This window comes from Salvia miltiorrhiza, chromosome 8 (assembly GCF_028751815.1).
Source record: "Salvia miltiorrhiza cultivar Shanhuang (shh) chromosome 8, IMPLAD_Smil_shh, whole genome shotgun sequence".
NCBI classification, from domain to species: Eukaryota; Viridiplantae; Streptophyta; class Magnoliopsida; order Lamiales; family Lamiaceae; genus Salvia; species Salvia miltiorrhiza.
In genome coordinates this window covers 55,976,484-56,117,929 of record NC_080394.1, presented here as the reverse complement: position 1 = coordinate 56,117,929, position 141,446 = coordinate 55,976,484, and the positions used below count along the sequence as shown (strand labels likewise).

General features: G+C 36.3%; 14 protein-coding genes, 2 long non-coding RNA genes, 1 other non-coding gene and 1 pseudogene across 21 annotated transcripts; 13 read left to right on the top strand and 5 right to left on the bottom strand.

Moving 5' to 3' along the window:
- Positions 1 to 11,338: 11,338 nt before the first annotated feature.
- On the top strand, positions 11,339 to 12,002 carry LOC130998766 (uncharacterized). Its single transcript, XM_057924172.1, has 2 exons — positions 11,339 to 11,446; positions 11,574 to 12,002. The coding sequence occupies exons 1-2, from the start codon at positions 11,339 to 11,341 to the stop codon at positions 12,000 to 12,002; spliced, it is 537 nt and encodes a 178-aa protein (XP_057780155.1).
- Positions 12,003 to 13,675: 1,673 nt separating this feature from the next.
- Positions 13,676 to 16,351, top strand: LOC130999348 (6,7,8-trihydroxycoumarin synthase-like). The gene is made up of 2 exons (XM_057924872.1): positions 13,676 to 14,562; positions 15,672 to 16,351. Exons 1-2 carry the CDS (start codon positions 13,678 to 13,680, stop codon positions 16,284 to 16,286), a joined length of 1,500 nt encoding a protein of 499 aa, XP_057780855.1. The 5' UTR covers positions 13,676 to 13,677; the 3' UTR covers positions 16,287 to 16,351.
- Positions 16,352 to 23,275: 6,924 nt separating this feature from the next.
- LOC130998765 (6,7,8-trihydroxycoumarin synthase-like) lies at positions 23,276 to 30,635 on the top strand (annotated as a pseudogene).
- Positions 30,636 to 33,729: 3,094 nt separating this feature from the next.
- Positions 33,730 to 35,094, top strand: LOC130998764 (5-epiaristolochene 1,3-dihydroxylase-like). Its single transcript, XM_057924170.1, has 3 exons — positions 33,730 to 33,937; positions 34,104 to 34,191; positions 34,601 to 35,094. The coding sequence occupies exons 1-3, from the start codon at positions 33,929 to 33,931 to the stop codon at positions 35,092 to 35,094; spliced, it is 591 nt and encodes a 196-aa protein (XP_057780153.1). The 5' UTR covers positions 33,730 to 33,928.
- Positions 35,095 to 45,141: 10,047 nt separating this feature from the next.
- On the top strand, positions 45,142 to 45,248 carry LOC131002050 (small nucleolar RNA R71). Its single transcript, XR_009094132.1, has one exon. It is a non-coding gene; the product is annotated as a small nucleolar RNA R71 (small nucleolar RNA).
- A 7,913-nt stretch (positions 45,249 to 53,161) lies between these two features.
- LOC130999363 (5-OH-xanthotoxin synthase-like) lies at positions 53,162 to 54,966 on the top strand. Its single transcript, XM_057924892.1, has 2 exons — positions 53,162 to 53,463; positions 54,314 to 54,966. The coding sequence occupies exons 1-2, from the start codon at positions 53,275 to 53,277 to the stop codon at positions 54,920 to 54,922; spliced, it is 798 nt and encodes a 265-aa protein (XP_057780875.1). The 5' UTR covers positions 53,162 to 53,274; the 3' UTR covers positions 54,923 to 54,966.
- A 1,668-nt stretch (positions 54,967 to 56,634) lies between these two features.
- Positions 56,635 to 57,591, top strand: LOC130998763 (cytochrome P450 71A1-like). The gene is made up of 2 exons (XM_057924169.1): positions 56,635 to 56,649; positions 57,097 to 57,591. Exons 1-2 carry the CDS (start codon positions 56,635 to 56,637, stop codon positions 57,589 to 57,591), a joined length of 510 nt encoding a protein of 169 aa, XP_057780152.1.
- A 981-nt stretch (positions 57,592 to 58,572) lies between these two features.
- Positions 58,573 to 61,025, bottom strand: LOC130999344 (pentatricopeptide repeat-containing protein At1g62680, mitochondrial-like). 2 transcript variants are annotated; one of them, XM_057924867.1, is made up of 2 exons: positions 59,288 to 61,025; positions 58,573 to 59,104 (listed from the first exon to the last, which is right to left on the bottom strand). In XM_057924867.1, the coding sequence occupies exon 1, from the start codon at positions 60,887 to 60,889 to the stop codon at positions 59,309 to 59,311; it is 1,581 nt and encodes a 526-aa protein (XP_057780850.1). In that variant the 5' UTR covers positions 60,890 to 61,025; the 3' UTR covers positions 58,573 to 59,104; positions 59,288 to 59,308. The 2 variants fall into 2 exon arrangements, with proteins under 2 accessions (XP_057780850.1, XP_057780851.1); XM_057924868.1 differs by having other exon boundaries at positions 58,573 to 59,093; positions 59,288 to 61,019.
- Positions 61,026 to 63,367: 2,342 nt separating this feature from the next.
- On the bottom strand, positions 63,368 to 64,820 carry LOC130998761 (uncharacterized). The gene is made up of 3 exons (XM_057924168.1): positions 64,604 to 64,820; positions 64,012 to 64,505; positions 63,368 to 63,922 (listed from the first exon to the last, which is right to left on the bottom strand). Exons 1-3 carry the CDS (start codon positions 64,818 to 64,820, stop codon positions 63,368 to 63,370), a joined length of 1,266 nt encoding a protein of 421 aa, XP_057780151.1.
- A 3,933-nt stretch (positions 64,821 to 68,753) lies between these two features.
- LOC130999346 (cytochrome P450 71A1-like) lies at positions 68,754 to 71,517 on the top strand. The gene is made up of 2 exons (XM_057924871.1): positions 68,754 to 69,896; positions 70,765 to 71,517. The coding sequence occupies exons 1-2, from the start codon at positions 68,994 to 68,996 to the stop codon at positions 71,371 to 71,373; spliced, it is 1,512 nt and encodes a 503-aa protein (XP_057780854.1). The 5' UTR covers positions 68,754 to 68,993; the 3' UTR covers positions 71,374 to 71,517.
- Positions 71,518 to 72,550: 1,033 nt separating this feature from the next.
- LOC130999349 (cytochrome P450 71A1-like) lies at positions 72,551 to 74,815 on the top strand. Its single transcript, XM_057924873.1, has 2 exons — positions 72,551 to 73,493; positions 74,197 to 74,815. Exons 1-2 carry the CDS (start codon positions 72,603 to 72,605, stop codon positions 74,803 to 74,805), a joined length of 1,500 nt encoding a protein of 499 aa, XP_057780856.1. The 5' UTR covers positions 72,551 to 72,602; the 3' UTR covers positions 74,806 to 74,815.
- Positions 74,816 to 76,949: 2,134 nt separating this feature from the next.
- LOC130999350 (cytochrome P450 71A1-like) lies at positions 76,950 to 78,748 on the top strand. Its single transcript, XM_057924874.1, has 2 exons — positions 76,950 to 77,936; positions 78,001 to 78,748. Exons 1-2 carry the CDS (start codon positions 77,055 to 77,057, stop codon positions 78,610 to 78,612), a joined length of 1,494 nt encoding a protein of 497 aa, XP_057780857.1. The 5' UTR covers positions 76,950 to 77,054; the 3' UTR covers positions 78,613 to 78,748.
- Positions 78,749 to 80,602: 1,854 nt separating this feature from the next.
- LOC130999360 (uncharacterized) lies at positions 80,603 to 82,724 on the bottom strand. Its single transcript, XM_057924889.1, has 3 exons — positions 82,468 to 82,724; positions 82,013 to 82,079; positions 80,603 to 81,807 (listed from the first exon to the last, which is right to left on the bottom strand). Exons 1-3 carry the CDS (start codon positions 82,537 to 82,539, stop codon positions 80,864 to 80,866), a joined length of 1,083 nt encoding a protein of 360 aa, XP_057780872.1. The 5' UTR covers positions 82,540 to 82,724; the 3' UTR covers positions 80,603 to 80,863.
- Positions 82,725 to 85,507: 2,783 nt separating this feature from the next.
- LOC130999399 (uncharacterized) lies at positions 85,508 to 92,512 on the bottom strand. 3 transcript variants are annotated; one of them, XR_009093497.1, is made up of 5 exons: positions 92,052 to 92,512; positions 90,760 to 90,843; positions 87,544 to 90,248; positions 86,252 to 86,335; positions 85,826 to 86,137 (listed from the first exon to the last, which is right to left on the bottom strand). It is a non-coding gene; the product is annotated as an uncharacterized LOC130999399 (long non-coding RNA). The 3 variants fall into 3 exon arrangements; XR_009093495.1 differs by lacking the exons at positions 85,826 to 86,137; positions 86,252 to 86,335 and adding an exon at positions 85,508 to 85,740 and having other exon boundaries at positions 92,052 to 92,511; XR_009093496.1 differs by lacking the exons at positions 85,826 to 86,137; positions 90,760 to 90,843 and adding an exon at positions 85,508 to 85,740 and having other exon boundaries at positions 92,052 to 92,509.
- Positions 92,513 to 114,684: 22,172 nt separating this feature from the next.
- On the top strand, positions 114,685 to 115,776 carry LOC130998760 (uncharacterized). Its single transcript, XM_057924167.1, has one exon. It carries the CDS (start codon positions 114,685 to 114,687, stop codon positions 115,774 to 115,776), a length of 1,092 nt encoding a protein of 363 aa, XP_057780150.1.
- A 12,466-nt stretch (positions 115,777 to 128,242) lies between these two features.
- On the top strand, positions 128,243 to 132,032 carry LOC130999328 (TORTIFOLIA1-like protein 4). Of its 2 annotated transcripts, none has more exons than XM_057924843.1 (5): positions 128,243 to 129,432; positions 129,639 to 129,747; positions 130,242 to 130,810; positions 130,976 to 131,409; positions 131,581 to 132,032. In XM_057924843.1, exons 1-4 carry the CDS (start codon positions 128,620 to 128,622, stop codon positions 131,378 to 131,380), a joined length of 1,896 nt encoding a protein of 631 aa, XP_057780826.1. In that variant the 5' UTR covers positions 128,243 to 128,619; the 3' UTR covers positions 131,381 to 131,409; positions 131,581 to 132,032. The 2 variants fall into 2 exon arrangements, 1 of the variants encoding a protein (XP_057780826.1); XR_009093472.1 differs by having other exon boundaries at positions 128,441 to 129,432; positions 130,976 to 131,431.
- Positions 132,033 to 134,056: 2,024 nt separating this feature from the next.
- LOC130999396 (uncharacterized) lies at positions 134,057 to 136,156 on the bottom strand. The gene is made up of 2 exons (XR_009093492.1): positions 135,709 to 136,156; positions 134,057 to 134,489 (listed from the first exon to the last, which is right to left on the bottom strand). It is a non-coding gene; the product is annotated as an uncharacterized LOC130999396 (long non-coding RNA).
- Positions 136,157 to 136,239: 83 nt separating this feature from the next.
- On the top strand, positions 136,240 to 137,915 carry LOC130999361 (uncharacterized). The gene is made up of 2 exons (XM_057924890.1): positions 136,240 to 137,280; positions 137,456 to 137,915. The coding sequence occupies exons 1-2, from the start codon at positions 136,386 to 136,388 to the stop codon at positions 137,638 to 137,640; spliced, it is 1,080 nt and encodes a 359-aa protein (XP_057780873.1). The 5' UTR covers positions 136,240 to 136,385; the 3' UTR covers positions 137,641 to 137,915.
- The last annotated feature ends 3,531 nt before the right edge of the window (positions 137,916 to 141,446 follow it).

Genomic DNA, 141,446 nt, shown 5'->3' with positions numbered 1-141,446 from the left:
ATCTTTCACAATCATGTTCTTGCAACAGTTTAAAACCATAACACTATTAAAAGATTGAAACCACAGTTACCTTTTTCCTGATTGAGCGTGATGCAATGGAGCGTTGAGCGGTGTCATATAAATTCATTTAAGTCAAATGACTCGACTAGACTTTGCTTTTGAAGGAAAATTCTTGGGCCAGAGCAAACGAACTGCTCTGATACCACTCTGTCACAGCCCGCAATCCCTAAGGATGGCTTAACCGGGGTTATGACTCGGGAAGGGGATTAAGAAGCGGGGAAGAAATGGGCATCTACTTATCAATCAATTATGAAAAGAGACATTTATTTATATAACACTAGGATCATAACTGATCACTTGGGCAAATACAAGACGTTCGTTCGGGAAGGCCCATCGAAGTGGATTACCCAACAAAAGAGTATCATACTTGAAATAAAACATTAGCATAATCAGAGTATCTTGCAGCGGAAATACGTGTGAGTTATACATATGAAGATGTATACTCAAGGTTATATTACTAGTTCACGTCAAAAAGGTACACCCGCTCAACTCCACCCCATTCCATCACCCGCTCAACCTGCACATTAGGGAAAACAACATGCAGGGCTGAGTAAAAATACTCAGTGAACATATGCCGGAAACATAACATTTTATATCATTTATTGAACTGCCAACAGTAACACACAGGGTTTTGCTTGAAGGACCCGTGCTTACTAAACATTTTCTTCCATTTCATAAAGTTGGATGCGCATCCCATTTTCAGTCTATATGATCCATATCTGTTCCTTTCATGCGCCGGGAAGGAGGCCTCCTTCCACGGACGCCAAGACCGGTCGCAAGCGACACACAGTCTCCATGAGTGTACACGTTAACCCTTACTAGCAAACCTTCGTCTAGCGTAGGGTCCGAATTCGATTTCCTTTATAGTTGGCGAACCAACACAGATAGGATACATACATAAAACATAAACATTTTTGGCAGACAATCATTCATAAACATTTCCTTTCTTTCATAAGAACCATTCATCATTTAATCATTTCCATAAACATTTCATTTCATAAGAACCATTCACCATTTGAAATATCATAGTTATATCATGTCATTCATTTTATTTCGTATAAGAGGCCTGTACGCAGGGGATCTTTATATACGTGTTTAAGAAAGCCCACCTTATTCGTTCCCACAACGGGCGTAGAGTTACTTCCCTCTTTAGCTATTACTTCCCGCCTGAACCTTTATTGACGAAGAATCGATGAGGAGAAGGGTCATTATAAAAGAACCTCATTTACTAACCTAAACTCAAACAAGTAATTAAAACTTAACACTTTTAACCCTATTGTCTTTCCAGCGCTGACTTGGCAGCCAGAGCTGACCACTTGACAAAGTTGACAAACACATGCTAGAGCTGACCACTCAACAGAGCTGAACTCTGCAGCCAGAGCTGGCAACTCGACAGAGCTGAACTCTACAGTCAGAGCTGACAACTCGACAGAGCTGCACTCAACAGTCAGAGCTGACTAATCCGACAGAGCTGAACTCATCAGTCAGAGCTGACCAATCCGACAGAGCTGAACTCATCAGTCAGAGCTGAACTCCGCCGCCAGAGCTGACAAACTCGGCAGAGTTGGAATCCACACGCCAGAGCTGACCAACTCGACAGAGCTGAATTCCACCGCCAGAGCTGACAAGCTCGGCAGAGCTGGAATCCACACGCCAGAGCTGACCAACCTGATAGAGCTGAATTCCGCCGCCAGAGCTGGAATCCACACGCCAACTCACAAAGCTCAACACTCACTCTTGCTCATCAAACATACGGTCTTCATGCTTCTCTTTTCTAACATTCCACAAAACTTCTAACTTAATCTAACATGCTCAAGTGACATCATAGAACACAAATACATAAAAACATTCATCATGCAACGTCCATACTTCACGACATTTGACAGCCATGCTCTACAAAACTCATACAATTTTCATGCTTGGAAAAATACGAATTTAAAATATAACAATCCTAGCATGCTCCTAAGCACAAATATCACGTCACAACGATCAAATAAAAATCGAAAGACGAACTAAACGACGAACAAAGACGGGGCTTCCCTCATGGGTTTCATAGCTAGAGTTCGTTACGTTCTTACTTTCTTCACTAAACATGCTCAACTATATGCCAATAACAACATATTAAAAAATCACAACGATCCGACGTCGTTTCACAATAAAGTCGAGAAATTGACGTTTTTCGACGTCGACTAAACTCGAAAATCTAACAATCAAAACGTAGGTAGAGATGACACCTACTTAGATATGTGCTCGGAAAGATGATCGGGGCTCGTCTCCTTGCTCAAAACGGAGCTCAAAAGCTTCACCAAGCTTCAATTGAGGTTGGCGTGAGAGAAGTGTGCGTTTTAGGTGTTAGTGTGTGTGCTGCGTTGGAGTGTTTGGCTGGCCCACAGCCACCAATTATATAAGGGAAGGGGCTTTGGGCGGTGGGGGGGGGGGGGTTGGTCAAGGTAGGGTAGGTCTAGATATTTAGGATATTAATCCTACTTAGTCGTTAAATATCTCGTTTTCGTCTCGTTTCGTCTTGTTTTAACGACTAACTACCCATACTCTTCGTTACTCGCCCTCTCAACTCCCACTCACTTACATTACACTCGTAATTCTATATAAATATAGAAAACGCAAGCTCGTTCTCAAAATTCTGATAAACGAGCTCGGTTCATTTATCAAGAAATTCTTATTTACTATTCACTCGTCGTCCAAAAATAAAAACTTTCATTATTGGACTCGTATCGAAAAACTAAGAATATTTCTCGACGACGCGCACATAAGATTTTGAAAGTCGACAAAAAGACGAAATAGCAAATATTACTATTTATCGTCAAGAAGTTAAAATTTCAAAAACGTCTTAACGGACTCAGATCTCACTTCCGAGTTCATCGTTCTCATTCAAATAATTATCTCAAATTATTCAAATATTCATACTCAAATACGGATATAATATCCCACCTCATCCGGATATAAAATACAGACTTCTCAAAAACTGTAAATCAAAATAGTTCTAAATAAATTCTCATATCTCTATAAAATTAAAGAAGGGAGCTAAAACCTTAATTACTCAAACTTAAGCAATTAAACAAGTCATTAAAAGCCCGGGTATTACACGCTTACATAAAAACGACATCATGGACACATAATCTCAACGTCGTTGTTTCTTTAAAAAAAACTAAGTAATCAAGCTGAGATATTGACATTGAGATCAATTTCGTTTTATTTGGTACTAAGGTCATTAAAAATATAAAAATTTTAGAGTTATGTTTGAGTTTAATTCATATAGTTAATTTCAGAGTTAATTTATCAAAGTCAACTTTAATTTGACCAGAAATATATAGAATTCATGTTAAAAATTACGCTAATCAATACTTTTCAAAGTTCATATTTAAAACTAGAATTAGTGCAAAGATCACGTATTTATACACAAATATTTATTTTTATACGTAACTATGGAAGGCGTACTTTGTGTTGCTAAAAGAAAGTAAATTATTACAAAAACTGACCCTGCAATCTGCAAATGATATGTGTGGAGATTCAGCTTCCCATATTTTCGTTACATTATTCAAAGCAAAGATTGGATATTAAAAATATTATATTTAAATTTTGGAATATTTTTGTATCTCTTTCCAATTTATTCTCATTCAAAATGTAAAAATAAAATTCGAAATCTTATAAGCGCAAGGAAATTTATATTCATCATCAATTTTTGAACCGGTCTTCATCAACAAACATGATGAATATACATAAAATTAAATAACCACAAAGTTCAAATAAAGTTTCCCTATTAAGTTGGAGGTTTGTATGGGAGCCGAGAAACTGCCTCATATGCCGACAACCCAAACACTCGCACAAGTTGGTTACCTCGTACAATAAATTTGTCTTTAATTACTTTCACAACATTTTCGCAATTTCGGATGCAATCCGTGCCGGCGAGAAGAAGATCGTACGTCGCCGTTTCGTATTCTTTTATGTTCACCTCGCCTAGGCCGCTGTCGAGCGATCCTATGACCCAATCGTACGAGGATTTGCACTCTTGTAGGGCCCCCTTCGAATCGGGATCCGTGCCGTTCCTTTTGAGTAGACCTTTGATGTGACGGCGCGTGTTCTTCGACTTTGAAATTCCCGATTTTATGATCCTGACCGACAGGTCGTATAGGTTTGTCGCCGAGACCACTTTTGGTTCGGATAGGAGTACTCGCTCGCACAGTGTGACGCCGAAGTCCTTTTTAGTGGCGGCGCAGATTTTCTTGATCAGGGCGGATGAAGAGGCGGCGTGGCCGGGCGTGGAAAGTAGGAGTAAAATGGAGGGTATGAATATGACCATGAGAGTTGAAGAGATTGGAGAAGACATTGTTAGTTTTGTGAGTGATAGGTTTCAAATTTTGTTGGAGGTTTTGAGATGAGTTTGTTGTTTTATATATAGTGTTGGTTGTGTGTGATAAATATAGGGAAGCCTTTAATAGGGAAGAAGGTATTCATTGACTATTTCTCTTGTAAAGTTGTGATTTAGTGAAATTTTTTGGGCATATGTAATGTTGGAGTAATTATAATGTCAAATGGCCTAAATATGCAACATAGGATTAGGTAAGAAATGGCATATGCAATGTAGGAGTGATTATGGCGCATATGCAATGTAGGAGAAATTATGAAATTACATATGCAATGTAAGAAAATGGCATATGCAATGTATGAGTAATTATGATATGTTGAAGTTGAAATATCATTTCACCGCTAATTTATTTATTTTGAGCTCATTTATCAAATCACATTTCGAATTTACAAAACCTTCACTAATTTATTTCTTAATAAATTGAAATTTTTTGTTTGAATGATGGCATGATTTTTCCGATACCTGTCAAACTAAAAATTCCGAGGCGAGTTAATTTAAGTTGATTTACAAAATTTTCAATTTCAAACAATTTTTTATTATTGGAGCCATTGATGAAAAGGAATCATATGTTGGACTTTGACAGACTTAGAAACATTTTATCTTATACATGGATAATAATAAATTTCACCAAAACAGTAATTATTTATTGTTTGTTGCAGTCAAATATGACCATAAAACTTTTAAAAATAGATTAAAATCATAAATGTATCCCATTAATTCGCAATATGACCTTGAAGTAAATAGAAAAAAAAAGGTAAAATTTTGAAAATTGGCAAATCCTAACAACACTCCAAGTTTCCAACCCAAACTAAGCTTGCATTTTGGGCCTCAAACGTTGGGCTGGAAGCACACAAGCCCAGTTTAGCGAAGACCCAATACAGTTAAAAGGCTCCAATCAAATATAGGGATTTTTTTAGAGCCAATTCATTTAGCATTCGTATTTTAATAAGTATTCATTATTTTATCTTATAATATTTTTTGAGTTTATTAAGAAAACTAATTCAGAAAATACAGTAAACTAGGAAGACAATATCAATCAATGGATATTATTAAAGGGTACATGATTAAAAATTTTAATCTAAATCCCCATATATCACAAAGCTTGGAGTTCGGCACTTTATAAAGAGGGCTGGGCCTTGACTATTATGAATTGAACAAAAAATGAATTATTTGTCCAATAAAACTGAAAATAATTATTGTGAGTGGCGTTTGAGACGATGTCCGGCTCTCACAACTTTGGTGTTTCCCATTATGTTTCACTATTAAGGAGGTGATTGGTACGATGGAATGGATGTGAGAATGAAATGGCGATTCCTACCTTCATTTCATTCATTTGCTTGGTATATTTTTTTGGTAGGAATTATCATTCCATTTGGAATCACCATTCCTTCCACCTCTCATGGTATTAGTCATTTCATTTCATTCTTAATCCTTCTAAATTTAAGTTTTGACATGTATATTTATATGAAACATGCATTATTATTATTATTATTATTATTATTATTATTATTATTATTATTATTATTATTATTATTATTATTATTACTACTCAAAATATAAAAAATATTTTTAAAAAAAATAAAATATTATCAACTTTATATAAGCAATAATCTAATATATGGATTGAAATTGATGCAACACATTACACAATCATATACATGGATTGAAATTAATAAAATAAAATAATTTCATTTCATTCCTAAACTTGGTTTTCAGCTAGGGGTGAGCAAAAAATCCAAAAACCGAATAACCGAACCGATTCAAACCGAAATTTTAAAATATGGTTCGGTTTTTTCGGCTTTTCGGTTCGGTTCGGTTCGGATTTTTTAAAACCGAACAAAACCGAAAAACCGAATTATATTTATAATATATATATATGTATATATATATAATATTTTAATTATAATTTTATAAATTCTAGCTTCTAATATTTTTTTAATTTTATAATTTTTTTTTGGAATTTTCGGTTTTTTTTTCGAAAATTTCGGTTTTTTCGGTTTTTTTTCGAAAATTTCGGTTTTCTTCGGATTAATTCGGTTTTTCGGTTCGGTTCGGTTTTAATTATAAAAATTTCGGTTAATTCGGTTCGGTTTGTTCGGTTAATTCGGTTCGGTTCGGTTTTTTTTTTAAAACCGAACTAAAATATGGTTTGGTTTGGTTTTAGCAAAAACCGAACCATATAACCGAATGCTCACCCCTATTTCCAGCTACCCATTATAGAAATTGAATTAAGCAAAGAATCACAATTCTATTTCTTTAGTAAATCCTTGTGCATATCAAGCATAGAAATCACTAAGGGGGTGTATTCGTTGTGGAATTTGATGGATTTCTATGGATTTTAAAAGTCTGGGTGTATTCGTTCAAGACTTTTAAAAGTCTGCAGAAATCTGGGTGTATTCGTTCAAGACTTTTAAAAGTCCATATAAATCTGGGTGTATTCGTTCAAGACTTTTTAAAATCCATACAAATCTAGGTGTATTCGTTATTCCATTGACTTAAAATCCGGAATGACTTTCATGGATTTCATCCAAAAAATACACACGACGAAATCCGGCCAAGAACCACGAGAATTGAAATCCATGAAGTTTTAAGCGAGCGCTGAGTTCCAGCGCCCGCGGCCAAGAAGCCAGCGAGCGCCAGAACTCAGCACTCGTTGAGAAAGTCCAGCGCTCGCTGGAACCCACTTATTCCACTTATTCCCAGTGGTCGCTGGGTTTCCAGCGGTGCTGGGACTCCGCGGGCGTTGGTTTCATGGAATTCAATTCCAAAATTATCCCGTAAAGTCTTCGAAAATCAGTGAAAATCGGAGTGAAATCTAACCACGAATTCTTTGAAAGTCGTCTGGAATCTATGTGAATTCCATGGAATTTAAATTCCATGGACTTTTTAAAGTCTGTGGAAATCCACAACGAATACACCCCCCTAATGTTTGTCATTCCTTTACCACCCTCGTTCCATTCCTACTTCCATTTCATTTCATCTCATCCTTATTCCATTCCATCATACCAATTACCTTAATGTTTTAGATTGTTTTTTCCTTTGATTTTGATATATTTTGATTTAGTTTAGTTCTACGATTATTAACTAGGACTCACTGATACAAGGTCTACAGTTATTTTGTATATTTAATTTGCATTTCGCTAGTCAAAAAATAACTAGGAGTATAATTTTTCAAATTGTAGTAATTTTTAATAAATATTAATTAGAATTTATTACTACTATATAATAATATTAATTTTATTTATTATAAATATAATTAAAATAATAAAATTAATAGTGAGACACGGATGACGAAACATTGAGTTGGAACAGAAGACTTAATTTGGGGATGCTACAACTAATTGTTAGGCCATCTCACTATTATAAACTCAGAACTATTATAGACTCAATTTAGGGTTCGTTTTAAGAGCTAGTTTGATTCAAGTGATTAGATTAGGGTGTGTTCGTAGTTTATATGTTAAGAAGCATTTATACCGTAGTCCTCCCCTATATATATATATATATATATATGAAAAAGTTCTATTGAAAAAGACAAATATTTAAAGAAATGTTAGATAAAAGTGTATTGTGAGTATAAAAGAGGTCACACTTTATAAAAAGTAGAGGTAAAAAGTAAAAGGATTGTGGTAGGGCAATGTACAAAAATAAAAATATTCATGCTTTTGTGAGACGGTCCAAAATGGTTAAATGTTCATTTTTTATGAGACAAATGGAGTAAATAATAGTGAGATGACCTAACAAGTTGTGAGTATATATATAGGGGCGCGCTCCAGTGAAACCCCCTATTTTTCGTGTAACATGAGGACAATGAATAAAACATACTCCCTCCGTCCACGAAATGAGTACCCATATTTCCTTTTTCGTCCGTCCACGAAATGAGTACCCATTTCCCTTTTTGGCAAGTGTACCCCACACATCTCTTTAATTAATACACTCAAAAAGTGGGACCCTTAAACTATTCACACTACACTTCATACATTTCTTAAAACCCGTGCCGTCCACAAATGGGTACTCATTTCGTGGACGGAGGGAGTATAATACTAATGAAGAAGACGTATATCTAGCGAACAAGATATACATACTGATGAAAAATAAAATTTGAAAAATTGGTAATGAATAAGACATATATACTGATGAATAATGCAGTATATACTGATGAACAATGCAGTATATACTGATGAATAATAAAATTTAAAATATTCTGCTCCCTCCAGGATTCGATTCCTGCGAAAAAAAAAAAATCACCTTCCAGATACAATATCGGCCATTGAATTGTTAAAATAAACGCACTGGATCGTGCCCTAAATCTCATTAAAATTAGGGGGTCTCATTGGAGCGGCCCCCTATATATATATATATATATATTATGATAATTAAATATTCTACTGGTACTCCCTCCGTCCTATGAATCTTGACACGTTTGATTTCGACACGAGAATTAAGGAGTTGTAGATTAGAGCACCCACAATGGGGGCTCAATAGCCGGTGCGAGCCCCCATTTATTGCACCCCTCCCCAATGCCGCACCGGCGGTGCAATAAGGCGAAGCACTGGGGCGCTCCGGGTGCAGGGCCGCGCGCGTGTCTTCACGCTTGTAAAAAAAAATGCAAAATGAAAAATTTGAGAGCCGTTGGGGGAAAGCCGTTGTTCAACGGCTGTTTTCCCTTTAATTTTTTTTTAATTCAATATTCATCTATATATACCCCAACCCCAATTCATACATTCATTCATATATCCTACTCAATTCACTCTTTTCCCTCCCATTTTTCTTCAAAAAAATGTCATCATCCACTAATTCTTCAAATCATTCTTCCTCAAATTCTTCATCAGACGAAGAAATTTATGTCGATCCTGTACAACTTCCTCCTATTCCCGACTCTACTCTACATCCCGATTTATTTTTTATGAGATGTGCTGTGAATTTCATGCAAGTGGCGAGTTCTTATCGTTTCGAGCCTCCTCCGCTACCGAAGAAGAAGCGGAGAGTTGTTGTCCGTGATCGTGAAGGTGGAGCCGAGCGCCTCCATTGTGATTATTTTGCTCGTTGTTGGGAACTTAATGAAATATCCTAATCCTTGTTTTGATGATACCAAAATCAATAGGTAATTTCTTTTGTAATAGACTAGAACTGCTCGAACTCAAGTGTTAGAGTTCTTTTTCTAGTTTAGCTTGCTGTTCTGAAGACTGAAGACTGAAGAACGAAGGACTGAAGACTGAAGACTGAAGATCCCAACTGAAGCATCAATCGAAGAAACAGTTTTGGACTGATTACTTAATGCGTGCCACGTGGAATCAGCGGACTGATACTAAAGACAAGTATCAGTTAAACATTCTTCCTCGGACTGAACCTCCAACGTTCAAAGGAAGCCACATACTCCAGAAGTACAGTCGCATTAAATGCAGAGATCTCAGGATCGTCCTTTCTCTGCAGAGGACACTCCTTTTTGGTGATTACCTTTTCAGAGATGTCGCATCTCCTGCTCTTCAAGATGGCCATTCTCACCAAACATGGAACCTCGAAGATTGAAGCTTCAGCGCAAGTTCTAATTACTCTATAACGGAAGAAATCTTGAAGACCTTCTCCGCCAACGGATCTATTCAGACTTCTCCTATAAATAGCGCTCGAGGATCACTTCAATCTTCATCGATTCAACAACATAAGCTGAAACTCTGCCAAAGCCCAGCCTCTCCAAAGTTTGAATCGAAGAAGAGAATCCTAAAGCCAAAAATCAGTCACTGCTGATTACATAAATTCTCTTAGACCTTAGGCAAACCTTGTATATCCAAAGCCTAGGTCAAACTAACTCCAAAGAACTTGTTCTTTGAAGTTTAGTTGGCAAGTTTTCAAACCTCCCTTCAACCGAGTGAATCGAGTGTTTGAGTTGTAAAGGAGTTCAGGAAGGTACTCTGACTCCGTGAGATCCTAGTGCACAGTGCGTGCTAGGGTGAGAAATCCAACAAGGTGTGTTGGTACTGAAGATTGGATCTTCAGTTGTTTGGGTTGTGTGCATCCGCAAGCACACGTTTCGGTTTGCTGTGCATCCGTAAGCACTTCCAGAGTGAAGTTGTTGGTTTGATCAACCGACCGTGGATGTAGGAAATGTTTTCCAAACCACGTAAAAATCTCTGTGTCTTTTACAGTTTTCAGTACTTACTTTCTTATTTGTGATCTTCCCTTTGTAAACTGGAAACTGATTAAGTGCAAAGAGAAACTTAAGACTAACAACGTGCTCAACTCACAGGTTATTGCGAAACAAAAGTTTTCCGCTGCGTGTGTTATCAGTCTGACTGATCTATCTTCTGATAGTCAGTAAGATTTATAACATCTCTGTTTATCAAACTCGACTGAAGCTTTACGTGCATCAGTTAAGTTCTTTTGACTTAACTGATAACTCCTTACTGAAGAGTATTCAGTATCAGTCGTCAACCCTGTTTTGGTCAAAACTCTTTTCAGTAAACAGGTGTCTGAGTTTATGTTCAAAGTTTCGTTTTGATCTCTGTGTTGAGATTTCAAAAAATAGCCTATAGGTGTATTTTCCCCCCATACACCTATTCGAGACCCTCCGGACCTAACATCGTGATCCCGTTTATGGGCCACAATTCTTCTGACGTCGTTTTCGCATGAGCCGGTCGTTATTTCTACGCATTGTGAATGCGCTAGAAGTCGATACTTTCAACAACGTTCCGATGCTTGTGGCCGCTTCGATTTCTCTCCGATCCAGAAGTGCACGGCCGCAATTCGACAATTGGCGTACGGCACTGCTGCTGATTGTTGTGATGAATACCTCCGTATAGGAGAGACGACGGCGTTGACGTGCCTGAAGAAATTTTGTAAAGCCGCTATTCATATTTTTAGCGGCACTTATTTGAGGAGGCCAACAACTGCCGATGTTCAATGACTCACTGCAATGCACGAAGCCAAACATGGATTCCCGAGAATGTTGGGGAGCCTAGACTGCATGCATTGAGGATGGAAGAATTGCCCAGTGGCTTGGCATGGCACGTACACTTGAAGGGATCAAGGCGAGCCAACAATTATACTAGAGGCCGTTGCTTCACAAGATTTGTGGATCTGGCACGCCTTATTCGGAGTCGCTGGCTCAAACAACGACATCAACGTACTCCACCAGTCCACGCTGTTCAATGACGTTTTATCGGGCACTGAAGCGGCGGTGCACTTCGTCGCCAACAATGCTCACTACACTAGAGGCTACTACTTAACTGACGGCATCTATCCTGATTGGCCGGTGTTCGTCAAAAGCTTCCAGTTTCCAAACGATGAGAAGAAGCGGAGGTTTAAGTTGATGCAAGAAGCTGCAAGGAAGGATGTGGAACGAGCTTTCGGTGTTCTTCAGGCTCGTTGGGGTATTATCAAAGGTTCGTCTCGTCTATGGAAGCAGGAGCACATGAGCGCTATCATGTTTACGTGCATCATATTGCACAACATGATAATCGGGGATGAAGGAGAAACCGGTGCAACTTTTGATGGAGACGGCAGTGAGGGATCAAGTTCCCTTCCTCAGACACAGTCGACTATATGGCCCGGAGTGCAAGCTTGAAGGATAGTCGACTGCATGCTCGTCTCCGCGATGATTTAGTCGAGCATATATTGGCACGCTTTGGTCCCGTCGACCAATAGCTCGTAGATTTAATTATTTCGAAAATAATGTAATATTTTAATATTTTTCTTTTTTTAAATTTGTAATGTTTAGGTTTTTAATATTAATGAAATTTAAGTTATTAAATTTAAAATTTGTCGATTTTTAATTAAAAACAATAATAAAAGTAAATAGAAAATAAAAATTAAATTTAGAGAGCCAAGGGTGGGCTCTCCCATTGTGGAGAGTGGGTGCAATAGAAGTGGGGACCACAATTGTGCACCCACCTTGGCTCACCATTGTGGATGCTCTTAGTATTTTAAGTGTGTATGTAATAAAGTATAAAAGTGATAAAGTATGAGAGAGAGGGTAATAAAAGTGATAAAGTAGGAAGGATAAGGTAATAAAAGTGATAAAGTAGAAGAGATAAGATAATATATATTATTACCTTATTTGGAAATGTGTCAAGATTCGTGGGATGGAAGGAGTACAATATAATGACTTTTATAAATTAAAAGTTGAAAAATATTATACAAATCTGTGTTCTAGCATCTCATAATGGAAACCATAATCGTAAATTCGTAATTATAATAAATCATTAATTATATATGATTTTAATATATCAATCACTGAATTACATATAACATACATATTTTAATACATTATTATTAGAATATCTAGATCATATATGAATATATATGCTCTATATATTCTAATAATAAAATAGATTTTAATCCAACACACGCAATCTTATAACGTGTATAAAACGAACACTAACTATAGAAGCCTAATTATAGTAGAGCTGCGTGCCATTATTACAAACCTAGCTAACCCTCCCTGACGTCGTACTTTTATATGCACCACCCATATATGTATATCACCTTGAATCCTAATTCGCACAACAAAACTTTGAATCCATCATTTTATTTTATAGGTAAATCGTCAATAAATAAACAAATTATATTCAAATTTTAGTTTTTAATCGAGTAGATTTATTTTTTCAATAAACAAATATATAAAATTTGATTGTATGGAGTCTAATGAACAATTCGAAGGTACCATAAAAAATATCTTGATAATAACTCTCTAATGACAGTATGACACCCATATTGCATGTTGGATGATGTGGTCTCCTGTAAAATCGGTTTTATGGTGAAACCGTCTTCATAATGATACTACTTCAACATACAAATGATATTGTAACATTTTAAAATATCATTTGTATGTTGAAGTAGTATCATTGTGAAGGCGGTTTCACCATAAAACTGGTTTCACATGAGTTTTTGTGTTGTTGAATTTGGGTCATAATTAGTGGTTAAAAAAAAAAGAAAATATATAGAGTTTCGTGACATCAATTTTCATGTCATTTTTTTATCAATTCGATAACAAAAATCCAAAACAATATAATTAATTATAATTAAAAAGTTAATGTCAAGCACTTTTCATCGGTATCTTCAGATTTCTAATCAAACTTCAGTTAATTAAATCATATATAATTAATTATATCTCCAAAAACTAAAAATATATGAATTTTTTTTTACAGGAAAATGGATTTAATTTAAAATAAAAATTTGAGTATAGTTCGTGTATTTATAGCCAATTAACCCTATTTTTTTAAAACCCAACCAAACCAAACATGACACCATTTCTTTTACTCTTAGCTCTTCCCATAATCCTCGTCATCTTCTACTTCCAAACACAAAACCCTAAACATGCCAAAGAAGAACTCCCTCCACCGGGCCCACCGCGGCTGCCGTTCATCGGCAACCTGCACCACTTTGACAGCCGATCCCCACACACGTACCTCCACCGCCTCTCCAAGAAGTATGGCGCCGTCATGTCCCTCAAGCTCGGATTCCGGCGCCTCGTCGTGATCTCCTCCGCAGAAGTAGTGAAAGAGATCATGAAATCGCACGACGCCGTTTTCTCGAGCCGGCCGGCTCTCATCACCTTCAAGAAGCTGCCGTATAAGGGATTCAACACCGCGTTTTTGCCCTACAACGACGCGTGGAGGGAGCTGAGGAAGATCTCCACCATCCATCTCTTTAGCACGAAGCAAGTTCAATCCTTCCGCCCCATTTTCAAAGACGAAGTGTCGAAGATGATGGAGAAGATTGCTCGAGACGCCGCCTCGTCCGCCGCCACCGATTTGAGCGAGGCGATGATGTCGTTCGCTACTAACGCCATCTCCAGAGCTACATTTGGGAGGAGATTAGGAGACGAAGGCTATGGGAAAACGCGATTCTTCGACCTTTTTCATGGCGAGAAGCCTCTTCTTGGAGGATTCTTCGTGGAGGATTACTTGCCTTGGCTTCGATGGATCGACAGCCTCTCTGGAATGGCTGCGAAGCTAGACAAGAACATTTCTTCCTTGCATTCTTTCTGTGATGAATTGATTGAAGAGCACATGAATCCGAATAGGCCGGAATCCATGGAAGGAGACGTTATTGATATCTTGCTAAGGATCAAAAGAGAGGGATCGTTTCATCTCACACTCGACCACATCAAAGGACTACTTGTGGTAATGCTTTCATTTAAATTTCACAGATTAAATTATCGATCGGGTAATGTTCTATGTCTCGAACTTTCTGCGGACGTTTCTCATAAAATGTCTCACTATATAAAATTCGATGACTGGGATATGACTCATCTCGCTGAAGAAGTCTTGAATTATCAACTTAGCGTGTAGAATTCACAACTTGACTTCAATCAGTTTCAGAAGAGTACTTTTTGACTGGAATTTGTGCAGCGGTAGAGATGTGCATTCGATTTTTTGGTTCGGTTTTTTGGTTTGGCTTTTTTGTTAACCAAATTTTTATTTTATTTAAACAAACAAAAAACAAATCGAACCTAATTAACTGAATGTAACAAAAAATAATAATTAAAATCCAAATAACTTGAAAATTCCGAAAAAATAAAGTAGCAGAAAAAAAAATACTCCCTCCGTCCACGATTAAGTGTAGTTGACTGAAGTAATAAAGATAGTTGACTAAAATGATAAAGGTGTTGTGAGTGAGAACACTAGTGATAAAGTGTAATAAATATAAAATATAAAAATGATAAAGATGTTTTAAGGTGGGTCCATTAATGGCAAATGATAGTAAATATAGGAAAAGAGAAAGAGTAAGGGGTAAAAAAAGCAGAATAGGGCATTAAATTGTGGACATATTTTTAAAGGCAAGTAGAGCATTAAATTGTGGACGGAGGGAGTATTTAAGAAAAAGCGAACTTATATATTTGATTTTGTTCGATTTATAAAAAATCAAGTTAAATCGAACAGTTTTTTTAAATAAATAAAATCGAACCAAATCAAAAATCGAGAAACTCGAACCATATTTTAATATTTTGATTTAGATATTGATTTGTTGAATTTTTTTGCTCACCCTTATATAGCGAGACATTTTATTGAAAGTGCTGAAAGTTCGGAGTCATTTAAGAGAGAACAAAAATTCAAGACATATTTTATGGAAAACACTGAATATTTGAAACATAACACATTATTAACCCTTAAAGATCATCAGTTGTGTACATACTTGCAATTTCAATTTTGGATGCTTTAATTTAATTTTACAAGGGCTTTGGGATATCTCAAAGTTCCAATCCAATTGAATCTCATCCGACTATTTACAGGATATAATAATCGGAGGCAGCGACACGACTGCAGCTTCTTTGGTGTGGGCGCTAACGGCGTTGATGAAGAAGCCTTCGTCGATGAAGAAAGTGCAAGCGGAGGTAAGGCAGTTGGCCGGAAAGAAAGAGATGATCGACGAAGAAGACATAGAGAAACTCCCATATTTGAGGGCAGTTGTGAAGGAAACTATGAGATTGTTTCCACCTGGTCCACTTTTACTCCCAAGAGAGACTACCAAGAAATGCAGTATAAATGGCTATGAGATTGAAGGTGGAAGTATGGTCTTTATCAATGCTTGGGCTATTGCAAGAGACCCCGCCACGTGGGAAAATGCAAATGAGTTCGTGCCGGAGAGATTCTTGGCGGCTGATCACCTCGACGTGAGAGGTCAGAATCCGGAGGTGATTCCGTTTGGATTCGGCCGGAGAGGCTGCCCCGGGATTGGGATCGCCATGTCTGAAATCGAACTTGCATTGGCAAATGTTTTGTGCAAATTTGAATGGGAATTGCCTCTTGGAATGAAGGAAGAAGACATTGATTTCGATTACATTTCCGGACTTGTAATGCATAAGAAGAATGCTCTTCGCCTTGTGCCTAAACTCTTTTTCGCTTAGATTTTAGCTAGCGTACGTAGTCCTACTATTGGCCTTGAATAAATAATTTAATGAATGAAACAATGGAGATTTAATTAAAAGGTCCCTTATGTCCTATGATTAGGGCTGTAAATGAATAAGTTATTCGCAAACTATTCGAGATTCGGTGTGAAAAAAGCTCATTCAAAACTCGATTCGATAGTAAACGAGCCGAGCTCGAGCTTGATTTCGCCCGATAGTTTTGTTGAGCCAAGTTCGAGCCTGACAGCACTCGGCTCGCTAAGCTCGCAAGCATGTTCGAATTGGATTATTCGTAAACATGTTTGTGAGCCTGTTCACGAACCTTCAATCAAGCATTCAATAGAGCTAGCTAGTACACGAACCTTAAACAAGACGAACTTGAGCTCGAGCTCGAGTAACATATTAATTAATAAGTATATTTTTCTAAATTTTTAACGAATTCGAGCTTGAAAATCATGTATACGAACATCTAACGGGCCGAGTCGAGCTCAAGCTCGAATTTAATATTATCGAGTACACGAGCCGAGCTCGAGCTTGATAAGTAGATCACGAGCCGAGTTCGAACAGCTAGATAAAAGTTCGAATCGAGCTTGAGTCGAGCTCAAACACTCGAATATTTAAACAAGCTGGACTCGAGTCCGCTGGTATTCGGCTCGGCCGGACTCATTTAAAGCCCTACCTATGAATTATGATCATGCCAGACAAATTTATTGATGGCCTTAATTTGGAACTTTTCGATAACATAAATAGCTAGTTGGATTACCAACTCAAATTTACACTAGGCAAGCAAGTCTCGCCTCTCAAGTAAACTTAAATATTATAAACTTTTTCATGCCATACAAACTTAAATTATGGTTGATATTATTGGAAATCCTAATGATCGATGATAAATTAAAGTATTCAAGTTGAAGATGGTTCCATAATAGATTCGTATTTTAACAAATTAATTATCATAGTATTCATAATTGTCATATTCTAATAATTGTTAATTTGTAACAATATTTAATTACAAGACCTATATATTTATTAAAGAATTTTTTAAAAAATATTATTTTATTAAGGATTAAGTACCAAATTTTCCCCTATCGATGACGTCCATATCGCGTACAGGACCCTATAGTCAGGGTTAGAGCTGTTTACTACTCCCTCCGTCACACTGTTAATGAGACATTTTTCTTGGACACGAAAATTAAGAAAATTGTATTTTGTTTGTAGATGAAAAAGTGAAAATGTGTTTAAAGGGTAAAATCTTTAATAAAAAATGAAAGAGTCTCAGATACAGTGGGACGGAGGGAGTACCTCAACGTGGTAAAATCGCACCAAATACCCCCCCTCCCCCGCTACTTAACGAACGTTAACACCGTTAGAAATATATATATATATATATATATATATATATATATATATATATAGGAATGGGATCATATAGATCCCAATGCTTATAATAGATCCCTAGATCCAAATCTTGACCACACATTTATGACATGTGGCGCATCAAGATGGTGACACGTGGCAAGGAGCTTCCAAGCATTCCAAGGCAAAATTTGGAGGGGTAAAATTGGAATGTAATTTTCGGATTTAATAATTAAAAAAATATATATATTTTTTTAGATTTTTTCAAAATAGATATATTTTAGATGCATATAGTTTCACACAAAGATGCATAAAGTTTTCACATGAAATGCATAACTTTGAACAGAAAAATGCATTTAATTTTTCCAGTTTTTGTATTTTCACCACCCCACCCCATACCACCCCCCAATCCAGCCCACACCACCCCCCAACCCTCCCCATTACCACCCCCCAAAAATAGGCATGTTTCACATGCATATAAAATCAAACAAAAATGCATAAAGTTTTCACATAAAAATGCATTAAATTATACAAAAAATGCATTTCATTTTAATAAATCTGGTAGTTTCGCCACCCCACCCCTGCCCCACCCCCACCCCCAATTTTTTTTTTTCAAAAACTGATTTTCTAATTGCTGGCCCACCCCCACCCCCAATTTTTTTTTTCTAAAAACTGATTTTCAAAAAAAAAAAATTTTGGGGGGGTGGGGTGGGGGGGTCAGTGGTCAGAAAATCAGTTTTTGAGAAAAAAAAAATTTGTTGGGGGGGGGTGTGGGTGGGTGGGGGGTGGGGGGTAGGGGTGGGTCAGTGGTCAGAAAATCAGTTTTTAAAAAAATAAAAAAAAAATTGGGGGGGTGGGGGTGGGGTTCTGGGGTGTGGGGGGTGGGGTTGGGGTGGGGTGAAATCTTATGCATTTTTATATGAAACTTTATGCATTTTTATATGAAAATTCATGCATTCTCGTATGAAACTTTATGCATCTAAAATATATACCTATTTTGAGAAAATCTAATTTTTTTTTAATTTCGAAAATTACATTCCAATTTTACCCATCTCCAGATTTTGCCTTGAAATGCCTTGCCACGTGTCACCATCTTGATGCGCCACATGTCATAAATGTGTGGTCTAGATTTGGATCTACGGATCTATTATAAGCATAGGGATCCACCGGAACCCAACCCTATATATATATATATATATATTCTATGGAAACACAAAGTTAGATGGAGAAAAGAGACGCAATCTGGTTCGTTAGATCAATTAATCTTGATCAAGGACTGAGATTAGAAGTTAATATAACTAATATAATAATTTCTGACAATAAAATTGGTTAGATTATAGTATCCCTAAAATTACTCACTTCCCTTTTTCCTCTCTCCCTCTATCTCTCTCTCTATCTTTTCTTCTCCCTCTTTGCCGTCTCTCTCTTTGTCTCTTCTTCTCCCTCTATAAATTCTGCCTCCATAAAATTAAAATACGTACATACATAAGTTCAATTACAGAAAACTAAAAGTTCATTGGACCATATCTACAAGTTCAATAAAATTAAGTATACGTTCAAGATTTTATAAAACAGCCTCCGATGGATCGGCAAACTCAACCATCATTGGAATCTGAAAGTTCAATAAAATTAATTCCATCATTGGAATCTGAAAGTGCATAAAACTATATCTTCAAGATTACTATAACTACAAGTTCATAAAACTATATCTACATGTTCAAGAAGAGAGAGAGAGAGAGAGAGAGAGAGAGAGAGAGAGAGAGAGAGAGAGAGAGAATGGGAAGTGAGTAATAGGGATATTATGAATCTTACCAATTTTAATTATATTAACTTCTAATCTCAGTCCTTGATGAAGATTGATCTAACGAACCATATTGTGTCTCCTTTCTCTATATAGGGGACTGTTACTATTAAATCTAACCATATATATATATATATATATAGGGGATGGGTTAAAATAAAAACCATTCTTAAAATAAGAATGTAGAACCAATCTACACCCTACATCACTAGTAAATGTAGGGCTACGATTTATTTTATCTTTTACAACTAAATAAAACTAATCAATTATCTTAATTGGAAATGGCAAATTTGGTAAATGAACAATTATTGGTGGCCGAATTAATTGGTGTCATTTGACTGATATTCATTAAAATTAATTTATAAAAATACATGTTTGAATTATAGTTCAGAGCAATTTATAATTCATAAAAGTGCATGTATGAAAAGATAAAATGGAATTCAATTGTAATACTAAGCTAGTTTGGTGCAAATAAATATAATAGAAGTGCGTATACAAAAATATAAAATGCAGCTCAGTTATGTTTCAAATATATAAATGCATGTACGAAAAAAAATTAGTCCAGTGCCAATTAAAATTTATAGAAATGCATGTATAAAAAATAAAATTATAGAAGTGCATGTACTTAAAAGTACTAATAATTAATTTGGTGCAAATTAAAATCTAAGGCAATACGTGTACAAAAATATAACTAAATTGTCTTCTGAATATTGAAGTGCATGTATACGAAAAATATTAACTTGGTGCGAATTAAATTTTATAGAAGTGCTTATTAAATTTTATAGAAGTGCATATGTACGAATGATTTAAAATTCATAAGATTAGGTTAAATCATCTAATATTAGGAAATAAAATAAAACTATAATAAATATATTGAACAAATCCCATATTAATAGCCACGACGATTCGGTTACATTGCTCCACATTTACTACAATAATATCCTTATTTAATTAATTTCAAATTTTAAAATATTAAAACTAACTATTCAATCTTACCCTTTAATCTAAAGAAATAAAGGGTTTAGATTGGTTCTAAGTTCTTACAATAAAACAAGTTTAATTTATTTGAACTCATCTCTCTCTCTCTCTCTCTCTCTCTCTCTCTCTCTCTCTCTATATATATATATATATATATATATATATATATATATATAGGAATTGGTTCAATTGAGATTTATATATATTTTGAGATTTTGAGATAAATGAACATATAAGTACATTTTGATGAACTTGTCAATTAATTTTTATGAACGCGCGTTGGTCTGGGGTTCAATCCCTACAAGTGGCGTGTTTTTTAAATAAATTAAATAGATTCATATGTTCATGAGTTATATTGGTTATGTTCAAAGAATTTATTGATATGTTCATTTATCTCAAAATCTCAAAATATTTAAAATCTCAATATAAGCTAACCCTATATATATATATATATATATATATGATAATTAAATATTCTATTTGGTACAAAGTAATGACTTTTATGAATTAAAAGTTGAAAAATATTATACAAATTTGTGTTCTAGAGCATCTCATAATGCAAATCATAATCATAATTATAATAAATCATTATTAATAATATATAATTTTAATATAAACATCACTGAATTATATATAACAGACATATTTTAATACATTCTATCATATATGATCTAGATATTCTAATAGTAAGATATATTTTAATCCAACACAAGCAATCTCATAACGTGTATAAACGAACCCTAACTATAGAAGCCTAATTATAGTAGAACTGCGTGCCATTATTACAAACCTAGCTAACCCTCCCTGACGTCGTACTTTTATATGCACCCATATATGTACTTCAATTCTAATTCACACAACTAAATCAATTCTTTTTTTTAGGTTAATCGTCTATAAATAAATAAATTATATTCAAATTTTAGTTTCTAATCGAGTAGATTTATTTTTTCAATAAACAAATATATAAAATTTGATTGTTTGGAGTCTAATGAACAATTCGAAGGTACCATCGAAAATATCTTGATAATAACTCTCTAATGACAGTATGACACTTCATTTGTATGCTGAATTAAGTAGTATCATTATGAGGCGGTTTCACCATAAAACTGATTTTACAGGAGTTTTTGTGTTGTTGGATTTGGGTCATCATAAGTGGTCGAAAAAAAGAAAAAATATATAAAGAGTTTCGTGACATCAATTTTCATGTCATTTCTTTATCAATTTGATAACCAAAATCCAAAACAATATCTTTATATATAAAAAAAACAAAGTAAATGTAAATAAATTCAATTAGAAGGGTGTAATTGGAATTGGAAAAAATAGTACTCCCTCCGTCCCAAACGAAATGGCCTATTTCTTTTCGGCACGTAGATTAAGAAATGTGTATAAAGTAGATAAAGTGGGTTGGTGGAAATTATTTAAATATTAAGTGTAGAGAGAGAGTGTATTGCCAAAAAAAGAAACAGGACATTTCGTTTGGGACAGCCCAAAAAGGAAAACATGACATTTCGTTTGGGACGGAGGGAGTAGTTAAAAGTCAAATTCAATATATTCATTATATTTTAAAAAAAATAACTGCCCACAACTACTTGGAAGTTGGAATGCAAAACCGCCAATTAATTTGGTGTGTAATTTACTTTTATTTATTTCTTTTCTTATTATATAGACATAATTCATTCATTTTAATTTTCAAGTAATTATGTGTTAGATAAAATATGTAATGTACATATTAAATCAAAGCTTATGAAATGACCTTTAATTTGATATATAATATATGAAAAATAAATTTAAGATAATAAGTTATGAAAATTTAAAGTTGTAATACATAAAATAATTTATATTTATAAACAATGATATTTTCCTTCAAAAAGTAATGATATTTTACTTGAATAGAATTGTATTTCAGTTTTTATTATTAAATCTTAATTTATAAAAAAAAATAGAAAAGCTAATTATTTATTTTTCACACCAAATTCATAATGTTACATTGAAAATTCATACACAACTTATTTTATACGATAAATTTGATTTAATTTGTATAATTATAGAACTCCTTATATAAGTGATACAATATCCATATATAGACATATGTTATATTTTTATTTAAATTATATTGGTTATACTTATATTAGCCTGTAAATACATGAACTTTTTATATTTTCTGAAATTTAACTTGACTTTTATTTTTAGCCCACAAATACACGAACTTAGCATTTTTTCTGATTTTTGACATCGACATGAAAAAACTCTATTTATTGCTAAGGTGGAGGCTGAAATACATAACGTGGACTATGAAATATGTACTTGAATAGAGTAATTTGATTCATTATTTTGATTAGAGAGTGAATGACATGGTATACCGACCTTCACATTAATAGTAAATTAAAATTTTTTCTTGTCGATGTCAAAAATCAGAAAAAATGCTAAGTTCGCGTATTTGTGGGCTAAAAATAAAAGTCATGTTAAATTTCAGAAAATATAAAAAGTTCGTGTATTTACAGGCTAATAACCCCAAAAATATTAGATCACTTTGCACAAAATAAATTTGATATCAAATTTTAATTTTATTAATTTATATTAACATTATAAAACATACATGCACATTTTGTGCGAGTCCAAAATCATATTCATCGCGCATAGCGCGGGAGGTACACTAGTAATTAATTATAATCGGAAAGATAATGTCAAGCACTTTTCATCGGTATCTTCAGATTTCTAATCAGACTTCAGTCAATTAAATTATAATTAATTATATCTCCAAAAACTAAAATTATATTAATTAAAAATAAAAATTTGAGTTTAATTCGTGTATTTATAGCCAATTAACTCTAGTTTTTTAAAACCCAACCAAAGCAAACATGACTCCATTTCTTTTACTCTTAGCTCTTCCCATAATCCTCGTCATCTTCTACTTCCAAACACAAAACCCTAAACATGCCAAAGAAGAACTCCCTCCACCGGGCCCACCGCGGCTGCCGTTCATCGGCAACCTGCACCACTTCCACAGCCGATCCCCACACACGTACCTCCACCGCCTCTCCAAGAAGTATGGCGCCGTCATGTCCCTCAAGCTCGGATTCCGGCGCCTCGTCGTGATCTCCTCCGCAGAAGCAGTGAAAGAGATCATGAAATCGCACGACGCCGTTTTCTCGAGCCGGCCGGCTCTCGTCACCTTCAAGAAGCTGCCGTATAAGGGCCGTGACATCGGGTTTTCTCCCTACAACGACGCGTGGAGGGAGCTGAGGAAGATCTCCGCCATCCATCTCTTTAGCGCGAAGCAAGTTCAATCCTTCCGCCCCATTTTCAGAGACGAATTGTCGAAGATGATGGAGAAGATTGCTCGAGACGCCGCCTCGTCCGCCGCCACCGATTTGAGCGAGACGATGATGTCGTTCGCTACTAACGCCATCTCCAGAGCTGCATTCGGGAGGAGATTTGGAGACGAAGGCTATGAGAAAACGCGATTCTTCGACCTTTTTCATGGCGAGAAGCCTCTTCTTGGAGGATTCTTCGTGGAGGATTACTTGCCTTGCTTCGATGGATCGACAGCCTCTCTGGAATGGCTGCGAAGCTAGACAAGAACATTTCTTCCTTGCATTCTTTCTGTGATGAATTGATTGAAGAGCACATGAATCCGAATAGGCCGGAATCCATGGAAGGAGACGTTATTGATGTCTTGCTAAGGATCAAAAGAGAGGGATCATCATTTCATCTCACACTCGACCATATCAAAGGAATACTTTGTTGGAATATAAGAAAATATGTATAGGATTTTATTTTGGAGAATGAATAATTTATAGTGGAGAAACTAATTTGTATAAATGTGTATGTGTGTGGACGTGTAAATTGATAAGAGAATAGGAGTTTGATTTCTTAAACTTCTTTTTTTTCTTCACCATCCCAACAATACAAATGCACACATATATATAGTGGCATAGGTCGGTGATATAGCTCACCATTTTAGACTAGTTAATTAATTTTAGCTACTAGAATAGTCTAGGACTACTCATTTGCTAGAATAGTCTAGATAATTAATTAAATATCTTAGGTTCTAGATTTTTCTACTTATTTCCTATATTCTAGATATTTCTTTACAAAATATTTTACTTACAAATCAAGTTTATATTTCAACACTCCCCCTTAAACTTGATTTGTCATCCCGAGCAAAATTCTGAACTTCACAAAATCCTCGAACTTGAGCGGCTTGGTAAAAATATCGGCAACTTGATCTTGTGATTTCACATACTCCACTTGGACCTCCTTTTTTGCGATGCATTCTCTGATGTAGTGGAAGCGGGTGTCAATATGCTTGCTTCGATTATGAAACACCGGATTCTTTGAGAGCGCGATTGCCGACTTGTTATCCACACAAATAGTTGTTGACTCCTTTTGTGGCCATCCAAGCTCTTCCAGTAAACTCCGTAGCCAAACTGCATGGCAAACACTGGATGTGGCAGCCACATATTCTGCTTCACATGTTGATAGTGTGACTATGGGTTGTTTCTTCGACATCCAGGAGAAAGCGGTGTCTCCCATGAAAAATACGAATCCGCTTGTACTCTTGCGGCCATCATTATCTCCAGCCCAATCGCTATCACTATAGCCAACAAGCTTATAATCATCAGTACTTGAATAGAATAGGCCATAGTCGAGCGTACCTTTGAGATATCGAAGAATTCTCTTTGCTGCCTTGAAATGCGTAGTGGTTGGATTCTCCATATAGCGACTCACAAGTCCTGTCGCATAAAGAATGTCTGGTCTTGTGCAAGTTAAGTACCGTAAACTTCCAACCAAGCTCTTGAACAATGTCGGGTCCACCTTTTCTCCTCCATCGTTCTTGGATAATTTTATCCCGCATTCCACTGGCGTGTTGATTGCTTTGCAGCCCTCCATCTTGAACTTCTTGAGAATTTCCTTGGCGTATCCTTCTTGTGTGATGAAGATCCCATCTTCGAGTTGCTTGACTTCCACGCCGAGGTAGTACGCCATCAGCCCAATGTCTGTCATCTCAAACTCCTTTGACATGGCCTTCTTGAACTCCTCAATCATCTTTGGATTATTTCCTGTGAAAATCAAATCATCTACATACAAGCACACAATTAAGACATCTCCTCCATTGGCTTTTACGTAGAGAGCATGCTCGTGAGGGCATTTGGTGAAACCATTCTCCTCCAAGTACTTATCGATCCTGCTATTCCATGCCCTTGGTGCTTGCTTTAGTCCGTATAGGGCCTTCTTTAACTTCAAGACTTTATCTTCTTGCCCTTTCACCTCGTAGCCCATTGGCTGCTTGATATAGACTTCTTTGTCTATATACCCATTCAAGAAGGCTGACTTGACATCCATTTGATAAATCTTCCATCTATTTTGGGCTGCAAGAGAGAGTATTAGTCTAATAGTTTCTAACCGAGCAACGGGAGCAAATACCTCATCATAATCGATTCCAGCTCTTTGGCTATATCCTTTTGCGACGAGCCTCGCTTTATATCTTTCCACTTCACCCTTGGAATTCTTCTTAACTTTATACACCCACTTGACTCCAATGGCCTTGTGCCCTTTTGGTAGTGTCACGAGCTCCCATGTATCATTCTTCTTTATGGCTTTGATCTCTTCATCCATCGCGACTCGCCAATTTTCACTATCTGCTGCTTCTTCAAAGCTAACAGGCTCACAATCAGCAAATAGGCAAAATAAGGTAAGATCTTCTAACCTTTCAGTATCCTCATATATCTCGCCCAAACTCCTTGCTCGTGGTGTGGCTCTTTCATTTAAGAAAGATGGTGGCGAGTCTTCAGTGACTGGTACTGGTGAAGCTGGTGGAGTCACCGGCTCTTGTTGGACTTCTCCAACTTGCTCTTCTGCTCTTTGTTCTTCTAACTGTGGGATGTAGGTGAAGTCACCGTTGGAGCTGAAATCCCAAACTCCTTCTTCGTCGAACTCCACGTCTCGACTTATCACTGTTTTCTTGGTATTTGGATTATATAACTTATAGCCTTTGGAGTTAGAGTCGTACCCGATAAAGATGAATGCTTCACTTTTGTCATCGAGCTTCTTCCTTCTCTCATCTGGTACATGCACGTAGGCTTTGCTCCCAAATACCTTTAGGTGAGAAATTCCTGGCTTTCTCCCGCTCCAGGATTCTTGTGGAGTCATTCCCCACACGCTCCTTGTCGGCGATCGGTTGGATAGATACACCGCGCACGCCACTGCTTCTGCCCAGAACTCTTTAGGCAAATTCTTCGTCTTTAGCATGCTCCTCGCCATCTCCATGATTGTTCTGTTCTTTCTTTCTGCCACTCCATTTTGTTGGGGGGATCTCGGAACTGTCAGGGGCCGCCGAATTCCATTTGCTTCGCAAAATTCTAGAAACTCCCTTGACGTGAATTCTCCGCCTCGATCGGACCTCATGGCCTTGATTTGTCGTCCGCTCTCCTTCTCGACGGCAGCTTTGAATTTCTTGAATGCATCAAATACTTCTGACTTCTGCTTCAAGAAATATACCCACGTTTTTCTAGAAAAATCATCAATGAATAGCAGAAAATAATTATTTTTATCGAGGGAGCTTGGATTTATTGGCCCACACACGTCAGCGTGAATCAACTCCAGTGGCTTTTGAGCTCTTGAGCTTGACTCCTTTGGGAATGACTTTCTGAACTGCTTCCCGAGTAGACAACCTTCGCAGAGTTGATCGGGATGCTTGATGGATGGTAAACCTCTCACCATCTCCTTCTTTGACAGCAACTCCAAACCGCCAAAATTTAAGTGCCCAAACCGAAGATGCCACAACCAAGACTTATCTTGGTAACACGCTTTCAGGCATTTTGCCATGTCATTTCGAATATTCAATAAGAACATTCTATTTTTAGACATTGGCACCTTGGCAATAAGATTATTTTTGCCATTTCTTATTGAAAGGTTATAATCTCTCATGTGAATATCATAACCTTTCTCCAAGAGTTGTCCCAAACTCAAGATATTATTTTTCATATTGGGCACGTAATAAACATTGGAAATAAATTCATGATTTCCATTCTTCAAGCGAATTAAAATTTTCCCTTTTTCTTTAACTGGAATTTTAGATTCATCACCAAAGGAGACGTTGCCACTTACTGACTCATCGAGCTCCACGAACATGCTTCTCTTCCCGCACATGTGGTTGCTTGCACCGGTGTCGAGGTACCACGTGTCATCTCTTCCAGCTTCTCCTTTATATGCCAGAAGCACACTACCATTTGCTTCGCTCGTGTTCTCGGCATAATTGGCCTTTTCCTCAATCCTTACTTTTTCACTTCTGCACTCGGAAGCATAGTGCCCAAATTTATGGCAATTATAACACTTTATTGAGGATTTATCGTACCTCGACTGCGGGTTGCTCCTCCCCCGACCACTTGTAAACTCATTTCTTTCACCACTGTTGACGAAGCCTCCTCGTCCTCGTCCACGTCCACGTCCACGGCCTCTGCCTCGATCTTGTCCTTGACCACGTCCTCTCCCGGACTGTCCATAGCCATTGCTCGAGCCTTCTTCTTTTTCTTTCGGGCTTACTTGCAACTTTAAAAGTTGCTCTGAAATTTCTTGCTTCTTCTTTTGCTTCTCTTCATATGCTTGCAACGACCCCAACAAGAGATCCATTGTCATCTCCTCCAAATTTTTAGTTTCTTCGATCGTCACCACAATGTGCTCAAACTTTGGGGTTAGTGAGCGCAATATTTTCTCCATAATTCTAACATCCTCCAATTTTTCACCATTTCTTTTCATTTGATTAGACACCGCCAAGACTCTTGAAAAATAATCCGAAATCGATTCGGACTCTTTCATATGTAAAGACTCAAACTCTCCTCTTAAAGTTTGAAGTCGTACCTTTTTTACTTGCTCCGCTCCTTTGCACGCGTTCTGGAGCTTCTCCCACGCTTCTTTGGCGGTACTTGCATTCGAGATTTTCTCGAAATCATCGTCCCCTAGCGCTTGATAAATGAGACAGAGAGCCTTCTTGTCTCTCTTTCTCGCGTCTCGCAATCTATCCTTTTGTTGTTGGGATAGTGCGGCCTCGTCCTGCGGCTCCTCGTAGCCGTTCTCCACGATCTCCCAAACGTCGTGGGCTCCCAATAGCGCCTTCATCTTGATGCTCCAATTGTCGAAGTTGCTCTTGTTGAGCATGGGGATTTGAAACGATTGTAAATTCGCCATACCACAAGTAGAATCTTGTGGCTCTGATACCACTTTGTTGGAATATAAGAAAATATGTATAGGATTTTATTTTGGAGAATGAATAATTTATAGTGGAGAAACTAATTTGTATAAATGTGTATGTGTGTGGACGTGTAAATTGATAAGAGAATAGGAGTTTGATTTCTTAAACTTCTTTTTTTTCTTCACCATCCCAACAATACAAATGCACACATATATATAGTGGCATAGGTCGGTGATATAGCTCACCATTTTAGACTAGTTAATTAATTTTAGCTACTAGAATAGTCTAGGACTACTCATTTGCTAGAATAGTCTAGATAATTAATTAAATATCTTAGGTTCTAGATTTTTCTACTTATTTCCTATATTCTAGATATTTCTTTACAAAATATTTTACTTACAAATCAAGTTTATATTTCAACATACTTGTGGTAATGCTTTCATTTAAATTTCACATATCAGGTTAATGGTGTTTTATGTCCCGAATTCAGTGTTCTCATAAAATATCTCAAACTTTCAGCGATTTCTTATAAAATATCCCACTATACAAAATTTAGTGACCGGGATATGACTCATCTCGCCGGAGAAATCTTGAATTATCAACTATTCAACTTAGTGATGTAGGATTCACAACTCGACTGCCATCATCAGTTTCAAAAGAGTGTCATCTTTCTGTCGCCGAAATTTGTGTTGTGGTAGGGTTGTGCATTCAATTTTCTTTTTGCAAGGATTTCATAATTGGACGCTGAATCCATTTCATATGAGACTTTTGTTAAAACCAAACCAAATTTGTATTTGATTTAAAAAAAAACAAAAAACAAACCGAACCGAATTAATTGAATTACCATAAACTTTTAGAATTAAAACCAAATAACTTGAAAATTTTGAGAAAAAAAATGTATATATATATATATATTATAAATATAACTCAGTTTCGATTTTGTCCGATTTATAGAAAATAAATCATTTTTTTTAAGAAAGTAAAACTGAACCAAACCAATAAATCAAAAAATCTGAACCATATTTTAATGTTTTATGATTTGGACCGATTTGTTCGAATATTTTGCTCCCCTTGTGTAGCATGATGTTCTATCGAAAGGGCTGAAAGTTTGGGGTCTTTCAAGAGAAAATGAAAATTCAAGACATTTAAACGCTGAATATTCCAAACCTAACACACTATTAACCTTATATCATCGGTTGTGTACTTGTGTTCAGATTTGCAATTTCAATTTTCGATGCTTCAATTTAATTTTATACTCCATTAGTTATATAAGTATTTATTTTTTATCATTTAAACTCAAAGTTAGGGTGAATAATATTTTTAATTTCATAAAAAATATTATTAAAATGATAAATATAACAGGATATAATAATCGGAGGCAGCGACACGACTGCAGCTACTTTAGTGTGGGCGCTAACGGCGTTGATGAAGAAGCCTTCGTTGATGAAGAAAGTGCAAGCGGAGATAAGGCAGTTGGCCGGAAAGAAAGAGATGATCGACGAAGAAGACATAGAGAAACTGCCATATTTGAGGGTAGTTGTGAAGGAAACTATGAGATTGTTTCCACCTGCTCCACTTTTACTCCCAAGAGAGACTACCAAGAAATGCAGTATAAATGGCTATGAGATTGAAGGTGGAAGTATGGTGTATATCAATGCTTGGGCTATTGCAAGAGACCCCGCCACGTGGGAAAATGCAGATGAGTTCTTGCCGGAGAGATTCTTGGCGGCTGATCACCTCGACGTGAGAGGTCAGAATCCGGAGGTGATTCCGTTTGGATTCGGCCGGAGAGGCTGCCCCGGGATTGGGATCGCCATGTCTGAAATCGAACTTGCATTGGCAAATGTTTTGGGCAAATTTGAATGGGAATTGCCTCTTGGAATGAAGGAAGAAGACATTGATTTCGATTACATTTCTGGACTTGTAATGCATAAGAAGAATGCCCTTCGCCTTGTGCCTAAACTCTTGTTTGCTTAGATTTTAGCTAGCGTGTTTAAACAACTTGTCCTAATATTGGCCCTGAATAAATAATTTAATGAATGAAACAATGGAGATTTAATTAATTAAAAGGTCCCTTATGTCCTATTATTAGAGCTGTAAATGAACAAATAGAGCTACTCGCAATTATTCGAGATTCGATTAGGAAAAAGCTCGTTCGAAACTCGATTCGTTAGTAAACGAGCCGAGCTCAAGCCTGATTTCGAGCCCGATAGTTTTGTCGAGCCAAGTTCGAGCCTGACAGCACTCGGCTCACTAAGCTCGCGAGCATGTTCGAATTCGATTGTTCGTGAACATGTTTGCGAGCCTGTTCACGAACCTTCAATCGAGCATTCAATAGAGCTAGTACACGAACCTTAAACGAGACGAACTCGAGCTCGAGTAACATATTAATTAATAAGTATTTTCTAAATTTTTAACGAATTCGAATTCTTCATTATCGAGTACACGAGCCATGCTCGAGCTTGGTAAGTGGATCACGAGCCGAGCTCGAACAGCTAGATAAAAGCTCGAATCGAGCTCGAACCGAGCTCAAACACCCGAATATTTACACAAGCTGAGCTCGAATCCGCTAGTATTCGACTAGGCCAGACTCATTTACAACCCTACCTACTATCATGCCAGACAAATTTATTGATGGCCTTAATTTGGAACTTTTCGATAACATATAAATAGTTGGATTACCAACTCGAATTTACACTAGGCAAGCAAGTCTCGCCTCTCAAGTAAACTTAAATATTATAAACTTTTTCATGCCATACAAACTTAAATTATGGCTGATATTATTGAAAATCCTAATGATCGATGATCGAGTATTCAAGTTGAAGATGGATTCGTATTTTAATAAATTAATTATCATAGTATTCATAATTCTCATATTCTAATAATTGTTAATTTATAACATTTACAAGATATTTATAAAAGAATTTTCTAAAAAATATTATTTTATTAATTTATTAAAATTAATTATTTTTGGAATTGACCCAAGTTGGGCCATAAGAAATCCACTCAACGGTAAATAGCGCAATACTTCTTCGTGAATCTCGACTATGTGAATATTGAACATCATAGCCAACGAATAGGAATGAAACTTTATAAAGTTTACCCATATATATTTTTACGTATTATTCGGTTTTGAAAACGAAAACCGTTCAAACAGGTAGAACCAAATGACCTAATGGCTTAACCAACCATTAATTTTTTTTTTAAATAACTCACAAATTATTTATAAAATACCTAATAAATTAAGGGTTAGGTGCAGATGCACCTCTAGGGTAGAAGCCCCTAGAGCGTATACCCCTCCATAGTAGATATTGGATCAAATAGGCCTCCGAAGTCCAAAAAATTAAACAATTAAACACAAGGTCTAAACGGCTGTTTTCGCCCATTAGTTTTAATTTTTTTTTTGAAAATGGACTGTCTGTTTCCGTTGGGGGGCTCGGGCCACCCGTTGGGATTCCGACCACCAAAAAAGCGCCGGAGGCACCCGGGGAACAAAAATCTTCAGAATTTCTTGGTGATTTTTCTCTGGGAAACACAGTTAACAACTCTCCTACAGCGGCGGTTACTTGCAGATGAGGGTTAGAATATAAGAACAGAATTTAACCAGAAAATTCGAACAACAATCAACTACAAATTTACAACAATGATTCAGAGATATGGATTTTTCACAAATAATCTGATAATCGATTAATGTCGAACCTTTTAATTAAAAAAAAGGGTTAAAGTACATATTCACCCCTAAAGTCGACACCCCTAGAGCATTGGGCTCCCCATACTCGGTCGTGGCGCATTGACCTCCCTGAACTCTCGGAAAAAGGGTGCAAATAAACCCCTCCGTTAAATAACGGAGGGGTTTATTTGCACCCTTTTTCCGAGAGTTCAGGGGTGTATTTGCACCATTTTTCCGAGAGTTCAGGGAGGTCAACGCGCCACGACCGAGTCTGGGGAGCCCAATGCTCTAGGGGTGTCAACTTCAGGGGTGAATATGTACTTTAACCCAAAAAAAAATCAGTGAAAAAATTTGTAGAGGAGAACTCTATTAGGTCGTGGGAATCTAGATTAATGGTGCTGTCAATTTCTTCCCCTACTCAGACTTCAGGGGAGATTTGAACTGAATCTGGAATTTTCGAACCAATGTTTTGGAGCAGGGTTTCTTCTTCAAAAATCCGTACTCAGCGGTAGATCAGGGTTTCTTCTTAAATTTCTTCCCTTACTCAGACTTCAGGAGATTATTTTCTGTTTTTCCAGGCAAACTTTTTCGGCTATGGACGATTCTAAATCTCTTCTTCTGTTTTTGTGTGGACCGCCGGTGGATGAACTTCGGATCGAGGGGCCGGGGGGACCACGATGGGAAACCCACTGTCACACAAAAAGAAACTGGGTGAGGCAAAACCCAACGATCAGCTGGGATAGCTTTGGCGGGGGGTGGGGGGCAGAAACGCCGGTAGAATGCTCCAATTTTTGGGAAAATAAAAATAAAATTAAAACTAACGGACGAAAACGCCCGTTTAGACCTTGGGTTTAATTGTTTAATTTTTTGAAATTCGGGGGCCTATTTGATTTAATGTCTATTGAAGGGTATACGCTTTAGGGCCTCTCTACCCTAATGGATCTGCACTTTAATTAACCCATAAATTAATTTTGATGAATCTTTTTCTTCTCTTCATAGATATCTTCAATCCTTTATTAAACCTCGTACCTGTTGGGAAAAATTATTATTTAGCTCACGTGTCCATTACCGTAGAGCTTTAAATTGTTACGGCTCCAAACAAAAAATTCCACTTGTTAGGCCACCTCGCATTAATTATTTATCTCACGTGCCATTATATATTACTACAATTATAAATAAACAAATTCTTACCAATTTCCCTTGTGAAATCTACAAGACAAGACACCTCAACAATTAGATATAATAATGCAATTTATTTTAATTTTATTCTTAGCTCTTCCCATAATCCTCATCGTCTACTCCAAAACACAAAACCCTAAGCATGCCAAAAAAGAACTCCCTCCACCGGGCCCACCGCGGCTGGCAGGGCCGGCCCTGGGGGCGGGCGGGCTTGGGCGACGGCCCAGGGCCCCAAAAATCTGAGGGCCCAAATTTTTTTATTATATTTCAATAGTTATTATAGGCCCATAATTAAATAAAAATATTAAGCTTGTTAATTGGGCCCAAAATCTGTTATCGGTAAATACCAAATCGTTAGATATCTAAAATCAAACATTAAATCTCATCTGTTTCAAATTTCAGGCGTAATTCTCGGGGGAAAAAACGCTTCGTCTTTTGCTTCAAGTCGTTGCAGACGCCAATTTTATTTCATGGGGAAGGTATTAATCTCTTCAATTTCTCAATTTTTACCGTTGAATCAGAATCAGTCACATATATAGTTGTATAAATAGAATGAGGTAAATTAATTATTCTCACCAATTTACTCTTTGATTATTGTCCTTCTTGTTCTTGAGCAAAAAAATGAATTCACACTGCAATTTACAGATTGTCTTCGTTTGGGTTCGTAGCGGGGAAGATTGTTGTTGTACCCTCATTGTCTATTTGTCTTCTGGAATCTGGACTCTGGTAATTGGTAAGTTTGTTCGATTGTTCCGTTCCTTTTAAATTTTTAATGTTGATTTTCATTTTTTAATATCTTCGGCTTTGCCGCTTAAGCAAATATTAGGATATAGTCATCACGGAAAAATTCTGGTAAATTACATCATGAAAAATATTAGAATATAGTCATATAGCCGCAATAAGTTAGTTAATTGGCATTATCTAATTCAAGCCAAATTATTCTATTATTTTAATGTGAGTTTGGCAATTGGCATTAGGAATTTTTGTATTGAAAAAGAGATTTTAGATAACATAGATTTGGATGATGTTGTAGATGATTTTGTAGGTAAAAACGCTAGACGAAGTCATTTTTATAAGTAATAAAATATTTATATTTTTTAATATATTGCGCACAATAATATATTAAGGGCCCATTTTTTTAGTTTCGCCCAGGGCCCCATTTTTGCCAGGACCGGCCCTGGCGGCTGCCGTTCATCGGCAATCTGCACCAATTCGACGGCCGATCCCCGCACACGTACCTCGGCCGAAGCAGTACGGCGCCGTCATGTCCCTCCAGCTCGGATTCCGGCGGCTCGTCGTGATCTCCTCGGCAGAGGCAGTGAAAGAGATCGTGAAATCGCACGACGCCGCTTTCTCGAGCCGGCCGGCTCTCGCCGCCCTGAGGAGGCTGTCGTACGACGGCCTCGACTTTGCGTTCTCGCCCTACACGGAGACGTCGAGGGAGATGAAGAAGATCTCCACCGTGCATCTCTTTAACACGAAGCAAGTTCAGACTTTTCTTCCAATTATCAGAGATGAAGTGTTGAAGATGATGGAGAAGATAGCTAGAGATGCCTCTTTATTGAATTATGAGCTGGAGTGTAATTTCATGAGGGAAAAATCAAATTCTTCATTCCAGTATAGCTCTTATTTATAGAGCAAAGATTACATGTTGTGATTAAGTTACAAAGCGGTTACTATAGCTAACCTAAAGGCCACATCAGCAGCTAATCCTAACTAACCTGAGCTTAGTTAGTTAAAACAGAAAATATGATAGAAAATATGATAAAATCCTATTTCTAATACAACCCCCGCTGGAACTAGACTATCCTTGCTCAAAGGGTAAGTGTTCGCTATTATTTTCACCACGCCGCAAGTATACGGGTAGTTGTAATATATGGAAGCAAGGTCGTATCCCACAAGGATTAGTAGTTCAATCTAGTGATTATCCTAATTCATTTTACTCGACTATTTAGACTAAACGATTGAGTGATTGGTTTGATTATCTAACTAAATACTTAACAAGTGCAAAGACAAATAAAAATCAAATAAGCAAAGTGGATAAATAAGATGATTAAGGCGATTTAGGGACTAGGCATCGATGATTAAGAAAAAGACTTCAATTATAACTCAATACTAATCTTGACGAACCTAATTATCTAGAGTGATCTCCCAACTGGTTTTAGCCCCTCCCGGACGACTAAAACGGTAGATTACGGGTCATAGTTGCCGTCCCCGGTCAACTTCTAACCTATAACTCCCAAAAGCACACAAAGATCGACATACTCTCACCCAACTCTCAACCTCCCGGTTATCGAATTGATATGTTTCAAACACCTTATCTATTGCAATTATCCTCTCCCGATTCAAAGTGCAAATTAGAAATGCATAGAATATGGCCAACAATCCATACAAGAAATAAATCAAGGGTTTGAAAAGATAATGTGCAAATGAACAAACAAGATTTATATTGAGCATAAATAATCAATCCATTACAATAATCATCTAGCCTAATCCCCAAATCAAAGAGAAATTTAGCCTAACATGTTCAAACACAATAAATCAAAGTTAAAGGTGTACATAATGAAAGAGAGAGTAAGAAATGACAAATCCTATTTATGAGCTTCTTCTTCCTTCTCTTCTCTTCAATGGTCTTCAATGGTAGATGGGTGTGTTAAAGGAGGCTAGGGTTTTTGTGTGTGGAGTGTTGGGGAAGATGAGTGATGGAGAAGAAGAATAATGAGAGAAAAAGGGGGAAAATGGGGTTTAAGGGCTGAAAAACGCGACTCCGCTCTTTTCCCGCGGTCATGGCCCGCGCCCGTGGTGCTCAAACGTGGGCAAAACTCAGGGAACCCGCGGTCCCGCCCCGCGGCCGCGGGTGGTGACCGTGGGGGGACCCGCGGTCCCAGACCGCGGCCGCGGGTGGTGACCGCGGGACATCCCTGGACTTGAGCACTTAGCCCGCGGTCCCACCCCGCGGCCGCGGGTGGTGACCGCGGGCGATACATTCCCCACGACGCGTGACCGCGGCCGCGGCCTCTGTGCGCGGCTGACTTTGTCGGCCCCGTTCTCCCTCGTCCGAGCTCCGATTCGGGCGCCGTTCACGCTCATGGATTCCTCTCGAGACGTACTTCAATCCTATGCTCTCACAATTCTCCAATAAACTCTTGATTTGCCCTGAAAATACTCAAAAACTATACCAAGCAATCAAAACTTCATAAATACTAAATATTCGGGCACAAACAAGCATTCACAAGCAAAACATGAAGGGAAATGACAACAAAACATGTGGAATTGAGGTACGAAAACCATGTTTGTCAACCCCCCAAACTTAAAGTGTTGTTTGTCCCCAAACGACGAAGAGAAGAGAAATAAAAGTAAACAAACATGTAAGCATGAATTGGTGTCATTTCAAAGGCTTCAACAATTTTTTTTCAAATGAGTATCACAAGTAGATGTGCATTTCAAGAAATCACAAGTGTCAAAGAGTTCAACATTAGAGCCTCCAAGCTTGAATCCTCACAAAGGTGGATGTTTCAATGGTGCACTCAACTCTCAAGTGTTTAGAATGGACGTGTTTGCACTCAACTTGAAACAATGCATGCAATCTACCATAAGCTTGCCATTTATCCTAACTCTTTATACTTCAATGTGTTATAAATAAAGATCAAAAAGGGCTTTCCTTGGGTTGTAATGAGGGTTCTTTGGTAAGGTGAGTAATTTTTAGGCAAAGTGACTCATCCCACGATCAAATAATCATAATGAACAAGTCGACTTCACTATTTCTCTTATCAAACATAAACCACAATCCCTGCATTTCATCCTTAGTGATATCTATCATGGCCATGATTCAAAAGGCAAATCACTCCCCTTTATGCTCTTTTATTCACATTCATTTTCATTTCTTTTTCTTTTTGAGCTCATAGGGGACTAGTGATTTTCACTTAATCAAAGCTTGATAAGCACTTTCAATCATTTCCCAAACTTTTCTTCATCAAAGCAACCACCAACACTCTAGGTTCTACCCCTTTATTATTGGTTATTCAAAGAAAGGCTACAAGGCACAAAAGGGGTAAACTAGGATCATATGAGAATTTGGACACAATTTGAGTTAAGTGGCTAACAAAGATGGCCTTAAATCACTTCAATATTAACAACACATCTACTTTTATTTTCAAGAGAGGACTCATGGCAAGTTCTAGAGATCAACACACATGCTCAAATGATTTACACTCAAGAACAAAATGAGATTGTAAATGTATGACAATCGAAAGCTCAATTCTCACAAGCTCATTTCTTTTTCAAGTTCTTGGAGGTACAACATTTAGCTCATCATCACAAGTTCAAACTCTTCATGCAAAATCAACAAGTGATACATAACAATTTCTTTTCAAAAACACAATCATATCATAAGCCCAATAACAAACAAATCATCCTCACAAAATTTGTTACAATTATCCCAACAAAAATCAAAACATCAAAAAGTCTTTCAATTATTCAAAACATAACAAAAATAAAACATGCACAAAACACAAGATAAACGAGACAACTAATCCATCTTCCCCCTCCCCCCCAAACTTATTTCACATAAAGTGGAAATAAGGTTGGAGGAAAAGAGAAGGATAAGTTGGCTCGGACTCACAATGGTACGGGCACGACTACGGTGGCGGGAAGGGGCCATGGAAGGCATGGAAGTGGCGCATGTGCTCTTCGTAGCGGCGCCGCTCATCCTCTTGGTATTGCAAAAAGGCTTCATATTGCCTTCTTTGCTCTTCTTGGATTGCATCAAAGCGGGCCATGTTTGCGGCTTGGAAGGAGTCAAAGCGGCCCATCATCCTATCCTCAAATCCGACACCCCCTCCTGGATACGCCGGGGGTGGTTGAGGCATCTCACCACCTGGTTCATATGCTTGCTCTTCCTCCTCGCCCTCGGGGGCGTGTTGTTGTGCATGTGCGTCTTGGAGGTGAGCAATGGTGGCGGCAAAGTGGGCGGGCTGACGCATGCCTAGGTTAGCGGCCTCCCCGGGGCCCATGATGGTGGTAAGGGCCGGATTGGGCAATGGGAAGTACACATTGCCGTTGTCGCCCTTGAGGATCCACAAAAGCTGTCTCCCGGAGGCGAGAAAGTGTTGTTGCACTAGGCAACGTCGGTCGAGGAGGATGTCACGGGAGATGGGGTCTTCTTGAATAGCCACCCCAAGATGTGTCGCTATAGGGGTGATCATGCCTCCAATGCATATTTTGCCCCCTCTTATGTGAGCTTGAGATTCGAATTGGTCGGCCAAAAGACACCCAAGAGATAAGGAGATGTTGGTGAGGGCGCCTTGAATGAGTAAGAGCTCATTCGACCGACAAAAGCCCACATTCTCCCGACCAAGGAAAGTGAACCCGAAGGCCCGTTGGGTAAGGCGGATAACCGGATTGCGCAATGACGCCGCCTTTGATCGCCGGGAGTCATAGCCTGCAATCTCCTCCACGCCTCGAAAGTGACATCGTTCCCACATACGGGTGGGATTGAACTCTAACCCACCGGCGTATGCTCCTCCTTGGGGGCAACCCAAAATCTCGTCCAACTCATCAATAGTTAGCTCTCGGGGCTCATTCCCGAGTTGGAAAGAGATTCGTGATGGAGCTCCGTTGGACTTGATGAGCTGGAATGTGGAGAGGAACTCAAGAGTGAGCCCTCGGTATGCTAACCATCCTCCAGTGATTACTCGCCGCCATCCGCCTCTATCCGCCAAAGACCAAATGTCTTCGGCTATTCCCATGGCCTCGATAGTTTCCGAGCAAATATACCGGCATTGCCGGTGAGGAATGGCACAAAGTTGCTCCCAACGTTCGCGGGAGTCCGGAGTAGGAAGTCGAATCCCATAGAATTGAGGAGTGTGCCGAGTGATAGTCACCTCATCGGCACGGGAGGTACTGGCCTTCCCCTTTCCTTTGCCCTTTGTTACACGTGGTGCCATAGCAAAATGTGCCTACAAAACCAAGTGTGAGTCTTTATTTGACACAACAAACGACAACAACAAGATACTAGACAACAACTTAACTAAGCAAATTAGCCCGGGAAACGGGCGAATTCTTATTCTAAAAGCACATAAATTAATCACACTATCACAATGCATCTCACAACAACACATAGCATCAATATTAAGCCCACAATCACCAAAATCTCCCCCCCAAACTTAGACATTTATCTACACCCAACACAAGCAAATTCTTAAGCAATAATGTCAATTAAGCATAAATTCACCGATTAAATTGCAATTAAATGAAAGACCCATCATCCTAGACATGTATAGAAGCAATTAAATGCATCAATTCAACAATGTAGCACAATGTAGGAAAAATCCTAATTTTGAGCCCTAATTGCATATAAACATGTAGAATGCAAAATATCACAAAATAATCGGTAAAAATCTTCTAAATCATGCTTAGGATGTAAAAATGAAGGAATGAAAGCAAGTAAAACATACCTTGTAGTTGGATTTGGAGGTGAAAGTAGAGAGGAGAATGCAATTTTCGTGGGTGTGTGAGTAGAGAGTGAAAAGTGAGGGAAAAAAAAGGGTGAAAAAATGGTTAAAGACCCGAGTCAAAGCAGGTCAACGCGTGGCCAGGAGGCCCGCGGTCCCGCCCGCGGCCGCGGGTGGTGACCGCGGGACATCCCTGGAATGCGCGTTTCGCCCGCGGTCCCACCCCGCGGCCGCGGGTGGTGACCGCGGGCTCCCTGGGAGTCTTCACCTCTGAAAAATTCAATTTTTATGCGTTTTTCTCTCAATTTTTTTTTTTTTTTTTTTTTTAAGATAAAGGGAATTAAACTCACAAACAAAAGAAATCACACACATATAAAAATATATACATAGATGAATATATAATACCTATGTATATGTGTGTTTATTGAATTTGCAAAAATTAAAGATACCTTGTTGGGGTGCCTCCCAACTAGCGCTTAGTTTAACGTCGCGAGCTCGACGTCTTCATGATGGTGTCATGTCTTTGGTTCGGCGAGAATGATGACGGACACTTTCTCTCGTGGCTCGGCTCGAAAGTATGCCTTAATGCGTTGGCCATTCACCACAAAAGTCCGTCCATCGTTGCCCTTCAATTCAATAGCTCCATTGGGGGAGACCTTGTTGATGAGGAATGGGCCCGACCATTTGGACTTGAGCTTTCCCGGAAAGAGTGAAAGGCGGGAATTGAAGAGAAGGACCTCATCCCCGGGTGCAAATTCCCGTTTGTGGATCATCCTATCATGAAACCTCTTGGTCCTCTCTTTGTAGAGGCTTGAGCTTGCAAATGCCTCACTTCGAAATTCATCCAACTCATTGAGTTGAAAGACTCTAGCTTGGCCAGCCTTCTTGAAATCAAAATTGAGCTTCTTGACCGCCCAATATGCCCTGTGCTCTAACTCTACGGGGAGATGACATGACTTCCCGTATACAAGTTGGTATGGTGACATGCCAAGCGGTGTCTTGTACGCCGTTCGATATGCCCAAAGTGCGTCATCAAGCAAGAGAGACCAATCCTTCCGGCTCCCATTCACCGTCTTCTCAAGCACTTGTTTAATATCCCGGTTTGCCAACTCGGTTTGACCATTGGCTTGGGGATGATAAGCCGTTGTCACTCTATGCTTCACCCCGTACTTTTTGAGAAGTCCTTCCATCCACTTGTTGCAAAAGTGGGATCCTCCATCGCTTATCAAGGCCCTTGGAATTCCATGCCTTGTCAAAATATTCTTTTGAAGGAACTTGATCACCACTTTGGAGTCATTGGTTTGAGTAGGAATTGCTTCCACCCATCTTGAAACATACTCCACGGCCAACAAAATGTATTGGAAGCCGAAAGACATTGGGAATGGGCCCATAAAGTCTATGCCCCATACGTCAAAGAGCTCAACTTCAATCACATTGTTAAGGGGCATCTCGTGCTTCTTTGATATTCCTCCCATTCTTTGGCATTGATCACAACTCAAAATAAATGAGTGGCAATCCTTGAAAATAGTTGGCCAATAGAAGCCACTTTGAAGCACCTTAAAAGCGGTTCGGTTGGTGCCAAAGTGCCCTCCACTAGGAGAAGAATGACACTCCCTCATAATAGCTCCCCATTCCTCTTCGGGTACACACCGCCGGATGATGGTGTCGGCACATCGTCGATACAAGAACGGCTCATCCCATAAGAAGAATTTCACATCATGAAAGAATTTTTTTCTTTGGTAACGATTCAACTCGGGTGGTGGATGAATGCTGGATGCAAGATAGTTGACGTAGTCCGCATACCATGGGGTGTGGGTCTTGACTTGCAAGATTTGCTCATCGGGAAAATTCTCATTGATGGGCATATCGGCATTTTCCCCTTCCACGGGATTCTCAAGTCTTGAAAGGTGATCCGCCACAACATTTTCACATCCTCTCCTATCTCGGATTTCAATATTAAACTCTTGAAGGAGGAGGATCCACCTTATCAACCTCGGCTTGGCATCTTTCTTCTCAAATAAATAACGGATGGCCGCATGGTCGGTGTGAACAATAGATTTTGTGCCAATGAGGTAGGAGCGGAATTTGTCGAAGGCATACACAACCGCCAAAAGTTCCTTTTCAGTGACGGTGTAGTTTGATTGAGCCTTATCTAGAGTCCTACTAGCGTAGTAGATGACTCTAAATAGCTTGTCTTTCTTTTGCCCCAACACGGCCCCGACGGCGATGTCGCTTGCGTCACACATGAGCTCAAACGGTTGTGACCAATCCGGTGTGATCAAGATGGGAGCACTCACTAAAGCCTTTTTGAGTTTCTCAAAGGCCACCAAACAATCTTCATCAAAGTTGAACTTTGCATCTTTTTCAAGAAGGTGACATAAGGGTTTGGTGATCTTTGAGAAATTTTGGATGAATCTTCGATAAAACCCGGCATGTCCAAGGAAACTTCTCACGGCTTTCTCATTGGATGGTGGTGGAAGCTTCTCAATGGCCACTATCTTTGCTCGATCCACCTCCAATCCGGCTTTGGAGACCTTGTGTCCAAACACAATTCCATCCCTAACCATAAAATGACATTTTTCCCAATTCAATACAAGGTTAGTTTCCTCACACCTTTGCAACACAATAGATAGATTATGGAGACAATGATCAAAAGAATTGCCAAAGATAGAAAAGTCATCCATAAAAACTTCCATTACATTTTCAATTAAATCATGGAAAATGGCCATCATGCATCGTTGAAAAGTAGCGGGGGCATTGCAAAGACCAAATGGAATGCGTCTATAAGCAAAAATGCCATAAGGACAAGTGAAAGCGGTCTTTTCTTGGTCCTCCGGGGCAATCATGATTTGATTATACCCGGAGTACCCATCAAGAAAACAATAAAATTCATACCCCGCCAACCTATCAAGCATTTGGTCAATAAAAGGAAGAGGAAAGTGATCTTTTCGAGTAGCTGTGTTCAACATCCTATAGTCAATACACATCCTCCATCCATTTACTAACCTAGTTGCAATTAGCTCATTATGCTCATCTTTTATGACGGTTATCCCCCCCTTTTTAGCAACAACTTGAGTGGGACTAACCCACTCACTATCCGAAATAGCAAAAATAATTCCCGCATCTAGCAATTTGAGAACTTCTTTTCTTACTACTTCTTGCATAATAGGGTTTAACCGTCTTTGGCCTTGCCTCCTAGGTTTAAAATCATCTTCCATCAAAATTCTATGCATGCAAATGGATGGGCTAATCCCTTTTAAATCGGAAATTGACCATCCTATAGCGGACCTATACTTCCTCAAAACATTTAGCAATTGATCAAGCTCATGAGGAGGTAGGATGATACAATTACCGGATACGCCTCATCCTCACCAAGGAAGGCGTATTTCAAGTGTTCGGGGAGAGGTTTTAACTCCAAGCTGGGAGTCTTCTTCTCCACTCCTTCATCTTTCGGCTCTCCATTTCTCAAGTCCAAGAAACATGCCTCTCCTTGTGAAATTTTCTGCACAAAGTTCATTTCATTAGCCTCAATAAATAAGTTAGAAGCATTAAACTCATCATTATCAACAAAAGAGAATAGAGGGTTTAGGAGGCAAGTGTCCATTGGATTGTTGTAGATGTGGTACTCCTCCATGTTGATGCAAGACTCTATCACTTGCATCATCTTGCATTCACCAACCCTCTTTTCTTCTTCCTCCTTGTACTTGAGAGCCTTGTGGATTGAAAATGTGAAGCTCTCTTCATTCACTCTAAGGGTGAGTTCGCCCTTAGCAACATCAATGAGGGCTCTCCCCGTTGCCAAGAAGGGGCGCCCAAGAATTAAAGGTACATCTTTGTCTTCCACCATGTCCAAAACAACAAAGTCCACCGGGAAGATGAAATTGTTGACTTTCACGAGGACATCTTCTACTATCCCCTTTGGATAAGAAACGGAACGATCCGCCATTTGAAGGGCAATTGTTGTTGGCTTGATGGTGCCAATCTCTAGCTTATTGAAGATTGAGAGCGGCATCAAATTTATACTTGCTCCCAAATCACACAAAGCTTTCCCAAAGCGATCATTCCCAATATCACAAGGGATTGTGAAGCTCCCGGGGTCCTTGATCTTGGTGGGGATTTTTCTTTGGAGAACGGCACTACATTCTTCGGTTAGATTGACCGTCTCATTCTCTCTCATCTTCCTCTTGTTTGATATGACCTCCTTTAGGAACTTTGCATAGGAGGGCATTTGTTTCAAAGCTTCAATAAGTGGAATGTTGATGTGCACCTTTCGAAAAATCTCAAGAAACTTGGAGAATTCATTCTCCACATTCTTCTTTTGATGTCTTTGAGGAAAAGGGATTGGTGGGCAATAAGGTGGTGGAGCCACGTACACCTCCTTCTTCTTTCCTCTATCTCCTTGTTCCTTTGAAGGGTTGCCATCTCCAACTTCAACCACAACACCACTTCTATCTTCTTCGTCGGGCATCTTGGGCTCTTCATATGTTGTCCCACTCCTTAGAGCAATGGCCTTGCAATGCTCCTTGGGATTCACGATTGTGTTGCTTGGGAATTGCCCTTGTTGGTGTTGATTGTTTATAGACTCGGCAATTTGTCCCACTTGTATCTCAAGCATTTTCAATTGCTTGGCTTGAGCCTCTAACTTCTCATCCGTTCTTGTCATGTGAGCTTGAGTCGTGGTCATGAACTTCATCAATATTTCTTCAAGGTTGAGCTTCTTCTCTTCCTTGATCATGCCATGGCTCACCGCAAATCCGGGCGGTGGTTGCAAGAAATTGTTTGGATTGCTATAGGAGAGGTTAGGGTGGCGGTTAGGTTGGAATCCTTGAGTGTATTGCCCTTGCCCTTGGTAGCCACCTTGTTGTTGGGGCCGAAAGTTCGCATAGCCTCGGTTGTTGTTGTTGTTGATGTAGTTCACATCCTCGAAGCTAGTTTGTTCTTCAACCACGGGCTCTACCCTTGACATTGATATAGCATCAATCTTGCTATTCATGGCGTTCAATTGAGCCGTCAAAAGAGCTATCGGATCCGAGCTTGTTGTAGCCGCCACCTTCTTCAAGATGATCCTCTCCGTTGGGAATTGATGGCAATTGGTGGCCAAGTTCTCTATGATGTGAGCGGCCTCCGCGTGGCTTTTCTCCAACAATGCTCCATTGGCCGATGCATTCATGTCTCTTTGCATCTCACCACTACACCCGGTGTAGAATACACAAATGATTGTGTTTTGATCTAAACCATGGTTAGGGCACTTCCTTAGCATCTCTTTGAATCTCTCCCAAGCTTCGTAGAAGGATTCTCCATCAAATTGGTGAAATTGGACTATGTCCTTCTTCATCTTCATGGTTCTACCCGGAGGGTAGAACTTGTTGAGAAACTTTTGAGCCATGTTCTCCCATGTAGTGATAGAACCACCCTCTAAAGATTGGTACCATGTCTTGGCCATGCCCCTTAGCGAAAAGGGGAAGAGTCGAAGTCGAATGGCATCCTCCGGGACTCCATTCATCTTGATGGTGCCGCATATCTCCAAGAAGTTTCCAAGATGTCCATTCGGGTCATCTTGGGAAAGACCGGTGAATTGGTTTTGTTGTACCATATTTATGAGGGCCGGCTTGAGCTCAAAATTTGTGGCGTTGATTCTCGGGGCATTCACTCCTCCTTGTTGGACAATGGGTTGGAACATATTGCTAATAGGTGGAGGTGGAGGTGTATTTCTTAGAGCTTCTTGCTCATTGATTTTCCCTTGCATGGCTTCTAATTGCATTTGAAGTTGACGGATTAAGTCGTGATTTTCCGCCATAGCTTCCTCCAACTCTCTATCTCTTCTTGTTCTTGCTTTGTTGTGTCGACAAAAAGCTTCAACCTCAAGGTTTATAGGTATAAGAGGTGCACCCTTAGATCTTGTGTTCATACACTACCTATCAACCAACAAGAACAAGAAGTCAAAACACAATCTTAAAATAGAAAACAAAAATTAAAGCAAGTAAAATGTCTAAAGTAGTTAAGCACAATGAAGCAAAATATCACAAGCAAAGAAACTAAACTAATCCCCGGCAACGGCGCCAAAAACTTGTTCGCTATTATTTTCACCACGCCGCAAGTATACGGGTAGTTGTAATATATGGAAGCAAGGTCGTATCCCACAAGGATTAGTAGTTCAATCTAGTGATTATCCTAATTCATTTTACTCGACTATTTAGACTAAACGATTGAGTGATTGGTTTGATTATCTAACTAAATACTTAACAAGTGCAAAGACAAATAAAAATCAAATAAGCAAAGTGGATAAATAAGATGATTAAGGCGATTTAGGGACTAGGCATCGATGATTAAGAAAAAGACTTCAATTATAACTCAATACTAATCTTGACGAACCTAATTATCTAGAGTGATCTCCCAACTGGTTTTAGCCCCCTCCCGGACGACTAAAACGGTAGATTACGGGTCATAGTTGCCGTCCCCGGTCAACTTCTAACCTATAACTCCCAAAAGCACACAAAGATCGACATACTCTCACCCAACTCTCAACCTCCCGGTTATCGAATTGATATGTTTCAAACACCTTATCTATTGCAATTATCCTCTCCCGATTCAAAGTGCAAATTAGAAATGCATAGAATATGGCCAACAATCCATACAAGAAATAAATCAAGGGTTTGAAAAGATAATGTGCAAATGAACAAACAAGATTTATATTGAGCATAAATAATCAATCCATTACAATAATCATCTAGCCTAATCCCCAAATCAAAGAGAAATTTAGCCTAACATGTTCAAACACAATAAATCAAAGTTAAAGGTGTACATAATGAAAGAGAGAGTAAGAAATGACAAATCCTATTTATGAGCTTCTTCTTCCTTCTCTTCTCTTCAATGGTCTTCAATGGTAGATGGGTGTGTTAAAGGAGGCTAGGGTTTTTGTGTGTGGAGTGTTGGGGAAGATGAGTGATGGAGAAGAAGAATAATGAGAGAAAAAGGGGGAAAATGGGGTTTAAGGGCTGAAAAACGCGACTCCGCTCTTTTCCCGCGGTCATGGCCCGCGCCCGTGGTGCTCAAACGTGGGCAAAACTCAGGGAACCCGCGGTCCCGCCCCGCGGCCGCGGGTGGTGACCGTGGGGGGACCCGCGGTCCCAGACCGCGGCCGCGGGTGGTGACCGCGGGACATCCCTGGACTTGAGCACTTAGCCCGCGGTCCCACCCCGCGGCCGCGGGTGGTGACCGCGGGCGATACATTCCCCACGACGCGTGACCGCGGCCGCGGCCTCTGTGCGCGGCTGACTTTGTCGGCCCCGTTCTCCCTCGTCCGAGCTCCGATTCGGGCGCCGTTCACGCTCATGGATTCCTCTCGAGACGTACTTCAATCCTATGCTCTCACAATTCTCCAATCAACTCTTGATTTGCCCTGAAAATACTCAAAAACTATACCAAGCAATCAAAACTTCATAAATACTAAATATTCGGGCACAAACAAGCATTCACAAGCAAAACATGAAGGGAAATGACAACAAAACATGTGGAATTGAGGTACGAAAACCATGTTTGTCAGTAAGTGACTGCAGATGTTGCGAAAATGAACAGCTGAAACAGGCTTGGTTAGGATATCTGCAAGCTGATCCTCTGCTCCAACATGACGAACTTCAAGTTCTTGTTTAAGAACTTTATCACGCACAAAATGCGCATCGATCTCGATGTGTTTAGTGCGAGCATGAAGTACAGGGTTAGATGCCATAGAAGTGGCACTGCGGTTATCACACCAAATGATTGGAGGTTGAGAAAGAGTATAACCAATCTCAGCAAGAAGTGATTTAATCCAAACAAGCTCCATTGAAGTATCAGCCAATGATCTATACTCAGCCTCTGTGGAACTTCTAGAGACCACGCTTTGTTTCTTGGAGCTCCAAGATAACAAGTTAGATCCCAGAAACACAAAGTACCCTCCAGTTGATTTCCGATCATCAATCGAACCAGCCCAATCAGCATCCGAGTAGGCACACAGTTGAAGATAAGGAGAAGAAGTGAACTTGAGGGAGTGGTGAAGTGTACCCTTTAGATAGCGCAAGAGCCTCTTGCAGGCTTTCCATTGGAGGTCGGTGGGAGCCTGCAAAAACTGGCTTAACTTGTTCACCATAAACGAGATATCAGGCCGAGTAATGGTTAAGTATTGCAAAGCCCCAATGGTGCTGCGGTAGAGCGTGGGATAAGCAAACAATTCACTATCATTTTGGTGGAGCTTTGTACCAGTATCATAGGGAGAAAGTTGCGGCTTGCTATCCATGAGATTTGTCTTGACAAGAAGATCACGAATGTACTTGGCCTGTGATAGATAAAAAACACCATCTTTCTTTATCACCTCAATGCCAGGAAGAAATTCACACTGCCAAGTGTCTTAAGTGCAAATTCATGAGATAAGGTTGTGATAAAACTCTTGACAAGATCACTGTCATCACCCGTGATAAGAATATCGTCCACATACACAAGTACAAGAAGTAACTTGCCTGCTTTCCGTAAGTAGAAAAAGGAGTGATCTGACGTAGAGTATTGAAAACCAAACCTTAGTAGATGATTTTTCAGCCTTTCATACCAGGCCCTTGGTGCTTGTTTGAGACCATATAGAGATTTCTTTAACTTGCAGATCCAATCAGGATGTGTGACATCTTCGAATCCAGGAGGTTGCTTCATGTAAACCGGCCTGTCTAAAAAACCATTTAGAAAGGCATTATTTATGTCAATATGTTGCACATCCCACTGAAATGCCGCAGCCAAAGAAAATAAGAGCCTTACGGACACAGGCTTTACAACCGGGCTAAAAGTTTCCAAGAAATCCAAACCTGCAAGTTGTTGAAAACCTTTGGCTACAAGCCGAGCTTTTAGCTTGTCAAGAGTATCATCAGCATGAAGTTTTACCCGATATACCCATTTACAATCAATCGGATTCACATCAGCAGATGGTGGGATGATATCCCAAGTATCCTTGAGTTTAATAGCCTCTATTTCAGCAGCCATGGCTTTGTACCACAGAGGGTTAGCAAGAGCTTCAGAGTCAGAGATAGGTTCAGTGAACTTTGTAGAAGATGGTGTGTGTGAGTCACTGGAGCCCGAGCAAGATGAATATGTGGAAGAAAAAATCTCTGTAGGAGATAAACTAGAGGTTGCGAGATAGATTTTTGGTTTGAATATACCACATTTTGAGCGTGTGGCCATTTTGTGAGTATTTTGAACTGGTGGAGGAGATGGAGATGGAGTGGGAACTGGAGAGTGATGAATAGATGATTGGGAAGATGATTGGGAATGTATGTGAGGTGAGTGAGTAGAAGAAGAAGTACTGGACTGGTTTTGTGGTGAGTTTGGAATAAGAGGTGAATTTGGATCTTGAGTAGATGATTGGGCAGAGGAAGAGGAAGATGAGCTGGATGAGTGTTGACTTATTGGTAATGGAGCAGGTAGAGGTACAGAGGGATAAGTATATGATGGAGTGGGTAAAGAGGTGGAGGTATCAGTGAGAGTATCATTGGACTGAAAGCAGGAAGCATAAGGAAACTCTGATTCATTGAACAGTACAGATTGAGCAATATATATACGACCTGAAGGATGAAGACATCTATACCCTTTATGCATAGGACTATAGCCTAAGAAAAGACATTTTGATGACCTAAATTGAAGTTTGGAGGTGTTGTAGGGCCTGAGGTAGGGAAAACAGCTACACCCAAATACTTTGAGCATAGTGTAATCTGGATTATGATGAAATAGAGACTTATAGGGAGTGGAGTTATTTAGAGAGGGTGTAGGTAGTCTGTTTATTAAGTATACAGCTGTGGTGAATGCATCCCACCAAAACTTATGTGGAAGTGATGCTTTAGCTAAGAGAGTTAGTCCAAGTTCTGCTATGTGCCTATGTTTTCTTTCTGCCCGCCCATTTTGTGGATGTGTATGTGGGCAAGGATGCCTAAAAACAATGCCTAGATTATCAAGGTAAGGTTTAAGAGGTCGATACTCGCCCCCCCAGTCAGATTGCACAGCTTTAATTTTTGTGTTAAACTGCCTTTCAACAAACAAGTGAAATTTTTGAAAAATAGAGAAGACCTCAGACTTTTGTGTTAAAGGAAAAATCCATGTAAACCTTGTATAGTCATCTAAAAAATGGACATAATACTTGTATCCATCAATTGAAAGAGTTGAACTCGGGCCCCAAACATCTGAATGGATCAATTGAAAAGGTGCTGTGGTTTTTATTGCTACTGATGGAAAACTAGTGGCATGAATTTTGCCTAGTGCACATGCATCACAAAAACTAGATAGAGAAGATTTTACAGTCATGTTGAGAGCCTTAAGAGCAGTACTAAGTACACTATTACAGGGGTGACCTAATCTAGCATGCCATAGGCTTACATCAGAGGTTTGTTGAGCTATGAGGCAGTTGGAGTGGACTGAAGATTTGATTGGGAGAGAGAGCTTTGTAAAGTCCAAATGATAGAGTCCTTGCTTAAGCCTGCCTTCCAGTAGTGTTTGGTGAGTGATATTGTCCTTAACAAAACAAGAATCAGAGTGAAATTCAAGATAAACTTGATTATCAGAAGTAAACTGAGAGATGCTAAGAAGACTTTTTGTAATGTGTGGAACAAACAGGATGTTATTAAGAGACAGAGTTTTTGAAGAGATAGTGCAGGGTAAGAGAGTAGAACCAACATGTGTGATAGGAAGTTTAGATCCATTACCTACTGTGATGGTTTCAGATCCATGATAAGGAGTTTGGCTTTGAAGATTACTCAGATCAGGAGTAACATGAGCAGAGGCTCCTGAATCCAAGTACCATTCAGCAGTTGATTGTGGAGTGGCTGAAGCTATAGTGAAAGCAGAGGGAGAAGTTTGAGTGGATTGAGATCTAGCAACCTGAGAAGAGTTAGTTTGCTGCAAGAAGTTGTTAGAAGCAGATTCAATAGAGGCAGTATGAACTTGAGTTTGAGGATTTGAAGGTGGAGTGGACTCAGGTCCAGTGAAGCTCACATCGAACCGTTTGTAGCATTTGTATGCTACATGATTAGTTTTGCCACAGAGTTGGCAAATCAGTTTATTGTTGGATGAAAACCTACCTCCTCCCCTTCCACGGTTGCTAGAACTTCTGCCAGAACGTCCACCACGATTACCAAAATTCTGCTGATACACCACATTTGCCTGTGGTTGAAGAGTGTGATTTACAGTAGCAGTGAGAGCTGATGCCTGATTTTGTAACCGTAGCTCATGAGTTTGAAGTGCAAATTGCACTTCATGAATAGTAAGTTCATCAGCACGAGAAGAGAGAAAAACGCTGATGCTTTGCAAATTCCGATCCTAATCCTTGAAGAATATAAGAGATAAGATCAGATTCAGATATAGGTTGACCTATATTGAACAATTGATCCGAGATTTCTCGGAATTTTAGAATGTATTCATCAACAGTAGCAGCTCCTTTCTTTAGAATTTGCAGCTGACTTCGTAGTTGCATTGCACGAGCCTTGGACTGTGAATGAAACACAGTCTCAAAAGCGCACCAGATTTGAGCCGCAGTAGTGCAGCGACCAATGTAGGCCATCATTTGCGGAGTGATGGAGGAGAGTAACCAGCTAAACATGAACTGATCTCGCCGCAACCAAGCGATGTAGCCTGGATTTGAATTTGGAGTGCGATTTGCATCTGTGGATGGGGATTCCAGAAATTGAGGAGGAGGATTGTTTTGAAGCAGTAGATCTTCAAAACCATAGGCTCGAGCAGTAGCAAGCACTTGAAATTTCCAGAAACTATAATTGTTGCGATCCAATTTTAGAGCAATTGGATGCATTTGGGGAAGATTTGAGCTGTTTGGAGTGGAGGAAGACATGACTGGAATGAAGAGAAACCGTCGTGAGAGAGAGAGAAGAGCGGAAGCAAGAGTTTTGTGGATCGAGAGAAAAAATTTAGAGGCTCGATACCATATTGAATTATGAGCTGGAGTGTAATTTCATGAGGGAAAAATCAAATTCTTCACTCCAGTATAGCTCTTATTTATAGAGCAAAGATTACATGTTGTGATTAAGTTACAAAGCGGTTACTATAGCTAACCTAAAGGCCACATCAGCAGCTAATCCTAACTAACCTGAGCTTAGTTAGTTAAAACAGAAAATATGATAGAAAATATGATAAAATCCTATTTCTAATAGTCATCCGCCGCCATCGATTTGAGTGAGACAATAATGTCGTTTGCTGCTAACACCGTCGCTAGAGTTGTACTCCCTCCGTCCCATTATTCATGGCTCGTATTCCTTTTTGGGCCGTCCCAAGCTACTTGGCTCGTTTCCTTTTTGGGACATAATTAAGGAACTATTAACAACTTAATTAAGGCAACTATATAAGGCAAAATTAGAAACCCTAAATCTACCCAACCCCCCTCCCGCCGCTCTCTGCTCTCTCTCTCTCATATGCGCCGCCTCCACCATCCTCCACCACCCTCAAGCCTCTCGCCTCCTCCACCGTCTCCACCACCCTCCTGCGCCCTCCATCATCCTCGGACCTCTCGCCTCCGCCGCCTCCACCATTCTCCTGTGCGCTCCACCGCCTCCACCATCCTCCTGCGCGCCTCCACCACCCTCAACCCTCCCGTCTCCTGCGCCGCTACCACCATCCTCCTGCGCGCTCCACCGCCTCCACCACCCTCAGGCCTCTCGACTCCTGCGCCGCCTCCACCGCCTCCACCACCCTCCTGCCTCGTGCCTCGAACACCCTCCACCGCCTCGCGTCTCCACCACCCTCCCACGCCGCCTCCACTGCAAAACCCTAAGATTTCTTTTTGTAGAGGTTCCACCGCCTCCACCCTCCACTACCTCTATCCAAACAGATTTCTGATTTTGGTTGTTTTGATTTTGAAATTTTAATTTTTGATTTTTGTTGATTTTGAAGTTTTGAGTGTTGATTTTTGCTGCTGTTGTTGTTGGCTCTGTTGCTGTTAATCGGAGCATTTTTTGGGGAAAATGGTGTTGTTGGCTCTGTTGCAGATTTTGGGGGAAAATGGTGGTGTTGTAGATGGTGGTTGTAACCTCGCCGGTGTTAAGAGTGGCGGCGCCGGCACCGGATTTTGGGGGGGAAATGGCGGTATTGTAGATACTGTGTACTTGATTAACAACTACTAAAATCAATTTAAGATAACACTAATTATATGACTCACACCTTATTTCCCTTAATTTTTGTCTCCTAAATACCCGTGCCGAAAAGTTTTGAGCCATGATTAACGGGACGGAGGGAGTATTAGGGAAGAGCTATGGAAATTTCTTCCACCTTCTTCACGATGCAGAGGCTGTTCTTGGGGATTTATTCATGGAGATTTCTTGCCTTGGCTTCGATGGATTGATAATCTCTCTGGTATGGCGGCGAAGCTGGATAAGATTTTTCAAGACATGGATGCTTTCTGTGAAGAAGTGATTGAAGAGCACATGAAGCCGAATAGGCCGAAATCTATGGAAGGAGACATCATCGATGTTATGCTAAGGATGAAAAGAGATGGATCGGCTTCGTTTGATATCACACTTGATCACATCAAAGCACTACTTGTGGTAACGTTTCCATTAATATTTAAGTATGGGAGATATGTATATATATATATATATATAAATATATATATTGGTAAGAGTTATAAGTAAAAATAAGTAAAAACATACTCCCTTCATTCTCCATATTCATACATACCTTCTTCCAGCAAGAGTTTTAAGAAAAAGTTGTTTAAAGTATATTGATAGTGGAGAAAATTAATGTCACACATTAAGAGTACTGTTGAGTAGATTGTGGATAAATAAGTGTAAGTTATAAGGATAAAATTGTACTCCATCCGTCCCACGAATCTTGATACATTTGTTTTCGGCACAGGAATTAAGGAATTGTAGATTAGTGTTTTAAGTGTGTAGGTAATAAAGTAGAAAAGTGATAAAGTAGAAGTGCGCGGGTATTAAAGTAGAATTAAAAGTCATAATTAAGTATAATTAAGAACCCTTATTTTTTAGTTAATTGTTACTATATTTAGAAATGCATCAAGCTTCGTGGAACGGCCCAAAAAGAAATATGCATCAAGATTCGTTGGACGGAGGAAGTATAAATTAGTATTTGAAAATAGGATGTGCATAAATTTGAGAGACGTACCAAAAAGAAAAGTATGCATAAATATGAGAGACAGAAGGGGTATAAAAAGTATTCAGTCTCTTATTATTTTATGCTTTAGCGTGTAGGTGTGCATTAGGTCAAAATGAGTATCTTTTATTATTAGTTCTATTTAAATGTTGAGTTAATTATTACTACCAATATTAAAGGATTTAAATTAAAATCATTATTCACTAGGGTTTCAATACAAATGTAGATAAAATTGTACAAAAACACAAGCACATACACTAGGGTTTTGAGCATGCCTTGCAGGGTATAATAATCGGAGGCAGCGATGGGACTGCAACTGCTTTAGAGTGGGCGCTAACGGCGTTGATGAAGAAGCCTTCGTCGATGAAGAAAGTGCAAGCGGAGATAAGGCAGTTGGCCGGAAAGAAAGAGATGATCGATGAAGAAGACATAGAGAAACTCCCATATTTGAGGGCAGTTGTGAAGGAGACTTTGAGATTGTTTCCACCTGGTCCACTTTTACTCCCAAGAGAGACTATCAAGAAATGTAGTATAAATGGTTATGTGATTGAAGGTGGAACAATGGTGTATATCAATGCTTGGGCTATTGCAAGAGACCCCACCACGTGGGAAAATGCAGATGAGTTCTTGCCGGAGAGATTCTTGGCGGCTGAGATCGACGTGAGGGGTCAGAATCCGAAGGTGATTCCGTTTGGATTTGGCCGGAGAGGGTGTCCTGGGATTGGAATGGGTATGTCTGCAATCGAACTTGCATTGGCAAATGTTTTGCACAAATTTGAATGGGAATTGCCTCATGGAATGAAGGAGGAAGACATTGATTTCGATTCCGAGCCTGGATTTGGATTGCATAAGAAGAATGCTCTTCGCCTTGTTGCCAAAGTTGTGATGTAAAAAATAAAAGAATTTTAATTACCATATTTATGGTATTCCGACTATATATATATATATATATATATATATATATATATAGGGATGGGCTAGGGTGAAAACACCCCTTAGTGTATAAAATAGGAATAAATCCTAACCATTGATCTATTATATTGGACGGTCTAGATTAGAATTTTATTAATTCGTCGGTTCAAATTCACTACACTACTGAATCATGCATAGTTTTCGATTGAGGCTATTTTAGGCAAAAATAAAAATAAAAATCGGCTAGTGATCTGCACCAACCTTCATCCTAAAATAGTGCCCAATTAAATATTGATATGATTGCAATCACGTTGGAGATTAAATAACATATTAAAATATTTTGTGCAATCAATGTAAATCAATTACACTGTGAGTTGCTTCCCTTGCTTTTTTTTTTCGATTTTCACTGCGGATTCAATCAGACAAGTTTAATCGGAAAAAATACAAGCAGCCGAGGTTTATATTCTGTGTTAATGGCGAAGACCTAATCTAATCCCCCCGGTGAGTGCGACGAGGCTTCGTCCGATTCTTTGTTTTAAATGAATTTAAAAAATTTATTTTCCGGTGTGTTATTTAATCATCGATTCATTAAATTTTTTAAATGAATTAAAAAGTTTAATTGCATGAATTATTTTAGCAATTTCTAAATTGGATTAAAATAATTTTAATCCGATTCAAGAATTGCTAAAATAATTTTTGATTCGTGTTGTATCAACACGTAATGCATGCAATTTAATTTTCAATTCGTGCTGTATCAAAACATAATTCATAACTAATATGACTACGATATTCACACATGTAATGAATCACACAATTGATTGCATGAATTATTTTAGCAATTCATGAACCAGATTAAAATAATCTTCGATTCGTGCTGTATCAACATGTAAGGCATGCAATTTAATATTCAATTCGTGTTGTATCAAAACGTAATTCATACAATTTAATTTTTGATATGTTATGTAACAACACGTAATTCATGCAATTTAATTTTTGATTTGTTCAATGTAATTTTCGATTTGTTCAATTTTCGATCTGCTCTGTGTTCTGCATATATGAAAAAGTGAAATCCAAATTTATATAAGGTATGAAGATTTGATTTGATATGGCAATAATGCGATTAATTAAATAAGATATGGTAACTAATAATGAATAATTAAAATGACATCCCTATCCTCTCAGCATCTAAACGTGTAAATATAGGCTATCAATTGGGATTAAATCTGGCCATAGGATCTAGACAAATCAATGGGTGAGATCGGTTCCTATTTTATACAAAAAAAAACTGTTTTTATTTTAGCCCACCTCTATATATATATATATATATAGTACTCCCTCCGTCTCATTAAATTAGTCTCTAATTATTTTATTTTGGGATGCCCCAAAAACATAATCCACTTTTCTAATTAATATATAGTACTATATAAAAATATTGTTTTTCACTAAATTAACCTTATTTAATGTTTCACTTAAATATGAAAATATTACGTGTTATTGCAAAAATATATCGTATAATACGTGTTAACTATTCACATATATCGTTTTTGGGTAGGAATGTCAATCAGGTCAACCCGATCGAATTCGGGTTAGGTTTATTGGGTTGTCGGGCAATTCAATTACGATTCATTCGAGTTGCAATTTTTTCGTACTAGAAAATCTCAACACTAATTAACAAAAAATTTCTAGGTTTCATGCTAACCAGTCTGGTCAGTCGGGCATGAAAATTTATAAAATGAAATTAATATGTTTATCTTTATAATTATATAATTGTAACATCTACTTACGTGATAATTAATCGGTAACTCTTAGATAAATAAGAATATCCATATTTTTATTAAATAATTATCAATTTCTAATTACATGTATAAGTTTAAAATAAAAACATTGCGAATCAAATTATGAGTAAAACTTTCGAATATGAAATCAAAATATATCTCACAAACATATGAAAAGATCTTGTAGTTGCTAACTTTGAAAAATTTAGCAACGAAGTTTGAAAACCAATTAATAAGTCATGCCAGCTCATTCATTTTCAAGTGAAGTCATGCCAACTCACTCATTTTAAGGTCAGCCTTTATTGGGCTCAAACTATCCGAGCTGTGATATAAATTTTCAGCCTTAACCTGACCTAATTGTCGGTTTATTCGAGCCAGATTGACATCCCTACCTACCTACCTACCTACCTACAGGGTGTAATAATAATCGGAGGCAGCGATGGGACTTCTGCTGCTTTAGTGTGGGCGTTGATGAAGAAAGTGCAAGCAGAGATAAGGCGATTGGTCGGAAAGAAAGACATAGAGAAACTCCCAAGAGAGACTATCAAGAAATGTAGCATAAATGGTTATGAAATTGAAGGTGGAAGTATGGTGTTTATCAATGCTTGGGCTATTGCAAGAGACCCCACCACGTGGGAAAATGCAGATGAGTTCTTGCCGGAGAGATTCTTGGCGGCTGAGATCGACCTGAGGGGTCAGAATCCGACGGTGATTCCGTTTGGATTTGGCCGGAGAGGGTGTCCTGGGATTGGAATCCCCATGTTTGAAATCGAACTTGCATTGGCAAATGTTTTGTGCAAATTTAAATGGGAATGGCAATGCATAAGAAGAATGCTCTTCCCCTTGTTCCTAAACTCATTTAGTAAAGCTTGATAAATAAACGGATCAAACGTGAGCTTGGTAGTTAGCTCGTTAAGTAATTTAGTTTGAAAATATAATAAATTATTACTAGGTACAATTTACATTTATATACTCCTATAATTAGTAATGATTGTAACAAATTTCTAACTAACTCTATTTGTTATAAGAAAATAATTAATGTACTTATTATGTTATTATGAAGTAAAGTAATTTATTTTCAAAATAGAACAATTAATTTTTTGAACATAAATTTAGATTGTTCGTTTAAGCTCGTGAGCCTTGAAGTATTCGATAAATAAACTTCGAGATTCAACATGATGATAAATAACTAAACTTGAGCTTAATAGTACGTATTCGTCTCGGCTTGATTCGATCAACCCCTAATTACGAAAATACTTTAACCAATTCTTATTATTATCTATACTAATAGAAAAATAGCCTAAGGCATCCTAAGGCACAACTTGTGGATTGCCTATTTAATTTTACCCATATTACATATTTTATTTTAAGGCTATTTTACATATTATATATTTAGGGTGTGTTTACTTTGGTAGTAAAATTTTCATTTGAAACGGATGGATAAGAAAAGGTGAGATAATATTATCTTTTTCTCCTTTTTTTGATCATGTGTTTACTTTGTTAGAAATAGATGGATAAACAAATTGAAATGTTGGAAAATATTTTCACACCCTCCCAATAGAATAATATTATCCAACATTTGTAAGAAAATGAGTGAAAAGGAGCTGCCCGAATAAATTTTCCAGCCTGGCCGGAGAAAATTGTCCATCATAGGAAACAAGTGAAAATGATGAAAAATACTAGTATACTTTTTCTAACATTTTCTATCAAAGTAAACAAACCCTTATAAGAATATATTAATTCATTAAATATTACACATAATCTATGTGATATATATCTATAGCTATTGATAGGGCTCATAGATAAATATACCCATTCAATAAATTATCTAATAAAAGTAATGAATTAATAAACTTTTTAAAATAATAGATTATCAAACAAAATAACATTAATTACATGTACAACATACGTTCTTTCTGCTAGTAGATAATAAACGAGCACATAGATTTTTATGTTTGATATAAAACCTCATATTCAATTCATGAATCAGAGGCATCATTATCCCATACACTTAAGCTTGCACACACACCACATACAAATGCCATATATTCGCCATCTATATCTACAACATAAACACTAACATATACTCCATAGCAGCCTCTGCCCCAATTGCGGCAACGCTCTCCTCTTTCATCGCTACTGAACCCTCCTTCCCCTGCTCCCGCTCCCTCGCCATCCCCTTCTTCCGCTTCAATCCCAGCCGTGTCCACCCGGCGTCTTTTTTCTTCGTTTTTAGGTGGGCCAAGACTAAGAAGGGCGGCGGCAACAACGCCGTTTCCCAATCAGTAGTGTAACGATGCATTTAGGAATGCCACCTGCTGCAACAATGTGTGCATTTGGAAAACAAACACAGCATGACATATCGCAACCACATTCTGGTACAGATCTACAAGTTAGCAAAATAAAAACCAGCAGTTTCAATACAAGTTTTAGCAAAACTGCATTCCAAAAAATAAAAAGTTTACAGTCTCTTATGCAAAAAGAATGGTATGTTGGCCAAAAAAACACAAGGAAACACACAATAATATTATAACTGTATTGATATTATCACGCTGTCGAAATCACTAACCTCGTATCAAGAAGAAACGGACTATGACACAGTATCCTTGGGAGCAAGGTACATCATCAATTTGAGAAAGAAATCATCTCCACTCTGTTCAATTGGCACCGAAGAAGTTGGAGAATCTGCTGATAATCCCTTTTGGCGCATTTCTTCCACGAATGATGTTGCCTTGTGAAGCTCATTTTGCTTTAGCAAACTTCGGATGATAATGTTGTATGTTACACGATCAGGCTCACAGCCACGGTTCTTCATCTCTACAAGCAAACGTTCTGCCTCCTCCACATATTCTTCTCGACAAAGTGAATCAATGATCATTGTATATATCCAAACATTAGGCTGCAAACCTTTAGAAGGAAGTTCCCTCAAAAGATCTCTTGCAACATCACGTTTGCCATTTTTGCATAATCCATCAATTAGCGAGCCATAAATGACTATGTCAGGAGTAAATCCTTTCACATTAATCTTGTGGAGTAACGAAAGAGCTTCATCAATCTCCCCATTCCAACACAACCCATCCAATAATATACTATATGTATGCAAGTCGGGATGTATGTGTTGAGCTTCCATATCCTCAAAAAGCTTCCACCCCTCAACAAATCTATCTTTCCTAAATAATGCATGTATCATGGTATTATAAGTATGTGCATTATGCTTCAAACCTTTACCCGGAATTTCAAGAAAAAGAAGCCAAGCTTCATCGAGGCTCCCTTTCTTGCAATATCCATTGATTAAGCTACCATAGGTAACAACATTGGGTTTAAGACCCCTCTCTACCATGAGATCGAGTAGTTTCTTTCCTCTCTCAATTTCACCTTTCAAACAAAACCCATCAATAAGCGAAGAATATGTGATGACATTGGGAAAAATATTTTGTTGCGTCATAGTTTTCAATATCTTCCCAGCCTCTTCCATCTTTCCTTCTTTGCAAAATCCGTCAATTAACGCACTATAACTCCAAACGTCGGCTCTAAAGCCACTACTTTCTAATCTAAGAAGCTGTTCATGGGCTGCCATGACCTGTCCAACTTTGCACAACCCATCTATAATATGGAGAATCATAACACCATTTGGCTCGCAAAGATTTAAATCCAGAACCTTTTCGAACAATTTCACAGCTTCAGCCTCCTTATCGTTCATAAAAAACCCTTTAATGAGAGTGGCGATAGTCACGACATTTGGTTCGTAACCACTCTTAAAAAAGAATCCCATTATAGCAACACCAGAGTTTATATCTTTCAGGAGACAACAACAGTTGACAGCAATAGTCATCGTGTAAACATCAACAGGGACACCCATCCTAAGCATTTCATCGAACACATAAAGGGCAAAAGAGTATTGCTCAATCTTTACACTAACACTCATAAGTTTATTATACGCGAGAACAGAAGCCTCCAGCCGCATACTCTTCATTTTTTGAAACAATTCAATAGCATCATTTAATTCTTTAACACAACCGAAATCGATGCTGGGACGCTTAGGTTGAAAAGCCTGGGAAGAGAAGAGAGAGAACGGAGGAGAGAGAATACCCGATTTATGCGACCATCGATTGAGAAATCCTCTTCCATGAATGAGATCGATTGCAGAAACAGCTGCTCTTCTGCTCATCATCCTTAATCGGCGGCGAGGTTTTAATGTGAAGAAAGGGAAACTGCGAGATTGCGCTGAGATTTAATGTGAGGAAAGGGAGACTGCGAGATTAGATCTGAACAAAGGTAGCAAGTGAGAGAGAAGGGTTTCAATAAATAAAAAAACTCAGTCAAATATTATTATAAACTAATTTCAACAATCACCATTAGAATTGTTCTTTCAACGAAAAAAATATAAATTCAGTTAAATATCTATAAATTAATTTCAACAATCATCACCATAATTATCTTTAATTATTTATATTAAAATTCAGTTTTTCAAGTTGGGTTTAGTGTGTATATGAGTGGTTTTTGAAGTAGTGCATCTGTATTTATTTATTTATTGTAATTTCCAATTTTAAGTTTAGAAAAGTGTATTTAACTTTAAATTGTATATATCCATCTTTTAATAATGTTAATTGATTGGAACGTATCAAATACAAATTTAAGAATAATAAGGTGAAAAAATAGAGTCTAACTTTATCAAAATAAATTGGCAATGCAAGGTAGGTAACAAGTTAAATATAATGCAGACCTTAAGGTTAAAAAAGTCTCGTCATTATTAAACTGCTTTCATAGGATAATTTTACAAGTGGATTTTTAAAATGGCCACTTTCATATTGTAAAATTAAAAATTATCCACTAAGATAAAAATATTAAAAAATGGACATTATTACCAAAATACCATTCACATTAAAAATTAAAAAAATATCCACTTCATTTTAACCTTTAAACACCACTCCTTTAAAAAATCTCGCATTTCACAACCAAGACTGAATTCACAACTAGTCGAATTTACAACCATAATTTAATTCACAATCAGAATTATTTGATTGTGAATTCACAACTAGTCAAATTCACAACAAGAATTTTTTGGTTGTGAATTCACAACCAGTCAAATTCATAATCAAAATTTAATTCACAATCAGAATTTTTTGGTTGTGAATTCACTGATTGTGAATTTACAACCAGTCGAATTCACAATCAGAATTTAATTCACAACCAAAACTTTTTGGTTGTGAATTCACAACTAGTCGAATTCACAATCAAAATTTAATTCACAGCCAGAATTTAATTCACAACCATAATTTATTTTGGTTGTGAATTCAAATAATTGTGAATTTGAGTTTTTAAAGTTTGAATTCACAACTAAAACTAGAATTTATTTTTGATTGTGAATTCGGGTTTTAATTGTGAATTCATGGATCTGGTTGTGAATTCATAAATATTATGTTGTGAATTTATCAAGCTGGTTGTGAATTCAAGAACATTAAGTTGTGAATTCATAGATTTAATTGTAAATTCAAGAACTTTAATCAATTATCGAAAATCTCTTTATCTTTTAATTGATCTATACACTCTCAAAATATCAGTTAAATACTCCCTCCGTCCATGATTCAGTGCCCTGTTTGGCCTTTAAAAAGTGTCCACAATTGAATGCCCTGTTTTGTTTTTTGTACCCTTTTACCCTCCCTCTTTATTTAAAATTGCTACCCTTTGCCATTCATTACCCCACCCCTCTCTCTGAATCGATTGAATTCGTGCCTGAAACTGAAACTGGGTCGAAGTCGGAGTCGTCGTTGCTCCCTGTCACCGGATCACAGTCGTCGCCACCGGAATCCGAAGCGGCGCCATGGATGCTGCCGGGAACCGAGGTAGCCTCCATCCCTCACTCTGAATCGGAGCAGATTTTGCCTCCTTACGAATGCGGACCATGGTTGCTACCGGAAACTGAGCCGGCATCTCTCTGAACAAATTAGAAGAGAGAAGGAAAAGGCCAAGCGAATTGCAGCCCTCCGAGAATCTTTCAGACGCGATCGGGAAGAGGCACAACGAATCGCCGAAATCAGAGAGTCTTTCAGACGTGATCGGGAAGAGGCCGAGCGATTAAGGTGATTTCGTTCTGTGATTGTTGTTTTCTTTGGTGGGGATTGGCTGGTGATGCCTTGTTATGCTATGTTGTTGTGCTTTGGTGGGGATTGGCTGGTGATGCCTTGTTATTCTATGTGATTGCTGCCGAATGTGTGTCTTTGCTGCCGATTGTGTGTCTTTGCTGCCGATTGCATGTTCTGCTGTATTGGTGTTGTCTTTGTGTATCTAAGGTGCCAATTTGTGTATCTAAGGTGCCAATTTGTGTATCTAAGGTGGTGCCAATTTGTGTATCTAAGGTGCCAATTTGTGTATCTTTGGTGGGAAGCTGACCCTGTGATGCCTTCTTATCTGTGTATCTATGTGTATCTATGAGTAAGCTGGCCCTGTGATGACTTTATAGTCTGAGGGTTGTTTGTATTCAGCCATCAATTCACTCTTGGAGGTTGAATATAAACAAAATTATGCAGTCAATGATGCTAAAGAAATGGCAGAGACTAATATGCTTACAAAAAAATGATTTACATTACAAACACATCAAAAGATTGTTCATTGTGTTTGTATGTGTAAACCCTGCCCTAATCTATACAGTCTATTCAGTGATGTCAACCTGCTCCAGCCCTTCTATGACTGCTCCAAGGTTGTAAATTTCTCCCTCTGCACTTGCATCCAACTCCAGAAACTGTAGTGTTTCCCTTACAAGTGTTTCTTCAACTTGAATGCAATCTGGTAACAACCCCAGTCTTGAGAGTCTTTCTTTGTTCATGTGTGGAATTTTGTAGTCATTTCCTCCCCTTGCCTTGATGATTTCATGGTAACAACTTTGCAAAGTAATGAACACATGGTTTAGCTTCTCTGGTGGGTATTCATCATATGCATCTTTAACATTCTTGAGTAACTCTTCCATATTCCCTGCTGGTTTTTGATCCTTCAATGTCTGTATTGCTCTGAAAAACCCTAGGTCATTGACATTTGTATCCGGTGAATTAGCAGGCTGGCATACTAGTTGGAATTTAAAACCATCAGTATTTGCAACCGCTAAAAAGTCTGGATCATTGGGTTTTATGTGGGGTTTTGCATTGTCTTGTTGGATATATATGTGCTTGTTTGCTCCCACTGGCCACTTAGCTTTAAAGTTAGGTATCATCTGCCAAAAGGTAATAAAAAGGGCTAAATGATGAAACTTTAACAGTTTCTGATAGCAGACAGTAATAAAAAGAAAAAGTAACAGCTGACCTCTTTTAAAAGACAACATTTCATCACTTCCTTAGTAACTGCTCTGATTGGCTTCACTTCCATGGTACCTTTCATTCTGTTTTTTGAATTCCGTTGTGCTGCCTCCATGGTTGTGAAAGGAAATATCTCAAACTTTCCATCAAATATGCATCTGCCATCTAGGCCAAATATTGGTCGGACAACGGCACACATAAACATAATCTTTTCAATGTACCTCTTTGATTTGCATGTACGATATGGTTCCCCTTCATCCGGCAGCAGGTAATACCTATCATTGGTTTTGGTACGGTAAAACCACTTCTCATCGATGTGAATGGTGTTGTACATTGTTTGAAACTTTATAAAACCATCTTCACTTATTGAACTAAGCTGATTTAGGCTCCACTTCAGTCTTGACAGCCTATTCTGTGGGGTAAGAAAGGGTTTTATTGCATTTGTGTGTGGTTTAAGCTTTTTCTCCTTCACCCACTTGTGAATCAAAGATTTTGACACACCTAGGTTTGTAGACATGACTCTCATTGATGACCTTTGAAGCACAGAAAGATTCTTGATTTTTTCAACATCTACTTGCATCTTGTTTTTGATTAACTACCTTTTCTGATGGATTTTACTTGTATAGGTACACCACAAGCTCTTTGCTTTGACACTTGGCTCCAAATCCTCCAAATTGTCTTCAAATCGACTTTGAAGAGGGTTGCTGCCTCTTTTTTGGCACCAAATTCGAGCTTCCCTCCAAGGCTATGCTCAAGAAGCCACTGTGCTAACTTATTTCTTTCATCATCCTCGATTCTAGCTCTATGTATGACCATTTTTTGTGGTCTGACCCTGTGATGACTTTATAATCTGAGGGTTTTTTGTTTTGCAAGAATTGAATGCTCCTTCAAATTGTGGCTGCATTTATAGGCTTTTGTACTTAGTGCACTGTTCATTTTTTCCCTCCAAACTTTTGGAGGGACCATTTTCGGTTCTCTTTTTTGGCACCACCACTGTATTGTCAGTCTTTGTCAATAAAATTCATTTTGCCTCCATTCTTTGTTTGCTACCCTTTTATTGTGAAGTTATTTATGCTTTTTCCATTAATTGAAATAAGGAAACAAACTGAAAAATGAAATTTAATAAACTAAAAATTTTAAACTGAAAAAATTAAATTTAATAATCTGAAAAATGAAATTTAATAAACTGAAAAATTGAAATTAAAAAAATAAATCCAAATGGTGCTAAAAATAAATTCATAAATTAAAAACACTCTTTTAACACAAAATTAGTAAAAGTCATCTATTCTCTTAATCACTACCCTTATACTTTATCCACATCACCTTTTTCAGCTTTTCTTAAGCTCCGTGCCCACACCCAAATGGGGCATTGAATTATGGACGGAGGGAGTATATTAATTAATTATCAATACAATACAACACAATGATACTTAAGCATAATACAACGAAATCACGTTACGCAACCCAAAAATAGTTGAATTTTCCTAAATCCACAATCGAGCACTAATGAATCTCATTATCAATTTTTAACTCCACAACGAAAACAAAAGTCAAAGTTCAATTAACCATCACACAATTATAGCACTTGATACTTGATAGCCTTATTGGAGATTATTGAGTGGAATCTCAAGTCGCAACAATTATAGCAGTAACCTTTGTAGATCTGTAGCTGAAAACAACTCTCAAGGAACCGGTTTTCAGAGATTACCGGAGTTGAGGAAGTTAATGAAAGAACGGGCGATGCAGGTGGAGATAGGGGAATCGGTTTTCAGAGCCCGTCGCAGGCGAAGAAGTCGGCGTTGAAGCTTGTATCGGAGCTCTGCTCGTGGGGGCGGAACCGGGCGAAGGTGGTGGAGGGCGGCGTGACCCGGTGGCGGACCAGCTCTGTCGCTGCGTGGAGGGGCTAGCGGAGCTTAGATTTGAACTGGAGATCGAGCATGAGAAAGAGAGAGATTGGTAAGAGAGGCCATTTTTTCCGGCGATGGACTGCTCGGCCTCAGGCGGCCGAGAATCGCGGTGGTAGCAGCCTTGTACCCGCTGCTCGCCGAGAATCAGAGGGCGGCGACGGGGCGGCGGAGAGCTGAGAGAGAAGAGAGAGAAAGAAAGTGGAGAGAGCGAGAGAGATAGAGGGAGAAGAAGAGAGAGAGAGAGAAAGAGAGAGTACCAGACAAATTGAGATAATTTTTTATTTTTAGGGGAGGGGTATTTCCGTCTTTTTGTTCAAAAACTGGCCATTTTTTATTATTTTTATCTTAGTGGATAATTTTTTATTTTACAATAAGAAAGTTGATAGTTTTATATATTAGCTCATTTTACAAATAATGAATATACATACATAACCTATAATTAGCAATGATTGTAATAAATCTCTAATTATACTCTATCTGTTGTAAGAAAATAATTAATGTATTATATTATTATGAATGAAGTAATTTATTTTAAAAATAAAACAATACATAAATTTAAAATTTATTTAAGCTCGTGAACCTTGAAATAATCAGTAAATAAAGTTTGAGATTCAATATGATAACAAACAACCAAACTTGAGCCTAACGTGTAACAAATTCTGTTTGGCTTGATTCGATTAATCCCTATTCCCTAGATACAAAATTTTATGTTTGATTGTTGTCTATAAATACTAGCAACGAGGATGGCCTCCCACAACTGTTTGCTATTTAAGTAAAAATTTGATTTTTACATAGTCATCTAGGCTAATGCACGTCCCTCGATAAAAACGATCACCTACCCATCGTATGCAAGCATATATAACGTGTCCACCACTGATACGATAATTTTAATTGAAGTAAGATAATTTAATTAAAGTAATTTTCTTTTCTAATTAAAATTATCACATCAGTGATGAGTAGGTGATCGGTTTTGCGCCTCGATTATCAATTTTACTTAATTAATTAGAAGCTCTCCATCACCAAATCATAGAGCTATAAATAGTTTTTAGTCTCCAAAACTAGTTATTAGGCCACCAGACCATGAGCTCCAAAATTAATATATTAGCCATGTAGCTATAAATAGTTTCATTATTGCGTGGCTCTAATCAACTGGTTAAATTTATTTGCATTCCTTCAAGATTTTCCTATTAAACTCTTTCACGAGACCAACATTACAACTTTTGATATATTTTTATATGGCAAGTTTTCCCGTCTGTCCCGCCTACCTCGCCCCTCCCCATCCGATAAAATATAATTTATTATTATTAAAAGTGTTATTTGCATGGACTAAAAGTCTAAATGTGGTGCCTAATATATCTTCTTTTTTATAAAAAAAATATCATTTGTAAAGTATCATTTATATTTAAAAATATATATCAATTATTGTTAATAAAAATATCATTTGATATCATGTTTTGTGTGCATGATTTTATTTATTACTGAAAAAGTAGTTTATATCTGTTCCATTTATTTTGAGCACGAATTTTTTTGGACACGAAAATTTAAGAAATAGGTGTTTAGATTGTGAAGTGGATCGAGACCATTTATTTAATGATTGTAAAATGAGTTGTGAAGCATATTTTATTTTTATAATGTGTCATTATCAATGAGATAAACCATACAGAGTATCATTTATATATAGTAATTGGATGAAGCAAGATAGGGCGGCCGTAGTAATTGGATGAAGCAAGATAGGGCGGCCGGCGAGGACATCAAAGCACTACTCATTGTGGTAATGTTTTCCTTTAACTTTTCCAGTAGTGATACTAAGAAATGTGTCCCTAAAAATAATTATTATATTTAAAAATATAAGTAAAATTTGTGAAATAACTAAATTTGTTATATCTAAAAGGGCAAATAGCGCCAAAATTCATGAACTTTTACCCAATTTTCGTTTTTCCCACTACCTTTAAAAGTTAGGCAAAAATACATAATCTTTTGATTGATTCTGATTTTTTCCACGATTGTTAATTTCGCCCAATTTAAAGCTTAGGTGGCACTCGGAATTGCCAACATGGCAACGCTGTCCGGCGAAACAAACGACGTCATTTCCAACTGTTAAAAACGTTGTCGTTTTGTGTTAAAAAAAGGTAGAAATTGGTTGCAACTCATAAATTAGGGTTTTTCATTCATTAGGGTTCTTCTTGCGCAGAGATTGGCAGGGTTCTTGCGTAGAGATTGGTAGGGCGCGATTCGGCATAATCCATAGCTAGTTTTTGATGTGCTCTTCAAATATGCAAGCAATAAACAATCGAAAGTGATGAAGAGAAGCAATTGTTGTTAGCGCGCGATTGAGAGAGAGATACAATTGTTGGAATATAAAATTAGGGCAGATTTAAAATTTATAATAGAATGACAGCATTTTAATTTAAATTGTGACGATGTCGTATCCTCATCAGCATTATTAAGCCACGTCAGCTTTAATTTTTGCCGGAGAAATTTATGGTGGGAAAAATCAGAATCAATCAAAAGCTTATGTATTTTTGTCTAATTTTTAAAGATCGTGGGAAAAACGAGAATCAGGTACAAGTTCGTGACTTTTGGCACTATTTGCCCTATCTAAAACCATCACATGTTGCACGTACAATTACCATAGAGCTTTTAGTGAAAGGGAAAAAAAAATATTTAGCTCCGTGTCAATTACCATATAGAGCTTTAAATTGTTACGGCTCCCAAAAAAAAAAAATCTACTTGTTAGCCCACCTCGCATTATTTAGCTCACGTGCCATTATATATTACTATTATAAATAAACAAATTATTGCCAATTTACCTTGAAAATAAAATATATGAAAACCATAGTTGGCAAAAATTGGAACTCCTTGTGAAATCTACAAGACAATACACCTGATCAACAACTAGATACTCCCTCTCTCCCCATAAAATATGTATCCAATTTGCCATTTTGATCTGTTATCATAAAATGTATCTAATTTATTTTTGGTAAGTTTTTTTATTTAGAATAAGGTGGGACTCTTACTCCACTCACAACACATTCATCTATTTTATTAAAACTCGTGTCATTTAGAAGTGAATAGTTTTTATATGGACGGAGGGAGTATAATAATGCAATTTATTTTAATTTTACTCTTAGCTCTTCCCATAACCCTCATCCTCTACTTCAAAACACAAAACCCTAAACATGCCAAACAAGAACTCCCTCCACCGGGCCCACCGCGGCTGCCGCTCATCGGCAATCTGCACCACTTCGACGGCCGATCCCCGCACACGTACCTCGGCCGCCTCTCGAAGCAGTACGGCGCAGTCATGTCCCTCCAGCTCGGACTCCGGCGCCTCGTCGTGATCTCCTCCGCAGAGGCAGTGAAAGAGATCATGACATCGCACGACGTCGTTTTCTCGAGCAGGCCGGCCCTCGTCGCCCTGAGGAGGCTGTTGTACGACGGCCTCGACTTTGCGTTCTCGCCCTACATGGAGACGTCGAGGGAGATGAAGAAGATCTCCACCGTGCATCTCTTCAGCGCGAAGCGAGTTCAAACTTTTCTTCCAATTATCAGAGATGAAGTGTCGAAGATGACGGAGAGGATAGCTAGAGACGCCTCTCTCTCCGCCGCCACCGATTTGAGCGAGACGATGATGTTGTTTGCTGCTAACACCGTCGCTAGAGTTGCATTTGGGAAGAGATATGGAGAGACGAAGCAGCGTTTCGTCGACCTTCTTCACGATGCAGAGGCTGTTCTTGGAGGTCTATTCATGGAGGATTTCTTGCTTTGGCTTCGATGGATTGATAATCTCTCTGGAATGGCGGCGAAGCTGGATAAGGTTTTTCAAGACATGGATGCTTTCTGCGAAGAAGTGATTGAAGAGCACATGAAGCCGAATAGGCCGAAATCTATGGAAGGAGACATTATCGATGTTATGCTAAAGATGGAAAGAGATGGATCGGCTTCCTTTGATCTCACACTTGATCACATCAAAGCACTACTTGTGGTAACGTTTTCTCATATTATTGCTTCAGATTTTGGGCTGATCAGATTCGGGTTAGTCTTATCGGGTTATTGGGTTATTCGGTTACGAATCATTTGAGCTGCAATTTTTTCGTACTAAAAATTATGGACACTTACATTAATCTTTCAGGTTTCGTGCTAATCATATAGTGTTAATTGTTAAAATATGACCGTAACTTTCAGTTGTTTTCATAAAGAGGACTATATGTTACGAAATTTGAAAATGAAGACTATATGTTACGAAATTTGAGAACGAGGACTATATGTTACGAAATTTGAAAATGACGACTATAGTTTCCATTTTTATATTTATACTCCTATTTAACTTATCAAAATGAGGTCTATAGCTTCCATTACGACCCGAAATATGTAAGTGTAAAAAATTGAAGTTGTAGTCTTTATTTTCAAATTCTATAGCATATAGTCCTCATTTTTAAATTCTGTAACATATAGTCATCTTTCTAAAAACACTTAAAATTACAGTCTTGTTTTAATAGTTAGCTCAATTATATAATTGTAAAAATATTTTCTCTAAATAATTATCATTTTCTAATTTTTACATGTAAACATCTAAAATAAATACATAGAGAATCAAATGATGAGTATAAATTTCGAATATTGAATCAAAATACATTTCACAAACATACGACAAAAAAGACCATATTTTTACTAACTTTTGGAAACCAAATAATAAGTCAAGTCAACTCACTCAGTTTCAGGTTAGTCCTATTGGGCTTAGGCTATCCGAGTTATGATTTTTTCGGAATATAAATTTTAAACCTTAACATTACCGGATTACATATTGTCGGTTAATTTATTCGGACTAGATTGACATTCCTAGCTACTTACAGGGTATAATAGTCGGAGGCAGCGATGGGACTTCAGCTGCTTTAGTGTGGGCGCTGACGGCGTTGATGAAGAAGCCTTCATCGATGAAGAAAGTGCAAGCGGAGATAAGGCAATTGGCCGGAGAGAAAGAGATGATCGATGAAGAAGACATAAAGAAACTCCCATATTTTAGGGCAGTTGTGAAGGAGACTCTGAGATTGTATCCATCAGCTCCACTTTTACTCCCAAGAGAGACTACCAAGAAATGTAGGATAAATGGTTATGAAATTGAAGGTGGAAGTATGGTGTACATCAATGCTTGGGCTATTGCAAGAGACCCCGCCACGTGGGAAAATGCAGATGAGTTCTTGCCGGAGAGATTCTTGGCGGCTGAGATCGACGCGAGGGGTCAGAATCCGACAGTGATTCCGTTTGGATTTGGCCGGAGAGGGTGTCCCGGGATTGGGATCGGTATGTCTCAGGTCGAACTTGCATTGGCAAATGTTTTGTACAAATTTGAATGGGAATTGCCTCATGGAATGAAGGAAGAAGACATTGATTTCGATTCTCAGCAAGGATTGGCAATGCATAAGAAGAATGCTCTTCGCCTTGTTGCCAAGGTTGCGATATAAAATTGATCACATCCGTCGTTAACGCCAACGCCAACGCCGCCTTTTTCAACGATGGATTTGTTTTCGTCGCTAATATCCGTCTTTAATGATCGAAATAATATAATGGTCAATGTTCTAGTTAAATAAAGAGGTTGTCTCCTGTGAAACCGGTTAATTTTATGGTGAAACCTGCTTAAGATGACACTACTTCAACATACAAATGATATTTTAACTTGAATGTTAACGTATCATTTATATGTTGAAGTAGTGTCATTGTGAAGCCGGTTTCACATGAGTTTTTGTGTTAAATAAGAGACTTGGCAAAATGTTCTCAACTGTTGTAACCAAGGATAGTATTTGAAGTAATTAATGTCATTAATTATTGTCATGTGTGCTTCATGGAAATAGTAAACTAGGATGCATGGGATTTTGGTTGGGCCTCATTCCCTTTTCATTTATTTCTTTATAATTAATTAATATTAAGTTATTAGTTAATTGTCAATTTTAGGTTGATTATGAATTATTAATTTTAATTAAGATTTGTTAATCTGTAATAAGGATTTTTAATTTCCAATAGTTAATAAATTTCTTAGCGATTTTTTCTTAATTAGCTCAAATTACCCCTATAAATCTTACTATATAGACATATATATAAACATGTCCTACCTAGCTTTACTAATGTAGTTTGATCCCATTCATTTCTAGTGTACTCAATGTATCGTTTAAGTCGGGTAGTTATATATACTTGATTAGGTGCGCCTAAAAAGTTAGTCGTTGTCTAGTTTTCAGCTATTCTCCGTTGGTGAGGTTTTGGGAAGATGTAGATGCTAAGTATTATACATCTTAACTTCATATAATGGATAATTTTCCCTGGGCGAAGCCCCCTAGACGTAGGTTGTTTAACCGAACTGAGTTATCATTCACTGTGTTCAATCTTTTGTACTCACATTAATTGTTACAACACACCTCACCACATATTCTATGGATTAGTTTTTTTTTCTTTCAATAAAAATCAAAGCTCGATTATCAAAAGTGAACAAATCGCGATCTTTATTGATTTTTATGTAATTTATAAAATTAATAATCTCAATAATATTTTATTTTCCAACAAATTTCTTAGCTTACCCCTATAAAATTTTCCTCTATTTATTTTCACTTCAATGCATAGTCCAATGTAATGAGACACCTTTGTGGTTTTTTCTATTATAACATCAAGTATCAACCTCTCAAACAAACCAAAGAAAGAAAAAATGATGTCACTTGTTTTGCTCTTGGCTCTTCCCATAATCCCCATGATCATCTTCTACTTCCAAACACAAAACCCTAAACATGCCAACAAACCCCATCCACCGGGCCCACCGCGGCTGCCGTTCATCGGCAACCTGCACCACTTCGACGGCCGGTCTCCGCACACGTACCTCCGCCGCCTCTCGGAGAAGTACGGCCCCGTCACATCCCTGAAGCTCGGATTCCGGCGAGTCATCGTAATTTCTACAGCAGATGCAGTGAAAGAGATCGTAAAATCCCACGACGCCGTTTTCTCGAGCCGGCCGCTTCTCGTCGCCCTGCGGAGGCTGACGTACGACGGCCTCGACGTCGCGTTCTCGCCCTACAACGACGCGTGGAGGGAGATGAGGAAGATCTCCACCATCCATCTCTTTAGCGCGAAGCAAGTTCAATCTTTCCGCCCCGTTTTCAAAGACGAGGTGTCGAAGATGATGGGGAAGATTGCTCGAGATGCCGCCTCCTCCGCCGTCGCCGATTTGAGCGAGACGATGATGTCGCTTTCGAGTAACACCATCTGCAGAGTTGCGTTTGGGAAGAGCTATGGAGATGAAAGGTATGGGAAGAGCCGTTTCCACGATCTTCTTCGCGACACTCAGCCCCTTCTCGGAGGTTTTTTCATGGCGGATTACTTGCCTTCGCTTCGATGGATTGATAATCTCTCTGGAATGGCTGCAAAGTTGGAAAAGAATTTTCATGAAATGGATTCTTTCTATGAAGAAGTGATTGAAGAGCACATGAATCCCAATAGGCCAAAATCTATGGAAGGAGACATCGTTGATATTTTGCTTGGGATTAGAGAAAATGGATCGCTTTCGTTTGATCTTACATTAAACCACATCAAAGCACTACTTATGGTATGTAAAAATTTGGGATAATTGCTTATAGATACACAAACTATGCTCAAATTTTAATTTTTAATTAATTTTTTTTTTTTTAAATTTGACCTGAGGCCAAAGTTCGTTGGCTAATAACTTGATTGTCTGGAGTTCGATGGCTAATCTGAATGTACTGCTGAAAATATCTTAGAAGGTGTTTACTTTGAATGATTAGTTTTGATAGATAAAAATAGTAAAACTAATTATTTGTTTACGTAGAAGTTACATTTCAAATAATACTTATATTGTTGTGTTCTGATCACCTTATAAAGTGGTCGGAAAATGACATAAAAGTTGATGCAATAAAACTCAATATATACCTTTTCTTTGTTCCGACCAATTCCCGCGACCAACAACCAACTATATTGGTTTATTAGAGAGCTATATACTTCATCCATCACATTGATAATGACTTACTTTCCTTTTTTATCTGTCCCATTGATAATGATCTTTTTCTAGAAAAGGAAACAATTTTCCCTCATAAGAAGTTGTGGGATCCACAATTTTCTATTATTTTTATCATTTAATCACTCTTCTACTTAATAACCGTAATTATAAATGGAACATAAGGAGTATGTTTTCAGCGGTACATTCGAATTGTAAAACCAACTCTAGACAATAAAGTTATGATTTTAGACAAGAACGTTGTGACTTGTGATTAGATCATAGGTCTTGTTTACAGAATATAATAGCCGGAGGCAGCGACACGACTGCGGCTGCTTTAGTGTGGGCGCTAACGGCGTTGATGAAGAAGCCTTCGTCGATGAAGAAAGTGCAAGCGGAGATAAGGCAGCTGCCCGGAGAGAAAGAGATGATCGATGAAGAAGACATAGAGAAACTCCCATATTTGAGGGCAGTTGTGAAGGAGACTCTGAGATTGTATCCACCAGCTCCAGTTTCAGTCCCAAGAGAGACTACTCAGAAATGTAGCATAAATGGCTATGAAATTGAAGGTGGAACAATGGTGTATATCAATGTGTGGGCTATTGCAAGAGACCCCGCCACGTGGGAAGACGCGGATGAGTTCTTGCCGGAGAGATTCTTGGAGGCTGACCTCGACGTGAGTGGTCAGAATCCGGAGGTGATTCCGTTTGGATTCGGCCGGAGAGGCTGTCCCGGGATCGGAATCGCCATGGCTGAAATCGAGCTTGCATTGGCAAATGTTGTGCGCAAATTTGAATGGGAATTGCCTGTTGGGATGAAGGAAGAAGACATTGATTTCGAGGTTCTGCCCGGAATGACGATGCATAAGAAGAATGCTCTTCAACTTGTTCCTAAACTCGTGATTTAGAGGGCGTTTGACTAAGCTTATTTTAAAGAAACCTTATAAGGTCGAACAACTTGTAATATGTAAGTTTTCAATAGCTTATAATAGGATCGTAAACGAATCAAATATTTTTACTCGATTCGAAATTTTGATATTTGTATTCGAAATTATTCGATTCGTAGTCGATTACAAGTATTCAATTTGATTAGTATTCAAATACGTATATGAAAACATGATATTCAGTTCGATATTTAAATATTTACATAAATATATATATATATATATATATATAGGGAGAGGTTCAAATAAGAACCACTAAATAAAATTAGAACATAGAACCATTTTAAACCATTGGATCATCAAGATCTACGGTGGATGCATCATCTTGGTGGATGAATGCAGATCCTGGGTTCGAATCCTGAAGGGAGCAAAAAAATTATTATTTTCGGATGCATTAAATTTAATAGCGAATGCATTAATTTATATAGTAGATGCATTGATTTTAATGGTTCTTATGTTCTCACGATAAGTGTAGTTCTCACTATAACCGCACCCTCTATATATATATATATATATATATATATATATATGATCTTCGTGCTCTCTCATGAGCTTGTTTTATTTTTTGTAAATGTGATCTTAGCTTTCCTTAAGGTCATGTCTCTTATTTATAGTGAAGGTCCTTGTTGTGTGAGCACCTTTTTAGGTTTACTAGCAAAAAGAACGTACGTTGTACATGTAATTAGTGTTATTTTAATTGATAATCTATTATTTAAAAAAAATCATTACTTTTATTAGATAATTTATTGGATGGATATATTTATTTATAAACCTTATCAATAGCTATAGATATAAAGTATTCTTTATAGATTTGGGTGACAAATAAATGTATATCAAAATAGATTTATATTTTATAAATATAATAATAAATATATAACATGGGTAGAATAGGCAATCCACAAGTTGTTCCTATTAATATAGATTATTTATCTTGTTACTCATTTGGTTGCTTATAGGTTCATGTAATGATTAATCCAATGCGATATTTTTCAGTTTAAAGGTTCAAACATGTGTCCAGTAATTCCGAAAGTTAGTTACAGTCCTGACAATTCTGGATGAATCCTCATAGCAAAACCTAATGTTTGCATAAATTTCTTAGCATACCACACACTATAAATCATACAAATTATTGACTTATGTCACATATATATAAACCTAACCACATTTATTAAGTGTAGTTTTTCCATTCATTTCTAGAGTATAGAATCAAGTATTCTACTCAAATATAGCATTCAAGTCCGATAGCAATACTTGGAAGTTCTTGGTCAATTATCATACAATAAAATATATAGATTGAAAAACAAAAGATCGGAAAATCTTGATCAAGACAACCACAATAACTAGACATAATGCAATTTCTTTTGATTTTGCTCATAGCTCTTCCCATAATCCTCATCCTCTACTTTCAAACACACAAACCAAAACTCCACCGGGCCCACCGCGGCTGCCGTTCATCGGCAACCTGCACCACTTCGACAGCCGGTCTCCGCACACGTACCTCCACCGCCTCTCAGAGAAGTACGGCCTCGTCACGTCCCTCAAGCTCGGATTCCGGCGAGTCGTCGTGATCTCCTCGGCCGATGCAATGAAAGTGATCATTAAATCCCACGATGCCGTTTTCTCTAGCCGGCCGGCTCTCGCTACCGTGCGGAGGTTGACATATAACTAACTAGACGTCGCATTTTCGCCCTAAGATTGAGTTGACCTGAGATTAATTTTGTCATAGGGGGCAAGCCAAGACTTATAAACCAAGACCATTCCTATGTGGCATTGTTCCAAGATTGAATCACGGATCGTATCCATCCAACCGAATAAGATATCATAAGATTAATCTAATCTAATCCTTTGAACCGAACGGCCCTTAACAACATTAGGCATATATATGCTCATTATGTAAAAGAGGGTAATCGACGATCAATATTACTCATAAAACCTAATGTTTGCATAAGTGTCTTAGCTTACCCCTATAAATCATACAAATTATAGACTTATATATGTCACATATATATAAACCTACCCTAACCACATTTATTAAGTGTAGTTTTCCCATTCATTTCTAGCGTATAGAATCAAGTATTCTACTCAAATATAGCATTTTTAGTTCGATAGCAATACTTGGAAGTTCTTGGTCAATTATCATACGGTAAAATATATAGATTGAAAAACAGAAGATCGGAAAATCTTGATCAAGACAACCTCAATAACTAGACATAATGCAATTTCTTTTGATTTTGCTCTTAGCTCTTCCCATAATCCTCATCCTCTACTTTCAAACACATAAACCAAAACTCCCTCCACCGCCACCGGGCCCGCCGCGGCTGCTGCTCATCGGCAATCTGCACCACTTCGACGGCCGCTCTCCGCACACGTACCTCCACCGCCTCTCGGAGAAGTACGGCCCCGTCACGTCCCTCAAGCTCGGATTCCGGCGAGTCGTCGTGATCTCCTCGGCCGATGCAGTGAAAGAGATCATGAAATCCCACGACGCCGTTTTCTCTAGCCGGCCGGCTCTCGCTACCGTGCGGAGGCTGACATATAACTACCTAGACGTCGCGTTCTCGCCCTACAACGACACGTGGAGGGAGATGAGGAAGATTTCCACCATCCATCTCTTTAGCACGAAGCAAGTTCAATCTTTCCGCCCCGTTTTCAAAGACGAAGTGTCGAAGATGATGGAGAAGATTGCTCGAGACGCCGCCTCATCGGCCGTCACCGATTTCAGTGAGACGATGATGTCGCTTTCGAGTAACACCATCTGCAGAGTTGCGTTTGGGAAGAGCTATGGAGACGAAAGGTATGGAAAGAATCGTTTCTACGATCTTCTTCGCGACGCTCAGTCGCTTCTCGGAGGCTTTTTCATGGCGGATTACTTCCCTTCGCTTCGATGGATTGATCATCTCTCTGGAATGGCTGCAAAGCTGGACAAGAATTTTCAAGACATGGATTCTTTCTATGAAGAAGTGATTGAAGAGCACATGAATCCAAATAGGCCAAAATCCATGGAAGGAGACATCGTTGATATTTTGCTTAGGATTAAACAAAATGGATCTTTTTCCTTTGATCTTACACTAGACCACATCAAAGCACTACTTATGGTAAGTTTTCATATTTTGATTTCAGACAAGAACGCTTTGAACAGATTGCAGGTCTTGCTTACAGAACATAATAGCCGGAGGCAGCGACACGACTGCAGCTGCTTTAGTGTGGGCGCTGACGGCGTTGATGAAGAAGCCTTCGTCGATGAAGAAAGTGCAAGCTGAGATAAGGCAGTTGGCCGGAAAGAAAGAGATGATCGACGAAGAAGACACAGAGAAACTGCCATATTTGAGGGCAGTTGTAAAGGAGACTCTGAGATTGTATCCACCAGCTCCACTTTTACTCCCAAGAGAGACTACCAAGAAGTGTAGGATAAATGGTTACGAAATTGAAGGTGGGAGTATGGTGTACATCAATGCTTGGGCTATTGCAAGAGACCCCGCCACGTGGGAAGACGCGGATGAGTTCTTGCCGGAGAGATTCTTGGAGGCTGACCTCGACGTGAGGGGTCAGAATCCGGAGGTGATTCCGTTTGGATTCGGCCGGAGAGGCTGTCCCGGAATAGGTATCGCGATGGCTGAAATCGAACTTGCATTGGCAAATGTTTTGTGCAAGTTTGAATGGGAATTGCCTCTTGGAATGAAGGAAGAGGACATTGATTTCGAGGTTTTACCTGGAATCACAATGCATAAGAAGAATGCTCTTCGCCTTGTTCCTAAACAGGTGTTTGCCTAAATTTATATGCCTATGTGATGTAAAATATTACCCACTATTTTAACTATGTTCTAATTAGCTACTTCAAAATTCCAATGCTTTCAACTACTATTGTAAAACTCTAGTAAGAAAGAAAAGAATAATATTTTGTCCCAAATTGTGAAGCTCTCCACATATCATCTATCTACATATAAATTTGTACAAGTATTCACTCAGATCAACAGTATATATATTCTTCAAAGTATTCATCCATGCCTTTAGTTGATCCTCTCAAGCAAAAAGAACACAACTGCATCTATCCAATACAAGAAGTTTGCTATTAAGATTGCAAGAGTGCCAAAAAAAACAACACAAAATCTCCCGTACACTCGGATCGGATCCTGACCCGGATATGACCCAACTGGACTATCCTACTCGAATGTCAAATGTTAGTGTTAGTGTCATTTTTAAAATAGTATCATTTGTAAAACAAAATAATATTAGTGTTATTTTCGAAATAGTGTCATTTGTAAAACAAAATAGTGTTAGTGTCATTCCAAAGTCATGTTAGTGTTAGTGTCATACTTTCATTCCGTGTTAATGTTAGTGTCATTTCAAGAAAAAATGGGTCATGATAGTCCACCTGGGTCAGGATTCGGATCGAGTATAACCCACGTGTATGGTACACCCAGGTGTACAGAAGACCACCTCAAAAAACAAAATTATGAAACACTCTAAAAAGAAGCGGTGATTCATCCAAAACAGATAATCCTGGATGAGCACAACTTACTTACATCATAATCATCATAAATCTTGACAAATGAGCAAAAAAGAAAATCTATATCCAAAATATACAACAATTTAATACCACAATCTAAAGCAACCAGCTTCCACACTGAAAGCACATATTTTTCCAGTTTTTTCTCTGTTTTTTGCCCAGATATAAGTTTTAATCACATAGTAACATTGATGCAAGCTTCTATACTCGACAGATTTCTCACTAAGTGGTCAGATATATGTGCTCACACCCAACTGCAGAGAAATCTCAAGGGGCAGGAGCATATAACAGATTTCTCACTAAGTAGTCAGATATATGTGCTCACAACCAACTGCAGAGAAATCTCAAGGGGCAGGAGCATATAGCCATTGCATACAAAGATATATCACTCCTAACAACTAAGTTGCATAGTAATTCTAGTTATCTACCATTAAATACATAGCATGCAGACTCAGATTGAAATTGAACAGAACATATTTTAAGCTGATGTTGTTTCCAAAAATGCAACATAATGTTTTAAAAGCATGTTCCCCTGGAAATTCTGATTTTCTCAATTTCATTTCAGTTGAGTCCTCAGTCTGCAGTTCACCAAAAAAAAAAAATACATAGAATGATGGAAAATCAAAGTGCCCCTCATATTATCATCCTAGGAATTTTGCTAGGAACATAACTCTACAAAAACCTCTCTACCAAAATAAAAAAAAAAAATATTAGCATTCTTTATTTCTTTCATTCATAAAGTACACCTGAACTTCTTCATAAATCATCAGTAGCCATCAGCTTCATCAATAGTTGGTTCTATGAATTTGATCAAATTGATTGAAAGGTGGTTTTTTGCATATAAATTAGCAAGATTCTTACTCTCATGATCAAATCACTGCAATACAATTCATTATTCAGAATGATAATCTGCAACGCACCAGCAAAAAGATGTCCCCTTCAACTCTTTCCAACGTTAGCAGATATTCCGTCTCAGCAATTCCAAGTCACCAACACAGCAATCAAAATTATCACCAAGCCTCCTAATTCAATAAATCAAGCCAACTGGAGTTTTGGGAACTTACAGAATCAACCATCAGAATATTTGCACAAGGAAGAAATCAAATTCACAACAATCTTGACATATTTGTTCAAATTAGAGTGCTATGCAGTTGCACAATAAAAAATCGCACAGTATTTCACCATCAACAAGTCCATAAACAACAGTCGATACTCGAAAAGATTAATCATTTCAAAATGGAACGAGATACCAAGATAAGAACTATATGTATTTCATTTCTCTGCCATTTTATCTATTCACATAATAGGTCTTCTATATCAGCGTCTTCTACATCGCATAAGCACAGTACAAGATATATAGAGCAAACTCATGAGCAAAAGATTAATTTCCTGAGCTTCAAAAGATATTATATACCAACATCTAAAGGCTGTTAAAACAGTCTAATAGTAAGTATGCACGCAAGACATGCTGCGGAAAGATAGACCCAAACATACAAGTTTAAGGAACAGAGACTTTCAAGACCTTGCAACCATGCTACAAGAACGAGCCAAACGATACGTCAAGCTGCCTCCGTCTAGTGTTGGCTCTCCCTCGATAGGTTCAACCTCATACTGCTTTCTGCAGCCTGGACAACGTGCATCCTCCTCAAGTATTCTCTTGTGACAGAAAAGGCAGAGCCTGAAACCACATCCACAGGGGAGAAAGCTTGAATCAGTGTAGTCTAAATCCTCAAAGCATATCGGACATGCTGTGGGGATTGGTCCAACATTTTTACAGACCCATACTGATCCTCGGTCTAAATGGCGCTCGGACTTCAAAGGAAAACTATACTGCTTGGTTAAATTGGGTAAGGTCTGGGGACGACAAACATCATCTGGCCTCCAAGCACAGCAATTTACCAGGGCCCTCTGGTTAGCAGCTCTTCCACTCCCTGGATTAGCACTAGCTGTATGGATCCGCGGGATACTAATCCCTGAAAACATCTGGTCACTCGCATCCACCTGAGAACCAGACTCCGTAGAATGGTCCTGATTCTTTGAAGGAGGGGAATCTTCCTGCTTTTCATCAGTGGCAGCCAATGCATCAGCAACGGACTCCCAATCATCCAAGCAATCATCATCACCAGCATCCCCTTCATCTTCCTCGCTCATGTGTCCTGAACAAGAACCATTAGTACTGCTGCTGCTGCTGCTGCTGCTACTCGCAGTAAAATTGGCCCCGGAATCATTGCTGCCCGAAACACTACTGGTGTGGCTGGTCGGGCTGTTGGACTGCAAGGACTCTGAGTCACTGTAATGATGCATTGATGATCCATCTCCATAAATCCCCTCCTCGCTTCGCGTCTTTATCTCCAGTTTCCCTATCGGTTGGCTCCTGTGATTTTCTAAATGCACAGATGCCCCAATGGATGCAGTCCCTCCACCATTGGCTTCCCCCTTACACTCACCCTTACTCTTCACTGGTAGCATAAAACAATAAAACAACCCAATTCACCAAATGTAACCAAGTACAATTATAAATATAATTATTGCAATAATAATTCATTTGACATGCAATAACTAATGGAAAACTAGGGATCTTGAATATCGGAACATTCAATTCAAGTCTTTATTTGTGCATTCAGAAAAATAAAGTTACAAAAAAAAAATAGAAAAATCACAAACCGTGAGAAAGCCACTGCTCACGACGAGCATCAAGCTTGCACTGCTTCAATTTCGCCGAGCGGTTTGCCTACAGTTTCCAATTAACGAAAAATTCGATCTTAGAAACTGCAGAAACAAATAATTTACCACAAATTCTACAGATTCACATAAAAAAATGTCCACAACTAACTGACAAAAAAGAATAGAAACTGACGAATTCGCGAAACCCCCAAAAATAAGGGAAATTGGAAAAAATGGAAAGAAAAATCAAAGAAACGATCAAATACCGACCAAGAAAAACTTCCCCCAAATAAATTAAGAATTGCCGTCCCGAAAATTCACACACGAAAATGAAACAGTTTATCCTAATTTCAAATTAAAGATATTCAAGAAAATCCAATAAATCACGCAGATAGCAAAATGCGCGTACAAACATTCCCCCCCACAAATCGAAACCGACAACAAGTAATGCGCACCCTCTTCTTCTTGGCGAAATCCCTGGGGTTCGATGAGGCGATGGAGGCGTTGGGGATCGAATCGGAAACCATGGCTGAGTCAGCTCGTTGCAGAATCTGAAAAACCCTAAACAGATTGATCGGAGAAACGGATGGAGAGAGAAAGCGCTAGATATAGAGAGAGAGAATGTGGATAACGGCAACTGCTCTGCTTCGCTCCAACCCTTTCGTTTTTTCCTCTTCCACTCTTCAAACCAACAAGCGTGAGCTGCACAACTGGAAAGCTGTATTACATAAATACTCGCCTTTGGACTATTTTGCCCCTCCTTTCCCACTTATTTTCAACGCCAACCACCAACACTCCTTCGGTAATCTCTGCCGATCCGCGGGGGCTTTTTCGTCACACTAATTTTGTACAAATTTTATTTGAAAATGATATTTTTGTACGTAGGTAATGATAATTAATCTCCATAGTTTCTTTGCGTTTAATAGATCAAATTATAATTAATTAAAATAGTGGGCCTACTCATAGAAAAATATTTTTTCTTTTTCGATTAACTTGTGAATTTTATTTTATTCAAATCGATTAATATCTCAACTTTCAAAGGTAAATTTGTAACGTAGGACAAAATATGTAAGAAGAAATATGTACAAATCGATAAAGCGTTTGTTTTTCTAAATAATACGGTTCAAATTAAATTTTATAAATAATAAATATATTAGAGAAATATCAAGTTGTTTTAGCTCGCCACATAATTAATTTGATTTTATTAATCCAAAACTCTAATTATGAATCCACAAACCCATTAAATATTATGGCAGCTTAGATGACGTATGAGTACCGATTATTTTATTGATCTGATCAGATATCGATTGGTTGTTGAATGATTACTGTCTAATTATATCGTATTCAGTTCGATGGGCGGTTGGATTCGGATAATTTTTTTTAATATAGAGTATACTTAATTTATGGAAAATTTAAATAAAATATATACATTTATTGAATTACACTAAGATTTTCATGTTTTTTTTTGTTTCATGTACTTGAGAAGATACGAAATACTCGAATATTATATGCCCTTTTTCCACAAAAAATCTAATAAAAAAAGGCTATAAAGGAAGAAAAGACAAGTAATATACGTGAAAGTGAGAGATGTGCATGTGTACACGTTGAATAACGAGCTAACACAAAAAGGTAGCTCAATATTTCGCAAAAAATAACATTAAAGTTTGCATGAATTAAAAGGGGTTTCAAAACCCCACGTGTAAATAGTAACGCTATAAAATACTACATTTGGTTGCTTTACTTTAATATTTTCAATAAATAAGTGACTCAATAATAATTCAATGATTATTGTGTTTTATACGATTAGAGGGTTTTCATAAAAATTATATAAAAAAAATGCATTTGGCCAATTTTATTTTAAGTCGATGGAAAAAAAAATCGAGTTTATCAATATTTGTGCGTAGTTTTATAATGGAAATCAACATCAGATTGAAAATAAATAAATAATTTATTTCGAATGAGAAGTAAATTTTAATTAGAAAGTGGCATCTCCATTATTTCCGACAAAAAGAAATAAGACGAATGTTGTTTGGTTTTAATTGGGCTGCATTTGATTTATCGAGCTTGAAGGGCCCACTACCTTAATTGGGCCACCGCCAATTATACACAAAAAAAATAAGAACATTAAAGCCCAATTAGTATACGAAAACCCCCCATTTTAGATATCGTTAATTGCTCGAAACAAATTTCTACATAAATCAGAAGGATTTGAAGGTAGGTTTCAAGAATTTTAACCTCGACAATCTAATTCTTCAAATATTAAATTATATTTATCTATCATATATATACATAAGTATTTTAAATAATGAAGCGCAGCTTAATCGGTAAGGCGTTTACTCTCTACATCTTTATCTTTATATATATAAAGAGCAAAGTAAATGTAAATAAATTCAATTAGAAGGATATAATTGGAATTGGGGTGAAAAATTTAAAAAACAAAAACCGGCCAATCCATCCTTAAAAACCGCAACAAATTACTCCATTTGTTTAAGCCATATATTACATTTACAATTGGTCGAGAAAAATTGGGCTCCAAACATCTTTATTTTTCTTTCTTCTCAACTAATATTTAAATTTTTTAAATCATATTTTTATTTTTTGTATATACTAAAAACTTATTAATAGAATATTATGTAATTATGTAAAACATTAAATAGTCAAGAACAATTCGTACAAAATTGTAAAATATACTCCCACTGTCCATGAAAGAACTTCCTAGGAGGGAGTGGCACGGGTTTTAAGAAAAAATATTGTTGAATGTATTGAAAGTGGATAAAAGGTAGTTGGGTGTATTGGGAGTGGTGAAAATGTGTTATAATTAATATTGGGAGTTGTGAAAAGTGAAAAGTAAGAGGATATAAGTGGTGGGGCATAGTCCAAAAATAGGTAGGAAGTTCTTTTGTGGACGTCCCAAAAAGGAAAGATAGGAAGTTCTTTCGTAGATGGAAAGAGTATGTTTTTTTTTTTTTGTAAAGAATAACCTTTAATTTGATACATGAAAAGTACAAATCAATTTAACGAGCAAGTTATGACCGTTTAAAATTTGTATATAGTATTAATTAATTTTTAAAATTTTTAATTAATTTTCTCGAATTTGAGAAATTTTTTTAAATATTTTTCTAATATTTTTTTCTTTTTTTCTTCGTTGTTTTCTTACTTATGACATTTCAATTTTTATTGTATGTAGTTCTATTTAGTTTACACTGAAAATTTGTTAGTAGAATATATTGTCACTATTATAAGAAGATAATATTATATATTAGTTCATTTATGTCAAGATGAAAATTATAAAGTTGACTGTTTTAAAGACAATAATACATGGATTTTTTTTTGTATAATTAATTAATTAATTATTTTTTAAATCAATTGTGACAGCCCTCGTTCCCGGGAGAATAGGAAACGTGCTACTTAATGGGATTTCTAGACTTTGCATGAATAAAATAGGTAATATGTCCTTAGATTTGGTGACACATTCATAATAAAGGAATTTCGTAATTGAAGGATAATAAATACGACAACTTAGATAGAAATTCTCCCAACCAGGATCAAAAGTTCGGAGGTCTGAGACAAGAAGATAACATTTAGTACTAAGCGAATATTAAGATAGCTAATCTCAAATAATATCCACCTTAGGGAATACTATGGCAGCGGAAAAATATTCTTAACATTTATCTGAAAATACAGCAACACCATCCCTCAGCTTCGCACGTCACCATCTGCCGCTCAACCTGCAAAAGGTTTTGAAAACAATTGCAGGGCTGAGTACTAATATACTCAGTGGGTTTAGCCATTTGAAAACATTTGAAAAATCCGTTTAAAAGAATAATCCATGCTATGAACAGTATAACATAGAAATATTTGAAATCATCCTATGCATACATAAAATAAATTGTGGATCCATTTTCAGTCTTCTCTCTACTGGTGCTTCACCTATAATGTGAACATGTGGGAGCAGCCCACAGAGGTCCACTACCATGCATGTTTCAGAAATGGGAACAACCCAAGTCTGACAGTCTGAGGCAAGTGGGAGCAGCCCACAATACCCCCTTGTGTGTACACAATCCTAACCAGGGCGATCCAATCGCTACGCCGGCTAGGACCCGATCGTTAGAGAACATAGGAGCACTTTAAACAATAGAGAGATAAAAACATTTTAACATGGACATTCATTTGCATTTGCATAAAGACAATTTAGAGCTCAATAACTCAAAACATACATTGGAAAATAAAAAAACCCACCTCGATAAGACAAGCCTGTAGATAAAAGATGCACAAATCCTCTTGCCTTGTAAAGCCAATGCTAAAGCCTTCTATCAAGTGGACCTACAAGATAATCTAATCTTAATATGCCTTAAAATATCGTCTCTGCTAACATTTCCATAAAATTCTTAAATCCTAGATCGGTAATTAATCGACTTCTCATTAAACTTAACTAAATCCCAATTTCAAAATACTTATTGCAAAAGTATAGCTTAAAACTTTTGAACTCTTTTGCAAACTCATGCTATAATCACGTATCTAAAATCTCATACTTAATGCATAATAATATTTATTATGCAACTTTGAATAAATAATCAAAACAATTAAAAAAAAACTTGAGTCCAATTCTTTTAGTATGAGCCCAAGTTCAATCAAATAACTCCCATGTCTCTTGCCCAAAATAAAATAAAAGCTGAAGCCCAAAATCAAGGCCCAACTATCCAGTCCACTCTCTCTCCTTTAACTCTGGATCGGTCTCTCTCTCTCCATTCCATCTCTCACGCTCGATTTCTCTCTTCTCCCTCTAAATCTGCCGCCGCCGCCGCGTCTTCCTCGCCGGCGACAACAGCGATGTCGCCGTCGCGCCTCCCCCTTCCTTTCCTCCGTTTTCCCCCATCTTGCTTCTCTCTCGCTCAAAAGGAAATCCCCAAATTCCAAAATCCCTAAATCTGCCCCCTCCCATCTCCTTCTCTCGGTTGGACGGTCAACAGCAAAGGGCCGCCACCGCCGCCGACTCCATCTCCTTCACGCCGACAACAGCAGCAGCCGTCATCGTCGTCCAGCTACCTTCTCTCTCGATCGACGAACGGACGGCGCCAATAGGCAACCGCCGCCGCGATTCATCACCACCATCTCCGATTCTCCCTAAACCGCCTCTTCCTCCACTCTGAATTGCGGCCAGCAGCTCGATATACCGCCGCCGCCCCGGACGTCCTGCCCGACTACTCGCCGGAACCCCGTCCAGCCACGCCATCGCCGCCTCCTCCTTCTGGCCTAACCCGCCGAGCAGCAGCATTTAGAACCGCCGCCGTGCCTCTCAGTCCCCGACTTGCCTCGACTCACCCCACATCCGACAGCAAGTTATTCCCTTTTTCCAATTTAAAAACTTATTTCTACTCATTTATTCACTTCAAGAAAACTTGATTCAGTTTATGAAATAAATGCTTCAGATTATGCAAAGTATATGCATATGAACATCTTGATTGATTTTGTTTTGTGAAAACAATTGGTGATAGCTATGTTATTGTGTTCTTGAATAGAAGGAAGCAAACCTTTGTGTGATATGAATCTGCTCAAAGTTTACACAGCTCGTGGCATCGAATCTGTGAAAGAAAGTTGTAAAATTTATCGGAAGAAAATCTGGGGTGAGTAGTAATAAATTTGAAACTGTGTGAAGAAGTTGGGAAAGTCTTGAGGATTTTGTAGCCGAAAATTGGAGATGTGGAATAACCATTTCCATTCAATTAGTTATTGAATGGAAAAGATGCACGCTAAAAAAAATCTGCAGCTTATAAAATGTTGGGCTTCAAAAGGTTTTCTCCCAAAGTTTGATCCAAAACAAAGATCAAATTTCAGTAATAATAACTCTCTTTTTAAAATCTCAATAGCTGAATTTGGCCCAACGCATATATAACCAATCTGAAATCTGAATCAAGTCACTGCTGTAAACATTATTGATTTTCTAAAAAAAATGACAAAGCATGAAAGATTCTATTTGCATAAAATTCTAATATTAAAATTATAAAACCTTGATAAAATCTTTTGTTAGAAGAAATACTTTTTCGAAAAGAAATATAATAATATATCCCGGCGAGAAAATACTTATTCAAAGTTCAAGAACTCTCGTGAAATTCTATTAGGAAAAATCAGGGTATTACAACCCTCCCCCCTTAAAAAATTTCGTCCTCGAAATTTAAATACCCCGGCTAGCAAACTTGACTTCTAGTCTGCACGTACTTTTCTCGTCGTTCATAGTGATTCATTAAAGGCAGAATAAATCTGCTTGCCCCATAAAGTTTGATCTTTCGATCGAATATCCCCATCAATCTCTTCGCATTTCTTAAATCCCAAAGCTCATCTTGTTTCTTCTTTCTATAGCATCCAATGATATACTTTTCATATAGTCTTTCTTTAAAATCGTTCCACGTGTACGCCTCCCATTGCTCGGGGGTCAAGGTTCGTTGCACCGATTCCCACCAGAATTTGGCCTCATCAACGAGTTGGAAAATTGCGCATGTGAGTTTATCCCTATCCCCACAGCCAACATGGTTGAGTATCCTTTCAGTAGCTCTTACCCATCTCTCGGCATCCAGAGGATCACCAAGACCATCAACAGTTGGTGGATTATGGTTGCGAAACCTCTCTTCCACACTATGTTCTGGTATAACTCGTGACACATGTTCTTCAGGATTAAGTCCTCTTTCTCCAGCCATTCTGTATGTAATCAACAATGTTGGGCTTCTTCTTCATTCTTCTTAAAAATCTGTGATACTAATGACCTAAAAATCTTTCTATTATGAAACCAATATTGGTTATCCATGAGTCACCCTTTTATGTATCATGCTCCGATATTCTAACTTTCGTATACCGACTTTCTATGCCTTACTCTTCCATGTTCTATGTTTATGCCATTCTATACTTTCTATGTTCTGTGATTCTATGTTCAGTGCTTTCATTGTTCAGTCCCTACTACGTTCAAGTCATTCTATCTCCAGTGCTTTCTTCGTATAGTCCTTTCTATTCTTAGTCTGTCCATGTGATTCTAAAATTCTGCAATCTTAAAAATTTTAAAAAATCTAAAGACATCATTCATCAGTTCTCCAAGCGACTATAGTCTGTCATCATATCCTTTCTAGGTTCACAACCTAACTAAAACATGTAATAACACGCAGTGGTTGAATCATCTCATGGTAATAAATTGCATATTAATCATTTATGCAACATTTCCTCATTTCAAAACAAGTCGGGCACATACTTTTGTATGATAAAATATTTCAATCTCAAATTCATGATCATATGCATGTCTAGTCTCAATATATGTTAAGGTTCCATACATGTTGCGTTTCAGTGTACGGACGTCTCCATACATGATTCGCTTCAGTGTATGTTCAGTCGCAATTTATATCAATGCATTCAATCTCAAAACACATCCATTCTTATTGCATGTTCAGTCTCAATACGTATATTCTGTCTCAATGCATGTTCAGCCTCAGTGCGTTTATAGTTTCAATACATGCTATGTTTCAATGCATGTTCAGTCTCAATACATGTTCCGTCTCAATGCATGTTTTGTCTCAGTGCATGTTCAGTCTCAATGCGTGTCCCGTCTCTATGCATGTTCAGTCTCAATACATGTTCATCTCAATGCATGTTCAATCATAATGCATGTTCTATCTCAGTGCATATTCAATCTTAACATGTTTTATAACATATTCATTTGGTGCATGCATTTCAGTAAACATTTTGAAAACATGAATAACATACCTTGGATGAGGGCAGTGTGACGACGAGCTGAGGGTTGCTGTATAAACTTTTAGAAGTCTAGAGATGCTATCCTAGACTCGACATCAATGAACTTGCGGTCTCAGAGCCAAGAACTTTTGCTCTGATACCATCTGTGACAGCCCTCGTTCCCGGGAGAATAGGAAACGTGCTACTTAATGGGATTTCTAGACTTTGCATGAATAAAATAGGTAATATGTCCTTAGATTTGGTGACACATTCATAATAAAGGAATTTCGTAATTGAAGGATAATAAATACGACAACTTAGATAGAAATTCTCCCAACCAGGATCAAAAGTTCGGAGGTCTGAGACAAGAAGATAACATTTAGTACTAAGCGAATATTAAGATAGCTAATCTCAAATAATATCCACCTTAGGGAATACTATGGCAGCGGAAAAATATTCTTAACATTTATCTGAAAATACAGCAACACCATCCCTCAGCTTCGCACGTCACCATCTGCCGCTCAACCTGCAAAAGGTTTTGAAAACAATTGCAGGGCTGAGTACTAGTATACTCAGTGGGTTTAGCCATTTGAAAACACTTGAAAAATCCGTTTAAAAGAATAATCCATGCTATGAACAGTATAACATAGAAATATTTGAAATCATCCTATGCATACATAAAATAAATTGTGGATCCATTTTCAGTCTTCTCTCTACTGGTGCTTCACCTATAATGTGAACATGTGGGAGCAGCCCACAGAGGTCCACTACCATGCATGTTTCAGAAATGGGAACAACCCAAGTCTGACAGTCTGAGGCAAGTGGGAGCAGCCCACAATACCCCCTTGTGTGTACACAATCCTAACCAGGGCGATCCAATCGCTACGCCGGCTAGGACCCGATCGTTAGAGAACATAGGAGCACTTTAAACAATAGAGAGATAAAAACATTTTAACATGGACATTCATTTGCATTTGCATAAAGACAATTTAGAGCTCAATAACTCAAAACATACATTGGAAAATAAAAAAACCCACCTCGATAAGACAAGCCTGTAGATAAAAGATGCACAAATCCTCTTGCCTTGTAAAGCCAATGCTAAAGCCTTCTATCAAGTGGACCTACAAGATAATCTAATCTTAATATGCCTTAAAATATCGTCTCTGCTAACATTTCCATAAAATTCTTAAATCCTAGATCGGTAATTAATCGACTTCTCATTAAACTTAACTAAATCCCAATTTCAAAATACTTATTGCAAAAGTATAGCTTAAAACTTTTGAACTCTTTTGCAAACTCATGCTATAATCACGTATCTAAAATCTCATACTTAATGCATAATAATATTTATTATGCAACTTTGAATAAATAATCAAAACAATTAAAAAAAAACTTGAGTCCAATTCTTTTAGTATGAGCCCAAGTTCAATCAAATAACTCCCATGTCTCTTGCCCAAAATAAAATAAAAGCTGAAGCCCAAAATCAAGGCCCAACTATCCAGTCCACTCTCTCTCCTTTAACTCTGGATCGGTCTCTCTCTCTCCATTCCATCTCTCACGCTCGATTTCTCTCTTCTCCCTCTAAATCTGCCGCCGCCGCCGCGTCTTCCTCGCCGGCGACAACAGCGATGTCGCCGTCGCGCCTCCCCCTTCCTTTCCTCCGTTTTCCCCCATCTTGCTTCTCTCTCGCTCAAAAGGAAATCCCCAAATTCCAAAATCCCTAAATCTGCCCCCTCCCATCTCCTTCTCTCGGTTGGACGGTCAACAGCAAAGGGCCGCCACCGCCGCCGACTCCATCTCCTTCACGCCGACAACAGCAGCAGCCGTCATCGTCGTCCAGCTACCTTCTCTCTCGATCGACGAACGGACGGCGCCAATAGGCAACCGCCGCCGCGATTCATCACCACCATCTCCGATTCTCCCTAAACCGCCTCTTCCTCCACTCTGAATTGCGGCCAGCAGCTCGATATACCGCCGCCGCCCCGGACGTCCTGCCCGACTACTCGCCGGAACCCCGTCCAGCCACGCCATCGCCGCCTCCTCCTTCTGGCCTAACCCGCCGAGCAGCAGCATTTAGAACCGCCGCCGTGCCTCTCAGTCCCCGACTTGCCTCGACTCACCCCACATCCGACAGCAAGTTATTCCCTTTTTCCAATTTAAAAACTTATTTCTACTCATTTATTCACTTCAAGAAAACTTGATTCAGTTTATGAAATAAATGCTTCAGATTATGCAAAGTATATGCATATGAACATCTTGATTGATTTTGTTTTGTGAAAACAATTGGTGATAGCTATGTTATTGTGTTCTTGAATAGAAGGAAGCAAACCTTTGTGTGATATGAATCTGCTCAAAGTTTACACAGCTCGTGGCATCGAATCTGTGAAAGAAAGTTGTAAAATTTATCGGAAGAAAATCTGGGGTGAGTAGTAATAAATTTGAAACTGTGTGAAGAAGTTGGGAAAGTCTTGAGGATTTTGTAGCCGAAAATTGGAGATGTGGAATAACCATTTCCATTCAATTAGTTATTGAATGGAAAAGATGCACGCTAAAAAAAATCTGCAGCTTATAAAATGTTGGGCTTCAAAAGGTTTTCTCCCAAAGTTTGATCCAAAACAAAGATCAAATTTCAGTAATAATAACTCTCTTTTTAAAATCTCAATAGCTGAATTTGGCCCAACGCATATATAACCAATCTGAAATCTGAATCAAGTCACTGCTGTAAACATTATTGATTTTCTAAAAAAAATGACAAAGCATGAAAGATTCTATTTGCATAAAATTCTAATATTAAAATTATAAAACCTTGATAAAATCTTTTGTTAGAAGAAATACTTTTTCGAAAAGAAATATAATAATATATCCCGGCGAGAAAATACTTATTCAAAGTTCAAGAACTCTCGTGAAATTCTATTAGGAAAAATCAGGGTATTACATCAATAAATATTGAAACAATTATTTACATGAAAAAAATCTAAAAATATGTTATAAGGTATTATTATTTTCTTAATTTTTTTTTACTTTTTAATATTTATTTCATCATAAAATGAATTAAAATTAAAGTCAATATTAAAGAATCCAATTTTAATGGAATCAAAAGTGATAAGAGAAAGAAAATCATACATGTGTGGATTTGTTATGAATTATGTAGATTTCTAAATATGACAAAAAAAAATTATTATTGCGTATATTTTTTTTCTTAATTTTTTTGTATCCATACAATTATCTTTGATAGGTATTAAATTAAGTTCGAATATCTTTATGTGTCTATTAATATTTCAAAAACATGTTTTGAAATATCGATATCAGAGACCAATATGCTTAATAGTAAATATTTTGATCCGTTAAAATCATGAAGATCTTTGGTGAAATAATAGCTTTACTGAATGAATTCTTTGTTTAAAGTTTGAATCTCTAGGTGTTATTTATTTATTTATTTATTTTCAATTTATCAGTTTTGCATAGCAAATTTGTAATGTTACATAACGAATTCATAGACAACTTATTTCATACGATGAATTTGATTTGTGTAGTTATAGCAACTCCCTAGATAAATGGTCTTATATCTATGTATAGTCACAAGTTATTTTTGTACGAATTACATTGATCACTATGCAAATAATAAATTTGGTAAATTTTAATTTTATTAGTTTATATTATTCACTATGTCCCAATTCAATAGGACACGAGGCTTGGGTACGAAGAGATAATGAAGATATTATTTTTTAAGTTAAAAGATAGATAATTATTTGCGGGTCACAATGACACTTGATGTAAATAATGAGTTAAATGAGAGTATTTGTTATGTATTGATTTTTTGATATATTGAATTGGAAACATCCAAATAAAAAAAATGTGATATATCGAATTGGAACGAGAGAAGTAATAATTATAAAATAATGTGCATAGTTTACGAGAATATAAAATCACAATTGCGCATAGCGCGGGTGGTACACTAGTATATATAAAAAGCAAAGTAAATGTAAATAAATTCAATTAGAAGGATATAATTGAAAATTAAGGAAAAATTTATATACCAACCGTTGATTCCATTTTCCAACTGTCTTATGCATGATTCCATTTTCCAACAAATGCGCATCATTGTTTTATTTTCTTTCTTTCTTAACTATTTTTGTTTAATTATAAGTTTTTATAATCAAATTGTGATTTTAGGGCCCTCATTTTTTTTCTTTCTTAATAACAAAATTGATTACTATCTCTAAACAAACTCAACAAATTGAATATTAAGCGCCGTCATTTTCTTTCTTTCTTAATAACAAATTTATATATGATAACTTTTTTATTTTCTATTAATGTATGTATTTTTTTGTATTCGTACAATTATCTTTTATAAGTATTAAATTAAGCTTGGATAATTTTACGTGTCTATTAATATTTCATGTCAAGGACCAATATGCTTAATAACAACTATTTTTATCCCTTAAATTGTGAAGATCTTTGATGGAATTATATCTTCACTGAAAAAAAAAATTGGTCCAGAGTTTGAATCTCATAAATTGAATTTAATTAAGCATTTTCACAGCAAATTCATAATTCACTGAATAAATTTTTGGTCTAGAGTTTGAATCTGATTTAATTTGTATAATTATATAAACTCCCTATATAAGTGATATTATACCTATATATAGACACATGTTATATTTTTTATATGAAGTACTTAGGTTATGTTAAAATATTAGATCACTTTGCATATAATAAATTTGGTATAAAATTTTAATTTTATTAGTTTATATTAATATTATAAAACATATATATACACAACTTACGTGATGAGGATAAAATTGAGCACTTAAATATATTCAGATCTAACTTCAGCGAAAATACGAAATATGAGATAAAACCGCATGTCTGAGGCTAAAGGGCAATCAGAATAAAAGTGGGAAGCGAAAGATTTATATTCTGACTACAAAAGTGCAGATTTTAAACACGTGGCAACCAACGATTTGCACTTATCAAATATTATTATTTGGGCCTCGAAACCTGACTAAATGGCCCTTAGTATTGTATCTCAATAATAAACTATATATAGACCCCCTAAGATTAAATGTAAACAAGTTCTTCCATAAAAGGAAATCAAATAAACAAATGCTATTTTCTTTTCCACATTTTTTGCACACTTAATTTGTTTGTTCTTAGCTCGATTTTCTTCACTTTTTTATAAATTTGTCGTTGAATCTAATACCCAACTCAACATTTCGCGAGCCTAAAGATATATTCGTCGCGCATAGCGCGGGAGGTACACTAGTATATATAAAGAGCAAAGTAAATGTAATTTCATTCAATTTGAAGGACATAATTGAAATTGGAGTGAAAAAAATTGTAAAACTCTTCGGCAGTTTTTAATGTATGCAAGATGCAACTATGCATTCCAATTTCCCACTATCAAAATCTTTCCTTAAAATGAGGAACGTATTTTAACTTTTATAATTTTCTTTTTTGTTATTAATATTTAATTTTAAATTATGTAGTTATGTTTATTTTACATTTAAAATAAATTATTAATATTACATTATGTCATTGTTTGTTATAAAATGATATCATATCATATATTATAATTTATATTAAGAAACACTAATTCAATAATCTCATCCAACTAATTGAATATTAATTTATTTTAAAAATAAATTACAATTCATGTACATGTACTTTCTCAAATTCTTATCCAATTAATTGGTTATTATAAATTTTTTCTTAAAATTATATAAGAAAATGTATGAACACATACCTTTTTATTACTCTCATCCAAGTTATTGATTTTTTAAATTTTACTACACATAAAAATACAAAAGTTAATTATTTTGTTTTTAAAACATAACATGGATGATATAGTAAATATCTACTAATACTCCATCCGTCCCTGAAATAAGTTTATCTTTTTCATTTTTGGGATGTTCCCCAAATAAGTTTCTTTTTCTTTCTTTTTATTTTTGGACAACTACCCCACCACTAATAATACTTTGTTTATTCTTACTTTTCACTTTTTCACTACTCTCAATACTAATTATAACACTTTTTCACTTTTTCACCATTCTCAATACTAATTATAATACTACATTTTTCTCCACTATCAATACATTTTACCACTTTTCCTTAAAACCCGTGCCGTCCCCAAAGAGAAACTTATTTCAGGGACGGAGGGAGTATATATTATTTAAAAATATATATATACTGCCAATTATTACGTAATATGGATAGATGTATTTTGAAAAAGACGAAGAGTGTGTAATATTTAAATTTCTATCATACTATTTTATTTCTTACACAAAAAATAACTTTACTATTTCTATGTGGTTTCATCTTAAATAAAATATAATGGAAAGTCATTTAATTTGGTATATGATGAATTTGAAATAAATAAATAGCTTATATTTATTATTTATTTAAACCATATTTTTTAAAAAAATTATATATATATTAAAGATCAAACATGTTTAAACTTTTCTTTAATTTTACTTCTTATTTTCTCCTTTTTTTCTTTTTCTTTTTTATTTATGATATTTTGATTTTTATATTATGCATTTCTATATATTTTATGTATAAAAATAACTAATAGAATAAAATAACATTACTATCAAAAGACATCAAACTATAATGATGGAAATTACAAAATGGCTTTAATAATAATAATAATAATAATAATAATAATAATAATAATAATAATAATAATAATAATGTATCTATTTTTATTGAATTCATTAATTATTTTTAAAAATTAAATAATATTAAAATGATTATAAATTAAAATCTAGCAACAAAAAAATTCCTGGAGTTAACTAACTAAAATAGGCAAGGTTAGTGATTAATTATTATGCAGTTAAAATTTTTAAATACATTGAAACTAAATTTAATTAAAAGTCAGATACGGAATATTATGCATAAATACAATGCAAAATTTTAAAAATTCAAATTAAAATAAATTGTTGTTTTTAAGTAGGGATTAGAATCAACTGTTCTAAAAACTTTATCTATATACGTACGTGAAATGAATTCAAATTAAATTCAAGATTAAATAATCCATTTTTATTGAATTAAAAGTTGTAAGGGATAAAGAAAATTATATATGATCGAATTTGTTCAAAACTATTGTTGCTTTCTAAATATAACAATTTTTTATTCTGTATTAATGTATGTCTTTTTTGTATATGTACAATTATCTTTGATATGTATTAAATTAAGTTTGGATATCTTTATGTATCTGTCAATATTTAAAAAATATGTGTTGAGATAGGTTTAGGATTTGAATCTCATAATTTGCACAAATTCATTTTTTTAATTCATTATTTTTCATAACAAATTAATAGACAACTTATTTTATACAATAAATCTGATTTATATAATTATAGCTACTCCTTATACAAGTGATATTATATCTATATTTAGACATATGTTATATTAAAAAATTAGATCATTTTATAAATAATAAATTTGATATCAAATTTTAATTTTATTAGCTAATTTTAATAATTATAAAACATATACATAACTTACACGAGTCTAAAATTATAATCTCCGCGCATCGCGCGGGAGATACACTAGTTAGTATAGATGGACAAATAAAGATATAGGTTTCTTTACTGTTTAATTTGATGGATGGATTGATTAATTTTGAGCTCTTTTAATCATCTAATCCTTCGATTACTCAATTATATGTTTTATCTATCAATCATTATTTTGTAGTAATATATAAACGAATACTCTTTTTCTTTTTTATGGGTTTTTTTCACTGGATTTTTTCTGGACTCTTTTAACGAGGTCCGGCTCTTAATTTATGTTTTTTTTGCTTTCAAGAATTTTTCTTAAGTTTTTTTTTCTTTCGTCTTTATGCAATTCGAATTTAATAATATCTCTCATATACACAAGTATTTTAAATAATGAAGGGCAGCTCAATGGATAACACATTTCACTTTTGTTTAATAGGTTGAGTGTTGAATCAAGATATCATATATCATTTGAGAAGAGAAAAATTATCCGATATCGTAACTGAACTCTCACAATATGGCTCCTAATCATAAGACATAAACTAGTTAATTTGATCTTAACACTAACTAAATTATGCTCGAGTAACTAGTCCAATTGAGTGTTCGAATTTACTACGGCGCGGTCTTTAATTTTATTTATTTAATTTATTGATTAAAAAAAAGCTAGAACTAGTCCAATTGAGTATTGAGCTTATATATTATTTCAAGAGTAGTATTCCAACTTTCTAGTTTAATTACCCATTGTTGCAGTTTGAAGCAAGCCCACATGGGATAAAGAGATGCTTAATTTACAGTTTGAGTCTTACTATAAATGGCCATCATATCATAGTATTTTCTTTCCTTTGAAATTTCCCTTATCTTTTTCTAGGAAGATTTTCTATCTTTACTTCAAATATTTCTTATGTGAGATATCTACTTTCACATATAACATGGATATTGCACTCCGTGTATTTTTGGAATCAATAAAATAACTTAATTGACAACAATTTAATTATTTGAATACCCAATCAATTTTTCCTTGTGTTTTAAGTGATATATATTAAAAAAAAAAGTGACATCATATTCTCTCGAAAATACATTGGAGAAAACAAATTGAGTTGGAAAATATGTCATACTTTTACATATAGCATAGGTTTAAATAAAGGACTATTGAAGTCAATTTCATGCTAGCTAATACCTATCTTTCAATTTGCTTGTCATCTTACTTAAGTGATAGTCAACTTGTTATGCAAGATCTTTTTTATAGAGAGATACTCAATATATATTTGCAAGTTGGTGGAACTTAAGGCCAAATGCAACCTCATATATAGTACATTTCCACAGAGAAATTCGTTGAAATTTATAATTTATTTCAACACGTAACATATTTTTAAAGTATAGTACGTTGAACATGCATGTAGCAATAATTTATATCAACATTATTCATGCATAGTAAACATATATAGAAGAGATGTTCAAATGAGAACGAATAATCATTTATATATCAATCGGCCTAGTGCAAATACTCTATTTGATGAGAACTAAGAAAACAAATTGAACATAAAAAAAACACACCAAAAAAATATATATAAGCAAAAACCACTAATTGAACTGCATGTTAACATGATACAATCAATTTTATATGTGCCTACAACAGTGACATAGCCAGACTTTTCAGTCAGGGGGGCCAAATACTCTCTTGGTTCCAACTAACTTCGTAAATATATTTTTTTTTACCGTCTCAATTAAGTTGATCAATTTTCTTATATGAAATAAATATATATAAGCAAAAAAAATTAATCACTTATTCACTATATTACCAAAGACACTTAAAATATTAAGTTATGTCGAAAATAAGTTGATCAAGTTAGCTGGGACGAAGAAAGTAATAATCATAATATTATAAAAGACTCCGAATATATAGCAATTTCAATAAAATCATAATGCTACATTAATATTACAAAAATAAAAAAAAATATTCTACCATCATAAAATTTCTCTTCTATTTAATTTTCATGTTTTGAAATCGCTACATAATCGTTTCATTAGTACATATTTACAAATTCATAATTTCTGATGTAAGATATTAGACAATCATTCGATAGCGTATCTCATATACGATTGAGTAGAGAGAAATTGGGATTATTACTAAAAATAATAATAATATTTATGTATTTATTTAATATTAAATATAAAATTACTAAAATACCCTAATGTTTTTAAAATTTTCAGTGGGGCCCAATGCCCCCACTGCCCCCCTCTAGCTACGTCACTGCCTAGACAAGTGTTTTTAGTTGTCATGTAAAAGGGTGCCGTTCTCACCTAATCCTAAACTTATGTAAATAACCTCTCAAAAATATATATTCTGTTTCTTTTCGTAGGATCAATATATAATGGTTTCTTAAACGGTAGGTGGTTAATGCTCAAGGCATGAGGTTTTGGGTTTGAGGCCACCGTGGTGCAGTCTTTAAATTTCTTTATTTACTTGTGTAATAATAATAATAATAATAATAATAATAATAATAATAATAATAATAATAATAATAATAATAGTTACACATTTACCGTCACAAAAATATGCATGTTAATATATATTATAGTGTATCTACGGCCACACATAGATCACTAGTTTCATACCTAATTGTATGCAATTTCTTTATTTCATAGTATAATAAATTCCACACTAATGTATTACAAAAAATTCCAAATAATTTATCCAATAACCAAATTAGTACAAATCCGATCATACTATATTTATATAAAATTAGGGGTTTAATCGAGCCGAGCCGAGCCGAATAGTGTCTTGTTCAAGCTTGGCTCGTTTAGCTAATCGAGTTGTTTGATTAATTATCGATCGAGCTTTAATCGAGTCGAATACAGTGCCGAGCCTAATCGAGATTTTTAAATTTAAATTTTTATTTAAAATATTAGTTATTTTCCTAATACATAAGTTAATTTTCAAATATATAAGTTATTTTATTCACAAAAATATAATATATTTACTATTTTCTTGTAAATAAATGATGTTAATTAGATACTTAATCCAAATATTACTACATATAGTATAAAATATAGTAAGACATTTAATGAATAATCTTATGTTTTTAAGATAAATCACTTCACGAGCTTGTTCACGAGCTAACGAGCCGAGCATCGTCATGCTCAAGCTTGGCTTGTTTAGCTAAACGAGCTGTTCATTAAATTATCGAACGAGCTTTTATCGAGTCGAACGTCGAATAGCTCACGAGTAGCTTGGCTCGTTTACAGCCCTATATAAAATAGAACTACAATCCATACTTTTAGGTAAGAATACTTTTAGGTAAGAATCGAACCGATATATATACCTCATCAATAATAAGGAGAATCTTTCGATATACCTTAAATTTATTATTTGGCCTAGCTCATAGACTTATATCAATATGCGTAAAATATTTGAATGTGACATTTCATCTACCAATTATGTTGAATGAAGGTGTCCCCTTGCAATGTACCAAACCCCTAAATTTGACGGTGTCGGCATTTCTATGTGCAACTTTTCTTCGAAATTATGTGTAGACAATTCATGTAAGCTCTTGTCATATGCACCGTGTTTTAAGTTACACAAATATTTTTATTCCAAAAAAAAAAAAATGGTTACTGCATAATTTTCTATGCATGTCCAATTAATTCTACAAACAAAACTTGTATAATATACAATTTTCCTCAAATGTAATTTGTGGAATTGTAACATAAGAGATTTTATGCTTCTTACTCCATTTGTCCCATCGATAATGACTCATTTATATTCGACACGATTATTATTAAAATGCGATTTTATAGAAGAAGGAAAAAACGAAAAAACAAGCAAGCACAACCTAAACCCTTGAAAGCACAAGAAAACAGACAAAGGGCCGAGCCTCATTAAAACCTTCCTACGGAAAACCCCATGGGAAAAACCGTAAGAAGGAAAAAGAGTACCCGTCTAGAAAAAAAAGAGGAAAAAGAGCGGAAGGGAAGGTTTCAGGAACTCCGGCCTAACCATCGTCCCCAAACCAATCCGGCTCAGGCAGACAGAAAAAAAAAAGCAATCAACCAGACGTAGACAGAAGGCCGGTGAGACGCCGTCGCCAACTGACCACTGAAAGTAACAAACAGAAAGAGCAGAAGGCCGGTGATACGCCATCGCCTAATGCCCCACAAAAGAAAAGGAAACGGGAAGATTATGGCCGGTTATACTCCGTCGCCATAGAAATTCCCACGAACCAAATGCCAAGTAAAGCAGGAGCCGAGGAGAGACGGCAAAGAAGAAGAAGAAGAAGATCCAGTTTAGGCCGGTAAGACGCCGTCGCCTAAACCGAGACTGCCGAAGGTTCCTCGACCAAAAAGCAGGGCGGAAGATTGTCCGGCCGGTTATACGCCGTCGCCGCCAACCTTCCCGCTGCCTACCAACCACCAGCAAACCGCGAAGCCAAAAGGGAAGCCCCCAACGGGCAGTGAGAGAGATTACCCGGCCGGTTATACGTCGTCGCCGCAAATCTCCCTTATGTCTTCCATCCCAAGATCTCCGTAAGGACATGTTAGAGAACAAAAAACGAAAGGAAGAATCTAAGCTCACCACCGAAGAGCTGTCCTGGAAATCGCTGCTCTCAAATAACCGGAGAGCGCCCCAACAGCTCCCCACCGCCTCCAGCTGGCAGAACAGGGCTAGAAGCTCACCGCTGCCAGCCCCCACGTCCGTCCAGCCCTAGTACAGAATCGCAGCAGCTCTCCCAAAGCAGCAACTGAACAGCCGCCAAGTGTTCGAAAAAATGTCATTATGAACAAACTCAAGCCAATAACCATTCGACACGATTATTAATTAAGAAGAAAAGTGATTAAAGGATCAAAGTGATAGAAGGTAGTGGAGCCCACAACTCATTGTGAGAGAATGTGATTTTTTTTTTCTTTGAAATAGGTCATTAGAGCATTCACAGTGGTTGAGTAAACTCCTTACTTTATTGAGGGGGGACCACTTATGAGTAATAAGCCCACTGTGGGATAACTCATTCTCTTACTTTATTTTTTTAGTTTTGATTTTTATATTTTTTATTTAACTTTAATTGCACAAATTTTAATAACACATAATTACTTCAAGACTTACGGACATCCCGGGAAATTCATGTCGTGCCTCGTGCATCTGAAGAAGGCGTTGAACATCCGCCGCCGTAGGACGTCAAAGATACTCGGCATCGTATGCCCGGTTGCAGCTTTGCAGAATTTTTTTAGGCATATATGCCTCGTCGTGTCAGCGACCTTGAGATACTCGTCGAAAGTATCAGCACTAACGCCGGTGGCTAATTGGCGGATAGCCACCGTGCATTTTTGTAAAGGCGTGAGAGAGTCCCGACCTGCAGCATCATGGCTTATCTGGAAGTAACCATCTTCACCTTGCACAACATCGACGATGCGCAAGAACAGCTCCTTATGCATCCTAAAATGCGGTTGGAAAAACTGTAGCCCATACGTCAGATTGTCGTTGAAGTAGTCTTGCATAAGACGTAAATGAGGAGCCTCACGATCACGATAAACGTAAGACCGGTGGTAAATAACATGTTCCAGCTCCGGTTGGGAGAACATTTGAGCAATCACTTTTTTATGCTCCGCGATTGTATCGATGATTTCTTACACAACCCCGTCTGACGACGACGACAAAGTATCATCAAACCATTCGGTCATTTTTTTGGAGGAGGAGAAAGAATTGAAGTAGAGAAAGAGAGAAGGATTGAAGTAGAGAATGAATTGGAGGTGTGAATAAATGTGGAGAATTGGGGGTATTTATATGAAGGTAAAAAAAAGGAGGAGAAACGGTCATTTGACTGTTTGAAACAAATAAATAAATAAATAAAAGGTAAAGAGCCGTTAACATTCAAAATTTAAGATTTTTTTTTAATATCGTTCGTGTAGACATGCGCATATCAAAATCAGCGTTGCGTCATACTCCATTTTTCGAGTCATACTTGAGTAAGGAGAGTGTCATAGTATGCTTACTCGATCTTTCCCTTACTCGAGTAAGGGAGAACGAGTCACCATTGTGAATGCTTTTATCAATAGAACAAACGAAAAAGGAAAATAAGTCATATATAAAAATTAGTCTTACCTTTTGTTTTCCTTTTATATCTCAATTTGTTTTTTTTGTTTTTTGTTTTTTGAGATATTGTGGATTTGTTTATTTAAAAATGAGAGAGGGGGACTATTCGAAGTGAGGCCATTAAAAAAAAGTATGCATATCAAAGTTTTTCGTAATCCATAAAAAAGTATGTGTATCAAAGTTTAGATTTAGGGGGGTGTATTAGTTGTGGAGTTTAATAGATTTCTATGGATTTTAAAAGTCTGGGTGTATTCGTTTCAGACTTTTAAAATTCTGCAGAAATCTGGGTGTATTCGTTCCCGACTTTTAAAAGTCCATATAAATCTGGGTGTATTCGTTTCAGACTTTTTAAAATCCATACAAATCTAGGTGTATTCGTTATTCCATTGACTTCAAATTCGGAATGACTTTCATCCAAAAAATACACACGACGAAATCCGGCCAAGAACCACGAGAATTGAAATCCATGGAATTTTGAGCGTGCGCTGAGTTCCAGCGCCCGCGGCTAAGAAGCCAGCGAGCGCCTGAACTCAGCATACGTTGAGAAGGCCAGCGCTCGCTGGGTTTGAGCATGCGCTGGGTTCCCAGCGGCCGCTGGGTTGCAGCGGTCGTTGGGCCCAGGCAGCCCAGCCCAGCAACGCCTTTAAATATCCCTCTTCGATTTTTTTAGCCTCTCACATTCGGGCGCCTACCACCCCTTCAAAGCAGAAGACAAGTTCAGGGTTCTACTTTAGCTTTTAGCCAGGTATTTTTTTCTTAAATTTTATATCTTCATAATATTTTAATTATGCAATTTTTCTATAGCATGAATCTTGTATCTTCATAAATTGTTAGCAACTGTATGCTGTGTTTCTATTGCATGTGAGTTGATTTTAGTTTTTTGTTGATGTTTTTTTTTTTTTTTTTTTATTCATTCATATAGTACTGTTCGGAGTTTAGTAATATTATTATGGGAGACTCTCAACCACAAGATTCCAAAAAAAGGGCAGTGTATGAAGCATGGACGCAGGAACAAAGTGATGCTTTGTTACGAATTCTGGCTGAATCTGCAATTAGGGGATGGCGCGATAATAGTGGTATATTTAGCAAAGCAACAGTAGAGGAAAGGATATTGCCTGTTCTCAATGAAAAACTTAGGTCCAATAAAAATTATAATCACTACCAAAGTCGTATCAAATGGTTTAAGAGCCGTTGGAATGCGTATTCAACACTGTTGAAGTTTAACTCTGGTTTTGGTTATGACAACGACACCAAAAAATTCACGGCCCCAGATGAAGTATGGGATGCGTATATAGAGGTAAATTTGTTATCAATTATTTTTTAAACACAATTTAATTTAAATAATATAGTTAATTAATAATTTTCTTATTTATGTTTTTAGGCTCACCCAAAAGATGCATACTTACGCACTGGGAGTTTTTCGGATTATGATGAATTGAGGCTTGCTGTTGGAAACGGTGTAGCTGTAGGAAGAAACGCAATTGGAGTGGGCAGTGCTACTGATGCTAGGACAATAGGAGTTGATGAAAGTAGAGGTCCGCTCATAGAGGAGTTGAATTAGGATACTGCTACTGAGGCGTTTGTAGTACTGGCTGAAGAAGATCCACCGTTATCCGCCTCCAAATCACCTTTGGAGCCCACTGTCTCAGAGGAATGAAGCTAATGCATGGAGAACAAGTATTGCTAATGCTATGTGGGAAAATAGACAAATAACTGAAACCGATCAAGACACACAGGCGGAGACCGAAGATAATAGTTAGGGAGGTGTTTTGATGGATGTCGTTGAATTAACGCTTGTTTTTTCAATTTGGAATTTTTATGGATGTTGACGTTATTTTGTTTTTTTTTAATGGATATTGATTGATTTTATTGAGCATGAATTATATAATTAGGGGTGTATTAGTTGGGTATTTGATGAATTCCACGGAATTGAGCATGAATCAGGGGGTATTTGTTTGGGATTTGATTAAAATCCGAGAATTGGAGCATTCTGAAATAGGTGTCCAGCGTCCGCTGGAAGGCAGCACACGTTGGGTTCCCAGCGCTCGCTGGGTTCCCAGCGTGTTCTGCCTTCCAGCGGCCGCTGGACCCCTAATTCAGAATGCTCGAATTCTGTGGATTTTAATCAAATCCCACACAAATACCCCCTGATTTATGCTCAATTCCGTGGAATTCATATTTTTTTGGGTTGCTTATGTTAATAATTTGTGTGAATTTTTTTTTATTATGATCATAAAAATTCTTTGACATGATTAAAATGTAATGAAAACATGAAACTCATGAATCAAATGCAAACATAATTCATGAAAACAAACATTAATCATTGTTCAAAAGATAAAATTATCCAAACTCATAAAACAATGTCAACATTAATATAAAAACTCAGAAAGGTGGTCTCCAAGAATCCCACTGGCGCTGCAGCTCGGCAATCTGCTGGTCTTGTGCATCAAAGCGAGCATTCATATAATTCCTCATTGATGTCATCGATGAGTCAAAATGAGCTCGGAATGCTCCCATGGATGAATCAAAGTGTGCACGGAATGATGTGAGATCATTCTGAACCTGCTGATGGTAGTCTCTTGACATTGAACCACCAGCTGCTCGCTCTCCATTCCCCTCGTCTTCTTCCTCTGCCTCTTCGGCTTCCTCTTCAGCTTCTTCTTCGTTCTCCTCTTCTTCATCATCACCGGCGGTCCCAGATGGACCAGCACCAGGATCAATGCGGGGACGACGGCCTGCTGCAATCTCGGAGTGTATGTAGTTAACTACACAAGTCCTCTTCGCATGAGGAACCAGCGTGTATTGGTCAGAAATCAATTGAGCTGCTCTGAGCTCATTATAATCAATGTACTCCGCATCCAGCTCATCCTGACCATGGATAGGCCCTTCTGTCGCAGCAAGAACTCCATTCTTGTGTGCCAAACCAGTGATAATAGCAGCGAAAGAAGCATGGGCAGTAGGGCGCTTCTTCGCCCGAATCATAGCAGCCCAAATAAACTTTGAGATGCACACTTTTGTGCCATCTAAAGCACACTCCAGCAAAAATACCTCAACTGCATTAACCTTATTCGTCTGCTCCTTTCCAGACACATTATATGCAAGAAATTTATGAACAATAGCCAATGCCGGATCCTTAATGTACCCACTAGGCATACCCGAACTATCCCAATTATCACAGTCAGTCAATCGATTCCACGCTTGATTAACATTCCATCCCCGAGTTTTATCAGATAATCCACCAATACTGAAACCAAAAACAGCTTTCATTCTAGCCAAACTAATGCGATACTCTCGCTCATACATCCTAGCTTTAATCCATTTCATATCACCAGCCATTTCCACAGTAGTCATGAACTCATAACATAAAGGATCATACCCAGAAAAATCAATATTTTTAGCATATTCTTTCATCCCTAGATTTTGCAAATACAACTCAACTTGCTCCTCAAGATTCAAATCAGTAATCAACTCCCAATCAAAGTAATGCGGAGGAGTAATATAGTTCTCGTTAAATTTCTTAAATATTTCTCCTTCTAATTCGCTTTGCAATTCAAATGGACATTCATACCTTTGGCTCAAAGTAAGCTCCCCTCTACCGACGTTTAAGTTCTTCGTTCGGACCATTATATCGTTGAAGGTGATTTTAGAGGGTAGTGGTATGGAAAAATTGTAGTTGAAGGTGATTTTTCGGGGGGGAGGTTGTGGAGCGGCGCTGGAGAAGAGAGGAATGAAATTAGGGCACCAGCGCTCGCTGGCCCTTTATATAGCATTTATTTGGTCCCAGCGCTCGCTGGGTTTCCAGCGCTCGCTGGATTCCCAGCGCTCGTTGGGTTTCCAACGGTGCTGGGTTTCAGCGTGCGTTGGCATCATGGATTTCAATTCAAGAATTATCCCCCAAATTCTTCGAAAATCTGTGAAAATCGGGGTGAAATCCAACCACGAATTATTTGAAAGTCGTCTGAAATCTATGTGAATTCCATGGAATTTAAAATCTATGGACTTTTTAAAGTCTGTGGAAATCCACAACGAATACACCCCTTAGATTTTAGGGCGAAGAATTTTTTTAGTACGAAAAAAAAAAGTTCAAATTAACCAGAATTGAATAGTCTAACAACTATTTGAACTAGCTCGAAACCTAACAAATTGGCTCTAGTTGACCTTAATAATTATTTATGTGAAGAAAATATCTCAAATTATATCAAGAAACAAAAAGACTAAAGTTGTCTAAAATTATACATTTCTTATAAAATTTACTTATTTAAAATTCTGACCATTTGATATTTTGCAAGGGAAATTTTATAAAGACCCACATTTGATAATATTTAATAGAAATTTATAATTATCCCCTCACATAAGTTGAAGGGATACAGTTGGACCATGTTATGAATAAATTATTAAAAGAGAAGGTAAAGGCCCTCTTCTTTTCCCTTCTCATTTTATTTAAATATCCTTAATATATTTGAAAAAAAAAATTACATAAAATTTTACTACTATGTTCTGATTAGTTGACTAGTTTCAAAGAACATTAATTAGATAAGTAGTATTAAGGGAAGAATAATTAATGCATGGGCATTTATAAAGAAAAGTTGACTTTAACAGAGACTGAATTAAATGAGAAATTATTTGTAACTGAATAAGTTGTTTGAGTACTTACTGTCTAGTGTCTGCTATCGCATGGCACTATGGCAGTCTGAAAATGAATTAATTCTAGCGTTGATTTTTCTAAGGTTTTGTACGACAATATAATGCTATATATTTGGACAAAATTCATCCGAATAAAATATAGTTAAATATTTTATAAAATAAATTTATTTAAAATTTTGGTTCAAAAAAAAATTGAACTAGTTTTATTGTTTTCTCCATATTGTAATTTTTTTGTAATTTTTTAATAACTTTTTAAATTTTTATTATTTTTAAAATACAAAAACTACAAAACAAATAACAAAAAATCAAATAATTGTTGATTTAAAAAAAAAACTGTAATATGGGCAAAATAATAAAACTAAATAATAAAACTAACTAAATCCTTTTTAACCTTGAACCAAAAAATTTAAATATTTTTTTTTAAAACACAACCTTTTTTGTTTGGACAAATTTTGTTCAAAATAGCACTACTCTTTGTACAATGTATCAAAATTAATTTAATGATGCAATGATTAATAAATTTTAGAAAAATACGTACTATATTTTAATCATGATTAATAAATGAAAAAAGAAATTGAAATTAAATTAATAAACCCCTTCACTAAGGCTAACAAATCCTAATTAAAACTCTAATTCGGGGTTTAGTTAAACTACAATTAATAATTAATAATTTCATGAGTTTTTGAGATATTTGATTATATAAACTGTTAGTGTTGCTTGAAGGAATATTAAACTGAATTAACGTTCCGCTTTGCCCGATGATCGTTTCTTGGATTATTATTAATTTATCATACAACGATTAATCCTAACATGCTCCTATGAATTTAACAGCTGCACGTTGGAGTTCAGAAATACCTGAAGAATTCCTAAGAATTCGTCAATCTGTCGCTGAACAGGTCAGCCAACTTCAACGCTCCGTTTGACCCCTCAAACGTCCTCCAATCGTATTTTGTGCAGAAATACGACTTCTTCGTCTTCGAGAGAGCTTTCCGTGGCCGCCTGATTAGTCTGAATCGGAGTTCTGTGGAGGAAGTTATGGCCGTTTTACGGAGACTGCCAGAACTTGGTTTCCTGCGAAAATCTGACTCCAGCTCTGATCTTCTCGACTGTATCCCGCTCAGCTTTCACCGTTGGATGGACAACGATCTATGAAAGTCCCAAGAGAGAATGCTCTACACGATTTCCTGCGCCCCACACAGCTCTCCAAAACCCTAATATTTTATCAGTGTGTTTTCCTGAGAGCTGACAGCTGTATTTAAATAAAATTAAATACGTGTGGGCACAGAATTAGTGTAGGAGGCGTCTTTCTCTCCTTCTAGGGCTAGGAGACATTGGGCCAGTCCAGGGACCAGATACAAGGAATAAAGATGGGCCTCAAATAAATTAATTTATCTATGGTCAGCCCAGACCATAATTAATTTATAAATATCAGTTCATTCCACTAGAGAACCGATACTGACTTACCCCTTTATTGCCAGTGATGAGTCGGGGGGCTTGTATTTAGACTTATTAAATCTCCGTATTTAAAATATCCGACATCCATTAATTAATTAGAGCTCTGACAGCTTAAATTAATTAATCTCTTAATAATTCCTTAAGCAGTACCACTCAAACTTTATTATTACGCCTGAACTTAATCAACCTGCAGGGTTTAGCGTAATAAACCTTATTGAGCTCCTTAAGGGGATGTCATTATCCTATACCGGATACGGGTACTAATACAGATAATCAAATATCATATATTAACCGCTATCACCCAAGATACAGAGTACTCGAGTTAGCATATAACTTTCACCCATAGTAAGTCAAAGTGATATACGAATTAATATATATATCTGAATACTTATTAGTATTAAGATTTATAAGTCACCGAGATCTTGATTCTTCACTTAAGTCAGATAGAAGAATACATCTCAACTGTTGGTCCTATCAATACGTAATGACGTACCAGTATAGACAAGTAGCCAAGACAAACTACTTCCATCTATACTGCAGCCTAAACCAATAACTTGTCCTAGAGTTATTTCGGCTGTGATCATATTATATCTCTTAAGGTTATTCCAATTATATGGTCTTCTGTGATCTACAACACACCATATAATCTACTTATATAGAGATAAAGAACATACATATGCAATCATGAACACAATCAGATAGGAGATTAGATAGTGAACTTTAGGAAACATTGTATACAAGCATAAAACGTTCTTGCTTTCAATATACAAATCCAACATTGCTTCTTCTGGATCAAAATGTTGTGTTGAATGTTGAAACAACACGCACAATCACACTGAAAAAAAATAGCAGCGGAAACAAAAATGGGAGACAGAAGGAGATGAAAAAATTCTTCAAATTATAAATTATAACTTGAAGACGTCTCATGACAAAAAAACTAAATCGAGAATGAACAACTCACGTTCAATACAATTCAGCGTGCAATGTGCATTTTGACTAGTGATCGTGGAACAAATTTTTTCATTACGAAAAAATCAATTATGCCGACAGATAAAATTATATATGATCCAATAAAATTAAATTTTAACTACAATAATCTAGACTAGTGCGATTGACTGCCATAATTTTAAAGTAGAACTATATACCTCCAGCATCCTATATGTTTTGCTTTTGATTTTTTACTTTATTAATATTCAACTTTAACTTTTTCCTAATATATGTTTTTACTTTCTCCTGCACAAATACAGACTTACAGCTTTACTCAACTAGATCTTAGATTCTTAGGGAATTTCCATTTATTTATTTTTTCTTATTTTTCATTTCGATGTCTATTTGTTATTAGACTACAATAAAGTTCAGGTGTAATTAATATGTCTAATGAAAGTATAACTATTAAAGAAGATAATATTAACCAACAATGAATTTCAATTGAGTTGATAAGACACTTAACGCATATAATTTTTTTTAAAAAAAAATTACAAGAAGTACTTATTATATAAATTGATTTGTTAGTGCAATATTTTTTTTGAGAATTACAAGAGGTAACAACATACAGGCTGGACTACTACACATACAATTAAAGGTGAAAAAACTAATCGCACATAAATAAAATTGAACCTAAGATCACTCATAAAGAAGAGTATTCGAATGTCTCAACTTTATTGCTTGAGCTATGTTTCATCGAGGGTAATATTTAATCACAAGTTATCATGCTCCCTCACTGGATATTTAAATATAGTTATTTTCAATGAGTTGTAGAAATTAGCAAAATCGATAACACGGTTCCAAAAAAATGTATGGACCAAAAAGAATTTGTTTGCAACAAAATAAAATGTGAAAATGTCAAAATGAAGCCAAACATAGTGGCAATTTCCCAAAACAGTATGGTTACCTTAGAATAATATTTCTTTTTGTAAAAGAAGGCCACCATAATCCCTTATTTTGTCTTATAAATAGATTTGTAAAAAATCATGTGGAAATATAGTGGTTGGTAAAATAGGTTTGAAGTGATTTGAGATGTGAAAGATTGTCCAACGAAATGGCCCCTCGCAACCGACGCGAATACTCGATATATTTCCCTATTAAATTAGTTCAAAATATAATATATTCAAATTATTTGTATATAATATGAATGGCCGTGGATAATTCGATACATATATATTAATGAGTTCACAATTTATAAGTTCAAGAAGAAAAAGAATATATAGGTTTCAATTTATGAGGGTAGAGTGCGACTTGATAACAAATGGCATACTATAATCATGCAAAATGCAAAATATATAAAAGTATTTATTCACCGAGTCAAATTCAATCATGACTCGGTTCTAAATTCCTGATCAGTTCCAACTATGAGAGAGAGAGAGAGAAATGTTTGGAATATTGCATGTAGTTGATCGATTATGGCGGATTCAGCTTTCCAAGATAGTAGTTAATATGGATAATTCTAAATATATATAAAAAATAGAAATATTATGTTGTATACTTTATGTAAGTATATGTACACATTTGGTTCATGTTACTCCATCTGTCCACGAAAAAGTGTCCTACTTACTCCTTTTTTTGTCCACGAAAAAGTGCCCTGTTTATCTTTTTGTACATTCATACCCTTTACTTTTCAATTTATTTACAACTTATGCCATTAATAAATCCACACTTTTATTTAATCTATGTAATTAACCCACACAATTAACTCACTAATTAAAACTACGAAACCAACTCCCCCACGCCTAATCAATCCTATTTCACCCAAAATTAAATTACTCTTTCTTTGAACTCAAACAAGTGGAAGAAATACACACAAACCCTCCAAATTGTATCTTCAATTGTATCTACAGCCCGATTTAATTGCTTTTGGGCTATGTGTATTTGTTGATTAGCTCAATGGAATAATAAATATGTTCTGAAAATTAACTCGACTTCACGTGTGAATTCCGCACTACAAGAAATTGAGTTTTTACCCACACATAATATAATGTGTGGTAGTTTAGCCCCACATAATTTCAAAATGTGTAGGTAATCCACACAAAAAAAATTCATTAGTTATTGACATTTAAAATGTGTGGCAAAAATATTTTCGTGACATTTATTATTTTACGGTTATTTTTAAGTTTTATTTATATATGTGTGGGTAATGAATTTTTATCATTATTTATTCTTGACATGTAAGAAACGTGGGAAAATATTTTTAGCTACATTTATATTTTGGCTTTAATTAATTATTTATGTAAATCTTAATTGATGTTTTACCCACACATATTTTGAAAAATGTGTAGGTGAAACAATTTGAAACTTTCAATTAATTATTGACATTTAAAATGTGTAGCAGAAAATTTATTTGTACAATTATTATATGGCGGTAATTCTTTTTTAAGTTTTATTTTATTTAATAAAGTTTATTTTTATATTTGGTGTGCACCTCTATTATTTTTTTTAAACCACACATAATATATGTGTGGATAATAATTTTTATATTTATATTTTGACAAATTAAAGTAAATTTAATTTTATTTTTATATATTAGTGCCAACTAATCAATTGATTTCTCTACAATTATACAATAAAATAAAAATTAAATAGTCTTTAACATTAAAATAGGCATAAAAAAACAAGAATGAATATGTTAAAAAAAACACAAGAATTAAAATAGGCATAAAACTTAAATACTAGTCTTTAACATTAAAATCGAACTCAATAAAGAATATAATTGTTTAAACTCTCAACAACTAAAAGACAAGAAAATATTAACAAACTAATCAATGTCATTAGAACTACCCCTATTGTAATTTTTACCTCACTCAAAACAACTTTATCAGCTTTCTTAGTTTCCGTGCCGGCACCCAAATGGGGCATTTTTTCGTGGACGGAGGGAGTAGTATTTTTTAAAATATATATATACAACAGAGATGTTATGTACATATTTTATGTGAACATCTACTTACGTTTGATTCATATTAGCATTATTTTTTCTATTTTTTATTTATTTTGATTATAATACTTCATAATAATTATTGTTCTCTAAAAATGATTATTAATTTAATAAATTATATAAAAATCAAAGTTCAATTCATTCATTTCTCCTTTTAACTTCAAATATTTAATATTAAGATAAATTGTGATTTGATTTAATTTTATGTAATTTATAAAGTAATAAAAATAAAATAAATATATAAACTTAGAAAGATAATGCCAACGTGTGTAAACCATTTCATTTCACCAAGTTCAGAATTAGCCAAATTAGTCAACATGATATGTTTCGATGCAACAAAAAGATTATTTGTAATAATTAATTTTGTAGAGTAGGAGTACTTTAAAATATGATATGTATAACAGTATAATCATGATCAGAATTTATATTTTGTTTTTTTAGTTGAATCAGGATTTGGATAGAACTTACATTTTTGTAGCGTAGCCGCGTAGGTGTAATTTTTAAATGCATGGCAGTGACATAACTAAGTTTGATGCTTAATTATGATAAATTAGTCAATAATTAGTTGGTAATGCTCAATAAACTATATAAAAAAATATGATCATTAAAATATACCGATCACGCCTGCGTAATAAATGTCCCCTAGAAGTCTAGGGTTTACGTCCTCTAGGTGAGATCTAGGGTTTCGTCCTCTTTGTGAGTTTCTGTTCTAGGGTTTCTTACCCTCGGAGTCTACGGTGCGGCCCCGTGTCTTCCTTTTCTGCCCCCGTTTTCTTCTTTTCTGGTTGCCGTTTGTTTTTTAGCCTGCTTATTTCTGGCTGGGAGAACGGTGGCGGCTGGGTTTTTCTTTTCTTTTTTCTGTGCTTGCAGGTTATGGATCGTGGTGGTTCATCGCGAGGTTATGAGTATGATTCGGGAGAGGATGAGCGAACTGAGAGAGAGAACGAAGTGGTGGAGATCCCTGGTGATTTGGTGGGGGATAATGCTCCGGTTGATACACAAACTTATAACTTGGTGGGCAAGTTAATCTGTGTGAAGCCCCCCAATGGATTCCATCTGATGGAAATAATGCAGAAGTCGTGGAAAACGACCAAGGAATTCAGCGCTCGTGAATGGAGGAAAAACCTCTTTCTGTTCACGAATCACGTTTCAAGCGGCGGAGGATAGAGAATGGGTTCTACAAAGGCAACCATGGCACTTTGATGGTCAACTTTTTGCTTTAGCGAACTTGGATGGATCGGAACAGCCGTCAAACATCAACATTAACAGAGGAAGTTTTTGGGTTCGGGCGTATGACTTGCCCATAAAATGCATGAGGCCGATAATTCTACAACATATAGCTATGAAAGTGGGCATGGTGGAAGAGCTGGATTCTGAAAATAATTTTGCTGGATGCTTCGCCAGGTTTAAAGTAAATTTTGATGTTACGGTTCCCCTATTGAGAGGGATCACGATAGCTTTTGAGGGCAAGCAGCTGTGGGTTCCTCTTAAATATGAAAACTTGCCGATCTTTTGCTATCGATGTGGATTGATGGGTCATCATATCAGAGCTTGTGATAAAGAACGGGATGAAGATGAAAATGGGCGTCATTTTGAAGACCTCCTCTATGGTCCTATCCTCAAAGCTTCACCTCTAAAGAGACTAAGAACACCTCGGCAGGCAACCTCTCCTCCCAGGAAGTTTAACCCACCGAATGCCAAACATCCAACTTCGAATCTGCCCACCAAAACCCAAACCATTATCCTGTCACATAACAATGCACGTAAGCCCCGCCCACCACCTCTCTCTTTCAACCCAATCATTGAACCAAAACCCAAATATCCATGTTTTACCCCTGATGATAGTAACCTCTCCCCCGCAAAAGATAGCCATAACCTAAAACTGAAATCTTTTGATAGTATCTCCAATACCAACCTGAAAACTACCACTGTCACACAAAAGTCATCTCAACCCTCGGCCTCATATGATACCACAAATCCAAACATTACCCCCATAGCTGATATCATGGAGTTTCTCAAAATCCAACCCACCTCCACCTCCATTCCTCCCATCTCTACACCTACACCGATGCCAAATCCAGTAACCATGCAAGCTCCCTTCAATCCTGCAAAGAACCCAACTGATCCTGTTACCAGACCAAACGCCCAAACACAACCTTTAACTCCTCTCTTACCTTATACTGAGATTCAACCCGCTGGGAAGCCTTCTAAGAAATGGAAAAGATGTGCCCGTATTTCCACTTCTACTTCTACCAATACAGCTCAGGTTCCAAATCATGACAAGAAGCGTCACTTGCGCGAGGAGGAAAGTGATGTTACTATTGTAAAACAAGAGGCCTTGACTTCTACTCATAAACGAAGTCGTGGAGGATCTACTGTTTTACCAACCCCATCAACTGCATCATCGGCGGAGATTGCATCAGTGCAATCCCGCCGGGCACAATGAATTCCTTATTTTGGAATTGTCGAGGGCTTGGGAATCCTTCGACAATTCGGCAACTTGTTTGGTTAACCAAACAAAAGCGTCCCGACGTGATTTTTCTAATGGAAACTAAACTTCTTGAAACGGAGTGGCCACCTATTCTCGAGGCCATAGGTTCTAATAATTCTGTTATTGTTGATTGCGACTGTTCGACGAGGGGGAGAAGAGGTGGACTCAGCTTATTATGGTCAGATGACTTATCTATTTCGCTGAAGTCTTCGTCCCAACATCACATTTTGGTGAGTATTGAGGATGGGATTCACAATTCTTGGAATTTATGTGGAATATATGGGTGGAGCAAAACGGAAGAGCACTCTCTTACTTGGGAGTTATTGGCTTCTCTTTCATCACAGGTTGCGGAAAGATGGATATGTGGCGGTGATTTTAATGAGACCATGTTTCACTATGAAAAACGTGGGGGTAATCCTAAGGCAGATTCGAGGCTAGCAAATTTCCGCGATGTGGTTGAGGCTTGTGGCTTGACAGATTTGGGGTTCGTTGGTGAACCTTTCACCTGGTCGAACAATCAGAAAGGTGCAGATAATATTTTGGAAAGGATTGATCGGGTTTTCGGTAGTGCGGATTGGATAGCCATGTTCCCTGGTTATGAAGTCCATCATATGACTCGCAAATCTAGCGATCATTGTCCGTTATTGCTTGATCTGGACAAGAGTATGGAGGAGATTCAGAATCGCCCAAAGCCCTTCCGCTTTGAAGCAATGTGGCTGAGAGAGGATAGCTGCAAGGAGGTGTGTGAAAGATTGTGGGAGTCGGGTTCAGGCGACGGATCTGTTGGGGACATCAGCTCAAAACTGCTAAGTATGGGAAGTGAATTGAAGCTTTGGGAAAAACGGGTTTTTGGCAATGTAAGGAAAAAATGTAACACTATTCGAGAGCAACTGGCGGAACTCCAGAAACCCAGACGTGAGGCTGAAACTCGTGAACAACAGCGCCATCTTGAGGATGAGCTTGATGAATTACTTAAACAAGAGGAGTTGATGTGGAAGCAACGTTCGAGAGCCGATTGGATGGCGAATGGGGATAGAAATACCGGTTTTTTTCACAAGGTGGCTGAGGGCCGGAAAAAACGTAATTTTATCAAGGAGATTAGGAAAAATGATGGAATGATGACTAGAACAAACTTGGAGATGGATGTGGTTTTTCGGGATTTCTTTCAGGAGCTGTTCACTTCCGGAAATACTCATAATCCCGTGGAGGTCCTCCGATCTATAGAGCCTGTAGTCACAGACGAAATGAATAGGGATCTCACGGCTCCTTTCTCTCAAATGGAAATCGAGCATGCTCTTAAACAAATGCATCCGCTTAAAGCTCCCGGTCCTGATGGTATGCCAGCCCTTTTCTTTACTTCCTTTTGGTCGTCTATTAAATTTGATATTGTTCCCATGGTTCTTGATATCCTTAATAATGGTGCGTGTCCGGGTCCTATAAATTCCACTTTTATATGTCTAATCCCAAAAAAAAAAAGTGCACCCATCCTTTTGAGTTTCGTCCGATTAGTCTTTGTAATGTCGTGTATAAAATTGTCTCTAAGGTTTTGACTAATCGTCTCAAAGTCTGTCTTCCTGCTGTGGTCAATGAGAGTCAGTCGGCTTTTGTGCCAGGTCGTCACATTACTGATAACGCTGTTCTCGCTTTTGAGATTTTCCATATGATGAAATTAAATAAGGCGAAATCTCATGGTGTGTTTGCTTTCAAACTTGACATGGCGAAAGCCTATGACCGTGTGGAGTGGTGTTTCTTGGATTCCATTATGAGACATCTTGGTTTTGCTGCTTCTTTTGTGGATCTTATTATGCGTTGCGTCTCTACTGTGTCGTTTCGTGTCCTTGTTAATGGTTTTCCAGGTCCGTCCTTTCAGCCGAGTCGGGGGCTGAGACAAGGGGATCCCCTTTCCCCTTTCCTTTTCCTATTTTGTGCGGAAGCTCTATCGGGTTTATTGAGGAAAGCTGAGACCCAGAATCTTCTTCATGGGGCACGTCTCTGTCGGAGTGCTCCTAGGGTTAGCCATCTCTTATTTGCTGACGACTGTATCATTTTTGGTCGCGCGAACAAGAGGGAGGTGGAGGTGGTGAGCAAGATTTTGAGGGATTATGAAGATGTTTCGGGACAGAAGGTGAACCTTGACAAATCTACTATTTCTTTTAGTGGAGGAGTGATAGAAGATTTACAGATGGAGTTAGCGGATGTGTTGGGGGTGAATAGAGGTGGCCAGCGAGCTACGTATTTGGGTATTCCAAGTACGGTAGGACGAGCCAAAAGTGAGATATTTCAGATGCTTGTGGACAGAACCAGGAAAAAATCAAAGGACTGGAAGAAACGTTTTCTCTTTGGAGCGGGTAAGATGGTACTCATCAAGACAGTTCTCCAATCAATCCCTTCTTACTTGATGAGTTGCTTTGTTATTCCGGATCAAATTTGTCAAAGACTGAACAGCGTGGCAGCAAACTTTTTCTGGGGACAAAAACAAGAGGAAAGACGTATACATTGGAAAAGTTGGCGAAAGATTTGTGTTGAGAAAAGTGAGGGTGGACTGGGCTTTAGAGACATCTCCCTTTTTAATCAAGCTATGTTAGCGAAACAAGCGTGGAGAATTCTTCTTAATGATTCGACCCTTCTTGCTAGATCTCTTAAGGCACGCTACTTTCCGAGAAATGATCTGCTTCTTGCTAGTAATGCTCATAAACCATCCTATGCATGGAAAAGTATTCTAGTGGGCAGAGATTTATTGGCGAATGGCATTGCATGGCGATTGGGAAGAGGGGATCGTATTCGAATCGGCTTGGATCCGTGGTTGCCAAATGGGAAAGGTGGGTTTGAAGTGGCACGTGTTACAGAAGCAGAGGCGAGTACTAACGTTATGGATCTTCTGGAAGATGATGGAAACTCATGGAATGAGGAAAAGTTGGTCGAGAAACTTCACGTTCGGGACCGTTGGGTAGTGATGGCACAACTTCATGGAAAACCTCTTGAAAATGACAAACCTTTTTGGCCAAAAGGTAAGCTAAACAATTACTCTGTCAAAAGTGGTTACTCTCTTGCTGTGGATATCAGGAGACGGAATGAAGCTTCGACGTCGTCGTCTTACCGTGAGTTATGGAATTGGATTTGGAATCTTGATGTCATCCCCAAGGTTAAACTTTTCATGTGGAAATGACTATCTAATGTTCTCCCTTCGGCGAAAGCTTTACAGGACCGGTGCATTCATGTGGATATTTTCTGTAGAAGATGCGGAGAGAGGGAAGAAACGGCCGAACATGCTCTACGGGATTGTGCTTGGGTGAAGGTTCTGTGGGCGATCTCACCTTTACGTCTACAACCGCTCACGGATTTGTGCTCTATACATGAATGGTTCGAGATGATTCACCGAATCCCACAGCGCGAGGTGCACTCCTGTTTTGCAACGACAGTTTGGGCGATTTGGTACGCGCGGAACTTACTCCTCTTTCAGAGTAAGGAGCTCTCCCATGTGGAATGTTTGAATATAGCCAACCGAGCTCAGTGGAATGCGCCGACAATTAATTATCCACCGAACAATAAGGCTAGTCGGGTGGATTGCAGTAGGGAAAAGCAAGTGAAGATATGCAGTGATGCGGCGATTGAGTCCAACTATGGTATCGGTGTTGGTGTGGTTTTGTTGGATGGTGGAAACGGAGTGGTTGGCTGTCGGGCAGGGTTCAAACCTGGGGTGTTTACGGTGATAGAAGCGGAGGCTTTGGCGATGATTGAAGGTGTTAAACGTGGCTGTGAGATGGGGATTGACGATGTGATTCTCCAAACTGATTGCCAATTGCTTTATTGGTTATTAATGAAACGTGAAGTTGACCTCTCCTACCTTGGCGACACCTTAAGCGAGTTGTTCGAACTGATAAAATCTTTTCGCCATGTTGCCTTTAGCTGGACGCCGCGAGAAGGAAACGTGATTGCTGATAAGCTTGCCAATTATGCTTTATGTAATACTCTACCGTTTTTCTCTGATAGGGAGCTTCCTCCTGATGTGAACTCTCAGTTATAGTTATGCAAGTTTCCTTTGGCTCTCAAAAAAAAAAAAAATCACGCCTGCGTAAATTTTCATTTCAAATCAAATATTTTTTCTTTTATAGTTTGAAATTAATGCAGAGATTTGTTTGCCGTTTGTAATTAATTTTATAATGTTATTATTTACAATGCACAATAATTTAATTTTTTATAATGTAGTGTTGAAATTTAATTTAAATACGGCTTGTTTGTTATGAAGAAATAATTTAGTTATGTAAATATTACCGCTCACAATATACTTTAATTTTGAATTGTTCTCCTAAAAAAAAATTACTCAATAGTAATTAAAATAGCCATTTTAATTGATTTATCTGAACCGGTAAAAATTCATTATGAGGCCTATCCTAAGCAATAAAGTTGATGAAAATTAGGTTCAAATATCATTAAATAATAACAATTAATTATCAACCATATTATTGTTGTAACAAAAATTAAATTTGCATCCAATAACAAACTTGCAAGTTTAATTGATAAATACCACGCATTTATATATATATATATATATATATATATATATATATAGGGAGAGGTTCAAGAAAGAACCATAAATAAAAGAAGACCGGAGAACCATTTTCAGTCATTCGATCATCAAGATCTACGGTGAATGCATCATCTTGTTGGATGAATGCAGATCCTGAGTTCGAATCCTGAAGGGAGCATTTTTTTTAAAAAAAATTAGTGCATTAATTTTAACAGCGAATGCATTAATTTTTAGAGTGGATGCATTAAATTTGATGGTTCTCTCGTTCTCACAAATAATGTAGTTCTCTCTAGAACCACACCATATATATATATATATATATATATATATATATATATATTTTTTCTCTCTTTTTTCTTTCATCATTGATGCTTGATCATCAAACAATACCTTAATCATAGTAGGGCGTAATAACGTAAGATGCAAAAGAATAAGCACAATTTATTTATTTATTTTTTTAGTTGAAAAAGAAGCACAATGATTGCAAATATCCTTCAACTATACACTCCTTCCCCTTGATATGTCACACCTTTGCTCATATAATTACATCTAAATTATTATCAATAAGTCTCTATTTCAATTTCACATTCAATTTCCCCCTTATAATAAACATTATTTTCTCATTCCTTTGTAGGGTCAATATTAAGAAATGCAGCTGATCATTCAAAGGCATTTATAAATTCTAGGTTTTAATTTATAGGCTGTAATAATGAAAACGGGTGAGGGGGTGATTGGCAAATTCCGAAAATATATATAATTAATTAATAAACTCAACCCACAAAAATTTGTTGATTAAAGAGTTTTCAATTTATTGACTAATATTTTATTGATTATTTAGTAATTTGAAAGGTTGTGTTGTGTAATTAGATACCTTATTAATTAGGAGACCGATTAATTCTTCATGAATGTAGATTTGCAAGTGTGATCGCATAAATCATGATGCCTAATTAAATTATGAGGCCCTAATCATTTTCTTAATGGTTGACTTAAGCCACGAATCCTAGGTCAGTGGTATCATATAATCATATCAAAATCTATAAATAATATGTTTGAAATTGAATAAATTGTAATATATCTATGATTATAAGGCTCGTTTGGTTCGCGGTATGAGATAATGTGTGATATGTTTGTCGATGATGTCTTTTATTATATATCATATTAATATCATGTTTACTTGTTTAGTATAATGCATAAAAATATCTGTAAATTATAATATATTGTTTGGTATAAGGTATTATGATTATATAAAGTTAATAATAGTTATAATTAAAATTTGTATTACATATACCACCTCCGTAGGTGGTATACATAATCCTTCAAATCAGTATAATATTTTTGAGCTTCTAATTTATAAAGGGCCATGTGTTTTGTATTACTTCTTACTAAATAAGATATAATAAGGTGTTATAGGTATATTATACACCCTAATTACCCGTACCAGGAAACTCATTGTTCATTTGTATATCTAAAGTAGTACCTATTATAGAGAAAATTCCTACCTCCTAGATCAATTCGTACTTCATCATTCATGTTTAATTAATTAATTATTTTTGGAAATATTCTTATTAATTAATTTTCTCTAATTAAGGAACTCAATGATTATGTACAAAAAGGAGTATAATTGTTCTAATTTGGCTATGATCAACAAAATATGAAGGGAAAAAAAGAAGTAAAAATAGATCTAGCGTTTGAGGCTATTTAAAAGAGACAATAATGTAGCATGAGTAATTAAGAGTCCTCGTTCACTTATATTATAATGAATTGAATATTTATTTAATTAGCATGAGACCGAAGAAATAAATATTCTAAGCTGTATATACAGGAGTAATTAATTTTATCAACCACTAAAAGTTATAAGACAAAAACTCCAGAGATATATTGAAAGATTTGTCACTTTATTTGGGGAAAATAAATAAAGATTTTCGGACACTGCAGTGTCCGGACACTGCATGAAAAACCGGTTTTTTTAGGTTTTTTGATTGAGCCGGTTTTTTGCTAATTTATGATTTTACTAAAATATCATTTCCTTAAATTTCTCAACTACTTTTAATCTTTTCCTAAATATATTTTATTTACAGTTTTATTTTCTGTAAATTTCGTTTTTTTTATTGCTATTTTTTTTCGAAAAATATTTTTTATTTTTAAATTGTTTTTTTTATTTTTTTTTATCGTTTTTTTATTTTTCTTTTAAAATATTCTTTCCTTAACTTTCTCAACTACTTTTAATCTTTTCCTAAATATATTTTATTTACATTCTTATTTTTTGTAAATTTCTTTTTTTTATTGCCATTTTTTTTAAAAAATATTTTTAATTTTTAAATTGTTTTATTTTTTTTTATCTTTTTTTTATTTTTCTTTTAAAATATTCTTTCCTTAAATTTCTCAACTACTTTTAATCTTTTCCTAAATATATTTTATTTACATTTTTATTTTCTGTAAATTTCGTTTTTTTTATTGCCATTTTTTTTCCGAAAAATATTTTTTATTTTTAAATTGTTTTTTTTTTTTATCGTTTTTTTATTTTTCTTTTAAAATATTCTTTCCTTAAATTTCTCAACTACTTTTAATCTTTTCCTAAATACATTTTATTTACATTTTTATTTTACCTAAATTTCATTTTTTTTTTCAAAAAATATTTTTTATTTTTAAATTGTTTTTTTATTTTTTTATCATTTTTTTATTTTTCTTTTAAAATATTCTTTCCTTAAATTTCTCAACTACTTTTAAAATTTATATTTTTTTCGAAATTAATATTTTAGTTGTTTTAAGAGTAAATTTTTATTTTTTCCAAAATTATGTTTTATTAATTTGTTTCCAGATTTTTTTATTATTATTATTTATTTTTCGAAATAAATATTTTTTTCGAAATTTATTTTTTTCCGAAATTAATATTTTAGTTGTTTTAAGAGTAAATTTGTTTTTTTTCCAAAATTATGTTTTATTAATTTGTTTCCAGATATTTAGCGATTCTCTTAAAAATAATCATATATATTTTTTCAAGATTTTCATGATCCTTCAATTTTTGTGGGATTATGTTTATCCAAATTAAAATCTTCACAACATATTGTTGAGATTTCGTCCCTCATGAAACCTAAATCAACGAAAATCTCGGCGACTTCTTTTTAAACCTAGGTCATTGAGATTTTGGAATTATTTATTTAGCTATAAAATACATAGAAGTAAATTATTAGAGTCCGTCACAGTCTCCTCTTTTTCTCTCGAGCACTCTCGTTCTGCTCTCTTTCTCCTCTCTTTCTCTCGAGCTCTCTCTTGCTATCTCGGCCTCTCTCTTTCTCTCGTTGTCTCTCTTTCTCTCTATCCCTCATCATGGCTACCCCATCCGAGTTGTTGGCACCTAGAAAAATGGTGATAAAAACTGGAGAATTCTCATACGAAGAGTATGATGGTCTGAAACCGTGGCAATTTTCCGAAGAGGCGACAATGTTGACGATTCTTTTGGGTCATCGGACTACGCACAATTTGTCCGACTCGCATGCATGCATGCGAGCCATTCTGTCTACTCAAGATGCTTTCCCAACGTTTGATGCCCTCGAGATTGTACGCAAGCTTTACAAATTCATGAAGACGTATCAGGAGCATGTTGTCATCATGGCACGTGTGGAGTATTACGTAGACGAGGTGATTGGGTTGGAGTGGTATTACGATGAAAGGCTCAACATGTTTGATTAGTGTTTTAAGTGTGTAATTAATAAAGTATAAAATTGATAAAATAAGATAGAGAATGTCAAGATTCGTGAGACAGTCCAAAAAGAAAAACGTGTCAAGATTTGTGGGACGGAGGGAGTATATGTTAAATGGTCTTGCAAGCGAAATCCAATCGTATAAATTTTTTTATTTTTTCCAAATTCAATAATTAATTTCAATACATTGCAAAATGTCATCGTATAATGCATTCTTTCTCATCCAAAAATATGTTAAATAGTGTCGCAGCCGAAATCATATTGTATGAATCATTTCACTTTATTTCATTTATTTATATATTATATTCACAAATTTAACTTAAATTAATTAATAACTCATAATTTTATAACAAATAGTTATATCGACTTCGTTAAACTATAGTATAGCAGTTCATTGTCTTATTGGCATATCACGTTTAATTGTTTTCAATAAAGCATTGTATTTCCCTCAAGTATATGTTAAATAGTTCTATATGTTAATTTTATTTCCAAATTCACTAATTAATTTCAAATAATTTATTAACTTTATTTCATTGAATATAATTTTTTCGACTTCACAAAGTATATGATACATATATAGTTTTCCAAACAAAATCCATTCGTTTGATTCATTTATTTTAATTTTCTTATCGTCACTCACACAGTAGTAGTTCATTTTCTTATTATTACATCACCTTTAATAAAGTATATGTTATTTATTTTTCGATCTATTTCCCATCATATGATTCATTTTATTTTTAAAAATGTAACTAATTTAGTTTAATCAATTAGTTCAACTTTATTTCATTGAGTATAATTATTTCGACATCATTGTTTAAAGTATAGTAGTTCATTTTCTTATTATCAGATTGACATCAATACTATATTATGATACATTTTCTTCAAGTATGTGTTATATAGTTTCCCGAGCGATGTCTCATCGTATGATTCATTTTGTTTAAGTAAGATTTTTAATTACACAACATAATTCCATTGAGTAATATATTTATTCATTTATAATATATTTTATGCAATTTTATGTTTTTTAGGCTAAAACATATTCAATTGTTTTGACAAAAATATACATTACTTAAAATATAATATATTATAGGCAATTTTATTTTTGGCAAAACAACTTCAATTGTTTATACAATATAAATATTCCTTCATTTGTATAATATTTAATTTTATAATTTTCATCATTTATATTGCCCACATACGTATTCCTTCATTTATAATATATTTAATATTATATATGTCTTCATTTAATTGGCCAACATATATATTCTTTCATTTTTAATAAAATTTCCTTCATTACATATATATCTTATACAATTCAATTTATTTCATTTTTTTTTCAAATTCACTAAATAATTCAACTTTATTTCATTGAATACACTTATTTCGACTTCATTAATCACACAATAGTGATTCATTTATAATATACTTTTCCGACCAATATCCCAACGTATTCACAATTTCTTTTTTTCAAGTTCATTAATTTATTTCAATTAATTAAGTAAACTTTATTCGTATTATTCCAATTATTATAATATATTTAATCTAAGTATACATTATTTAATTTTTCAATCGATGCCCCCATAGTATGATTCATTTTATGTTTATTTCTAACGCATAACTAATGCGTTTGTCACTACCGGACAAGGTGGCAAAGTATTACTCACATATTATTGAGGTCTCAGGTTAAAATCCCGCAAACACACTTTTTCCTTTTTATTTCGGTTTTTTTTTTAAAAATCTTCTTCCAAATGTTCTTTTTTTTATTATATTTCATTTTTTAAAAAAAATATTATTCCATATGTTCTTTTTTTTTAAATAAAAAACAATATATAATGAAAACAAATATAGGATTATTTTGAAGGGAGTCTTTAAAATTAGTAATAATAAAAATAATTAACATAAATTTCGCAACTTTTGCTTTTATTTCGGTTTTTTTTTTTAAAAAAAAACTTCCAATTTTATTTTTTTGTTATTGTATTTCGTTTTTTTTTTAAAATCATCTTCAATATGTTATTTTTTTAAAAATATTCCAATAAAATATATAAATCAAAACAAATCTAGAATTATTTTGAAAGGAATCTCTAAATTAGTAAAAATAAAAAAATTAACATAACATTCGCAAAATAAATTATATGTGGAAATAATCTTGGATTATTTTAGGAGAATATCTAAATTATTGGAATCAAATATAGGATTAATCTTTGGATAATGAAAATCTCTAAATTAGTGGAATCAAATCTAGGATTATTTTAGTATAATCTCCAAATATGTGGAAACAAATTAATAACACATAATTTTGAAAAAAAAAAACAATTTACTCTTAACACAACTAAAATATTAATTTCAAAATAAAAATTCGAAAAAAAAATGTAATTTCGAAAAATAAATATTAATAATAATAAAAATATCTGGAAATAAATCTATGATTATTTTTAAGAGAATCCCTAAATATTTGGAAAAAAATTAATAAAACGTAATTTTGGAAAAAAATAATAATTTACTCTTAAAACAACTAAAATATTAATTTCGGAAAAAAATAAATTTCGAAAATTAAATAATAATAATAAAAAATCTGGAAACAAATTAATAAAACATAATTTTGAAAAAAAAAACAAATTTACTCTTAAAACAGCTAAAATATTAATTTCGGAAAAAAATAAATTTCGAAAAAAATATTTATTTCGAAAAATAAATAATAATAATAAAAAAAATCTGGAAACAAATTAATAAAACATAATTTTGGAAAAAAATAAAAATTTACTCTTAAAACAACTAAAATATTAATTTCGAAAAAAATATAAATTTTAAAAGTAGTTGAGAAATTTAAGGAACGAATATTTTAAAAGAAAAATAAAAAAACGATAAAAAAATAATAAAACAATTTAAAAATAAAAAATATTTTTCGAAAAAAAAATGGCAATAAAAAAAACGAAATTTACAGAAAATAAAAATGTAAATAAAATATATTTAGGAAAAGATTAAAAGTAGTTGAGAAAGTTAAGGAAAGAATATTTTAAAAGAAAAATAAAAAAACGATAAAAAAATAAAAAAACAATTTAAAAATAAAAAATATTTTTCGAAAAAAAAATGGCAATAAAAAAAACGAAATTTACAGAAAATAAAAATGTAAATAAAATATATTTAGGAAAAGATTAAAAGTAGTTGAGAAATTTAAAGAAATGATATTTTAGTAAAACCATAAATTAGCAAAAAACCGGCTCAATCAAAAAATCTTAAAAAAACCGGTTTTTCATGCAGTGTCCAGACACCGCAGTGTCCGAAAATCACTACTCTTATTTAAATTGCCTTTCCAATTCCTGATTTAGACCCCAAATTGCTAAATTGAGTTATTTTTCCTTAATTAATAGTCTCGTACAAAATAAAATTTTCCTTTTTTCACATAATGGAACTTATGCAAGGCAAATGAGGGAAACAAAGACATCAATCTTACTTGATTAAGAATTTAATATGGTAATTATGTATGATTTGGGAAAATTTCCAAAATGTGGTTTGAATCATGGTTCAACTATATATCGTAAGATAAAATGATGCCACCCAATTTTATATTGTTTGTGAATATTCCTCTAAAATAGACTAAATAGTCGTGAATTTTCTTGTATATTAATATTTCATATATTGCTTTATTCCCATTTTATCAATACTTTCAAATAAATCATATTTTTTAGACAAATAATTGGTCATATTTATAGATTCATTAAAAAAAATGGAAACAACCCCAAGATTGTTCACCTAATTTACATTTGTTTAAGCCCACATTCATACGCAAAACAGATCAACCACTCTTAGTGCATGGTTTTTATAATTATATTATAATGTTTTGATAATGATAATGTTATTATTATAAACATAATTAAATTAATGGATAGAATAAAAAAATTGGCAAATGGAGTAGTATGGAAATCTATACTTTCACATGGTTGTCACAATTTATTTATGCCGATTAGGTTGAAATTTAATGTATCATCTTTCTTTCTTTTTCAAATGAAATTAAATAAAATGAATTTTATAAAAAAATACCATATATATTCTCGATGGATTAAATCGTCTGAAAAATTATTCTCCATTAAATTTTATAAAATATAGTTCTATAAAAGTTTTTTTTTTTTGTCCATTATTGATAGCGAACTATCCAAACATATTAATAATGGTAGAAATGATATTTCCTTTTCTTGCTTTCGTTTTGTCACATTTCTATTGCTCATTTCCAAAATTTATGCCTTAGTTTTAAATCAAATCCAACCCCTATTTTTTATTTTTCTTCCAAAGAAAGAAAAGATGATACGTGTACTCACCAAAACGGCACCGTTGGCCGCAGTTATTTATTTCTAGTTATAAATACCAAGAGAAAAATACCATACTGCCCCGCACCGTTATATATAATTCTCAAAGGAGAAATCGGAAAAAAACAGAAAAAGTAAATCTGAGCTCAACTACCTCTCATCTTCTCCGACCACCGCGATGCCGCCGGAGATGCCGCCGGCGCCTCCGCCACCTCTGCAAACTTAAAAATTCTCCACTCATCTCACATTTTCCAGCAGTTTAACGAGAATGTCGGCCTCCAATTCCGCCAAGCAAGCCAAGGCACGTGACATGAAGCAACGCGTGCTCACGTGCCTCCACAAGCTAGCCGACAGGGACACGCACTCCGCCGCCGCGTCGGAGCTCGAATCCATCGCCAGGACGCTCCCCGCCGACGCGCTCCCCTCCTTCATCTCCTCAGTCGCCGCCACCGACGCCTCCGACAAGTCACCCGTCCGCCGCCAGTGCCTCCGGCTGGTCTCGATCCTCTCCGAGCACCACGGGAACTCGCTCTCGCCCTACCTCTCGAAAATCCTCTCCGCCGTCGTCCGCCGCCTCCGCGACGCCGACTCCTCCGTCCGCTCCGCCTGCGTCGCCGCGTCACTATCTCTCTCCTCTCACGTGACCTCCCCTCCGTTCGCGTCCGTGATCAAGCCATTCGTCGAATCGCTGTTCACGGAGCAGGAAACGAACGCGCAGACCGGCGCGGCTTTGTGCCTGGCGGCGGCGATCGAGGGATCGAGGAATCCGGACGCCGCGAGCCTGAGGAGGTTGCTGCCGAGGATCGAGAAGCTGGCGAAGAGTGAGAGTTTCAAGGCGAAGCCGGCGCTTCTTGCGCTGGTGGGGAGCTTGGTGGCGGTGGACGGAGTGCTGCGTGGCGGCGGAAGGAATGTGGTTTGGAATTTGCTGAATTTGTTGGTGGATTTCCTGAGCAGTGATGACTGGGCCGCGAGGAAGGCGGCTGCCGAGGCGCTGGTGAAGATCGCCGCCGTGGAGAGCGAATCACTCTCTGAGTATAAGGCATCGTGCTTGAAGACTTTTGAGGCCAAGAGATTTGATAAGGTCTGCTTCTCTCATAACTTTTTGTGATCTTAAGCTGATTAATTTGATCTATTTCAACGCCCTAATAGTATAGTTTCTCGATATTTTGTTGTAATGTTAGATTTGGGTGAATTTGTTGAATCAATTGATTTCTCATAATGCCCTAGAATGTGGCCGTGTGTGTGTGTGTATGTCGATGACTGATGAGTGTGGATTGATCTGATCAGGTGAAGGCAGCAAGGGAGACGATGAATCAGATGATTGAAGCTTGGAAGGAAATTCCAGATCTGCCTGATGAGTTCTCGCCGCTGCCGGAATCGGAGGCCTCATCTAAACGTACGATACATGATTTTTCAATCTGCTGTTTACAAGTTACTGTTGTTTATTCTTCATCCTTTCAGATTTTTGTGTTTGAAATTCGAATTCGCGATGTAAATCTATTCAGCTTCAGCCCATACATTCATCATAGAATGGATTATAGTGATTTGATTATGGCTGTTGTGTGATGTGCTGAATGCTTTGTTGTGTTGTTTATGCCTTTTCAAACTCTTATGCAATTGTGAACTGTGATGCCTTGTTTTCTGCTTATGTTGTTTTCTTTCATCTCTTTGTATTAAGTTCCTTTCATAAGCTTCAGATGTAAATATCATATCCTACATGTTATTGATCGTTTATGTCCAAGTCATCTATATGACTATATACTTGCATTTGAATTTGTTCAAGTTCGGTAAGGTTTTAATGTTCATCCTCAGATGGGGTATCTTGTTTGATCGATTAACCATGTTTCTTTTCCAGTAACATCTAACAGACTTCTTTGTTTTCGAGTACAGAAAATGCCAGCGATGGTTGTTACCCTCCTGTTTCCAAGACTGCCTGCTCTGTTGGGTCTAATAATCTTTTAGCAAGGAGAAGAAGCCCTCTGGACACCCCGGCTACCAGGACGCCCCGTGCTGATGGTTCTCCAGCTTCGACTGCAAGAAAAAGAAGTCCTCTTGGTTCCAATGTTAGGAATACGGGCCCAGCGATGTTCCAGAAGTTGGATCGGAAGAAGCCCTCTGACTTGAAAGTTGAAATTGTCACTCCTGCTGGTTGTTACGGTGTGGAATTATCCGATGGTAAGGGTGATCATGTTATGGAAACCAGCGAGGGAGAGAAGAAAGCGTTTGAAAAGTCGGGAATCAAACGTGCCCTTTTCAAGGAGAACAATGGGAAGCAGCATAAGCTTGGTTTCTTCAGAGGTGGCTCTCGTGTCGTTCCATGTGGTGACACCAGCGTCGTCGTTAGTAATGAAACGGGAGATATCTGTAGGAACCACAGAGAGTGTGATGACTTATCTTTGATACGAACGCAACTTCTTCAGATTGAAAGTCAGCAATCCAATTTGATGGACATGCTTCAGGTAATTCAGCTTTCTTCCAATTGTATTTCTAAATATTTTTCCCTTCACCTTATGATGCTATGCCTGGTGCAATGTATATTCAGCTTGGATTTCTGCCTCATTTAAACACTAGAAATTATATCGCCAATTAATCTGACATTGAAAACTTACTTGTATGAAACCTAGAAATTTATTGGAAGCTCACAGAAGGGACTGAATTCCCTTGAGGCACGTGTACACGGTCTCGAGCTAGCTTTGGATGAAATTTCATTCGATCTAGCTGTCTCAACCGGAAGGATGTCACAAAATGGTGCTGCTGGAGCTATGTGCTGCAAGCTACCCGGTACCGACTTCTTGAGCTCAAAACTGTGGAGAAAAGCAGGATCTCGTTCTTCAACCTCTCGATTACCTGCTGCTTCTAATGGAAACCCATCAGTTTTTGGAAATGGACAAGGGTTTCCCATGGAACACCGAAGGTTTCTCCAAGGTCGCCATGCGCTTGTCATGAACCCACTGGCCAAAATCCCGAGTGGCTCCCCGGCACTCCCTGAAGTTTCCTCAAGTGGACTTGTATATAATAGTACTGCTTGATGTGCGTCGTCCTTTCATGGCTACTAGAGGTACCCTCTGATCAATTCCCACGTTCGTGCCTTTCTGAGCTTGTGTTGCAGTTCATCATCAATACCTATCATCCTAACTCGTTTACATTTAAGCTTGTTTAATCGTCTAACTCTCCATATATGTATTTGAAGGCTCGATACGACTCTTAGCTTTCGTGCTTTCTAACGCAGGTGATGGGCCAAGTAGAGATTGTGCTGCATATATATGAATTTGCCAACTATAGCTTTGATTTTGGAGAATACTAATACTCTTGCTAGCCGGGCATACACACGGTTTCCTCGGTGAAACAAGGATCAAGAGAACGATCCTAGCACCGGTATCAGTCCTTAGATTCCTCGTTTCTGCACGAGTGCACGAGCCCCGTGAGTCGAAGAAGAACCAAGACCGTCCATCGGCAGGTACGGTGAGTGTGTTCATCATCAGAGAAATGGACACACTTTATGCACATATGCTCGAGAAATGAAAAGCTTCTGCTTCAATATTTTCTTTATGTAGTGATAGAATTTGTTGTAACTCTTTATTGAGTTGAATGATGGCGAATTGAATGATATGATGAGCTTAGAATTTGTTGTCACTCTTTATTTTCTAAGAAACTTGATTGTGTTGTGTTTTCTGCTCATAATTCTATAGCTACTACGCTTTTCGTGAATCGAAAGCATCTCTTGTAGGACCCTGCACGTTGAGTACTCATTACTAATATTTATAGAAAGGAAAAGAAAGAAAGAAAAGAGTAATTAGATATGGAAATACTTCAAACTACACAATTTTAATCTATTTACACTGCATACCAAAGCAACATTAAAATATAATTCTTATTTAAAAAAAAATTAAGTTATGCCCCTTCAAAATTTTCAAGTACAATAAAAAAAAACACTTACGTTTCTTCACCAATCCTACTGACACAAACATAAATGATTGTGGAGCGAATGCTCTAGAGGCGGAAACTTCAAAGCCGAAATTAACTTTAATATGCTAAAGAAGGAATAAGCGAGAACTTAAATAGCAACAATTCTATAATGTGATGAAAAAATAGGTGGAAACTTATGGAGCAGACACCTTTGAAGGCATTTACACTCACACGCAGATGAATTATAGTACCAATTATAACGAGTTTAAATTTATTTAAGGCCATTATCTTAGGGCTATTTGCAAAAATAGGTCACTATTTTTCGGACTTGCAAAAATAGGTCAATTATTTTAGTTTTTGATATTTTTAGGCCACATATGTATCCAATCAGACTATTTTGGGCCACATTTTGATCCCAAAAAATGGCCTATAAATGCTGAATTGAGCTCAAATGTGGCCTAAAAATGCCAAAAACTAAAATAATTAGCCTATTTTTGTAAGTCCGAAAAATAGTGGCCTATTTTTGCAAATAGCCCTAAGATAATGGTCTTGAATAATTTTAAACTCAATTATAACTTCAATCACAATAATTGTCTTGTATGTCGCAATTAATTCATCACCTTTGAAGGCATTTACATTCACACACAGATGAATTATAGTACAAATTATAACTTCAATCACAACAATTGTCTTTTATGTCGCAATTAATTCATCTTTTTTCAACAAACAAATAGTATTAAAAGAATTAAGATGGGTATAGAATGTAGGGCAGAGCACGGACCGAACCGGACCGAAAAAACCGACCGAACTGATCAATTTTGGTTCGGTTCGGTTTTTAAAAATTTGGTTCAGTTTTTGAAGCTAAAAACCGATGGTATATCGGTTCGGTTTCGATTTACTATTTTTGGTTCGGTTATTAACCGAACCGAACCGATCATGTATATTAATATATATACTAATTCTAAACAGTAAAGAGTAAACCCTAGTCTCCTCCCTCCCTCCCAACCGCACCGCCTCCATTCTCCACAAAGCCCAGCCGTCCTCCCTCTGATCGGCGACCTCCAGTGCGAGGCTGCGAGCAGACCAAACCAGAGGAGCAACGAGCGCCGCCCGCGTCCTCTGCGATTTTGTTTGTGAATTTGGGCAGATTTTTAAATGTACAGATTTTTATTTGGCTGAATTTGGGAGATTTATGTAGATTTTTATTTATGCAAATTTTTATTTCTGTAAAGGTTGAATTTGGGTAGGTTTTGGGCAGATTTTTAATTAAGTACAGATTTGGCAAATTTTTGAAAAAAAAAAATTGAAAATGTCGATCGGTTCAGTTACCGACCGAAACCGATTGGTTTCGACCAGTTCGATTTTGGTCGGTTTTTAGGGTCTAGGCGGTTCGGTTCGGTCCCAGCGCTACTAAGATCGGTTCGGTTTCGGTTCGGTTCGATTTTGAACCGATGCTCTGCCCTAATAGAATGTAGCAAAATACAAAAGTGGATATTTCTAGTACACAATTTAAAAAACTTGTGTATTAAAGAAAATCTCCCTAATTAGATATTGATTTACTGCTTTTGTTACCTATATTTTCAGTTTCTTATTTTCTTTTCCGTAGAAAAGACAAACCTTTTAAATTTTGTTACCAACATTGTTATTTTTCGAGCTTAAAAAACGACGTTATTTTTCGATAGAAAAGACAAACTACAAATTGGATCCATGAAAATATTAATTGAGCCAGAATGTGAAAACCCAAATTCAAGAATCAAGATTATTCAACTACAGCTAACCTTAAAAAAAAAAGCTTCAACTTGCAAATGTCACAAAAAAATCCTATAAATTCTCATAAAAATAAAATAACAAATAATGTGCCCAATACACTATCCAATTTAATAATGCTACCCATTATCAAGCTAGACATCTCCTCTTATTCCGAATTCTATAACATCAATCAGAATTCAGAAAAGTAAAAGTTCTATAAACCTTTTTGATACTTTGATGGAATTTTATTCTAAGATAAGAAACTCATGATCAAAGCAAGATCCATCCGTTCCGTTGCACATATGTATGAAAATCTGACTTTTGCTATAGCATACTTTTACATGAAATTTGGCTGCTTGAATCAATTCAGCTGGAGCCTAGACTCCGGTCTTCAATGGACTTCGTCAGAGGCTACGATCACTGTGGATTTTGATCAGTAGACTCCTCCTCAGGCTTCTGTAAAATCCCCTCCTTCCCAGCTTTCTGCAAAATGAAAGCATACATTACGCGACCACCCAATACAACAAAACTAACTGTGGCAAATAACATGGTCGGATTAAGAAATCGGCAAGGTTTCTCCTTCGGAGTAGCTAGCCACATAATTACCCTCAAACCACGTAGTACTCCTAATAGTCATCTCTCCGAAAAGATTGGATCTGGAATCAACATTTTTGGTATATGAATGATGCTACGATTCGTTTGAGTGATCTTGACTACTTGAGCCTTATGTGAGCATAATTTCGCTAGTGACTGTCTGCCTGTTTCTGACAAGGACAAGTGACTATCAGTCACACTTGAGTGATCTTGGCATAATTATGCCAAGATCACTCAAACGAATTGTAGCACCACCCATATACCAACAGTTTTGGTATACGAGTGATGCTACGATTCAGTTGAGTGATCTTGACAAGAGACTATCAGTCACACTTGTCCTTGTAAGAAACTGGCAGCCTAAATCGCTCTAGTAGTCAAGATCACTCAAGCGAATCGTAGCATCACCCATATACCAAAATTATTGATTCCAAATCCAATCTATGACTATTTGGAGTACTACGTGGTTCAAGAGTAACTATGTGACCAGCTACTCAGGAAAACAACACTACTTGTATTACATTTCCTAATTTATAGAATCTCATTTTGTGTAGCACTCCTGCAGGACTAGTCCAAAAATCCCTCACCCACAAGATGGAGAGAGTTATTCTAAGGGGGGTTCGTGTTGCTAATCGTGTAATTCATCCTAAGACATGAGCCAAGAAACTTGATCCAAATAAAACCACAGCTTGCAACTGCTCATAAAATAGCTTCAAAAACCTCAGGCATTCAGCTCAAAGTGAGTGAGCATTCAGCTGCCACTTTGAGCAATATTCTCAGATTCTACCAAAGCATAGAATGACCAAAAATCTCAGAATGATTTCAAATTATATAATTCCTACAATTCATGAGATCCACAATTCTCAAGTTCCCCAAATTCAAGTGCAATGAGACACATGAAAACAAGCCAAAACTATCTACAAACAGATTATCATAATCGTTGCTTCGAATTTCATTTGGCACACAGAAATACAGCACAATAAATGTACACACACACACACACACACACACACACAATAAAGCAGATTGTTTTCCACAGAAACCATCAGATACCAAACAGAATCGTGAAATTATGCGAAAGTGAAGGAACAGGGGCAAGCAAGATTCAAACCTTTTGTTCATTGTGCCAGGAGAGACCACGGTAGACATTGAGGGAGAAAGTACCGGTCATATATATGGTGGCGATGCCGAGCCCCGCCGTGAACGCTTTGAAAGTCCAGTCCCCGATTTTGCTCGCGACCGTCATTTCTCCTCAACACCTCCACTCTCCGGTGAATCGTTCGCGCGATTCCCTCTCCTCCTGCAGAATCTCTGCTAGCCTTCAACGGAGATTCTATTACCTTCAACACGCGAAATTTCAAGAGCTTGTGGCCTAATTCTGCGAAAATTTAGGGTTTATCAGAATGCAAAATGCATAAAGCCCTGGCCTAACCCTTCGAAGCTGTTGAAGAGTTGAATGCTGATGTTACGATTTTGCCCTTGCATATTTCAGTATTTACAATTTTACACTATTTTCCCATTATGAAATTTGGTTTTCATTTATTTTATAGCAGACTAATATATGGAGTTTTCAATAAATTCTAATTTTATAAAGGGCTGTTTTGAATGTATTTAAAATATATTAATATATCAGTAACAGAGTGAGTGATATTGAAACTAAAAGCTTCTTCCCTTCCCTGCCATGGCGGCGCCGCTGCTTCAGAAACCCTCAATCCAGAAGCTTTGAATCCGTCCATTTACAGGCAAGTCGTTTATCATTTCCCCACACAAGTTCTATTTCTATCAAACATGATTGCAATTGCACGCAGGAATCTCTCCTGTTTATGCATAAACCCTAATTCATTCCTCTGCAACTCCAATACTCATTTCTTCCCGTCAATCCATTTCTTCTCCACTTGGAGGGTGAAAAACCCTAACCCTGAAATCTATGATCTATTGCTCAACAAACACCAATTTCCTCCTGAATTAGCTTCAATAGCTTCATCGGGTTTACCTAAATCTAGAAGCCCCTTAGGAGTTGATACATTATTGTCATTCCTCAAAGAGAAGAGCTTTACGGCTACTCAGCTGCAGAAAGTCGTCACATATAATCCTCGAATTCTAGGGTTTACCATTGAGAGCATTAATTTCAAATTGAAGGTATTCCAGAGTTTGGGCCTTTCCCCCAAGGAGATTGCCAAGATAATATACGAAAATACGTCTATTTTACGTTCAAGTTATGAGAATAGGATCATTCCCAAATTATTGATGCTAAAGTGCTTGCTGGGATCCGATCATGATTTGGCCAGACTTTTGAAACGATGCAGCTGGTTTCTGGCAGCCGATTTGGAGAAAACCTTAATGCCAAATATGGAAATATTGAAGAGCTATAGCATACCAATGGTGCATATCCTTCATTTTCTCCATCTTCGCCCGAGATGTTTCGTGGTCAAGCCGGATATTATGCAGAAATCTGTAGTCAGGGCTATAGAATTTGGGGTCCCCTGGACTTCAGGCGTTTTTATCCAAGCTGTGAATCTTTTCACTCATACGAGTGAAGGGATGTGGGAAGTCAAGGTGCAAACGCTCCGCGATTTGGGATTTTCTGATGATGATATACTCACAATATTTAGGAAGCAACCATTGGTTTTCTCACAATCTGGGAAGAAAATGAAGAATGTCACAGAGCTTCTGCTTGCTACCGGTAAGTACGATCTATCCAGCATTGTCATTTGTCCAGTAGCACTCATGTGCAGTATGAAGAAGAGGCTTGAGCCGCGTCTGCAAATACTTAGACTCTTGGAAAGTAGGAGTCTGATTGAAAAGTGGCCAAAACTGTCAGCTGTTGCTACATTAATAGAGGATAGATTTTTTGACAGATTTGTTGAGCCTTATCGTGATGAGATTGGCGAAGAACACATCACAAAGATATATGTCAAGACAAAAAGAGATGAAACTTTGTAAGCAACGATTTTCGCCTTTGCAATCGGAAGCTCAAAGTTTTGGTCCCTGTCTTGATGTGAGTTTGAAAGCATACTGCGATGATGTGGCGTCGGAGGGCTGATGAACTTGGGGAAGGCCTTGAGCTAGCTAAAGAAGCCATGGTGATTCAAATGGATTGTTAGTTTATATTTATATTCTAAACTTTCTTATATTGGATGCCTTTTGAAGCAATTGCAGTAGAGTTGGAGGTGACTGGATTCAGCTGAGTTTGGAGGAGTGAATATGAATTTTTTTTTGTAGATCAGTAGGCGAGATATGCTGTTGTGAATCCTTGTGATTTTTGCCAGAATTTCTCAATTTCTCATTTCATTAATGGAACTTCCTTCTATTTCTCAAGACTTGTGGTTGGAAATGCTCTCATTTTGAGAGTGTTAATTGGATAAAATAAAAATATATGGTATTTATTTAAAGTTGAATTAAATTAGATATCTTATTATTGACCTACAAAATATTAAGAGACAAACTGTTGATCTACTACATTTATTTGAATTTTACTTAAATTAGATGTATGTGGCTGCAATCAGTTATTGAAAATATATTAAAAGAAAATGAATTAAATAATACATCAATTATGACTTCAGCTTTCAAAGTTTGAATACATTCTTAAATTTACAAATACCTTTTAATTTATTGAAAATTTTATCATACACAAGTTAGTTGGCATGTCATGCATTTTATCATACACAAGTTAGTTGGCATGTCATGCTCATACATATGACCATTCTCATTTGATGCTAAAATCTTTAGACCTTGGGTCGGCTGGATGTAACAAATCAATTGTAACATTTGCATTTTCATCATGGTGTATCAGTCCACTATAAATTACCGAAGCAATCGTCTAGCAATAAGTAATTTTTCCTTCATGATATATTTAAAAACTAAATATCAAAAAAATCATTATATAAATATTCTAATAAAATAAATTATATCATGTGTGGCGTCGTATAATCACTTCATTCTAATTTTCCTCAATTCTTATTCATTCTTATTTTTTTTTAATTTTAATTCAATTTCTATATCCAAAACTATTAAATATCTAAAATCATTATATTAATATTTTACTGATCAATAAAATTTTATTATATCCATACACGAAAAATAGAAAATACACAAGTATTTGTAATTTTGAGGTTGTAATGATTTGTAATATTATACTTCATAATATCCAACTTTGCAATTTCAATTTAAAAATGCACATGATTTACTTTAATATATATGACTTTGATGTTATTAATTCTATTTATATGTTTTAGATTTGAATTTCATAAATTAATTTTATGTTTAACGAACATAAAATTTGAACATGTTGCAAGTTATCTATAGGTTTGTATGATTATTCAATGGTGTAGGATTTTTATTAATAAGTTTATATAATTATTTAATAATTTTTAGATGTAAAGATTGATTACATATTTATAAATAAATAAGAATAAATTAGAATTGAAAATTGACATAGAATGATTTTTAGATAGTTAATGATTTTTTTAGATATTTTTCACTTGACCCACGGAAAAATATGTTTTAGAATTTTATTTTATGCATATTGATGGCCAATATTATAGTAGTATATATCTTTGTTTAATAGTAGTATGTATTTTTTGTGTTTAAAATTAAACGCACAATATATATATATACTTTAATGGCATGATGAAATTTCGCTGAAATAGAAAAAGATCAGTTTCAAAAAGTTGAATTTTTTTGATCTATTCTATTCAACAATATTATATCGAAATTCTCAAAAAGAAGAATGGTTGAGTTGGGGTTATTGGACTTTATCATTTGATAGTATCGAATTTTTCAAGAAGAAGAATGGTTGAGTTAGAGTTCTAGCATATATATTATTTATTAGATATCGAAATTTGTTGATTAAATTTTTTTAAAAAAATAAGAATGAATGAGAATTGAGGAAAATTGGAATGAAGTGATTATACAACGTATATATATATATATATATATATATATATATATATATATATATGGTGTGGTTCCAGAGAGAACTACATTATTTGTGAGAACGAGAGAACCATCAAATCTAATACATTCACTGTAAAAATTAATGCATTCGCTGTTAAAATTAATGCACTAAAAAAAGTAAAAAAAATGCTCCCTTCAGGATTCGAACCCAGGTTCTATATTCATCCAACAAGATGATGCATCCACCGTAGATCTTGATGATCGAATGGCTGAAAATGGTTCTCCGTTCTTTTTTTATTTATGGTTCTTTCTTGAACCTCTCCATATATATATATATATATATATATATATATATAGAGAGAGAGAGAGAGAGAGAGAGAGATAGATAGATAGATAGATAATAAACAAACTTTGTTAATCAATTTGCAACTTCAGTTTATACTATTCTATGTTATTTATTATATAAACGTTGTAATAATTCTAAAAAATTATTATTAGTTGAATACAAAGAGATGAAGATGAAATAGTATTCTACCCACGGAAAAATTAAAGAGATGAAGATGAGATGAAATAGTATTCAACACACGGATGAAATATTTGAGTCTATCTATATTTGACTCTTATTTTTCACGAGTAAATATAATTACTTGACCCACGGAATATTTATGACCAATATTATATAGTATCTCTTTGTTTTTGATAATTTCGAATTTTTCAAAAAAAAAAATGGGTGAGTTGGTGTTCTAGCATATATGTATTATTTATTAGATATCTATCGAAATTTGTTGCTTAAAAATTTAGAAAAAATAAGAATGAATGAGAATTGAGGAAAATTGGAATGGAGTGATTATACAATGCCACGTAGGATAGAGTTTATTTTGCTTTAATATATATAGATTGCCCATCGAAATTCGACGGAAATTAATTATTATATATAAATTTTATTTATAATTTTAACTTTTAAATATCCAATTAAAATGATTTTACTACTCTTTCTCATTTTAAATTTATAATAGTAATATTCGAAATTACTTGACTATATTTAAATTTATTGAATATCTAAATCATCAATATAAGTTGTTACGATAATTAATTATCCATCTCAACAAACACTGGGAACATTTTGAAATAATCATTTGCAATAAATAGTAAATAGTAAAATATTATCAATATAGAATATTTTATTTAGATTTTACTATTAGTGAAGTCACCCAAAAAAATAAATGTGGATTCATGAACATCTATATGTGTGTGTTATTAATAAATAGTACTCCCTCCGTCCCAAAGGAAATGTCCTCCTTCTTTTGGGCACGGTTATTAAGGATGCATAATCTGCCTAATCTAGTAGAAACTGAAATGATGCATAATCTGTCATTGAATCTTATATGCTGCCTAATCTAGTAGAAACTGAAATTTCCTTAATATTCTACTAGATTAGGCAGATTATGCATCCTTAATAACCGTGCCCAAAAGAAGGAGGACATTTCCTTTGGGACAGAGGGAGTACAAATAATAAAAGCTATACAATCTATATACTCATTTAACATATATATATTTTTACCCGTGTCAAACCCGATTAAAAAAGTAATTTTAATCCATTCTCAACTTAAACTCATGATAAGATGAAACAATTAAATAACAATTGAAAAACATAAAATATATTTAAATTCATGATAAGATGAAACAATAAAATAACAATTTATTTTTATAAATTTTTTAGTAGATGGGTGGAATTTGATTAGTAGAGATTGATTAGAGAATACATAGATAATTAGTCATTTTTCAACAAGGTTTTAGAGGAAGTGCATGAGGTGCAACGATTCCAAACTCTAGAGTTACACAAAGGTAAGATATATATGGCTTCTCGACGAGCGAGCAAGCGCCTCAAGTGCCTTGAGGTCAAAAAGTTGGAACGTGCTGCTGAACGTTTGGAAGCTCCAACTGTACCAAAAT

Bases quoted from the DNA above. Each gene is read 5' to 3' on its own strand.
- LOC130999350 (XM_057924874.1), top strand. From the start codon at position 77,055: ATGCAATTTCTTTTGATTTTGCTCTTAGCTCTTCCCATAATCCTCATC. The intron at 77,937-78,000 runs GTAAGTTTTCAT...TCTTGCTTACAG, and splicing joins ACATCAAAGCACTACTTATG to AACATAATAGCCGGAGGCAG.
- LOC130998761 (XM_057924168.1), bottom strand. From the start codon at position 64,820: ATGGTCATACATAGAGCTAGAATCGAGGATGATGAAAGAAATAAGTTA. The intron at 64,506-64,603 runs GTAGTTAATCAA...CTACAAACCTAG, and splicing joins AGTAAAATCCATCAGAAAAG to GTGTGTCAAAATCTTTGATT. The intron at 63,923-64,011 runs GTCAGCTGTTAC...ACCTTTTGGCAG, and splicing joins AATGTTGTCTTTTAAAAGAG to ATGATACCTAACTTTAAAGC.
- LOC130999363 (XM_057924892.1), top strand. From the start codon at position 53,275: ATGGCGGCGAAGCTGGATAAGATTTTTCAAGACATGGATGCTTTCTGT. The intron at 53,464-54,313 runs GTAACGTTTCCA...CATGCCTTGCAG, and splicing joins ACATCAAAGCACTACTTGTG to GGTATAATAATCGGAGGCAG.
- LOC130998764 (XM_057924170.1), top strand. The intron at 34,192-34,600 runs GTAAGTTTGTTC...CCATTTTTTTAG, and splicing joins AATCTGGACTCTGGTAATTG to TTTCGCCCAGGGCCCCATTT.
- LOC130999348 (XM_057924872.1), top strand. From the start codon at position 13,678: ATGACACCATTTCTTTTACTCTTAGCTCTTCCCATAATCCTCGTCATC. The intron at 14,563-15,671 runs GTAATGCTTTCA...GACTATTTACAG, and splicing joins ACATCAAAGGACTACTTGTG to GATATAATAATCGGAGGCAG.
- LOC130999328 (XM_057924843.1), top strand. From the start codon at position 128,620: ATGTCGGCCTCCAATTCCGCCAAGCAAGCCAAGGCACGTGACATGAAG. The intron at 129,748-130,241 runs GTACGATACATG...TTTCGAGTACAG, and splicing joins ATCGGAGGCCTCATCTAAAC to AAAATGCCAGCGATGGTTGT. The intron at 130,811-130,975 runs GTAATTCAGCTT...TATGAAACCTAG, and splicing joins ATTTGATGGACATGCTTCAG to AAATTTATTGGAAGCTCACA.
- LOC130999349 (XM_057924873.1), top strand. From the start codon at position 72,603: ATGATGTCACTTGTTTTGCTCTTGGCTCTTCCCATAATCCCCATGATC. The intron at 73,494-74,196 runs GTATGTAAAAAT...TCTTGTTTACAG, and splicing joins ACATCAAAGCACTACTTATG to AATATAATAGCCGGAGGCAG.
- LOC130999361 (XM_057924890.1), top strand. From the start codon at position 136,386: ATGATTGCAATTGCACGCAGGAATCTCTCCTGTTTATGCATAAACCCT. The intron at 137,281-137,455 runs GTAAGTACGATC...ATTTTTTGACAG, and splicing joins AGAGCTTCTGCTTGCTACCG to ATTTGTTGAGCCTTATCGTG.
- LOC130999344 (XM_057924867.1), bottom strand. From the start codon at position 60,889: ATGATGAGCAGAAGAGCAGCTGTTTCTGCAATCGATCTCATTCATGGA.
- LOC130998766 (XM_057924172.1), top strand. From the start codon at position 11,339: ATGACTCACTGCAATGCACGAAGCCAAACATGGATTCCCGAGAATGTT. The intron at 11,447-11,573 runs GTACACTTGAAG...GTACTCCACCAG, and splicing joins CCAGTGGCTTGGCATGGCAC to TCCACGCTGTTCAATGACGT.
- LOC130998760 (XM_057924167.1), top strand. From the start codon at position 114,685: ATGGTGGAAGAGCTGGATTCTGAAAATAATTTTGCTGGATGCTTCGCC.
- LOC130999360 (XM_057924889.1), bottom strand. From the start codon at position 82,539: ATGGTTTCCGATTCGATCCCCAACGCCTCCATCGCCTCATCGAACCCC. The intron at 82,080-82,467 runs GTGCGCATTACT...TGGAAACTGTAG, and splicing joins ATTTCGCCAAGAAGAAGAGG to GCAAACCGCTCGGCGAAATT. The intron at 81,808-82,012 runs GTTTGTGATTTT...TTATGCTACCAG, and splicing joins TGAGCAGTGGCTTTCTCACG to TGAAGAGTAAGGGTGAGTGT.
- LOC130999346 (XM_057924871.1), top strand. From the start codon at position 68,994: ATGGACGGAGGGAGTATAATAATGCAATTTATTTTAATTTTACTCTTA. The intron at 69,897-70,764 runs GTAACGTTTTCT...AGCTACTTACAG, and splicing joins ACATCAAAGCACTACTTGTG to GGTATAATAGTCGGAGGCAG.